At 44.5% G+C, this 129,038-nt stretch overlaps 5 protein-coding genes across 18 annotated transcripts; 2 read left to right on the forward strand and 3 right to left on the reverse strand.

The window, feature by feature from the left end:
- Positions 1–2,187: 2,187 nt before the first annotated feature.
- Positions 2,188–14,178, reverse strand: LRIF1 (ligand dependent nuclear receptor interacting factor 1). 6 transcript variants are annotated; one of them, XM_070395701.1, is made up of 4 exons: positions 14,050–14,178; positions 5,605–7,117; positions 4,176–4,433; positions 2,188–3,359 (listed from the first exon to the last, which is right to left on the reverse strand). In XM_070395701.1, the coding sequence occupies exons 2-4, from the start codon at positions 7,102–7,104 to the stop codon at positions 2,949–2,951; spliced, it is 2,169 nt and encodes a 722-aa protein (XP_070251802.1). In that variant the 5' UTR covers positions 7,105–7,117; positions 14,050–14,178; the 3' UTR covers positions 2,188–2,948. The 6 variants fall into 6 exon arrangements, with proteins under 6 accessions (XP_070251802.1, XP_070251800.1, XP_070251799.1 ...); XM_070395699.1 differs by lacking the exon at positions 14,050–14,178 and adding an exon at positions 13,687–14,030 and having other exon boundaries at positions 5,605–7,109; XM_070395698.1 differs by lacking the exon at positions 14,050–14,178 and adding an exon at positions 13,687–14,030.
- A 16,556-nt stretch (positions 14,179–30,734) lies between these two features.
- Positions 30,735–52,146, reverse strand: DRAM2 (DNA damage regulated autophagy modulator 2). 4 transcript variants are annotated; one of them, XR_011468746.1, is made up of 12 exons: positions 52,056–52,146; positions 50,448–50,573; positions 49,228–49,279; positions 45,475–45,570; positions 44,293–44,437; positions 40,472–40,539; positions 39,511–39,650; positions 34,927–35,104; positions 34,338–34,420; positions 33,297–33,389; positions 32,523–32,776; positions 30,735–32,437 (listed from the first exon to the last, which is right to left on the reverse strand). XR_011468746.1 is itself a non-coding variant. In XM_070397421.1 (11 exons), the coding sequence occupies exons 5-11, from the start codon at positions 44,421–44,423 to the stop codon at positions 32,669–32,671; spliced, it is 801 nt and encodes a 266-aa protein (XP_070253522.1). In that variant the 5' UTR covers positions 44,424–44,437; positions 45,475–45,570; positions 49,228–49,279; positions 50,448–50,573; positions 52,056–52,146; the 3' UTR covers positions 30,735–32,668. The 4 variants fall into 4 exon arrangements, 3 of the variants coding, with proteins under 3 accessions (XP_070253522.1, XP_070253523.1, XP_070253524.1); XM_070397421.1 differs by having other exon boundaries at positions 30,735–32,776; XM_070397422.1 differs by lacking the exon at positions 50,448–50,573 and having other exon boundaries at positions 30,735–32,776; positions 52,056–52,114.
- Positions 52,147–52,237: 91 nt separating this feature from the next.
- On the forward strand, positions 52,238–85,278 carry CEPT1 (choline/ethanolamine phosphotransferase 1). 3 transcript variants are annotated; one of them, XM_070396453.1, is made up of 9 exons: positions 52,238–52,308; positions 59,534–59,943; positions 62,475–62,622; positions 64,657–64,798; positions 76,231–76,315; positions 82,123–82,254; positions 82,907–83,065; positions 83,789–83,914; positions 84,503–85,278. In XM_070396453.1, exons 2-9 carry the CDS (start codon positions 59,605–59,607, stop codon positions 84,620–84,622), a joined length of 1,251 nt encoding a protein of 416 aa, XP_070252554.1. In that variant the 5' UTR covers positions 52,238–52,308; positions 59,534–59,604; the 3' UTR covers positions 84,623–85,278. The 3 variants fall into 3 exon arrangements, with proteins under 3 accessions (XP_070252554.1, XP_070252555.1, XP_070252553.1); XM_070396454.1 differs by lacking the exon at positions 52,238–52,308 and adding an exon at positions 58,844–58,947; XM_070396452.1 differs by lacking the exons at positions 52,238–52,308; positions 76,231–76,315 and adding exons at positions 58,847–58,947; positions 71,244–71,328.
- Positions 85,279–86,360: 1,082 nt separating this feature from the next.
- DENND2D (DENN domain containing 2D) lies at positions 86,361–104,816 on the reverse strand. Of its 4 annotated transcripts, none has more exons than XM_070396449.1 (12): positions 104,610–104,816; positions 99,637–99,812; positions 98,628–98,740; positions 97,629–97,698; positions 96,950–97,027; positions 95,708–95,848; positions 94,416–94,564; positions 91,763–91,940; positions 88,567–88,608; positions 88,091–88,175; positions 87,508–87,747; positions 86,361–86,855 (listed from the first exon to the last, which is right to left on the reverse strand). In XM_070396449.1, exons 1-12 carry the CDS (start codon positions 104,758–104,760, stop codon positions 86,779–86,781), a joined length of 1,500 nt encoding a protein of 499 aa, XP_070252550.1. In that variant the 5' UTR covers positions 104,761–104,816; the 3' UTR covers positions 86,361–86,778. The 4 variants fall into 4 exon arrangements, with proteins under 4 accessions (XP_070252550.1, XP_070252552.1, XP_070252549.1 ...); XM_070396451.1 differs by lacking the exon at positions 104,610–104,816 and adding an exon at positions 104,209–104,345; XM_070396448.1 differs by lacking the exon at positions 104,610–104,816 and adding an exon at positions 103,069–103,318.
- Positions 104,817–118,325: 13,509 nt separating this feature from the next.
- Positions 118,326–124,463, forward strand: LOC138995761 (acidic mammalian chitinase-like). Its single transcript, XM_070396456.1, has 11 exons — positions 118,326–118,399; positions 118,816–118,845; positions 120,087–120,288; positions 120,787–120,843; positions 120,941–121,106; positions 121,409–121,533; positions 121,710–121,833; positions 122,485–122,670; positions 123,131–123,250; positions 123,363–123,504; positions 124,147–124,463. The coding sequence occupies exons 1-11, from the start codon at positions 118,375–118,377 to the stop codon at positions 124,392–124,394; spliced, it is 1,425 nt and encodes a 474-aa protein (XP_070252557.1). The 5' UTR covers positions 118,326–118,374; the 3' UTR covers positions 124,395–124,463.
- Positions 124,464–129,038: the final 4,575 nt, after the last annotated feature.

A 129,038-nucleotide genomic window follows, 5' to 3' on the forward strand; every position in this document is an offset into this window, starting at 1 on the left:
TTTACAGAGAGGAAGGGAGAGAGACAGAGAGCCAGAAACATCGATGAGAGAGAAACATCGACCAGCTGCCTCGTGCACATCTCCCACTGGGGATGTGCCCGCAACCCAGGTACATGCCCTTGACCGGAATCGAACCCGGGACCCCTCAGTCCGCAGGCCGACGCTCCATCCACCGAGCCAAACCGGTTTCGGCAGGAGGCACGTCTTAAAAATACAATTGCTAGTCTTATTGGTTGAAAGGTAAGTACGTTCCTTTGTTAGACATTGCCAAATTTCCTTCCAAAAGAATTGTACCAAATTGTATTCCCATAGCAATGTCCTCACAGCCTTGCAAACAGAATGTGTTGTCATATTTTTAAATCTTTTCCAGCTGACCGAGAAATGGTATCTGAATGAATACCATTTATCCAATTTTTAACTTGCATCTATCCAATTTTGAATTCATTTTTAGACATTTTCATGTTTGAAGACCATTTCTATACCTTTTATGGTAAATTATCTGCTCATGTATTTTTCTCATTTTTCTGTTGGGTTTTCGGTCCTTTTCCCTTCCGTATACTTTTAACCAAATCACTTGGCTATCTTGGTTGAGGCAAATTTTGGGTGTGGATGATAATCGGAAGCTGGACTTGGTCTGTGTTAACTTTGAGATACCCATTAGACTTTTAAGTGGAAATGTCAAGAAGGCTGTTGGAGATACAATGTTGGAAGTTCCCAGATATAGATGGCATTTTGATCCATGAGAACCAGATGAGATCATCCCATGAGTAAGTGCAGATGTAAAATAAATTCCTACATTACCAAGATCATGGAGAAGGGAAGGAACCAGAGATTGAGAAGGACCAATATGGTAGAAGGAAAACAAGATTGGTGACACGGAAACAGAGCAAAGAACAAATTTCAAAGACAGTCTGAGAAAGTGTCAACTGACCATACAATAGCAATTGTTAGAAACTTTGAGGGGGGGAAAAGCTTTAGTAGGGTGGTAAAGATAAAACCCCAATTTAAGTGAATTTCAGAATGAGGAGCAGGAGTTTGAGACCATCAGCATATTTAGGGAATTTTGTTGTGAAGTATTCAAGCCACATATTGTATCATAAAGTACAATGGAAAGAATTATGGGTGTTTGAGGATTTCATGAGCAGCAAAACCTTAATAATAAAGAAGCAGAAAACCCAAAAGAAAGTAGGCTAAAACAAATGTGTTAAATAAAAAGAAGAAATGAACTGGAAAGTGGATGCAATGTCCTTACAATAATTTTAGTTGAATTTATTTAACAAATACTGATATATTAGTCAGGAACGATTCAAGATATAATTCATTTAATATTCTCTTCTTCTAATCCTCAAAATTCATTTCATTGTTTTTTTTTTCAATTTTTAAATGTACTCAGACATTAGATGAGCACACAGATTTATTGTATTTATCCTATCCTCCTAAGGGATGTTTATCCAGATCTATGACTTTAATTAATATCTATTTACTGATAGCCTTTAATATCTATTTTTAGTTTAGTGGGAATATGAAGTTTCAACTTTTAATACTTTAGCTTATTGTATTTTCTATAACATACATGTATTGCTTCTTTAATAAAAAACAACACTTAAGCCCTAACCGATTTTGCTCAGTGGATAGAGCATCAGCCTGCGGACTGAAGGATCCCAGGTTCGATTCCAGTCAAGGGCATGTACCTTGGTTGCAGGCACCTCCCCAGTAGGGAGTGTGCAGGAAGCAGCTGAATCAGTTTCTCTCTCATCAATGTTTCTAACTCTCTCTCCCTCTCCCTTCCTCTCTGTAAAAAATCAAAGAAATAAATTTAAAAAACAAAACAAAAAACACTTAAGTATTTTTTTCAAAGGAAGTAATGACTCATGAAACTATGTTCTCGCTGATGGATAAATTAAGAAGATGAATTAAAAAGACTAACAACTGATCACTGGATCTAGCTACATGGAAGTCACTGTTGTCCTTGACAAGAATGAATTATAATTATATCTTGAATAGTTCCTGACTAATATATCAGTATTTTCTGTTTTCTATTTTGTCAATGTACAGGTTTTTATTTGACCTTACTTCTAGGGATTTGTTAATCATTTTTTAAAATAACCTTTTCTTCCTTCTCCCCATCCCTCCCACCTTTCCAAACTCTCCAAAACAAAGATAACCAGATAGAAAACTGTTTGACTCTTTTAAGAAAAACCACATTTTACATTTTTAAAAAGTATTCAATGTGGCCATTGTTCGCATTTACTTTTCACACAGTCCAAGTTACATATTTCGAAAAAGCAGCATTTGCGTAGAAATAGTAACATATCATGTTAAGCAAACAATACATTATATATAGCCCGAATTCTAAAACTCATGTTGGATTATATGAAACTATTTTGTAAAAGATACAAAACAGGTATCCCTCAGTCTTGAAAAAAATGTTTGAATTTTTAAATAATGCTATATTTTTTTTCATGATATTAAACAAATTTACAGAGGTGAGCAGAAGGTATCATCATTTCATGGGCAAAGAGACTGAGTATATATACAAGCCCAGTGGCAAAACTAAGTAAGTTTGGACTGATTTCCTCTCTTGGATTGTATAATTTCAATAGTATTCCTGAGCAATTTAGCTAAAGATACAAACAGTAATAAAAATCCTGCACAGATATTCAAACTTGGGGGATTCTAGTTAAAAATAACGAAACAAAAACATTACACGAATTTTCCTTCCAAAAAAAATGATAAAAATAGATTTAGGTAGCCCATGTACATTATTGAAGTTATATGTGAATCAACCTTTTCTGCATTCTTTAAACAAAATTTTATAATCAACTGATGAAAAACCAAACTTCATATTCAATGACACTTTCAGAATGCATCTATAGTTAACTTAATGCAAAAACATCTGGTAAAAACAGAGCTTATTCACTGAAGTCTTTAAGTATGACAACATTTTATTATTTTTGGTGCATCTTCTTACGCATTTCTTCAAGGGCTGCTTCTTTCTCTCTCAGCATTTGTTTAAGTCTTCTTATTTTTTCATCTCGAATGGTTTCTTCTAATTCTGGTGGTGTCATGGGAAAAATATCTTCAGTATAATTTCTGGTTAAGGAATGACTTTGTCCAAAATCTGTATCTGAACTCAAAGCGACTTTCTCCTGATTTTCACGAGTATAGTGTTCTACTTCAGTTCTTTCTTCTCTGGTTTTATCGCAGCTTGTAACAATGTTACGGTGTGATACATCTGAAGTTGGTAAAATACAGCTAATTCCTCCATTTAAAGCTGTGTTATAAGCACTATCGGTTTTTCTCTTCTTTGCGTGATCCATCTTCTTAACGGTTTTTGCTTTTCTTTTCTTATCAAAACCCTGTTGCAATGTTGAGTACAATTCCAATGGAAAAGCAAATTATTAGTGCCATATATAGAGTGTGTGCTCTGAAATTTAACAAGTTTAAAGATATAAATACCCAGCAATTAAATTCAACTCAACAAAATATATTGAGAACAACTACCGCAAGAGATTAATATTTATGGTACCAACCAGCAATATCGTAATGATTTTCATTGAGAATAAATTGCTAAATTCACATTTTCCTGCTTATGTTAAGTATAAGAATCTATACTGATCTACCACCAAAATTTAACAGCCATTTGTGAAGAACCTGAGAATTGATTTACATTTTATTTTCCATTTGCATGGTAGGCACATACTAAAGATTTTCATTGGGAAAGATAGACTGATCTCTGATCTTATAAGTAGAATGACAGTAGACAAAGTTACAGGGAGGCTTCTTTTCATCATTATTGACCATGTAGATTTCTTAAGATGTTAGTAGTAAGAGTAATGTTGCAATAAACATCTGCATGCTTATATTTTTCCCTACAGTTGGATTATTTATTTTAGATAGGGTCTTCAAAGTAGTATAATTAAAAAGCTATGGCCATTTTCTTATAATTTTATGATGAAAAAAAATAAACAGTAGGTGAATAAAAACACTTGAAACAACACCATTAACTAACCATGGATGCATTTTTACCTATGCATATATAGTTCTTTTTAACACCATTTTGGTATAATACATATATATGCAAAGGTGGTAACTAATTTATATTAAGACATAAAAAAATTAATACACTCATGCCTCTTTGGAGTACCTACAAAGAATACTTTAAAATCTATTACCTGTTTTCTCTCTTCCTCCTTCACTGTAAACTTTGTCTCATTGTCACTCTTCACCAAACTCTTAAAGGAATCAAAATCTCCAGCACCCAAATGGTCAGGAATCCGAGTAAGTCTTATTCTCAAATCTTTAGTAAGACCAAATAGCTTTTTAAATTCAGCATCAGTCTTCAGATATGCCTTATTGCTTCTTCCTTGAGAATTTTTGTCATTTCTTTCTTGAGCACCTTTTTGTAATGTTGATGCCATCTCATTCTGGATCTGAAATTAGGAAAAGAAAACACACAAACAATACTACCCATTACTTAAGCTATTTTATCAGACTGGTAACTAAATGATTTCCTCATCTTACTTCAAGCATGCTTTAAAGTCCTAAATGGTTGGTTTGCATTAATCTTGCCTTACCACCATACTTGAAAAACTGAACTGAGTCAAATAAATAAGAAATGTTTCCATGCAATTTCTTATTTATTTCACTTTCTTGCACTAGAAAGGTTACAGTTACTCAATTCTCAAACAACTGAAATGAGAACACACACTAATGACAAGTTAAAAATAATCTAAGTGACATTAATTAGAAATTGTAGTCATCTGAAAAAGTCTTATGCCTTTAACCAATCTTATAGTCAAATCAGAATTTACTTCCTTATATCTCTGGAGTTCAATAAATTCTGTACTGAAAGAAAAGAAACACTGACATTAAGTAGACCTCTAAGTAAGAAAAAGGTGGGTACAAATATTTAGTGAGCACAGAAACACATATCTTAAGTAGAACAGAAAGATTCTTATGTGGATATGTTGGATAATTGGATGCAGAGTCAGAAAGTAGGGCTAAAAGGAGGGGGTAAATTTATCTACTAAAAAAATAATTCAATCAAAGATGTTGATAAATCCTATTTCCACAAATGACTTAAAAGGTGCTGTATGGCCCTGTCCTACCCCTTCCACCATCTACTTTTAAAAAAATTGACATATATATCACCACAAAACAAACCCCCTAGGCTCTTCTATATGCATAATATTGATCTCTTCATTACTAAAAAGTAGGCTATTAAATATATATGTATACATGTACGTGTATGCATGTGTACAAATGTATGCATGCATGCACACATAATTTTACTAAGCTTTTAATTCACATTATCCTTTTCCAACTCTTCTAAACCCTGTTGCTCTGTGATCTTGTTTGACTTCGTTTTAAAGATTTGGCATGCCAAATGCCAAGACAAAGATACAGCTTGGTCTCTCTCAATTATATTCCTCCTCAAACATTTCCTTCAGATAAAAGCTTTGACTTAGCATTCACATGTATATGGTGTGTGTGATGGAGGATGGGAGAAGAGGGGAGAAAGGTATGCTAGATAACTTTGAGAATTAAAAAAGAACACTTTTCTATACAGATAAAAAGAACACCCTGACATGGGAAAATTACCTTCGGTTCTTGGTCTCTGAAAACACACTGTTGTGAAGTAATACTTGTTGCATCAATAGAGGAACTTATTTTCTCTATGCTCTGGATGGTATTTTCTTTTGGGGGGGCATTTTTTCCTGTACTAAATCCATTTGGAAAGTCTGCCTTTAGGAATAAAGTCTTACTCTGTTTTAAGTAGTTAATGGGTGGGTTCAGATTATTTGGGTGTAGGATAGAAAGAGATGGTGTCTCCACTTTTTTATTCTTCTCTGCCCTTAGATTGGCCATGGAAGCAAGCTGGGTGTTTGAAAATGATTTTGTCTCCATCTGGGAAGATTTATTTTTTGCCAAAACAAAGTTTACAACCTCTCTGGATAGTTCTGTTACTGGACTTGGGCTCACTATCTGTGATATATCTTTTCTTGGTGGAATATCAGGAGAAACAGAATTCTGTTGATCAATTTGTGATGACAAAACATCTGTCCCCTTTTTAGCCAACAGATAGATTTTCCCATTACACATAACCAACGCATTATCTTTAATAGGCATACTTTTGGATTGTGCCCCACTAGGACTGCTGGTACTCAATGGTGGCATCTTTATAGTATTACCTCCCACACTTTTCTTTTCTACAAAACTTTTTAAAATCTGTGAAGCCACATTATTTGAAGACTTAACAGGAACAAGAGATGGAGTACAAGGTTGTCGATTTTCTTGAAAAATCCATTTCACTGGAGCAGCTTGAGAATGCTGACCACCTTTTAATTGTGTCTCTTTTGCAACATTCATTGGAATTTGTGTGGCATTTAGTATCACTGGCTTTGCTATTTCTGTAACAGGTTTTGGATAAATGTGTTGAAAGTTCTTGGTAGCTACATTTTTCACTGTTTTTACTGGAGATACATAAATAACAGAAGGTATTTGGGAAGCCTCAACTGTTCCTGAGGTGCTTGTGGTTGCAGTTGCAAGTATCTTTTGCTGAATTGAAGGAGGCAATGATGTCGCGGGTACAGATTTCACTTCAGCATGGGCTGGAATCTGTAAATGATGCCCCGAAGGCAAAACTGGAGGTTTCACAGTCATTGGAAGGCTCTGAGTATTTACTAAAATATAAGATGAATCATTTTGTGTTGAGGAGGAAGAAACAGCCAATGTTTGCATGGTGAGTCCATCAATTTTTACACCATGACTCTGAACTTTAGAAACTGATGAGGTAAAAGTTTCAGTTCCCACAGTAGTAACTCTAACTTTTTCTGCTGTATCTACTGTTCTTGTAAATAAATAGTTTGAAGAACTGGCTGGCTGAAAAATGGGCAATTGAGTTGTTGATGAACTTGTGGAAGAGCTGGAAATCTGAGTCTGAAAAGCAACTTGAACTGGGCTTCCTGTATTCCCTTTCAAAGCATCAGACACAACTGAAGATTGAACTAGTGGTATAAGATTTCCAGAGAAATTAGGAATTGGAAGTAACTGCAGAAGATTTTTTCCATCCGAGCCAATCGTCTGAACTACTTGGTACATGCAGCCTGAAACACTTAAAAGAACATGAGTAAATAAATACAACATACTACAATGACACATACATTTTATTTAAAACCAAATTATTTTCAAATATTTAAAAATATTTATATATAAAATATAATAAGAGTATATCATTTGTCACTGATTTTTCAAAGTGAAATATTACAAAGTAAAAGTTTTGAAAAAAAAAAATAGTCAAAGAAATGATCATAACCTTTAGATTTCACATGATTAGACAATACATGTAAGATAGGAACATTTACCCTAAAACTGTGTTTCCTACTGTTTTACTCTATATAAAATTATGTCTACTGGAATATGCGTCTCTTAAACTATTAGCATCCTCCCTCCTTCTTTTCCTTGAATTCTTTCCTCTTGACCGCCTCCTTTAACTTTTATTGACTAGAATTCTCATTTCACTTCCATTTATGCTTATTCTATTTCCCTCACTCTTCCCAACCCAATCTGTTGTGTTCTTCCCACTGACAATGACTTCCAAGTTCTACTGTTAGCTATTTTTCTTATGCTAAGGCATCTCTTATGGTAATACCTTGGTGTGCCACATTTTCAGAGACTAAGCTAAGTTACTCTTGTGGGAACCATTTTCTTCTTTGATTTATTGTCTCGGCACATCTGAAGTTTGGAGCTCAACAGTCCTTGGTATGGCAATTACTCATATTAGTTCCGACTGCCTACCAATTCATATATAACTGCAATGTCATTTTAGCTGAATGGTTTTCAATGAACATGGAACACATTTTAAAGTAACTTTTTACAAATTTTTTACTTATTTTAGTAATATTTTTTCATCTTACCAATTTTGATCGGATATTTATGAGCTATTTTTAAGTACAGATTGTAAGATTTTTTTAAAATCCCGTATCAATCACTGTATAATCAATTATTTGTAAATTTCTTGAACGCAGGCACCTCAACCTATTTATACCTAAAACTACCTTTCAGTTCCTGAAAATACCAAGACCTCATGGAACTCAAGGCCATCATACATACTGTTTCTCTACCTAGGTACTCCTCTCCCACCCACATTAACTCAAGTCTCAGCATAAATGATACTTCCCAAGTATCTGACCACCTTAATTACCCTTCCCCTCCTTTATAGTCTAAAATACTACACCTGCTGATTTCCTTCATGGTACATATCACAAGTTGTCATCAAGTTTTAATTAATCTCGTGCTCAATTCTAGCAACATGAGTACAGAGTCCATGTCCTATAAAACCAGTGTGCCCTAATATGACTAGGATCAAATAAAGAAAAAAATGTAAGGGCAAAGGAGTTCTCAAAAGTGTAAAGCTGTGTATTACTGCATATACTAGTATGTGTTTTTAAACCTCAGGTATTGATAAAAAGCAAAGCCAAAAATCCTATGCACCCTAGAAAGCACTGGAACTCAGTTTTACCTTTTTCTAACCCAGAATAACATTAACGGCAGCTTACAAATATTTAAAACAGATTTCTGGTTACTTGATATTGCTTCAATAGGTTATATTTACTTTTAGTAAGTGAAAAGTTAATCTCTAAAGAGAAGCACAAACATAAAGTATAAATTCTTGCATTCAGGGCTTGAAGAGGAAAACCAACCTCATCCCCTCCCCACCCCCAAAAAGTACATATAAACTGGATCAGAACTTAATGTCTGCTATGGTTCAGGCACCAGCCTCAGTTATAGGGAAAGAGTCAATAAAGTAGCCTCTGGATCTCCCTGATTTTATATAGTCCACAAGCTAAGAATGGTTTTTAAATTATAAATGATTTCTTTTAAAAACTCACAATATTGTTGTGATATGAACATTTTATGAGATTCAAATTTCAGTGTCTGTAAAGTTTTATTAGTACGCAGATGCACTCATTTTTTTCCAGGTCCTGTATGTATATGGCTGCATTCCTGCTGCAACAGTAGAATAGAGTGTGCAGGAGGTAGCCAATCAATGATTCTTTCCCATCATCGATGTTTCTATCTCTCTCTTCCCCTCTCACTTCCTCTCTGAAATCAATAAAAATATATTTTTTTTAAAAACTTTCTGTTTTCTTAAAGAACATATTCTGATAGCTAAAGTCAGAACTAAAACTAGAATCTGATTCTGCATCCCATGCTCTAGTTTGGTCACTTCAAAAGAAAAATCAACAGGCTAATTATCTTAAACCAGCTGGGTTTGAACTGGAAAAATAATACAGTTTAAGGCTTCAAAAGAGAAAACAGGAATAATCTTGGAAAGATTATGGGCTTCTAATCTTGGCTCTTCCAATTACTAGTTGATTGGTAAATTTACTTAACCTCTTTGAATCTCTGTCTCATCATCTGTAAAATGGGAAAAATGGGTTTGCTATGAAAAGTAAATGAAGGAACTGGCTGGGATTATGATAAGCACCCAATATATGCTAGTTATCATCCTCCATTAAAATATATAATTGGTGCCCAAGAATAAGCAAATGAATCAGATAGTTTTGAAAATGTGAGAAATTTAATAAAAAGGTATGAGAACTTTAATAAAAGGTATACTAAACGTATTTACAATATTATGTAACTGACATTTTTATAATTCTAATACTGATGTGAAGCATTTACATATTAGAAATGGAATAATAACAATTTTGCAGGCTAATGAACATTCTGCAAAATATATTTTTTCAACTATTAGGAGACCTTTTTGCCATCTTACTATCTATTATTTAACTTTAATATACATATATAATATACATAAAAACATAATGTAATAATATATATGTATATATGTATATATATATATATACATATATATATTAGAATCTATTATAAATAGCCCAGCAAGCTGGGTATTGCTGTTCCTATTTTATAGTTGAAAAAATAGAGGTTTAATAATATTAAATAATTTATTCAGAAATACATGCTCTCTTGGGCAACTCCATCCATTTTTTGTTTACTTTAGCATAATCCCAACATAACAGGGTTCAAAAATTCAATTGTATTAAACTGTTTTAAATTGAGAAATTAATGAAAAATTAACTGCTCCAGATATCCTGCAATGGTATGTCTGTCTGTCTACCTGTCTCTCTCTCTCTCACACACACACACACAATCACAAAAGAAAACATAATAATACCTACACTGTTTAAAACAAAATACACACTGAACTCACAATGGAGCATTATCTAACCAAAGAAAGCCACCTGCTAAGGACACTCGTTTTAACTTCCCATTTAAGAACAAAGGGTTAAGGGCAGATAGAAGCCAATTGACAATCACATGACATCCTAATTCCTATTATTATAGGATGCATTATCATAGGCTTTTATTATAATACCTCTAAGCTGATGATTCACATCTTTATTTTCAGCTCTGAGCCTGAGTTTCAGATTCAAATATCTCTCAGATGGCTTTCCTGGTGTGTTCATCTCAATTTACCAATATCTACCCAGAAAACTGGCATCATAATTGATGGTCTTTTCTTCATGTCAATTCACTGACAAGGTCTATTTTCCCTTCTATATTCTTTGAATCCGACCCTTACTTTACATCAGGCAATTCAAGCCCAAGCATCTCTGAAAGGACAACTAATATAGAATCTCTAGATGCCTGATCCATCGCCCCCAAATCCATACTAACATTGTTTATCTAAAATGTACAGGTGACCATGACAGTCCTTTTCTTAAATCCTCCAAGAGATAGTCTATTCTCTTCAGCAGGGCAAACAGAATCAAACAATAAATGCCAATTGTTAGTAATAAGACATACTGGTACTTTATTTTACCAATTCTCTCTGCCTAGACATAGCCTACATTCTTTTAATTTGTTGAACCTCACCCAAGGATATTTTTTTCCCCATTGATTTTATTTGAGAGAGAGAGGGAGGAAAAGAGGGAGGGAGGGAGAAGGGAAGAGAGACAGATAAAAACATCAATGTGAGAGAGACACATCCATTGGTTGCCTCCCACACACACCCCAATCGAACCTGCAACCCAGGTACATGCACTTGATGAGGAATGGAATCCCAGACTCACAGCCTTTCAATGTGCAGCCAACGCTATAACCACTGAGCACACTTGCCAGGGCACCTGCATTCATCTTTAATTTAATAGCTGATACTTACATTCCCCAACTCAACTGCTCCAGAAACCTTTCCAACAATTCCTATTCTCTATGCCCTCACAATATTCTGTGCACAACACTTAAAAAATGTAACACATCATCTCCCTTCTAGACTGTAAAGTTTTTCACAATCATGGCCCATATCCTATTTTTTAGTTGGTCTCTCCATTTTGCACAGTCTATCAGAGTAGGCATTCATTGAATGCTACCAGATGTTTGAACTATACTAAGAGTAAGTATTGAACTAGGATATAAACCTAGGTCTCCATAACTCCACAGCTTACTTTCCACTATACTTTTCTGACTCCTGATTTGCTCTTTGTTAATAAAGCCTAAGTCAAAATAAACTTAATACCTACTATCACAAATATCTTCCAGATTTTTCCATTGTATACAATTAAATGTGAGTTTTACATTTTAAGCACTGATGAATTAGAAATATTTTAAACAATAAACTTTTTGTATCACATTAGTAAAAATATTATAAAAGGAAAGCAGTAACTCAAGAAAATTCACATAACTATAGAAAAAAATCATAGCAATTTAAAGTTTACCAAAAAAATAAATGATTTAGTACCATAAAAATTATCAGAAAAACAAAAACACTAAGTTCCCAATAAAGAACTAACATTAATTAAATGTCTTACAAAATTCTATTTGGAATGCAGATTGTTACAAAACAGAATAGAAACTAATATGCAACCAATAACCAAAGGGAATGGTTTGAGGAAAAAAATGCATTTGAAGATGATGAAAGTATGCATAAATCAATGAGTTAATGAGCACCAAATGATTTATGAATGTAATAAAAACGTGATTCAATTGGTAATGTGTTATAAAATGCCAAAAACAGATAGCCAACAGGTTAGAAACAGGATTAAAAAGTTAAAGTACACAAAAAATGCAAAGTTCTTACTCTCTTATTTCTGATATTAAAAACAAATGCAATCCTGAAACAAACTGAGTTAAGTTAGGTTAAGTCAGATGTCATCAATATTCAGATACTAAAACAAGGTAGAAGACAGTTATTAAAAAATAATCCTACTTCTGCATATCCATACAGAGCACTGCCTCTGCCACTCTATCCAACTTCCACCAAAAATAACCCAATAAGCAACATACATATACAAAAGCTGACTCTTTTGATGATTTGAAATACAATGCAATAGCTATTTCTTGGCAGTTCTTCAAAATTATATTATTTCAGCTCACCCCGTTTAGTGGCGGTCTCATTTTAAAATATTACGCATGTCTTTTAAAAGTCTTTATTACAATTTAGGTTTTGAATCTACTTATAATGAAAGGAAACCTACTTCGTGGGCCACAATTTGTACAAAAGTTATATTCTTATAACATTTTAACAATGCTTTTCTATTTTTCCGGTTTTACATATATTCACTTTTAATCCTTAACCTATCTCTAGGTGGTCATATTTAAATAATGAAAACTGAGGTGCTTAGCCTCATGAAGCTAGCATTACACCTAGGCAGTTTGACTTTCTTCATAAATCCTCTTCCATGAATTTTACATCTTAACTTCCATGCTTCCTTCTTCACATTTTCCTTCTGCAGAGACCCATTAACTTTTTCTCACCACTCATTCATTATACGTCCACTAACCACGGCGTGAACAACTTCAAATATTCTACCGGAGCTAACAGTTTTGTTTCCGTTTCATTTGTCGATTAACAGAAGCTTCAAAAAAAAAAAAACAAAAAACAAAAACAAAAACAAAACAACACCCTACTGAGTCAGGAATAAACAATTTTCTAAATTTACGAACAAGTATGTCTTTAATACTGGAACCTCCCTATATCAAATATAGTTTTTACACAGATATCCAGTTAGAGATGGCATTCGCACTACCCCTGCTTCAAATACGCTGTTCCAAAAGATTGATTTTACAGGAGCATTTCCAGGTTTTCCTTTTTTTTTTCTCTCCAAATAAAGCTGTTATTTGAAAATTTAAAATATTCGATTCCCTTATTCTAGAAAAAATTTTCGGTTCTGAATTTATATACTCTTATCAATGACACAAATATATCCTCTCCTCACTCTTAAAATTATGGCTATTTTCACTGAAGGTCCAGCGCCACCTGGGTTGCACTTGCTAATCCGCGCAGATCGCTGCTTTTTTTTTTTTTTTTTTTTTTTCTCCTGCGTGTGCGCGAGAACCTTCCAGAAGGGTTTGGTCACACAGGAGCGTCGGCCATGTTGGTTTTCCTCTCCCGTGGAGCTCTATTCTTTCCGCCTATGAAATCGGAGAAGCCGGCCGGGGCGGAAGCTGCCTGCGAGAGACTCTGAGGAGGATTTAGGTTCCGAGAAGGACGCGCTCTAAGGGCTCTGACCGCCAGGGAGCCGGCGCGTCGGGAGCTGCTCCCCCTGCGGGGCGCGCCCCTCGGAGCCGCGGTGACAGGAAACGACGGCCGACTCGACATCCTGCTAAGAGACGGGCGCGGGGCGGGCGTGTCCCGCCAGACTGGCAACCTGTACTTACCAGGGCGAGGCGCTGCCTGACTTTTCCTCGGCGGCTTTCAAGATGACTCCCTGTAGGTTATTGGACATTTTAGAGGGAGGGAGGGACCAGCGCATCCAAGAGAGTGGGCAGTGTGGGGCCGGGGTCCTCCCAGGGGCGAGAATCAGAGCGACAAAATGCGGGGCGGCAGTTGCCCCGGAGCAACTCTGAAGGGGTTCGAAGCTGAGAGGACGACAACGGCGAATTCTCCACAGGGCGTAGCTCCGAGCCTCGGAGGGAGGCGGCGCGGCCACCGGAAACAGGAAGAATGGACGCCGAGGACAGCGACGGCCGAGCCCCAAGCTCAGAGAGAACCAGCCCGAGTCCCCGCCCCCCGAAGCTTACCGCTTCGCTCCGGAGCCTCTCGGAGTCGGCGCAGGAGGTGTGGCCTGAATAGCACCGCCCCCAGCAGTGCCGGGTCCAACGTGGCGAAGACCGAAGCCGCCAGCCGAGGTACAGATCGGCCAGCGTCTCCCGGATCGTCATATCCGGTCGCCAAAGCGATTGGCTGGCTGAAGCCCCGCCTTTATAACGCGATCCAATCGCAAGTGACGTTTGGTATCTCTTCTTCCGGATCAAGAAACGAGTCACCAAAGAAATTTCTCCAGTTACCTACGCAAATAAAATGTTTCCGGGGTCAATTGTAAATTTTCTGCCTTGGTGTTCGCCGCTAGTGTAACTTTTCCTCGCCGCCAGACCTCGGAGGGCTCTGGGAATCGGCCCGCGCTGGCGGCGTGAGGACATTGTAGCCGCATGACTGCAGCCAGCGCCGTGTTACTGCTACTTTCGGAGCATTGATCAGTTATTTCCTCTGAACTGAAGCTTTGTGTCTAGACTTAACCTCTTTGTGCACGCTCATGCCTTGGTCAGAATTATTGTCACATAGTTAATTCATTCTCTGAAAGTTTCATTCCCCATATAGTTGGGGGTTTTTTGTTTTGTGTTGTGGGTTTTTTGCATCTTTATTTGGATCTTCATAGAAAAGCTTTTCAGAAGTCTCTCGATTCCTGTCATTCGATCACATATCCAAGAAAGGCTCAGTCCTTGGTTTAAGGGGTAGACCGTGTGGTTCAGCTGGGGCTGGAAGGAGGGTGTGGGAGAGTGGTTTAATGACCCAGTTTTATTAGGTGCAGACTGTACCTATATAAACTGACTCACTATTTAAATTCAGGAGACTGACAGAAGGAAGCCAATTTTAAAGTTTATGTCGAGCTTTTAAACATGTTGGCTACTCATTACCGTAACTCCTTAGCGAGCTGATACTGAATAGAGAACTTTGTGTCCTGATACATTAGCACGTTAAGCGCCAAGCCTGTTTGTCTTCCTTTCCGTTCAGCCCTCAATATCCGATTTCACCGATATGCTGGCACCTGGAGGCTGCAGGGGTCCAAACGGAAAGTACAGTGTCAGTCACCGATGACTGACATGGCCCTTACCCTGTTAACAGAAAGCACGCCCTAGCCGGTTTGTCTCAGTGGATAGAGCATCCGCTGCTGGCAGACGGAAGGGTCCCGGGTTCGATGCCCATCAAGGGCAGATAAGTTGGTTGCAGGCCTGATCCCCAGCCCTGGTGGGGGTGTGCGGAAGGAACCAGTCAATGTGCCTCTCTCACGTTGATGTTTCTCTCTATCCCTGCCTTCCACTCTCTAAAAATCAATGGAAAAATATCCTGCCCTAGCCAGTGTTGCTCAGTGGATAGAGCGTCAGCCTGTGGACTGAAGGGTCCCAGGTTCAATTCCAGTCAAGGGCATGTGCCGGCTCCATCCCCAGAAGAGGGTGTGCAGGAAGCAGCCGATCAATGATTCTCTCTAATTGATGTTTCTGTCACTCTCTTCCTCTCTAAAAATCAATAAAATATATATATATATGATGAAAAATATCCTTGGGTGAGGATTAACAACAAAAACATACCAGAAAGTAATACTTTCTAACTAGTCTTCACTCCTTGTTACCCTTTTTGGTCCAACATGGAGGCTGACTCAACAGACCAGGAGCTAGGAGCAGGTCCAACATCGAGGCTGAGGTTGACACCGAAAATGGGTTCAACATTCAATTGCATCAATTAATTTGGACCAGACTGTTTGAATTCCAAAAATAAAATTGGATTAAAGGTTAATTTCAATGATATGGAATCCTGTGTGTGTATCTGGCATTTATCTTTCAGTCAAATAGCTCCTGTACTAAAGAGGGAGTGGGTGGTGAGCCCTAATACTGTCTTGGTTTTGATCATGCTCTTATCTGTGAAAGCAAAATTAAAAGTTACCCATTTTTGCTTGTTTCGTTCATCTTACCATTTATTTCTCTTTAAAAAGAATGTTTTTATTGATTTTTTTAGAGAGAGAGAGGAAGAAAGGGGGACAGAGAGATAGAAACATCGATGAGAGCAAAACCTCATCAATCAACTACCTCCTGCATGCCCCCTACTGGGGATTGAGCCCAAAACTCGGGAATGGAAGCAGCCACCTCTTGATTCATGGGTGGATGCTCAACCACTGAGCACACCAGCCGGGCTTACCATTTATTTCTTACCTTTTGTAGTTTGGCTTCTCATGTCCCTCATCACTTCCTATAAATCAAACTCACCGTCACAGATTGGGTTCTCTGGGGAACAAACTCTTGCAATGGACTTTAGTATGCAGGAAGTTTATTAGGGATCAGAATCTGTGGAAGGGAAGGAGAGGAGGCAAAAATGGGCAGAGGGATAAGTTAGGTTGTGATGCCCAGTCTTAACAATGCCATAGCCTAACCCACATTTCTAAAACTGGAGTAAACTTTCTTTTTATTAATTAATTAATTTTTTTTTTTGAGAGAGAGAGAGAGAGGAAGGAAAGACAGAAATATTGATGTGAGAAACATCAATCAGTTATCTTCCTAGAATGCATCCTGACCCAGGGATCAAACCCACAACTTAGGTGTGTGCCCTGACCAGGATCAAACCCACCAGCTTTTGGTCTATGGGATGATGCTCCAACCAACTAAGCCTGAAGTAAACTTTCAAAGTTTTTCCCAGTGGGGATTCGGGTTTTTCCAAGGAAGGTTGTAGGAACGTAGGCACTGAGCATCTCTTTAACCAAGGCAACTACTCAAGGAGGCTGATAACTGAGGCAAGTCTGCTGGCAGCACTCCACCAAATGGTGGAATAAGACCTTCATTCCTAAAGGGAGGTCAGGGAGATGCATCACAGCATCCACTGTACTCATTAAGTCACTCATTCCAGCGGTTGCAATTAATGTTTATCTTCCATTCATTCAAATCTTCCCTCAGTAGCAGTTTTAATTATTCTTTTACTCTTTTTTTCTAAATATATTTATTGATTTCAGAGAGGAAGGAAGAGGGAGGGAGAGAGAGAGAGAGAGAGAGAGAGAGAGAGAGAGAGAGAAACATCAATGATGAGAATCAGTGATCGGCTGCGACCAGCATACCCTCCACTGGGGATTGAACCTGCAACCCAGGCATGTGCCCTTGGCCAGAATTGAACCTAGGAGCCTCAGTCCACAGGCCAACACTCTATCCACTGAGCCAAACCAGCTAGGGCTATTCTTTTACTCTTGATGCTGTTGGCAATATACTTTCTTGGTTTTCCTCCTACTTTTTAAAAATATATATATTTATTGATTTCAGAGAGAGGAAGGGAGAGGAAGAGAAAAATAAAAATATCAATGATGAAAGAGAATCATTGATCAGCTGTCTCCTACACGCCCCCTACTGGGCATGTGCCCTGACCAGGAATTGAACCATGACCTCCTTGTTCATGGGTTAACACTCAACCACTGAGCCACACTGACTGGGCTCTTCTTATCTTTTTGTCTATTCCTAATCAGTCTCTTTTGAGGATTATCCCTCCCTCCTCAGCCATTAAATAAGAAAGTTCCTTAAATCTTGGTTTTTGATCCTAGTATTTTTCTTCAAGTGTTTTTTTTTTCAAAGTTATTTTAACCATTTCCATGGTTTCAATTACCATTTCTACCTATTATATACTAGCCAATACTTACATAATACTATGTGCAAGTACTATTCTAAGTGCTTTGCAAATATTAACTCATTTACTTTTGACAACTATAAAAGTTATTTATTACACACAGATGAAGAAAGCAAGGCACAGAGAATAACATAACAGCGTGGTTGAAGGGATGAGAGTGAGACCAAAAAGAAATTAAAGCATATTAAATTACAGAGCTAAAAATAAAGTGAAAAATTTAAGCAACAACTGGCAGGAGTGAGTAGATTGATAAGTCAACAAATGTAGATATGTAGATAATGATTTTATACAGACAGCTGTGAGAAATTAATAGTTTAAGCAGACAAAAATAAACATAGTTATCAAATTCCTAAATAATACAACAAACCAGTTCAAGCTATTAGATATGTAAATAACTCTCCACTCATCAGATAGTTCAGATTCTTTTTGAGTGCATAGAATATATGTATAAAAATAAACTGTATATTAGCTAGAGCTCTAATAGTACCAAAGGAGAAAACTATACCGACCGTTTTTCCAACCATAAATTGATTAAATTAGATGACATAAGGAATGTCTTTAAGACATTTAGAAACTAAATAACCTATTACTAAAATACCCTTGGATTGAAGATGAAATCATAATGGAAATTACGTGACTTGAATTTGTCATAAAGTAAGGTTAAAAACAGATGAGGTAAGCATTTAATTCAAAAAGTATTGAAAAAGTGGTGCTTGCGAATAGCTTATTGGGATCGGGTCCTGGAACCTAATTTAGTAGGTATCAGTGAAGTGAGATTTGCTATAATGGTCCTGGCTCATGAAAATATGATTTTTGAAGAGAACAGATACAAAAGGGGAGGGGGAAGTATGATGAACCTTTGATCCCTGAATGGCCACCCAGTCACCCATGATATGAAACCCAGTCACCCATGATATGAAACCCAGTCACCCATGATATGCAACTACACCTGCACTGAAATTAGTTACTAAAGCTAAAAGTTACCAATGGAATTTAGAAATGGTAGTAGTCCCAACTCCCAAGGCTATAGAAAGAAATTCAAAATAATAAGAAGAATACTAAATATACAATTCCCTGGTTATTATCTGTAATAGCCAAGAAGAAAAGAAAAGGGATTCCAAGATGGCTGTGGCGTAGATGGAAGCTACACTTACCTGCTCCTGGTGCCAAACCAGATTTACAGCTAAATTACAGAGCAGTCAACCTGAATAACCAAATAAACCTAAAATATTATAACCAAGGCTTTACAAAAGAAGTCACATGGATACCGGTAAGAAGGGGACATGGGAAGGGATGGTCCCACACCCACATGTGGTGGCTGAGAAGCCAGAGTGACATCTCCACTGCAAAACTCCCTGCCCCTCCAGAGCGTGGGGTCTCCACCCCCTGCAGGGGAACCAACCGAGAGCAACAGATGGGAAGAGAAACCCGCATAGCATCTGGTGGTAAAAATCCGTGGGGATTCAGTCTGCCCGGAAAAGAAGGGAATCTGCTAGAGACCCAGATACGAAGGACCAAGGTCAACCACTCCTGTTGTTACAGTACTAGTCTGGGAAGTGCACTGCCCAGTCCTCCAACTACTGGTGACACCCCTCTGTTGTGCTCTGGTCCTGCGGAGGGGTCTGCAGGTGGCACCCAGCAGGGACCTCTGGGGTGCTCTTTTTCTGGAGAAGCTCTTGGTGGAGACTGCCTGCAGTGATTGAACTGGGTAGCTTTGGAAAGGGGACCATTCTCCCCCACCTGGAGTGCACAGCTAACTCCCTCCCCCCATCTGCTGAATCACTTGTCCCTAACCTACTCCCTGTGGCCACACCCTGCTGAGTCCAGTCACACAGGGGGGTGGTTAGAGAGCTGTGCAGAGCTGGGAGTTTCAAAGCATCATCTCCCATGGAGGCTTTTGTCCCGAATCAGATGGGTGGATGCTGGGTTGTATGACTACATCACAGAGGCCACTCCTATCTTCCCTGCAAGCTCAGCCCAAGCTACCCTGGAAGGGGAAGAAGTGTCTGCCCCCCTCCTACACACTATTAGGATCTGCCCTCCCAAGTCCTGTTAGCTCCACCCTGCTGAGCTCAGTTCCTAAAAGGGAAGGGAGAACTGCTCAGAGCTGAGGCATTTGGAGCATGTCTCCCTCAGAAGCTATTGTCTGGGACTGGGATGAACCCCCAACAGGAGACTCCTTTGATCTGTCCCCCAATCCTCTGTGGCTCCAACCTACTGAGCTTGCTCCTGCAGAGGGGTGGGCTGGCTGCATTCAGCCTGAACATGCAGTGCACGCCTCCCCTGCCACCCTACCCACTATGGGAGGGAGTGGGCTGCGGAGAGGCACTTGGTAGACTAGTATTGCTGCCAGCAATAGGGACCAGCACAGTGGCCAAATCTAAGGTCCCTTCAAGAGAAGGTAGAAATAATAGCTGAGGGTAAGGGGATGCATAAGTGGGTAAAGCATGAGGGAAATCCAACATTTTATTAATACCTCGGGAGAGGTTGAGAACAAAATAATATTGTATCTTAGCTCAACTAGACCAGATACCTGAGAGGGTAAAGCCACGGATGCTGAGACCACCCCTGCTTTTGGAACCTGACAGGGCTGAATGGCAGCCGGCAAACTGTTGGGGGCCAGCCCCAGCAGGTCCAGGGGTTCCCAAAGGTGTGGACGGAGTTGGCGAAGAATGAAGAACACGGAGACAGCGTTCAGTTGATCATCATAGTGAGGTTCTCTCTTTATTGTCCTATTACATCTACATTTATACTATTTGATCCCATAAGCATGCCTCTATAATTACATCATGGTATGTTTTGGGTAATATTCTACAGTTCCTTGTTTCTTATCTGACCTTTGCCAGAAATCCTGTCTCTATCTAGTTCTGTTGAGTTTAATCCTGTCTAGGTTAATCTCTGGGTTCCATTACAAGGGCTAGTCCAAGGTCACTGCTCTACTGATAAGCTACAAGGAAGTGACTAAAGGAGTTTATCCTACCCAGTAAAGGTTATGTCCTCCCAGCCTCACTGCTTGCCTTCCCTGGGCTGCCCTGTGTCAGTGGGTCTCCAGGGGTATAGGCTTTGGTGCTTTCCCTGGTGGGCAGACCCCTGGGGATGCAGGCCCAACAAGTCCCAAATTTATTGCCAACAGTCCTAAGTCCAAGTTTTTCATAAGTAGTACATGGTATTTCTGTAACTCTAGGGGGGTTTACTGATTTATTCTCTTCCTTAGTCCTGTTAACCTCTAACCTGGGGAAACAACCTTTCTCGGGGAGGTGGTCTGGTTAAAACACATAGCGCTTAAGAGGGGGAGCAAACATATGTCATATATGCCAGGTCCCTTGAAACATAAGCTGTGCAGATGTTTCTTCCCTGCAGCGACTGCGTCAAGCAGCAAGGGTGGATCGGCCTCCAGCAGCAAACGTGCGTGATCTTATCCTGGGAGACATTTTCATAGGATGTGATGATTGACTAGAGAGGTATTAATGACTAAGTGAGGTTCTAGTGATGTGCCAGTATCTTTTGACTCATATAATTGTTTTGCTGTGAAGGATCTATGTTTGCAGACCAGGGGGTGGACTGCAATATTATAAGATATTTGGTTTTTAGCTACAGTTCTTGGCTCACAAGAATTTTCTAGGTATCAAGAAATTTTTATGTTAATAGAGTGGTATTTGAGCCCCACCCCAGGGTGAGGGCTGGTTGTCAGGAGAACCAAGCATGTGATTAGAGGTTTGGAAATTTCAGTTCCCCACTCTCCGACCTCTAGGGAGACAAGAGGGGCTGGAAATTGAGCTCAGTTGCCAATGGCCACGACTTAGTCAACCATGACTCTGTAATGAAGCCTCCATAAAAACCCAAAAGGACAGCTCACGGGTCCCTTTTTTTGGAACCTTCCCCTTTGGGAAACCATGTGCCACCAGGCTGGTCTCCGCACCACACAAGGACAGATGCTCCTTTGCTTAGAGCAGTGGTTCTCAACCTTCTGGCCCTTTAAATACAGTTCCTCATGTTGTGACCCAACCATAAAATTATTTTCGTTGCTACTTCATAAATGTAATGTTGCTACTGTTATGAATCGTAATGTAAATATCTGATATGCAGGATATGGTCTTAGGCGACCCCTGTGAAAGGGTCGTTGGACCACCAAAGGGGTTGCGACCCACAGGTTGAGAACTGCTGGCTTAGAGCCTGTTGTATGATGTAATTTCAGATCCTCTTGTTTACGACTTAAGAGGAGTGTTTTCATCCACTTATTTATGACAGAGAAGAAAAAAAAAGTTGCTTTTGACACTACGGTGTCGGGTGAATTTCCCGCCAAAATATAAGATGGCGCGGGCAATTATTTAGGTTTCCCGCGCAAAATCAGGGATTTTTATGATACCTATTACCCCAATGGGTATGAAACGGTTCGCATACGCAGGTAGGTATCTTTGTGAACGGCAAACAAACAAATATTTGGTAATACGCAGTTACAATCGGCCCGAGTTTACACGTTTCCCGCACTCCACCGCAAATCTATATGAACCGAGTTAAGACGGCTCCCGAGGAGTACGCGCAATTCACTCGAGCCGACTTAACTCGTTTCCCGCAATCCAAGTGTTGATATAAGTATAAAGTAAGTTGTGCCAGGATGCCATCATTCTACATCTGTTGTCACCCAGAAGCAGCCAGCAGCCCAGATGCTGAGGGGCTCTGCTGGGGGCGTATTGATAAGAACGCCTGGAGAAGCAACTATGGCAAGGGGATATTTACACTATAAATACTGAGAATTCCTGAGGGCTTTTTGAGGGTTCTGGTTTGGGTGAGGTGACTCTTCGCTAACCTAAACACTCTCCAAAGACCCTTGGGGCATTCATTCCTGTGTTGCCTAGGCATTCCTCCCTGACAGTGGTGATAAATCAAGCAGTGGCCCTGTGAAGAGATCATCCCGCCTTACCAACACCGGCTTTTTCATTCCCTAGTAAACCACTCTAGCAACAGGGGACTTCTTTTATGTTGGCAGCTGGAAAGCAGCTCTTTGGTTGTTTTCAAACTCTCTGAAGGGCCTACTTATATAAAAAGGTATACCTGGCCTGGCCGGCGTGGCTCAGTGCTTGAGTGTGGACGGACCTATGAACCAGGAAGTTACGGTTGGATTCCTGTCAGGACATATGCCTGGGTTGTGGGCTCCATCCCCAGTGTAGGGTGTGCAGGAGGCAGCTGATCAGTGATTCTCTCTCATCATTGATGTTTCTATCTCTCCCTTCCTCTCTGATATCAATTAAAAAATTTTTTTTTAAATAAAAAGGTAGACCTCTATTAAATTTGGACATTATTCCTCTCACCTCCCCTGGCCTGGAACAATAGTGTGATTATTCTTTCTTTTGTTTGGAGTATGTTATCACTTCACTGGGCTTATTAAGAGATATTATTCTGTATGCTATTGACTTGTGAAATTATTATGATTCTCATAGCAAACCTGTGCTGAATAAATTGTTGGCAAAGACAAAATCAGTCTCTGAGCATTATTTTTACTGCCTCCCCAAACAACACATAAAGCAGGACCTCACCCATGTATCCCATCTGCCTGTTGATTCATATCCTTTAATATCTTGTGTAACAAATTGGCAATCTAGTGAGAAAATGAGTTTTCTTGAATTCTGTAAGCTGTTCTAGCAAATTAATCAAACCCAACGAGGGGATTGTGAGGACCTATCATGTGTAGCCAGTTGGTTAGTACAGGCAATACCCCGGACTTGCGATCGCCATCCTGCGATGGAGGGGGTTGTTGGAACCTCCAATCTGTACTGGTCGGTCAGAAGCATAGGTAACAACCTGGGCTTGCAACTGGCATCTGAAGTGGGGAGCAATCTGGTGGGACTGAGCCCTTCACCTGTATAACATGATTCTATCTCCAGGTAGACAGTGTCAAAATTGAGTTGAATTCTCTGACAACAGCGTGTCTGAGAATTGCTTATTGGCCTACACACACACATTGGAATTGGGTCTGGGAACCTAATTTACACACACATGGATACATATATGTATATTCATATGAAATAGGGTTAGTAAAATATAAGCTACTCTATCCTTGTCAGAACAAGTTTTCTCAAGAGAACCTATTAATTCATTAATTTCAATATTTATAATTTTCCTTCCTAGGGTATCTAGTTCCTTTTCAATTGTTTGTCAATGGCATTTTGATACATATTTTTAAACTAATTTTCTGTAATCATATTTCTTTTATAGCTTGACTCTATATCTAAACGATCTGAGAAACTTATTCCACTATCCATTGATTCCAATTATGATTTCTGAATGTGAGATGTTTCTTGAAGCTTTATGCTAATTTTGAGTCCTTTTAGGTTGCATTTGTGTTTAGAGAACTTTCATTTGATTTGTGAATTTAAGTATTTTTAATAAAATTATTACTTACATATAATAAACTATAGAAATCTTAAGTACACAACTCAGAGTTTTTAATTATGCATACATGCGTATAGCACATTTTCCATACCCTAGTAAGCTCCTTGCTGTATCTTACCACTCAATATCCCACCACTAAGGATAAGCACTATTCAGACTTTTATTGCTATGGATTAGTTTTGCTGGCTCTTTTATCTAAAGAAAATTTAACAGAATATGCAGTCTTCTTTGCTCAACATTATGCCTGTGATATTTTTCCACGTTGTTGCATGTAGCAAGTTCATTTCTTTTTGCTATGTAATATCCCAATATATAACACCATAATTTATCTATTCTAATATGGATAAATGTGTTTTTCTAGCTATTTGCAGTTCCTTTTGCCATTGTTTTAGGGAAGCTGTCCATGTCAGAGTACTTTAACATCTTTGCTTGAATATTTTAAGACCACGTAGGTAGTGTAACTTTAAATTTCCCTTCACTTTCATTCTTTAAAAAAACATATTTGATTGGTTTTTTAAATACATATTTTGTTGATTTTTAAAAATATACATTTTATTGATTTTTTTACAGAGAGGAAGGGAGAGGGATAGAGAGTTAGAAACATCGATGAGAGAGATCGATCAGCTGCCTCCTGCACGCCCCCCACTGGGGATGGGGATGTGCCCGCAACCAAAGTACATGCCCTTGACCGGAATCAAACCTGGGACCCTTCAGTCTGTAGGCTGATGTTCTATCCACTGAGCCAAACCGGTTCAGCATTTGATTGATTTTTTTACAGAGAGGAAGGGAGAGGGATAGAGTTAGAATCATCAATGAGAAACACCAATCAGCTGCCTCCTGCACACCCCCTACTGGGGATGTGCCCGCAACCAAGGTACATGCCCTTGACTGGAATCGAACCTGGGACCCTTTAGTCTGCAGGCTGACGCTCTATCCACTGAGTCAAACTGGTCAGGGCCCTTCACTTACATTCTATGTCTATCTAAAGTGAGTCTCTTGTAGGCAGCATGTAGATGGATCCATTTTTTTTTTTTAATATATTTTATTGATTTTTTACAGAGAGGAAGGGAGAGAGATAGTTAGAAACATCGATGAGAGAAAAATCAATCAGCTGCCTCCTGCACATCTCCTACTGGGGATGTGCCCGCAACCCAGGTACATGCCCTTGACTGGAATCGAACCTGGGACCTTTCAGTCCGCAGGCCGACGCTCAATCCACTGAGCCAAACCGGTTTCGGCGATGGATTCATTTTTTAAAAAAAAATCCATTCTGACACCCTCTGTTGTTTTTTCTCAATTAGAGTCGATATGTCCATGTTTGTTTTTTTAAAATGTTTTTATTTATTTCAGAGGGAGAGGGTTAGAGAGATAGAAACATCGATGATGAGAGAATCAATTGGCTACCTCCTGCACACCCCCTACTGTGGATTAAGCCCACAACCTGAGCATGTGCACTGACTGGGAATCGAACTGTGATCTCCAGCCGGGCATATCCTATATCTTTTGATTGGAACATTTAATCCATTTACATGTAATTATTGATAGGTATGTGCATCTTGCCATTTTGTTACTTGCTTTTGAGGGGTTGTTTTTTATTTTCTCCGTTCCTTTCTTCCCTTGAGCTCTTTTGACTTGCTGGTTTCCTTTAGGATTTTGATTGGGTTTCTTGTCTTTATCTTTTTCATATTTTTTGGTTTGTGGTTACCATGAGGTTCATATATATCCATCTATATCTATAATCTATTTTAAAATTATCAGAATTTAAGTTCAAATGCATCCTAAAAGCATTACATTTTTACTCTACACTTCAATTTTGTTTTTGACGTTTTGTATCTGTTTTGTGTAGTTCTAGCTATTCTTGCTACTTTTGTCTTTTCACCTTCAGATTAGTTTTTTAAATGGTTGACTCATGGTAGTTTATTATGTATTTGCCTTTACCAGTGGGATTTTTTTTTTCTTATAGGAATTTTCTTATTTTTGGTTATAGCCTTTTCTATATAAAGTAGTCCAGTTAACATTTCTTGTAAAGCTGGTTTAGTAGTGGTAAACTCCTTTCGTTTTTGCTTGTCTGAGGAACTCTTTATTTCTTCTTCAATTCTAAATGATAACATTGCTGGATATAGTATTTCAGGTTGTAGGTTCCCTTTGTTCAGCACTTTAAATATTTCCTTTCACTCCTATCTGGTCTGTAAAGTTGCTGCTGAGAAATAAGCTGATAGCCCTATTGGGTTTCGCTTGTATGTGACTTTTTTCCTACTGATTCAAGATGGTCTCTATTCTTAACTTTTGCCATTTTAATTACAATGTCTTGGTGTAGACACCATTAGGCTCATCTTCTTTGGAATTCTCTGTGGTTCCTGGACCTGTATGTCCATTTCCTTCCCCAGATTGGGAAAGCTTTCAGTCATTATTTCTTCAAAATACTTCTGGGCATTTTCTCCTTTTTTTCTGTAATCCCTATAATACCAGTGTTAGAGTGCTTGATGTTGTCAAAGAGGTCCCTTAGACTATCCTATTTTAAAATTCTTTTTAAATTTTGCTGTTCTTATTGGGTGACTTCCAAACCACTTATACTGTCTTCAAAATCATTAATCTGTTCTTTGGTATTATCTAATGTTCATTCTTTCTAATGTATACTTCATTTCAGTTATTGTGTTCATCATGGATTACTTACTACATTTTCTAACACTTTGTTAATGTTTTCTCTGAGTCACTCTATTTTAAAGATTTGATTTCTGTAACAGGCAAATTACTTATCTTTGTTTCTTTAAAAATTTTCTCTGATTTTTTTTTTCTTGTTCCTTCATTTGAGCACTTTGAATACACCATCCCATTGACTTCTGACCTTCAAGGGTTTGACTGGAAAATTAGCTAACAGCCTATTGAGAATCCTTGTATGTAATGAGTTGTTTCCCTCCTGCTGCTTTCAACATTCCCCCTTTGCATATGTCTTTTAACATCTTGACTATAATGTGCCTCAATGTAGTTTATTTGGGTTTATTGATCAAGATTGCTTGGCTTTCAGGGTCTTTGGTGATTCTGTAACAATTTTAGGATTAAATTTTCTGTAAAAATGCCATTGGACTTTTGATATAGTCTCCTTAAATCTGTACATTTCTTTGGGTAGAATGGACATTTTAACAATATGAAAACTTCCAATCAAAAAACACAATATATCTTTCCATTTATTTATGCCTTCAGTTTCTTTCATCAGTATCTTAGTTTTAAATGTACAGATTTTGTATTTTATTGTTTTTTGTAGCTACTGTACATGGTATTACTTTCTTAATTTCTCCTTTAGATAGCTCATTGGTAGTGTATAAATGTTTAACTGATTTTTATATGTTGAATTTTTATCCTATAATTTTCTGAATTTGATTAGTTCTAGCAGTTCCTTGAAGTTCAGGGTTTTCCATATATAAGATCATGTCATTTGCAACATATAATTTCACTTATATAGGGAATCTAAAAAACAAAATAAATAAACAAACCAAACATAAATACACTTATGGTTGCAGAGAACAAAGTGATGGCTGCCGGATGGTAGGGAAATTAGAGGAATAGATGGAAGAGGGGGAGGATTAAGATGTGCAAATGGCCAGTTATAAAAACAGTCACAGGAATGCAAAGTACAGCGTAGGGAATACAGTCAGTAACAGTACAATAACTATGTAACTTTATCTTTGATTTTTGAGTTGCTTGTAATGTATCTTGAAGATCTCTTTGTTTGGGGACCTTTCGAATTCATGTATCTGGATGCCAATATCTCACCCAATTTGGGAACTTTTCAGTGATTGTTTTGTTAAATGAGCATTCTGCATCTTGCTCTTTCATCTTCTTCTGGGACTCCCATAATGAGTGATTTGCTCTCATGATGGTGTCCCATAATATGGTAGACTTTCTTCTGATTAACTCTGCTGTTGAAGCTCTCTATAGTAATTTTCATTGAATTCTTCAGCTTCAGCATTTTTGTTTGGTTCTTTTAAAAATAATTTCTTTGTTGAACTTCATTTTGTTTATGTATTACTTCCTAAGTTTATCAAGCTGTTTGTGTTAACCTGAAAGTCCCTGTACTACTGTAAAATTATTTTAAAATTATTTTACAGGTAACTGGTAGATCTGCTTGGAAGTGGGGGGGAGGGTGTGTCAAACATTAATTATTTTGTTCCTTTGGTTTTGTCATGTCTCTTTACTTTTTCAAGTTTCTTATGCTCATTTATTAGCCCAAAATTAGTTTTTAAACTTCATAGGATTTTTGTAAACACACATTTTTTTTCCTTTTTCCCCCTCTTTATTATACTGACTAGGAGTTCTATTGCAATATTGAATAGAAGGCAAGGATTATCTTTGCCTTTCTTTAAAATTAGAGGGGAAAGGGATTTAATATTAAACCATTAAACATAGCGATTAGTTTTTTATAGTTGCCCATTATGAAGTGCTGGGATTCTCTTTTGTTTCTGGTTTGGTGGGAGTTTTTATCATGAGTGTTCCCTTTTGTAATTTTTTTGGTTCTGATTTTCCTCCTTTATGGTAAGCTGAATTATATTGCTAAGATAAATTCCACCTGGTCTCACTATATCATTGTTTTTTTCATTGCTAAGCTCTATTTCCTACTATTTTGTTAAGTAATTTTGGTGTTCATGTGGGACATGAATCTTTTTCTTTTCTCATAATATATTTGTCAAGTTGTGCTACTGGTGTTGTGCTAGACTCATAAAACAAGTTGAAAAGTTCTCATCTTTATTTCTTGAAAGAATTTGTGTAGAACTTGGTATAATTTCTAACTTAAATATTTGACAGAATTCACCTGTGAGGTAATGAGGACTTAAGAGCCTTCCTTCCTTTCTGTGATTACAAATTTAATACTGTAATATGGAGCTATTTTTAGACTTTTTCTTTGTGAATGACTTGATGTTATATTTCAAAAGACATTTGTCTGTTTGATCTGAATTGTTGAATTTATTGGCATAAAGTTGTCCATAACATGCTCTCATTATCTTTAATGTCAAAAGGCCAAGTAATGATGTCCCTCTTTTCATTCCTGGTAATAGTAACTTGTATTTTGTCTTTTCTACTTGATCAGCTTTTTAAGTTTCCTAGACTGTCGTAATACATTATCATAAACTGGGTGGCCTGAAACAACGGAAAGTTATTCTCACATTTCTGTAAGATAGAAATTCAAAATCAAGGCTACCTCTATAGGCTATTTGAGAGACTCCTTCCTAATTTCTGGTTGCTGGCAATCTTTGGCATTCTTTAGCTTGAGGATATATTCTCCAATCTCTGCCTGTCTTCACTTTGCCTTCTCTATTTGTGTCACATGTGGTCTTTTTATAAGGACATCAGTCATTGAATTTAAGGCTAATCCTAATCTAGTATGAGCTCATCATAACTAATTCCATCGGCAAATACTCTATTTCCAAATACAATCACATCCTGAATGTCTATCAGTGGTTCTCAACCTTCCTAATGCCGCTACCCTTTAACACAGTTCCTCATGTTGTGGTGACCCCCAACCATAGTTATTTCGTTGCTACTTCATAACTGTAATTTTGCTGTCATGAATCGTAATGTAAATATCTGATATGCTATATGTGTTTTCCGATGGTCGCGATCCACAGGTTGAAAACCGCTGACTCTGGATGAACATGAGTTTTGGTGGAATACTATTAATCCTATGTACTAGTCTTGCTAGGTGTTCATCAATTTTAATCATTTAAAAATCTCACTTGAATTTCTCTTCATTGATTACCATCAATTTTGGAAGTTTTCAGTCAATATCCCTTCAAACATTACTTCTGTACCATTCTCTTTATCCCCTCCTGAAACTCAATTATAAAATGTAAGGCCATTTGAGTTTGCCTTCAAAGCTCATATATTGGGTTTTAATTTGCATTCTTTTCTCCCAAATTTCAGTTATATTTTTTCTTATTGAATTTATTGAGTGACATTGGTTAATCAGTTTTTATACTTTCAAATGCCGTCTTCAAGTTTATTGGTCCTTTTTTCTATGTGTAACTGTCATATCCAGTTGTAGAACTTTTTCTTGTGTTTTTCAAAGTTCTCATGTCTGCTGAAAGTCCTCATCTTTTCATGCATGTTTTCCACCCTTTTTACTAGATCCTTCAGCACTTTTTTAAAAAAATATATTTTTTATTGATTTTTTACAGAGAGGAAGGGAGAAGGATAGAGAGTTAGAAACATCAATGAGAGAGAAACATCAATCAGCTGCCTCCTGCGCATCCCCCACTAGGGATGTGCCCGCAACCAAGGCACATGCCCTTGACCGGAATCGAACCTGGGACCCTTGAATCCGCAGGCCGACACTCCATCCACTGAGCCAAACCGGTTCTGGCGATCCTTCAGCACTTTTATCATAGTTATCTACATTTGATATTTGCAACATCTAGGAAATCTCTGAGTTTGCTTTCATTGACTGTTCCTCTCTGGATCAAATTGTCCTGCTTCCTTACATGTCTTCTAATTTCTTACTCTATGCTGGATATTTTTTATAAAAGAAGAATAAGTGTGAAAATAAATGTTATCTCCAGAAAAGGGCTGCCATTCCTTTTTCATACTCTTAGAGTGGAGGCTGAGTTAATTGGATCTATATTTTTTCTAAGAGTAAAAGTTAAAGAATTAAAACACCATCAAACTAATATTTTTATTTTACAATAATTTAATGTGTTATGCATATCTCTAAGCCTGATATTCCAGTATGGATGTACAAGTCCACATTCTCCCCTGTGCCATCTTATCCACACATAATTTATAATTTTATTAACTCTGATTCGATCAATTTTCCCCTCACCATACTATGGTCTTCATAACTGAATTATAGTTTCCTTGATATAGAACAATCAGGACTGGATGCTGTATTCCAGGTGTGGTTGCACTATGATTTGCAGAAATATAATAAAAAAAATTTTATGCTTTGTACCCATATTTTTTTCACGATGCCAATCAATGTTTACTGAAATGCCCCCCCCCTTTTCACTGCTGCTTAATATACATAAACAGTATTTTATTTTTAGTCCAAAAGTCTTCAGAAATATTATTTAGTCCCATTCTAGCAACTTATTCATGATCAAGCTCTGTTTCCACCAAATAACCATTTTCCCTTAAATTGCTTTCTCTTACACTTTAAATTTGTTCTCTCCATCTTTTATTCTGGCAGTGGGCCCATTTCTTCTAAAAAGATAAAGCTTGTTAAACTTCTTCAAGGATTCTTTTGCAAATCAGTTTGTCATGGTCATCTTCCCGATGAGCATTTTCTCCTTCTAAATTTTATCTGGAATCTGTATATCATTCTTTTTCATTTTTAAATACATTTTTATTGATTTCAGAGAGGAAGGGAGAGGGAGCCGGAGAGATAGAAACATCAGTGATGAGAATCATTGATTGGCTGCCTCCTGCACGCCTCACACTGAGGATCAAGCCTGCAACCTGTGCATGTGCCCTGACCAGGAATCGAACCAGGACTAGAACTGGGACCTCCTGGTTCATAGGTTGATCCTCAACCACTGAGCTACGCCGGCTGGGCTGTAAATCATTCTTTATCTACATAGGTAGAAATTTTGGTACAAGCTATCCAATCATGTGCCATGACCAGAGAGATGTATGTATCACAATTATTTTGTACCTAGTTTTTTCAAGTTGCTCATTTTGTCCTTTAGAATCTGACTTCTACAAACATCACATCCCAGTAAAAAGGTTCAATATTTGCCTGCTCAAGGCTACTTTTACAAGTAATCATAATTTGCTATAAAGAAAAATCTAAATAGTTCTTGACTGTAGTTTAAGGTAACTATTAATGATATCTGCTGTTATTCACAAAGTCCTCAGATTCATGAATGAACACTAACCTTCGTTTTATGCAAAACATGATTGGCATAAATTTAACTATAGCTGCTTCTCTCAGTTTTAATTAAAATCTCTTATCAGAGACTAAGTTTCATGAAATTATTATAACCATGTGTGACAGACCAGTTAGCATAATATGTGGCCTTGTGGCAGGAATCAATTCAATACCACTAAAACTAACTAACCACAGATGGTATATGAATTCAGGTCTGCTTCCCTTTATTGGTGAATTCCAGAAAAAAATTTTTTAAAAGACTATAAGAAATGTATTAATATGGTAAAACTATTACTGCAAAACCCAATTTGAAAGGAGCTGCTGAGCAATGCTGATTATTTGGTGTCCTGGAAAATGACTTGCATAAGTGCTCCAAACAAAACATGCTTTACAATAATCTCTAAAACGTGAAATGCTGGATTTTGCAGACGGTTCAGTGCACTTCTGGTGTTTCACTTCAGTAAAGTAGAAAAAAATCTAGTGCTATTGTCCTTTGGTTTTATTTCCTGCGAGTAAAAAAAGTATAGGCAGAAATGGTTTTACATGATCCACTTGAATATATCCCTTGAAATAATTTATAAATTGGCTTACTTCATGATTCTTGGTTATCAGGACCCGTCAATGTCACTGTCAGCCTTGATTAATTGGTGGAAAATTTCAGATCAGTAGTAGTAACTTATGAACGTTTTCCCAATCCCTGAGAATCATAATCATCGCATAAATGTTTCATCTTTTCATCATATATCTCTGGAAAGTAGGTGTGATTGCTCGTTGTTAATAGGACAAGGAACAGTGTCATAGAGGGTTAATCCATGTAAATTCGTTTCCACTCGCAAAGAAATTTTCTGGAACAAAAAAAAGGAAAAATATATACAGAAGTTTGCTCCTTAATGACAGGTCACATCCTCAATATGTTCAGAGGAATATCTTTTGGGATTAGGACTATAAATCAATTATAATGAGTAATAAGAATGAGACAGCTATTGAATTGCCAAAGATATCGGTAGTATTGAGAGCTGGGAAAACCAAGTTTCTCTATTCGGATCTTTATTTTTCTTTCATTTCTATGAAGAATCAGTAAAACTAAATGTTGAGGATGGCCAACGTACACGGAAGCAGAGTGGATGAAAATTCTGTCAAAGAATTTCTCAAATGTGATTGCTTTACAACCCCACTTCAAAGCTGAATCTTGCTAGTAATACACTACTTCTGCAAACACAGAAACGATTCATGTGAAAAGTTCCTCTTCTGCCATCACTGCTTATGAAGTTAATGTTCGAAAGGTTAGAGACTTGCCTTCAGAAAGTTCTCGTACCCCACCTGAAGGAAGTTTGACCACATAAATCTAATTCTGTGTTTTCTTACCTGAAAATCACGGATATAAGTCAGGAAAAAACCAAAGAAGGAAAATGACATAGACCATTCTGCTGCAGTAGTAATCATGTGAAGCACATAGCCCTTGAGTGACAATGAAAAAAAAAAGAATAAGTCTGTGAAATTTCGGGCAAACGGTCTATAATTTCTCTCAAATAAAAAACCTGTAATACTTATAAACCCTCAATTTCTTTTTTAACGTATCTTGAGCATTCAAGGCAGGCATTGGAAAAGTCCTCTTAAATGATCTAGCTATCATCACAGTTTTATCTAGAGCACATAAAGTTCCATTTGAATAACTAAGACAGGAGAACTTCTACTTGAATCAAGGACTTAGTGCCTTTCCCAAAGCCAAAGATTAAAAAAAAAAGAAAAAAACACCCTTAAGTAAACAGTGCTCATGATAAACTTAGTGCTATTTTAAAGCATTAAGTAGTGTATGGATTAGACTTCAGAAAATCTAGCAAATTATTTTATTCATTCATTTCCACAAATATGTCCTAATAAGACTGATATTTGGTAAATAATTTAAAGTAAAATGCCACTGAGAGGTTTGTGAAAACAGATAAACTCATTTTATTATCTATGTAGTATATGTCCCTCCTCCATTTTTCTCAGGATCAAAGCTCAGGTATCCACTATATTTGAATCCAAATGCAGAGTCCATAATAATACACTTCCAGGCAACAAAAGGTGGGCAAAGACATGTTTTCAATTCAGAAAACAAGTATTCTAATAATAAAAGATCTCAGCTGGGTACACTGTATACTATATCCTGATCGTGAGGAGTCCATTTCTGAGAAAACCCTTTGCCATCACAATTTCCTTCATATCTTGAAAATGCCCACAGACCACAGGTGACAGGAGAACACAGAGGATGTCACATAAACCCTTTCATATATAGAAAATAACCTTAATACATAACTGATTATGCTACTGAAAATGTCTCATCGTTAGTGATGAAATGAAAAACACTATCAGAATAGTCATCTTTAATACAAAACTATGTTTTTTAAGACTCTACGTTCTTACTTTATCCTCGGGGTTCCAGTGGAGTTTCTGTACTATATCTGAGCCAAAATGGCCACTGTACAGGAGTGAGGAGCAAGTCAGCACTATGAGAAAGGCCGGTCAAGGAAGATTCTCCGAGAGGAGCTGTAAGCTTAAGTTAGATTCAAAACCAAAATTGCTTCAAAGGTTCAAGAGGACCACGCATTTATTTGTTTCCAAGGTCCAAACCCATCCTCTTAAAGACTTCATGGTACACGGCAGAAGGAAACTTTTCAATGTGCCCAGAGGGTCACTGTGAAGTGGCTCACATCGTCAACCCCCTTTGTCAGTAACTCAGCACTTCCATCACCAGCTTCTGCTACATAATTAACTCACCATAACATCTTTGAAGTGAACATGATTAGTTTACATATTATCTTTGTTCCTAGCTCAGTTACTGGGTTCCTATGTAAAAACTGAATTACATGTTTAAAATCCTTGAATTCGGAGTTACTGTTCCAAGAATCTCACTGTCCACAAAAGGACTGCTTACAATATGCCAACAGCGTTCACTTAAATTTTGTTATTCAATTCCCTTCCGAGTGTAGCCACATTTTAGAGAAAAGGATACTGCTAAATGCGCTCACGCCACACCAGATGACCAGCAGCAGTCTGATCCAGAAGATCTGTTTGCCATGAATTTTGGGCTGCATTAGGTAGGAAAGGGCGGTCTGGACAAACATATACAATGAGCCCATACCAAAGGTGAGAACAGCTCCACATATATGCACGGCAAAAAAGGTTGTTTTCTGAGGCAGAAAGAAGAAATAAAATAAAATAAACTGAACACATATTGCCAGTACAGTATTTAAAACACAAACGAGCAATTTCAATAGGACATTCACAGAGTAGAAAACCCCTGCAGATTGTACAAATTACTACCTGAGGCAATTTTCTTTTATAATGTTCAGCATAAACCTGTGGATTATAATAATTCAAATTTGATCACAGGCCACTACTAAAAATATGATAGTAATTATTTATCCATTTAATATGTTTGTTTATTTAGGTGCCTCTTCTATGTCAGCACTGTTTAGTACTCAGATATATTAGTAAAAAAAAAGAAAAAAGAACAAAAATCTGGCCCTCACAGTTTACATTCAAGTGAAGCAGCACAAACAACAAATAATAAACTTTAGAAATGAGTACGCCCACTACCAGGGATGGAGCCTGCAACCCAGGCATGTGTCCTGGCGAGGAACAAACCGAACTGGCAGCAACCTTTTGGTGCAGGAGACAACACTCAACCAACTGAGCCACACCACCCAGGGCTGCCTTACTCTTGTTGCCAGTATCTACTTACATTTTACTTTTTACTGTACTACACTCTGCTTAAAACGTGATGACAACAGCTCTCTAAAAAATCTACAATCAAAAGTCTTCCTTTAAGTCAGTGTGTTTTGCTAAACAGATGCTGTTTCATCTGGTTGAGAAGGTGCAGCGCGTGGCACAGAGGGTCTGACTGAGGGAACAACAGAGAGGTCAGGGCTCGGTTCCCTCACTTTCCAATCAAGGTGCTAATTCACAAACACAGAGGCCAATGCTCTTGGTTGAAGATATAGAAAGTTTCTAGAATAAAGAAATAAAATATAACAACTTATTTGCCAAAGTCATTGGTTTCCTTTTGGAGAGAGAAAGGGTGACTTCAGTGTGGTTTTGGGTGTTAAAATTGGCAATTAGTTATGCGCACTAAGGAGAGAAAAAAATGTATTGTCATTACCACTTTGTGTAACAAAGATAAAAACAACATTCAGCGCCCACAGAATGTAATACAAAATGGTAATATTTTCTTAGTTCATAATTAGGTGGATTTATTCTATACATATGGCTAAAGGCTGGAAAAATGTAGGCAAAAATGAAATTAATTATTTTAGGGCTAGGAACAGTAAAATGGATAAATTTTTCCTCTTAAAAATATTCTCACTATACTGATGAAGCTAAATACACTCAGCCTGATCACTGCCCACTGTGGTCAGTACACAGTCCTATCAACAAAATCCTGTGAATTAAAAAGCAAAAATAAAGAATGGAGCGTATTCTATTTCCAATTAGAACAGAAGTATATAAAACTGGTTTGTGGTGTTTTGTTGGGGTAGCTCTAGGAAATTAATATAGATTTCTGCCTACTTATCCCTTCTAAGCTCCCTTGAGGATAAACTTCCTAGAGAGAAAAATTCCTTTAAGTTGGCACTGAGTATACTTACCATATGTTTTGTTGATTATTAAACACCAGAGGCCCAGTGCACGAATCCGTGCACCAGTGGGGTCCCTCAGCCTGGCCTGTGCCCTCTCGCAATCCAGGAACCCCCTTGGGGGACGTTGGACTGCCAGTTTTGGCCTGATCCCCACAGGCCAGGCCAACACCCCCCAGAACCGGCAGTCCGACATCCTTCGAGGGTGTAGTAGTGTGCAAAGTGGCAGGTGGCTGGGGAGGAGACGGAGCCTGGGCCGGGTGCTGCTCCCGCTCATCCCGACCCCGTTGCACCTGCTGCTGCCCCTCAGTAGCCCAGTAGCTGCCAAGGAAGCGGGAGAGGCTCATGCCACTGCAGCTGCACTCGCCAGCCATGAGCTGGGCGTCTGGCACCCGTCAGTCAGCTGAGCGGCACTCCCGCTGTGGGAGCACACTAACCACCAGGGGGCAGCTCCTGCGTTGAGTGTCTGCCCCCTGGTGGTCACTGTGCGTCATAGCAACTGGTCAAACAGTTGTTCGGTCGCTTAGGCTTTTATATATAGAGATATATAGATACTTGCTTTCAAAGAAATTATATTTGTATTTTTAAGTCAGATTTTTCAAATGCCCTATTATAATTATTAGGTCTCTTTAAATGCTGCTAACTATAGTAATAGCAGGAGAATTTTTTATCCATTCAGCTTAGTCCCTTTAGCCTCTCTCGATAAGCTAATTACTAAATATTTAATGACAGCCTGTTTGTGCTAAGTACTATGTTAGGTGTTGAATATACAATGGTGAACAAAACCCTTGTACTTGTAATTAATGGAGAAATATATTGACTAAAATTTTTTAAAATAAAATTTAAAAAACACAGATCAATATATAGGAGCAAGTCTCTCAACAGAAAAGACTTTCCCAAGAAGGGCAGTCTGTAGTGAGATCTGAAAGATGCCTCAATCTATTCAAGCTTGGGGTCGTGGCGTGTCCAACAGAGGAAACAACATATGACATGGAGTTAATAAACTTGTCTTATTTAAGGAACAAAGGAAGGCCAGTGTTTGCACAATGGAGACATTAGGAAGGGGAATGAGGCTGTCCCCCTGCTCCAAGGACTACAGGTCCAAAGCTGCATGAAAAGAGACAATCACGGGACTCTTCCCCCTCCCCACAGGGGAGTCTGTGCTGAGGGACTCTTTCCCCCGCCCACGCGGGAGGCTGTCTGTGCTTGTTTCTCAGTAAATTTCCACCTTTGCTGTCAAAAGAAAAAGAAGAAAAAGACAACCAAGAGAAAAGAAGTAATTTGATAAACTGCCGAACTGCTTCATTAACTCAAAGGTATTGTATGACAGGTTGCTATCAACCTCTCAGCCTCATTCGGCATCACTCCCCTTCTTAATGTCCGTTGTCCATACCCTGTAGGCATGTATGTATGAAATAATCTTCTGTGTTGAGATAGTGCAATTCTGGGCTTTGTTACAGCAGCAAGCACTACTCTAATATCCACTTGGATTTTACTTATGGAGGTTACTAGTATTAACCATTACTAAAACACTGAGTAACAGAAACCAGTCAGCCCGACTGGAGTGGTTCAGTGGTTGAGCACTGACCTATGAACCAGGAGGTTGCGGTTTGATTCCCAGTCAGGGCATATGCCTGGGTTGCGGGCTTAATCCCCAGAAATCACGATTTCTCTCATCATTGATGTTTTTATCTCTCTCTCCCTTTCCCTTCCTCTCTGAATCAATAAAAATATATTTAAAAAAAAATAACAGAAACCAGTAAGAAGCATTATAGGAATGGAGAAGTTTGAATAAGAAAGACAGAATATGCCTCTAATACATGTAGTTGTATGATGTGTGTATTGTTTTTTTAATCCACACCTGAGGACATTTTCATTGACTTTGAGAAAGAGAGCGAGAGAAAGAGGTATCTATCGATTGCCTCCTACATGTGCCCCAACCGACTGGGGATTGAACCTGCAACTGAGGTATATGCTGATTGAACTTTCAGTGTAGGAAATGACTCTCCTACCAATTGAGCTACAATGTGTGTTTTTATGTCTGGCTAGTTATTAAATGTCTAACTAGGTTACCAAATGTCTAAATGGAAACTTTAAAAGCTGTAGAGAGATTAATCAAAAAGCACCACAGGCCCAGGATGCAACTGGTAGTACCAAAGCCTTATCTGAGAGAACATCGGCAGAAAGAAATGTGGAGAGTTTGCAAATGCTTGGTGACAGCTGACTTGTACTTTAACATTAAGAATTCCTGAGAAGCCCTAACCCGTTTGGCTCAGTGGATAGAGCGTCGGCCTGCGGACTCAAGGGTCCTGGGTTCGATTCCGGTCAAGGGCATGTACCTTGGTTGCGGGCACATTCCCAGTAGCGGGTGTGCGGGAGGCAGCTGATCGATGTTTCTCACTCTCCATCCCTCTCTTTTCCTCTCTGTAAAAAAATCAATAAAATATATTAAAAAAAAAAAAAAAAAAAAGAATTCCTGAGAAAACACTGAAAGAGCTACAGATCCTTCCTCAACCTCCTCACCTAAGGGCTGGGTACCTAGGAATGTAGGTGATCAATGGAAGCATCTAAACAAGAATACAAAAGAAGTAAATGAGTGTAACTTGTCAGGCATATTTTTTAAAAAGTTTAAATATGTAATTCTCACTTATAATGTATATCAATTCTCCTTGGTCTTGGAGTAATCTCCAATTAAACAGTAATAAAGAGTCTAATAAATCAAGTCCTGTAGATCCTTAAAATGACAGAATAATTTCTATTTAGTCAACAGATTAACGAGAATGAAATTTTCTAAGTGTAAATGTAGCTATTTCTAAAAGGGTCAAATAATTCCAAAGCCGTGGATTCTATTTTGTGAGGGCAAAGAAACAACAGCAGCATGTAACTGGGTGCTCCAGGTGCTCTTGGTCACACGTACATTCAGGTACTTCAGGGAAATACCTGTGCTGGGTTAAAACACAAACCTGGAAATTTGCCACAAAAGAAAGTCCTAAACAACTCAGCAATCCAAGTACGAAGCCAGCCTTGTTTAACTTGGAGATATATTTCCCTTCGGGATTCAGAGCCTGAACTTGCTTATAACGAACATAAATGGTAGCAACGCCTGGGAAAGAGAAAATCCAAAAAACAAGTAATAAATAACCAAGAAATAAAGTTGCCAATAAAGAGTTCGCGAAGGTCACTGCTATCCAGAAACAGAGATTTTCCTTTTTTTCTTATTAGTCAAGAAAGGGCTAAATCAAACTTTCCCTTGCAAAAACATTGCCAAAGAACACGAAAGTACAGAAAACGTAGCAGAGCTATGCTTTTGTAGATACGTGCTTGAAAACTTTAGTCATACACTGAAACATTTACTTGACTTTAATTTCTGACTTCCTATGAAAGAATGCAAACAGTTACAATTGGTGGAAAAAGCAATATTCTAGCAAACCATTAATAACAATTTGGTTCAAAAAACAAGTGATTAATAGGAATGTAAAATACTGTAGCAGAACTCCATTCCTTTGGCATTAGAATATCGTTCAAAAATCAAACCATGCTATCCTCAAACTTCGAAATTACTTACCCTGAAGGGATGTAGTTGGTGTTAGTTGTGGTCAGTGTGTTGACAGCTCTTTGCCCTCTACTGGTTGCTTAAGAAATCCACTTAAGGCCTCAAGGAATATTTGGTAATACTTTACAACTTGTATTTGAATGAGCAGTCAAATAGCTCTATATGTTTTTTTAAAGATTTATTTCCATAATTCAGCATTTCTAGAAACTGCTTTTCTTTTAAAAGGAACATATCTCTGATCAATAATTTAGTGAGAACATTCCCTCAAGTATAGTAAGTAAAAAGTAAAACAAGTAACACAATATTGTCTAAAGAAGAAAGGGGTGATTTGGCAATTAATTTTCATCATTAAGACCATTCTCATTACTTACATAAAACTGCGGCGAAATTTAACATTGCCCCAAACAGGCACTTTTCTGGAGCGATGGTACCAGTGTCACTGAAAGAAAAAAATGGTGTGGATTTCTAACACTGAATTTACACGTGTATTTCTTCTAAGGGATAAGAAACAACAGGGGTTACTTCAAGTCCTTTATCTTTTCATAAATCTATGGGTTCAACTCTTATGATTGCATAAGGACATGACAATTTGAGCTCACAATATTTGCCCAGTTCACTTTTTATCATATCACTTAGATTATTTTTTCACATACTAGAAATCAATGTAGATTAATGAAAAAGCATGTTAAGGATGTTGTTACTGACTTACATCACTCAGGCAGTATGTTCATCTGTCTCTGAATATTCTCTAACATCACAGATCCTTTCAAAAATCTGTCTTTTGTTATTACGTTTTTTTAAAAAAAAATATGTGCTTATTGATTTCAGAGAATGGAAGGGTGAGGGAGAGAGAGATAGAAACATCAATAATGAGAGAGAATCATTGATCAGCCGCCTCCTGCATGCCCCCTACTGGGGAACGAGCCTGCAACCTGGGCATGTGCCCTGACAGGGAATCAAACTCTGACCTCCTGGTTCATAGGTCAACACTCAACTACTGAACCACACTGGCTGGGTTGTTATTGCACTTGACTCTGCCTATAACTCAATTTACAGCTAATCATTTCATGATTAATCCAAAAAATATTTATCAAGAACCTACCCTGTGCCAGACAGCGTTTTAGGGACAGAAATATGGTGGTAAGTAAAGGAAACAAAGCCACTGGCTTCCTGGAGCTTCCATTCCAGACCAGTTTTGAGCCCCCACCTTCCTATGCCTGTGACCAATCCGCTAGCAGAATGCTGACTCACAGCATTCCGTCCAGACCTCTATCACCACCAGCTGCCACATGCACTGCAATGCCCGTCGGTCAGGGCAGTGTGGTGTACACGGACCCAGATGAACTGCCACCACATACTAACTGTGGAACCATGGGCATGTTCCTCTGTCTCCCTAAGTCAGACTATCTGCAAAATGGAGCTATCACCCTCCTCCCTGCCTCACCGGATGGCCACGAGGAACTGAAAGTGGGGTAGTGCATGTGAAATATCTACCAGAGTAGCAGGCACAGAGGAGACCCATTAAATGTTACTTCATTTCTCCTCCCTCTAACTACTGTAAAGATTAAAGAGACAAACTCTTTGGTCTCAAATTGAAGTACGTAGAAAAGAGAATAAAGATCTCAACTAAGACAATGTAATGGGAAGAAAAAAGGAATGGAGCCCGGCCGGTGTGGCTCAGTGGTTCATGTGGCTAACAAACCCATGAACCAGGAAGTTAGGGTTTGTTTCAGGTCAGGGCACATGCCCTGGTTGTGGGCTCAACCCTCAATAGGGGGCGTGCAAGAGGCAACCGACTGATGATTCTTTCTCATCATTGAAATTTCTATCTCTCCCTCTCACTTCCTCTCTGAAATCAGTAAAAACATATTTTTTAAAAAGTACTATTCTAAAAAAAGAGAAAAAAAAGGAATGGAAAGTCATTTCTGGTAAGGAATCAGGAAGACTCGGTGAGCATCTGGATTACGTTTATGAAAAGTAGACTATCAAATACGAATCGGAAGGCCTGCTCCTTCCTATTCTAAAACGCATCTTCAGATACAAAAGCTTCTGTTCCTCTCTGATCATGATCAGGGAGTGGGGATCATGCTGTTTTGCTGCTGTTGTCCCTTCTACCTTTCAAGTTTTCAAGAATAATGTATACGCATTATTCTTATAATCAGAAAAAATACACACAATTTTAAGCTGAGTTCCAAATGATGCTCCTGTTTTGGATTATCCCAAAAGTAACCCAAAGCATCCATGTCCAAGCCGCTGGCTGCGCGGGCCCCTTCCCTGGCTCTGCAACACGCTGACACACACTGGCCTCCAAATGGAAAGAGCCCTGCCCATCGCCTCGGCAGCAGGCCCTTCAGCCCAGCGGTCTGCTCACCATTTTGATTACACACCATCAAAAAGTGTAACCATGTAACTTCAAAATATATGTATTATTATTACACATGTGTTACATTTCAGCTTAAATATTTTGAGATTTTAAAATATGCATAGAAGTTCTAATAGTTTCTTCTCGGATCCCAGTGGCTAGTCTCACGGACCCCACTTGGGCCTCCACTACTTAACCTAGACAGCACCTGAAACCAGCTTGTAAACTGTCTTTGAAGTGAACTTTACTTTCGGTTATGCCCTTTGCTGCTGTAACAACTAGGCCTTTTAGTTAGGGTTTATGAACAGAAAGGAACTAGTTTAACAATCATTTTTCAGATGAAAGGAAAGGAGCTTAAGGGAAGTAAAAATAAGTACCATTGAGTTTAAATATGTCATAATGTCGGGAAAAGATCCTAGGGCAATATACGAAGTTCGTTAGCAGAAAAAGACAGAAGGGCAGGGACGGGAGAGGAAGTGCCTAGCGGACTCTGGGTCAGAAAATCACATGCCAGACCATCAGAGACTGAAACCGAGAAAGAACTCACGTGGCCTCTAACTTACTTAAAGCTCTTTCAAATGAAAGCAGAGTTTTTGAAGGGGCCATAAAAACGCTGAAGGACCCTCATCCATCTTTTATGTGTGTCTTCTCTTGAAGTTACTAAAGTGTGAACTGGCTCCTTAAACCAGCAGTCGCCCAACCTTCGGACCTCGAGGACCACCAGTTGGTGACCGCTGCCTTGAACTACACGTGCCCCTAGCAGAGTAGTAAACATTGGTGATGATCAGATTCCTAGAACGGGAACCTTAAATAAAAAATATCTTTTTGTTTTATACATCTTCCTCAAGTGCACCCAATTTGTTGATATTCTTTGGGTCATACCATTTATAAAAAAATACATTTAGCCTTTCAGTTTATCATCCTTTAAAAGGTTTTTCAGAAGGTAAACAAATTAATAAATGAAACAACTCCAACACCAAACACGCCAAACTCTGGAAGGCAATCCACCAAACCCATTAATCACGTGTGCGGAGGCAGGAACTAAAGGGAGGTTAGAAGAGGGAGGTCAACTTTTTGTTTTTATAATCACTCTAGTATTGTTTAAAATGTGTTAGGATAAGCACACATTACCTTTATAATTGAAAAGAGGGGTTATGGACATACAAGAAATTGAGTCCTTCATTAGCAATTTTGAAATTTCAAAAATATTTGTGATAAGTGTTGATACTTCATGTGCCAGAAAGATCTAGGCAAAATGTCCTGAGAAGTAAGCACATGGCCTCCAGAGCCAAACTGCCCAGTGAAATTGATTCTCGGTTCCGTCATTTACTGCCTTGTGCCTCTGGACAGGAACTTGACCTTCCTGGACTCCATTTCCTCACGTGGGGGTCCCAGTTCCCACCTCAAAGGGTGGCTGTAAGGACCCAATTAGTTAAGACTGAAGAATGCTTAGGACATTACCTTGCACATAAGTAGATCAACAAATGTTTGTCATTACTATGATCTTTCAATATTATTATAGTTGTCTGCAGCATTTTTTTTAAGGGGAGAGCAACTCCAATTCTATCTCCTGAGACAACGTCCAATACTGATTTGGAGAACAAGGCACTGAAGTGTCACAATTCACTAAGCAAGTCCCCAAATGAATCTCAGCCCTCTGTCTCCACATTTCTCCATCACATAGAAGGAGCCAAGAATCCTTCCCTGTTATGTTCCTCTTGTCGTTGTAAAGCCAAACATAACATTTGAATTTCAAAATGCTAACGTTACCTCTTGGCTTCGATGTTAAAATATGAATGAGAAATAACCTACAGGATACATTTCACTGACCTGATATAAGGCAACGCAGGGTCAACATGGTGGAGAATGATGGCAGTAATGTACGAAAATATGAAAGCAGCAGCCGTCCAAATGACAAGGGCTGAGGGCAGGAAACTGAGGCCTTGCTGAAACCACCACATCTCAGACAGGTCTTCTGCAGCAGAAAACAAGTCAGACAAGATTATCCACACGTATTTCATCTTTTCTGCTTTAGCCGTCCACTCCCCCAACCTTGGACTCAGCACCCTGAGCTGGTCCACTTCTGAAACCATCACCCTCACTACCTACTAACACCCGCTCTCCTTCGACTTCTCAGGAAATGAAACCAAGATTCTCCCACTCAGATCCAGTCCCATCCTTCCACACAACATCGAGTACCCAGTGCCGTTTATTCCACCTCCGAAATGTCCTTAAAATCTAGCTCTCCTCTCCATCTGCACTGCAGTGCCCCACTGAAACCACCCTCATTTCTTGGCCAGCTTATTATTATAACCTACTAACTGGTCCTCCTCTAGACTAGACCACAACCAATCTAGACTCCACCCTAAAGCCGGGGTGACCCTTCTAATTCTACAATACCAATCCGAGCACCTTCTCCCCCCACAGCGAGTCTTTCAGGTCTCCCCTACGTCCTTGTAAACACCCTCTCCTCCTGAGCATGGTCTGTGAGGCCCTTGCACTGCCTGGTCTCTATTTACTTTTTATATTCCTCTCTGGCTACTCTCTTTGCTCCCAGTGTCTTGCTCATCACCTTCATCATCATGACAAAAGCAAACACAGTGTTTACTGTGTCAGCAATGTTATGAAGCTCTTTCCATTAAGAAATGATCTCACTGACTCCTCACAGCAGAGAACTGCCCAAGGTCATGGGGAGGTAGAGGCAGGAGTCAAACTCAGGCAGTTCCATTCTGCCACCAATCGCTGTGCTGTACGCCACCGCAAACTGCTTTCAGATCTTCGGATGTGGCACGCTCTCTTGGGCCCCTCAGACCGTCATGCGCACGGTACTGTCTGGGTGAGTGGACTACAGTGCTCTCCCCGCTCCCTCCCATTACCACCAGTCAACACCCTCTCACCCATCTTCAAGTCTCGACTCCAGTCCTTCAGCTGAGTGTCCTGCCTTGTTCCCAACAATACTTCTACCCCCCCGCCCCTGCACCCCCCCTTCCCCAAGGCACTCACACCACTTACCTGTTACTTGCTTGTTTGGTTTTATCTTCCTCACTAAACCTTATGTTCTGTGAGAGCAGGAACCAACTGTTTTGTTCACCATTATATTTTCTGCTCCTACATGACGGGGGGGCGGGGAAAAAAGAGAGAACCTAAATATACAAAGACCACACATCACCACTTTCTCCCTTACCTTCCAGACTGAGGACACTGGTAAATAATAATGAGTCAATAATGTGAGTCAGAAAACATGACTATCTCTTCTTGCATTTAATTTTAAAAAATAAATATATAAGTACTTTCAAATTATAAGAAATGACTCATATGCATGTGAAAGTAACTGCATGTTTGGAGGAGTAGCTTCTCATAGTTTAATGGACTGAAATTCAGGATTTCCCATGAACTTTGCAAAAACTTACAACTCTTCTCTCCACCCATCCTCCAATGTGCTCAGCTTTCTCATCTCAGACTTTCCAAATAATGAAATCTCAGCTATTTTTGACTTGTACTTGCCACTTACTCTGTCATCTGACTTATTGCTAAATACGTGTATTTAAATCTTGCCCAGTAAGTTTCTTTTCCTTTGTTCCTAAAGCTACCATTATAGACTTGAGTAATTTCCTGTCTGAATTACCATAATCTCCTCCTTTCCTGTCCTTTTCCATTGTCAGTCCTTACCACTCCCACCAATTTTCTTCATCTATTCAGTAAATTATGACAATTCCTCCCTAAATTCCCCAACATAAGTTTCTGAGACAATAATTTTCAATTTCTATAAATTCTGAACTACAGTACTTCTAAAATCTTTCACTTTTCTCCTTCTATCTCTTTAAATGTTATTTGAATTTATTTTGATCATTCCAATCTAAAATCCTTAGGAGTGTGGTACCATATGTGTTGGTTCTGCCAACCCTTGCACAGGAGTTTCATGGTTTCTGACGATAAGCTCAATTGGGAGTGTCCCAAAGGATGAGACGAAGGGTGACCCATTCCGGGAGGGCCTGTATTTATTTTTGCTGGGCGCTCTGACATATACCCAACCCAGGCCAACTTTAATTTCTTGGCTTCAGGTTTGCCAGCGCATGCAGATACGTCAATTTGAATCCTGAATCTGGGCGATGCAGACCCTGTAGCTTGATATAGCAGGCAGCCAGGCAGAATGGACAGAGCAGGAGCCATAACCTGCTACAAAAGGTCACCAGGTGGAAAGCTCTGGAGATCTAGCAACAGGCAGAACTGGGAGGACAAGTATTGCAGGGTGGGACCTTGCCCCCAGGGTGGCCTTTTCTCCCCTAACACGACACTGGTCATGCACTTTAGACCCCCTGACCTTTCCTATCGCAGGTCATGGTCAGACCCGCCCCTGACATGTCACTAGTCATGCCGTAGACCCCCTAGAGGAGGAACGGGGCCCGGAGAAAAGCCTCATAGGACTCCCAGACAAGCCCTTGCACAACCACTCCCATAAGCATGAAGCCTTCTAGACAACGAGGTTCTGGCCCGCATCAAACAATCTTAGGAACAAAGCCCCAGGTCCGCTGACCACAGAGACAGAGCTTTGGTCTAAGGAGAGATAATATCTAGGTCTCAGTTGTGTATCAGCTCCAGGCCCAGAAAGTATCAAGGCCAGGCAGGGCAACATGGGCCATGGCCATGGACCAGCTGTGGTGACTAAAGCCCCCCTGCCCTGGGGGTGACCAATCAGTGCAGACCACAACCTTCAGGAGACACACCTGGAAAGCTGAAGAATATTCTATTGAGGTCCCCCAGAGACAAGCCCTTAAGATAAAGGACCAGCAGGCTTACACTTTCTCTCTCTGCAGAACTTTCCCCTCTCCGTCCCCAGGCGAGTTTCCTTTGCCTTTCTGTCTCCTAAGTTTCCTGAGTTCATGCAGCTCACTGCTTCCTCGCTCGCTTCTGCGGTCTGTGCCTTTCCAAATAAACGTTCACTTGTATTTGAGTTGCTTGGCTCTGAATTCTTTTCTTAGCTGAACTCAAGAACCAAGATCTGACACCGGGTGCTGTTCCCTGTTACAGTTTCTGTCCTCCAGGAACAGTTTGTTCGGAGACGGTACCTTTATTTCCACCACCTGGAGCTACGTGACAACATTTCTTTGTGATCTCCCTTTGTCAAGGAGGTATTTTTCCTAGCCCACCTTTCACTGAGTTTGTAGAGATTTTTGAGGGTTCTAGCTAAATTTGGGGGGAGGGGCTTGTCCAAGGTCATGAGTTGTACAATTTTAAGTAGAAACATTTACATTTTACTTTTTACGGAAAAGTAATCCCTTGAAACACAGGTACCGTTTAGGTGAATAAACACAGGTACTACCACGTGAATGGTGCCTCCAGAAGTTGTACCCCTGGGAGGTCAAAGGGAGATGACTTTCTCTCTCTACTTTGGGGGGGATGAGGGGGGAGCCTATCACCTATCTCCAGCTGTGTTTCCTTTCTGCTATCAGCCAAATGCCCCCAAAGGAGACACACTGCTAGTTTACTACTCTGGTCTCAGCTCTCTTGGACTTTTTAGCCCTGAGGATTTCCCTTTCTTTCCCACAAGACCTGCTATGCATTTAAAAGGCTAATATAATTTATTCAGCATTTAGGTGTTTTGGCAAAATGGATTTTCAAAACATTTTGTCCACCCCATTGCTAGAAGCATAACCTCCTCCTCATTTGATCCTTTGTGCATGTCCAAATCCTTCCTAGTCTTCAAATCTGAGCTTGAAAACCACTTTCCACTCGCAACACCTTCCCTAATCCCTCTGCACCTGGAAATAAGCATCCCGGGGCCTCAGAGAACACTGAGCATTTGCACATCTCTTACAGCACACTATCCTCCACAGGAGGAAACTGTAGGAGGGTGTTTTAAGTAGATAACATCCTTAATGGGGACTCCACTTCTCCACCTGAGCACTGCAGAGGGCTTTGCTCAATAAATATTTTATGAACAAACAGCCCAAACCAAATCCTCTTAAACCCCAAAAAGGTTCATAATTTTTCTGTTTCAGTAAACAGTATTACCATTTTCCCAGATTATCCAGATTCCAAGACCTCAAAGTAACCTCACATGCTGTCACTGAACGATGGCAATTCTACCTCCGGTCATTTGCAGCCATTCCTCCTCCCAGTTCTCAAGTCAGAGTTTCAACTCTCTCTGCGGAACTACTTTTTTCCTTCCCCTCCGTCCATTCCGCATGCACTGCCAAATTAACATTGCTACAACATTCTTCTGTTCAAAAACTTGTTTTTATAAAATTGTACAAACTTGGACAAGCTTCCTTAACTTCCCTGAACCAGTTTTTCCTTTGAAAAATGGCATAATATTATTGGCAAAGGCTGCATTGTCCATCACAGTAATCAGAAGCCACAGGTGGTTATTTAAAATTTCAATTGACTGAAATAAAGTAAAATTTTAAATTTTAGTTCCTTAGTCACGTTAATGACATTTCAAGTACTCAAAAGCCGCCCGTGTCCAGTGACTACTGTATAGGACAGTGAAAATAGTACATTTTCATTCTTGTGGAAAAGTTCTATTGGACTGTGCTAGAACTTATTACTGGGACTGCACTGACATAGCACAAGTAAAGAACTTAACACATTACTGACATAAACAGCAGCTTTTAGAATTAACTGTTAAATGTTCTAATACTCGCTTCATAGAGGTTTATTGAAGAATTAAATGAGATAATATACGTAATAGGTGATATGGATAATATACTGTCATAGGGGTCAATAAAAGTTTGTTCCTCTTTTAGAATATAAAAGATGAATTACCTGTTTTAGTATCAGTCTTCAAATCTGCCCAAACCTGCCCCTTTTGAAGAGCCTGAAAACCACATACAAAGAAAATCAGAGATTGTTCAACCCACATGCTTTTAAACACATACAATTTCAAGTCAACACACCAATATTGTTCATGGGCAGAACACTATGCTATAGGATTATTAATAGGTTATTTTCCCTATAGAGGTGATACTTGTGTGTTTCATAATGTTGTACCATCTAGAAACAAGTATTTTAAGTCTAGGATATCAATTCTCTGATCCTTTTTTATATTAGACACCTTTCACTGACCTCAGAAAGGATAAAAGAAAATACAAAAACAACAAGTTTCCCCTACAGGATAAACAAAAATGCAAAAAGAATAATGGCCCATTAAGCAAGATAAAGCACTATTTTTTGTGATGCAATGGAAAGAATGCAGCTATGTTATCAGATTTATCTAAGTGCAAATCTTAGCTTTATCATGTTCCAGCTGTATAATTTCAGGCAAGTTACTTGGCTTCTCTGAGTTCCAGTATTCTGACTTGTAAAGTAGCAATCTAAAAGGGTTTTTCCTTAGAGCTGAACCCAGTAAACATAAATATAATAATGACAGCTGACATCAATTTTGTACAGCATAACTAGCCACAAGGCTGGGAAATGACAACACTTAATTCTCTGTATACGTGAGTCACCTTGGATTCGTTGCTCCTTAGGTTTTGAGAGTTCTAGCTGTTTCCACTGACAATTTAGAGAAGCAGGGCTTGAAATGTTGCCCAGTTTGCTGACAACTGAGAAATTTCAGCGTACCAATTAGGGGAGGAAGATGAGTATTGCCCCATATTTTCACACTAGAAAAATGGAGCATGGCTGCCAATCAAGCAAAGTAAGAATTTTAATGGTTAAGAATTTAAGAAACCTGCTCAGCCGGTGTGGCTCAGTGGTTGAGTGTCCACCTATGAATCAGGACACGGTTCAATTCACAGTCAGGGCACATGCCCGGGTTTCGGGCTCAGTCCCCAGTGTGGGGTGTGTAGAAGGCAGCCAATCAATGATTCTCTCTCATCACTGGTGTTTCCATCTCTCTCTGTCCCTCTTCCTTCCTCTCTGAAATCAATAAAAATATATTTAAAAAATAATAATTTAAGAAACCTTTTAAAATCCTCCAAAATATGCAGGAATAACCTTCACATGGCACGATGAGTTTAAGAAAATGTTCTTGCATCTCTCACCTATGTTCTCTGCTTTCTTTGACGATCCATGAATCAGAACTGCAGCTACAATTTTCAAATTTCATAAATATTGAAATGCCACTGGTAATAAGATGAATTCCTTATGCTGTCTCCTTTAAGTGGTGACTGAGAAATGATAAAAATAATTCTATTTTTTAAATAAATCTTTTTTTTTTTAAATTCTCTCAAGGATATTTTTCCATTGATTTTAGAAAGAGTGGGAGAGAGAGGAAAAGACAGAAATATCGACGTGAGAGAAACACATCGATTGGTTGCCTCCTGCACGGGCTCGGCTGGGAAGGAACCTGCAACCGAAGTAAATGCCCTTGACTAGACTCGAACCCAGGACCCTTCCGTCTGCAGGCCGACGCTCCATCCACTGAGCCAATCTGGCTAGGGCAAGAAAGAAAATTCTAGGTGTTCCAAGTGAAGACAGAAAGCCCTGGGGGTACACAGAACCATCAGGTGCAAAGCATAACAGAAAATGATTATTTTTCTAAACATTCTAAGTTGGACTTCTGACAAATGAAATGTTCTTGTAATGATTAAATCCTAGATGTCTAGGAGGTCACGCAAGTTTTAAAATAAGTTGGATCAAATATCACAGGTAATTGGGGGAGAATCTGGTGCACTGCAAATTACAGCACTGCATCTGGGAGATCTGGAAAAAAAATCACTTGCGTTTTTCACATGTGCCTTACAGTAAAGCCTGTTGTGGATACAAAGCCTTGCCATTTAGCCCTAACTGGTTTGGCTCAGGGGATAGAGCGTCGGCCTGCGGAGTCCCAGGTTCCATTCTGGTCAAGGGCATGTACCTTGGTTGTGGGCATAACCCCAGTAGGGGGTGTGCAGGAGGCAGCTGATCGATGTTTCTCTCTCATCGATGTTTCTAACTCTCTGTCCCTCTCCCTTCCTCTCTGTAAAAAAAATAAAATAAAATATATTTAAAAAAGGACTTGCCATTTACCTGTCAGTATTGGGCTGCCCCCCCCCCTCCCCCCAGGATAGAACTGCGGGTAGCAGCCCCGAGCGCCGCGTAAACACAGCGGGTCACCACAGGTCTCCATTCCACCCCCTCCCCCGCGCCCACACCTCCCGCCTGGAATCCGAGCCCAGGAGCGACGACGGAACGCAAACTCCACCAGTTTTTCGCGGGACGGAGGCAAAGGTTCCCGGTCACCGCAGGAAACAAACGAAACCGGGGAACTGCACGTTTCGACCACGGCCGCCTTCCGGAGCCGCGGGCACTTGGATGCCGACCAGGGCTGGGCTTCGCCTGGGGCCGGGAAAGGATGCGGGAGGCGGGGCCTGGCCCGGCGCGGGGCGGCGGGGACAGGGGAAGGGGAGGGGGGAGACCTGGGACCGGGACCGCACGGTGGGGCGCGGAGACCTGAGCCCAGCCCGCACGCACCCCCAGAGCCCGCCCGCCGCCACCACCGGGCCCCGCGCGCGCCTGTCAGAGTCGTTCTCGGGGGCACCGCGACCTGGCACCCGACCCGCACGCCCGCCACGAGGGTCCCCGCGAGGCGTCCCCTTCCCCGCCGCGCGCCCCTCTGACGCTCACCCCTGGGGGGGCTGGGGCCGCCCCGCACTCCCCTCCCAGCCTACCTCGCTGGGTGCCCTCGCCGAGGCCGACTGCGGGGTCCGGCGCCTGCGGGCAGGACGGAGACGGGGCGGGCCCCGGGGCGCGCGCCCGAGCAGCCAGGCCCGGCCCCCGCGCGCTCCCGCCGCCGGCCGCGCCGACCCGCGACTCCTTTACGGCCGTCGCGAAAGTGTCGCGAACGCGCTGCCGCCCATCAGAGTCACCCAGTCGGCTGGAGTCGGAGTTATCAATACTCGGGGTGTGCCTGCTGGGCTCCGGGTAAGGCTGCGGGGCTCGGTCTTGGGGAGACGGTCTGGGAGGGGAGGATGTGTTGGGGGACACGACTCTCAAAGGGGTTGGAGAGGGGGGTGCGTGTGCGGGGTGGGGCGTGGGAATGGAGCTGTGTGTGGACTCGCGCGAGGCGGGCGCCGTCCTTCCTCCCGCGGGTGGCCTCGCGCGCGGGGTTGTGGGGAGGGCGCGGGGCCGCTGCCCCTCTGGCCCCGGGTGGAGAGGCGGCTTTGGCGAGGTGCCCGCGCGGGAGCCCGGGGACGGTTGGGGTTCGGGGGGGTGGCGGTCGGGGTGGGAGATTTCGGGGACCGGGATTGGGCTGACCGGAGTCTGGGGGCGCTGCCCGCGCGGAGCCGACCTTGCCTGTTGGGTCGACACCGAGCCGCGGTGCGCCCTGAGCCGGGCGGGGCTGCCTTCCCTTTGGAACGTGATACCGGTGCTTCGTGGATGGGCCACGCTTCTGGGTCGGCAACTTCTGGAGGAGCGTCCGAGGGCAGTGACCGGCCCCGAGGTCGCCCGCCGGGGTCGCTGGGGCGCTGGGCTCGGCCGGAGGGTTGCTGGTTCGCCTGGCTTCCCAGGGGCGCTGGGTGAATGGGATCTTTCCATGTAGCCGCCTTCACTCTTCTCCCCTTCGGGACTTGGCGTGTCGGCCCTTTTGCATCATTGGGATCGAACGTATCATTTTGCTTGAAGTCACAGTTCATGAATGAATGCCTATTAAGACGGCAGGCAAAGTCTTAGTTACCTTTCAACCACGATTCACGTCTCATCTCGGCGGGGAACAGAAACGGTTCCGTTCCTGCTCTAAAACGAGTAGGAATGTGTTGAGTGTGTGTATGGAATGGACTGACCGCACCGGTCAGGCTGTGGGGAGGACATTTCCAGCATTTTATGCCGTTCGCATAAAGTTCTAGAGAGGGAGGTTCTATGTAAAGCCTTTTGCTGCACTTGTGGTCTGTGCTGAGGAACATGAGCCACAGCCCCCTGTGCAGCTGGTCTCCACGATCCTTCCAGGTAAGAAATAAGTTAGAGAAATCTGCCTCTTGTATGAACCTCCTCCGACAGAGGCGTCTTTATGTGTTGTCCACTTAATAGATTATTACTGAATATTTACAACGATCGTTTTATAAATGTATTCTCCTTCCTCGCCCACAACCAATCTCTCTTAAAGTTTACATTATAAACACCATTAAGTGTTTGATATGTAACTCTAAACTTTTTTACAACCCCAATTACATTTTATTGCATTGGCCATGTGTTTTCTAGGCAGCAGTGGACTCCTTCAAGCTGGCTAAAAGTGCTGGTGGTGCTCTTTCTGAGGGTCATGCGGTGCTGTGGTTTTTAAGGGAATAGGAAAATCTATAAAATGCTAGGTTGTTGCTTCCCCTCCTGTCCCCCCTTCTCGGAGGAAGTTGTTTCCTGGCTTTAAGGAATGCAAGATTTCACTTCAGCAAAACAGTAGATCTAAATTGTATCACACAGTACTGTTTCTGCTTCCAAGTCTACTGAAAAGGCTTTTGTTTTTGCTAGCTTGTTTTGTGTATCACTTGTTAAATAATGCTGAATGATATCCACTGATCTTGTTGGCTCTCTTTCTCTCTCTCTCTCTCCTCTCTCTTTCTCAATTTTACTTGCTTTTTTAATCTGCTCTGCCTCCCAAATTGTGTTGGCCATGAGAATTTTCCTTTAGGAGTGCCATAAAGGTTGGAAAGAGCTGTGCAGTCACCAGTATCTGTGAAAGGTTGTACTAGTAAACATATTGCTGAATCAGTGCAGCTCAAAACTTGGCACACTTAGGCATGGGAGCAGGGAATTCTGGACTCTCCCACTGCAGGTTGGGTATTGTGTAAGCTTACCTTATGCTCTGCTGAGCAATGGAGATTCCTTTTCTCGTGTGATACGTGTCAGATGTTCCCCAGTGCTGAGCACAGGAATAACGTAGGCTGCATGCCATTATCCTCAGTTGCTATAAGCACAGATGTTTTGCATCGTAGATTTAAGGTCCACAAATTGTGTGTAATTTTAGTGAAGGTATTCATTAAATATCTCAGATTATATTTTTGTACCTTTGTTGGGTTTTTCCCATTGATTTTGAGAGAGTGGAAAGGAAGGAGGGAGAGAGAGAGCGATAGAGAGAAAACACTGATATGAGAGAAATACGTCAATTGGTTGCCTCGCATGCATCCCAGCCCTGGGCGGGAAGGAACCTGCAACCCAGATACGTGTGCCCTTGACCAGAAATCGAACCCACCACCCTTCAGTGCATGGACTGGCGATCTAACCATTGAGCACACCAGCCAGGGCCCTTTGTTGGACTTTTCACATAAAAATACTCATGCCTGCCCAAAGAAAACTTACTGTTAGACCATCTGGGCCCCCTCCTCTGGACTCACACAGCAGTTTGTTCACAGCATGTTATAACTCAGCTGGTTGGGCATGATGGCATATTTCAATCTTTCTGTTTCCTCAAGGTCTAGAACCCTAAGTGATCATTAAATACTGGATGAATCACATTTGCTCATTGTTCCACAAATGAGAACTAATGGCCTACTTAACGGTAGGTATGCTATGAGATCTTGGAGGGAAAAAAAGTTAAGACAGATATGGCCCCTGCACTCCAAGGGCTTACAGCCCTGGTGGGGAAAGACCAAAACACCATCACCACCACCAGTGACAACAACCAAAAACAGTTTAGAGTGTGATAAGTGCTGTGAACGGTTATAGCAGAGGAGGGGGCTGTGCTGATTAGAAGTGGAGAGGTTGCAGTAGCTATAGATAGGCCTGTGATCAGTGTTATCCAGGGGGTGGGAATGTTTTACTTTAAAACATTCACTTTTATTATGATTTATGAAGACATATCCTCAGTTAACAAGTAGACTGCTACAGAATGACAGGTTTCTTTATAAGCTCCTTGATGGCTTTCTGTAACATCAGGATGAAAACTCCTTGCTGAGGACTATAACCCTCTGCACTGTCTGGCTTTTCAAACGTCATTGTATTCCACTCTTTTGGGGGGGGGGGGGGGGTTAATTGAGCTATTATTAACATATAACATTTGATGAATGATGTATATTAAAATACGACACAATTATATGACATTATATTAGCATGATGCTGATTTCCGGTGTGCAACATGCTGATTTTATATATGTATATGTTGGGAAGTGATCACCACAGTAACTCTTCCATCTGGTTTACGACTCCGCAGCCATACTGGTCTCAAAGGTGCCTGGACGAGATAAGGTTTTTCTTGCCTCAGGGCCGGTTCCCTCTTTGTGGATGGTTTCTGCTGCTCTTGGATTTGGTGTCCATGCTGCCTCTTCCCAGACTTCAGATGCCTTATTCACACTGCGCACCCTCACCTGTTTTCTGGCTCCACACTTTGTTTTTGTCATAGCACCGATCACAATGTGTCATCTTAGTTGCTTGTTTACCTGTCTTTAGTCATTTTCCCATTGGATGCGGGACCTGGGACTGTGTCTGTCTTGTTTACTGCACTGAGAGATTGGCCGGGTGCATTTGGAACTTGGGATCCATTTTCTCATAAAAACTTAGTACTGGTAGCTAGGTTTCTCTAGCCAGCAATAATTTTAATTTCTTTCTTAGTCATATTTTTCTTTTTTAGTTCCTTGTAGTGTGGCAAGAAAATGATATTTTCTCTTATCCTTTGGCCATAGACCTGGCTTAGATAAAAATCCTACGTGGCTGAAATAACTTTTTGTGATATTCGTGCCTCTTTTCCATATCTCCATCCCACGTCCTTGTCTCCTTTCTCTCCATACAGTCTGATCTTCCTACCCTGTCCTGCCCTCTTGAAATATGCATGCTTTTCATTTGCTAAAATTCAGAAGCTCCTGTTTTTTCCTGAGATGATTTTCCTGTCAATAGCCTCTTCATTTCAGGTGTGATGGAGGGAGGTGGGGCTGTGGCAGTGAGGGCAACCTCTGTGGTTGTGTGTTCGTGTTGAAAGCATAGTATGTCGGGGGCTCCATGTATCTGAATGTGTTTTTGCAATCTTGTTGCTAACAGCTTCACAGAGACAATCTTGCCGAATTGAAATGTTCAAAAACTTTTTGGCTTTTTCCCCCCTGGGTGAATTAGACAGTGGCTAGATCTAGAAAGGTTTGTCAAAATGTAGATATTTTCCAAGAGAGCAATAGAGGGTTAAAAAAAAAATCTAGGTCAGCAAGGGAAAACACCCAGAAGGAAAAGTATCAGTTTATCATACAGTCCTGCCAAACGCTCAAACTTAAAACCATTAGGATCGGTTGCTTGTAGCTGTTAGTGCCAAAAGTGGGCCAGCACCCTCAATATGTTACCTTTAAAAAGGGGGGCGGGGGGAGGGATGGAATACTATAATATTAAAATATAAGTTAAGTTGGCTAAACTTTCGGTTCCAGCTTTAAATGGAATCCCATGAGAGCACACCAAATATAAAAACGCATACTAAGTTTGACTATAGAAAAGCTGGCTTACTATAAAGCTAAGTATTTCGGTGGTTATCAGTCTGTCACTTGATCTAAAACGATCTTGTAACCAGTTGTTTGACATTATATAAGTATTGCTTACAGTTGTAATCAATTGGTTTGTGACACAGGTCGACTTAAGAAATGTCCAAACCTGTTGAGAACTTTTATGAATTTAAACTGACAATTGCCAGGAAGCGAAATCTCAACAGATTGAGAAAATGCTCCAGAGAATGGTAGTTTTACTGCTTATTTTATACATGAGAATCAAAGGAGGTGGCGGGGGTGGGGGGCGGTACATGAAATTCATCGGTAGTAGATTTGGGAAGTGGGAGAAAGCAAAGCTGGGCAATCTCTGAGAGTGGATGAAGAGTAAACCATAGTGACACGTACAGTATTTTACTTTGGTGAGTATAGGATAGTTAACAATTAATATTTATTGTACATAGAGATGGTTTGGGGAATAAGATAACAATGAGGGGTGCTGTGGTCTGTGCTCTGTTGCAGTGGGTGTGCCCTGAGGGGTCTGGAAAAGGAGACCTTCCAAGGATATGTTATTTTAGATGCAAAAAGACAGTAGACAAGCTCACTTAAAGTTAAGGTTGACTTCTGTCAAGGAAGCTACAGGCCTAGGATGTGACTACCCACCATGACCTGCCGTTAGCTATGCTCAGACCATCCTGCGTGGTTACTTTTGGTGTCTGAGTCTGCAAGGCCCACCATGCAGGCCTCCCCTGAGCTTGTCGGGTTTAACACGTGGCCCCTTTTTCGTGCAGTTATCAAGCTCCATGACTGATTGTGATTTTGGATGCCACTTTAGATCTTTTGTGACATTGAAATTTTGGAAATTGTTACTTATGGTAGTAGAGAGGCAAGAAGTCCTGGACATGTTTTGATACTAGATCCATTGTTGAGATGTCCTAGACCCCGGATCACATTCTGTGTCCCATGGTGCGGCATTTCTGGGAATGTCACAGAGCGTTCTGGGTATCTCTCTACCAGAAGATCAGTGTGCACCCTTTTGGTACAATGCCACTACTTAAGATTATTCCTTTTGTTTTGTTTTGTTTTTTTCAAGTCTCTTACGGCTTCTTTTTCTCCTGCTCCCTAAATGTGAGTTTCCCACAAGGTTCTTTGTTTCATTTTCCCTTCATACCTCATCCCTTCGAGAACTTTCCTACTTTTTAGCCTTAAACTAGACTTTAGCTTCTAAAGTGATAATGATATTTTCATCTCGTACCCAAACTCCCAGGCATTTCATTTTGTCTGAAACACCTGTACCTAAAAGGTGCACATCTGTATTTCCTACCCTCAGCCCCAGGTCCTCTCTCATCCCCCACCCGCCACCAAAAGCCAAATAACCAGCTGATTCTTCTTCCCAACCCCTGTTCACAGTAGGACCACGAGTCTCTGCTGATTACTTTTTTCCTCTGCTCCTTCTAGTCCCAAAGTACTTTCTCTTGACTCTTCCTTTTAAATAGAAATTACTTAAAGACTTGACTGTCTTTCATGTTTCCATTTTTACCAACCTACTCTAGGCCCTCACCACTTCAAACCTTTGAAGTCTCCATACTAATTGTTGTTTGTTTATTTATTTTTAAATTCTCAACCAAGGACATGCTTTTATTGATTTTAAAGAAAGAAGAAGGGAGAGGGAGAGGGAGGGAGGGAAGGTGAGAGAGAGAGAGAGAGAGAGAAACATCCATGTGAGAGTGAAACATTGATCGGTTGCCTCCCGAGCATGTCTTGACCAGGGATTGAACCCATAACCTAGGTATGTGCCCTAATCAGGAATCCAACCTGTGACCTTTCATTGTATGGGCAATACTCCAATCAACGGAGCCATACTAATTTTTAAATGTTCTCATTATCTCTATTCTGATTAATATATATCTATCCTATTAATCTTGAAAATACACGTCATTATTTTCTTACACTGCTTAATAACAATAATTATGTTATCTCTAATATGTTTTGAGTCACGGACTTCAGGGATTAAACTCAAAGTCCTTTGTGAACAGTCATCACCAATTCACGTAGCCTTTTTCCTTATCACTTCAGTTCATCGGTCACACTGCTGATATCGTCTGTCCTCTGAGAGTCACCTTTTCATTGCTCTTGACCCCCCCCTGGAATACTGTCTGTAGAGAATCCTTTTCTACTGGTGAGAAGTTTTACCTTTTATTTTAGCTTAAACAGGAAACCTGTGTTTGTCTGGACCTCACAAGGAAATCAGCCCCTCTTTGCCTTAGTTTCACTTTCTGTAAAAATGGGTATAATTAACAGTCTTTACCTTCGGGGGTTGTTGTGAGGATTAAATGAGTTAATATGGGAAACATGAAAACATGCTTTAAGATTTTCATACATACTAAGTGCTCAATAAATGTCAACTGTCAGCATTAAATAAAAAATCTAGTTTAAGACCCACGATGTAAATACTCATTTGCTAGCTCTTGGGGTATGCCTTTGGACCTCCGTTTTCATGTATTGGAAATGATTCGATCACTTATAAGATTTGTTCCATTATAGTGCTGAAGGCAGTGAGGTAAAAAAAGACCATGAGCTTTGAAGTCACACTGTAAGGGAACAGGAAGCACCATCAATAAGAACTAAAACGAAAAGCAAACCCCTGGTTTTGTGGGTCTGGTTTGAAAGTCTATTACCAGTTTGACTTTTTATTTTTTTAATTTACTGACATTGATGTAATAATGGCTGACAAAACTTTTGTTTACACCTCCCCTCTCCCCCAGGTAAAGACCAGCCACAAAAAGCTGTAAAGCAAGATAAATTATTCTCTCCGAATAAAAGAAAGCCAGAGTCCATGAGTGGCCAGCGGTCGTCCAAGAAACGATGTGGGGACGCGCGCGCGGAGTCCCCCGTGGGCTTCGGGCACATGAGCACTCCAGGGTGCGTGTTAAACAAGTTGTTTCAGCTGCCCACGCCACCGCTGTCCAGGCACCAGCTCAAGCGGCTGGAAGAGCACAGATACCAGAGTGCCGGGCGGTCCCTGCTGGAGCCCCTGATGCAGGGGTACTGGGAGTGGCTCGTGGGAAGAGTCCCCTCCTGGATCGCCCCGAACCTCATCACCATCATCGGGCTGTCCATAAACATCTGCACGACAGTCTTATTAGTCTTTTACTGCCCTACAGCTACAGAGCAGGTAAGGAATTTCTTCATGACTATGACGCACATTTGTTACATACCAGCAACACCGTCATTGAGGTTTCTAGGTCAGTCTAGCTAAAGATCAGATACTCTGACAACTTCTTGCCAACTCTTTTCAAATATCCTGCCACATAAGATATTTTAATGAAACTTGCTACTGCAACCTACCTCATACACTATGGGTACGAGAAACCGTAAGTAGAGGGTGGACTCTGATTCTGGTAGGTAAATTAATGTTAGTGGGGATTAATACGTCCCTTTTAGAATCAGTAAATCTCAATTCTTTACAAAAGAGTTTTCTTTCTTTTTTTGGGGTGGGGAGGGAGGATGGCTGAATACAATCTTAGCAAAGTTTAAAATAATCAGAGAGAGCAGTCTGCGGTAGCGAGGTACACGCTGTACATCAGTCATATCCAAAGTGTCGTCCTCTTCCTTCCAGGGCGATTGTTGAATATCGCTCTTCTCCCCCGTAAACACATGTGGCTGGTAGACCTCCGATATCTCTGTGGTTCTAAAAGGCGAGAGAAGTGTAAGAAAAAGTCAATGTCCCGGTTCCCCTGCTCTGTGTCCCGCTGTGGCTGCCGTTCAGAAAGGAAGCATGGGATAGCTTGGGGACGCCCTCCCGGGCTGCCTCAGACGCAGTGTCTACTGCTGCTTCCTCTGTTTCCCTCTGAGCTCATTACTTAAAACCAAAACTGAAACCAGGACCCTTCATCAGAGTGGGTACATCGTGTACTTCTTTGGTTTTAAAATGTCCTTGTCAGAAAGTGAACTGCGGTAGTTAGGCAGGGGAAAGAACCAAACGTGTGTGGTGCCCGTATTAATCAGAATGGTTGGTCACACGGAACCCAAGAAAATAGAAGGTGGTTCTCAACTAAAGGTGTTAAAAGTGACCCTGAACCATGCGTCATAATGGGCACACATTTCTTGTAGGTTTTAAGCTTGAAATAACAATTTTCTAAGTAGTCGTGTCATATGATTTGTCCTTACAGGTGAAATTGTCATCATCTATCCTTTTCTGTTTTCATCGATTCATAGTTGAATTTTTTTTCCCAGAGCTCATTTCCCCCTCATCCTTGAATAACTAGTTTAATTCCTCTTCAACTACACAAATCCAGTCCATACAGATTGAATGGACATATTCTGGTTTTTCCTCATTTTCTTAACTATCGTACTTTACATCAGTCAGGAACCTTACAAAACAAAAGCCAGTCTAACTTTACATATGATGGGGGACGGTTTCCCAGGGCAGGCACTAAAGGCTTATGTAGAACAGGGCAGGATGGAGAGGGTTACTCGGGTGTGACCCACTCGGTACGGGCAGGGCAACAGCCAGTTCCGGGAACCAGCTGACAGTAGGAGGGGATTTCCCGGAAGCCACCTCTGTTCTGGCCCGGGGCCATCTGGACCTGGCCAGCAGGCCCTGCAGTGGTCAGGCCGGGACCTGTCATGAACTAGTCTCCTCCACAAGTATGTCCTTGGATTCTTTCTTTTTTTTAAAAAAAATATATTTTTTTTTATTGATTTCAGAGAGGAAGGGAGAGGGAGAGAGAGATAGAAACATCCATGATGAGAGAGAATCATCGATCGGCTGCCTCCTGCAAGCCCCGCACTGGGGATGGAGCCCAAAACCTGGGCATGTGCCCTGGCCTGGAATCACACTGTGACCTCCTGGTTCATAGGTTGACACTCAGCCACTGAGCCACACCAGCCGGGCTGTCCTTGGATTCCTTATTACCTGTGCTTTGAGCTGTTTTACAAGTAGCTTACTTGAGGTCCTGACAGCTACTTCCAGATTGCCCACATCTTTAGAGATAGAGAAGAATAACAGGGAAGCGGGTCGATTCCAGTAAAAGCCCTCCAATTGTACTGAGTTTGCATGTTTTTTGTTTTTGTTTTGTATTTCAGAGAGGAAGGTTAGAGGGAGAGAGAGAATCATTGATCAGCTGCTTCCTGCACGCCCCTCCTGGGGATGGAACCCGCAACCCGGGCATGTGCCCTTGACTGGAATCGAACCTGGGACTCTTCAGTTGCAGGCCGACACTCTATCCACTGAGCTAAATGGGCTAGGGCTAGGATGGACTTGTTTAAGCCAGTGTTTCCCACATGAGTTTAGCATGGAAGGTGTTTTTGTTTGTTTGTTTGTTTTTCCATGTAATACCTGTAAACATCTGGAAAGATACAATTTGGGAAACAAGGTACTACATTATTCATTCACTGACTCTTAGAATCTAAATGTTAGAAAGAATCTTGTAGAAATTACTGAGTCTCATCGATCATGGGATTTCTGTCATGTCCTTGGGAAGTGTAATCCAGTTTCTGCTTGAGCACCGGTACTAACTAAGGCATTTAATTCTTTTACAGTTCGGATGGTTTCAGAATGTTTTTCATTATGTAGCACCTGGATCTTCTCTCCCAGAGCTTCCAACCAGTAGTGCTTCTCTGGAAAGTGAAGATAAAGCATGTTAGCCAACCATAGTAATGAGTGTGTCTTAACAGTCTTGCTTTTCTTGTGTTATTGTGCAGGCACCTCTGTGGGCATATATTGCCTGTGCGTGTGGCCTTTTCATCTACCAGTCTTTGGATGCCATAGACGGGAAACAGGCGAGAAGAACCAATAGTAGTACTCCTTTGGGAGAACTTTTTGATCATGGTTGTGATTCACTATCAACAGGTACTATTGATTTTTTTAAATATTAATGATTAATAGTGACAAAGGGGATGTGACAAACAATGTTAGAATAAATAGGAGGCTTATGGTGGTATTATGGTTATCAGAATGGTGATTTTATATAAGTTTTAGTATTCCCAAAAAACTGTAAAACTGGTTAATGTTTGTTCATTATTCGCTATATTGGGAAATTTAGAATTTATATTAATTTCCACTAAAGTTCTTTTTAACCGGAGTATTATTATTTTGGCACCAGTTATTTTAAAAAATCTTAGGGCATTGTTGTCATCATCAAAAAAATCTCATAAATTATAGATGTGAGTACAATAGTGGAAGACTAGGGAATTCCTAGTCTTTAGATGGATATTTTGTAGATATTTAAAATTATATCGTAGATTTGGGGTGCAACTATGAGAAAAGGACTAGAAAAACACACTAATGTGCTAGCGATAGATGAGTCACTGTAGTTAGATTATAGGTGATATGTCTCTATTTGTACTGTGTGTAAAGTCATATCTCAGTACCTTTTTAGAGGGCAAAACAAGAGATTTAGGAACTAAATGACAGTTTCTAGCTAGTCTTCACCACCACCCACACACTTACTTTTAATTAGTTCTCTAGTTGGTTTGTTGTCATTTGGCATAGCAGTGAAAATATTTTAAAAGAAAAACAAAACCCTCAATAGTTTTCCCTCGTGGACTCAGATTTGAAGATGTGGGTGCACGTTAAAGTTACTGTTTCTATGTATCCTGACAGCAGAATGATAGGTATCCTGTTTTATTTTAAGTGATAGTCATTTTTGCTCTGTAGTTTTGAGTTCGAAACTTTTATAGGGAAGTCCGTAACGATATCTGCTAAGTAAGAAAAGACGGCTATCCATCTGAAACAAGTAGGTCCCTTTGTGAATTATTTTTTTCTTGTCTTTTTTAAAAATATATTTTTATTGATTTTAGAGAGAAAGGGAAAGGGAGAGAGAGAGAAACATCAATGATGAGAGAGAATCATTAATCGGCTTGCCTGCTGCACACCCCACACTGGGGATTGAGCCCGCAACCCAGGCATGTGCCCTGACCGCACTGACCAGGAATCGAACCATGACCTCCTGGTTCATAGGTCGATGCTTAACAACTGAGTCACACTGACCAGGCTAATTTTTCTTTCTTTTTGACTCTGCCTTGTCATTTTTTATTTTTTTTTACTGCTCATTAGTACACTATCACTAAGTTGGGAGAATACTCCAAAAAAAAAAAAAAAAATGCTAAAGTATTTTAGTTGCTTTCAAAAACTTAGGTTTTACTAAGTGTGTAGATCAGGGGTCACCAACCGGTGGTCCGTGAGGTCCAAAAGGTTGGAGACCGCTGGTGTAGAGAAAGAAAAGATTGAAATTACAGGTAGCCCTACCTGGTTTGGCCCAGTGGATAGAGCGCTGGCCTGCGGACTGAAGGGTCCCGGGTTCGATTCCAGTCAAGGGCACATGCCCGGGTTGTTGGCTCCATCCCCAGTGGGGGGCATGCAAAAGGCAGCCAATCAATGATTCTCTCTCATCATTGATGTTTCTATATCTCTCTCCCTTTCCCTTCCTCTATGAAATCAATAAAAATATATTTTTTTAAAAAAAGAAGAAATTACAGGGTAAACTATAATGTAAAAGATTATATTCTTTCTTATTTATCATTGATAACTGAGATTGTACATTTACAGCATGTCTTTCTTTTGCCTCTAAAATTATTTCAGCTGAGTGTGGGGCCTTCTTGTGTCTGTTTTTTTTTTTTAATCCTGGAGGATATTTTTCCATTGATTTTTTAGAGAGAGTGGAAGAGAGAGGGAAAGACAGAGAGAAATATTGGTGAGAGAAACACATCGATTGGTTGCCTCTTGCACTCGCCCCAACCAGGGCCCAGGCCAGGGAGGAGCCTGCAACTGAGGTTCATGCCCTTTCGGTCCGCAGGCCAGTGCTCTATCCCTAAGCCAAACCGGTCCGCTCAGTGTTTTTTTACGCAGATTGTTCAGGTGTCCATTGTGATCTTTCTTTTGCAGTGTTTGTGGTTCTGGGAACTTGTATTGCAGTGCAACTGGGAACAAATCCCGACTGGATGTTCTTTTGCTGCTTTGCTGGGACGTTCATGTTCTATTGTGCGCACTGGCAAACATATGTTTCTGGAACATTGCGATTTGGAATGTAAGTAGCACTTAGTGGTTATTTTGTTTTATCTTTCAAGCAACAAGAATGTTGCTTATAGGTATTTGAATATTAGGTATTGGTCAAATTACAAAATTAGTTTAGTAAATGAAAGAAAGTTGAGAACCCTCATTATTCTAGCTATCACCTAAGGGTCTCCATTATGTGTCCTTCTATCACAGTTTTTTTGGTTTTTGATTTTTTTTAAAAATTGATTTCAGAGAGGAAGGAAGAAGTAGAGAGAGATAGAAACATCAATGATGTGAGAGAATCATTGATCGGCTGCCTCCTGCATGCCCCCTGCTGGGGATAGAGCCCGCAATCCAGGCATGTGCCCTGACCAGAATTGAACTGGGACCTCCTGGTTCATAGGTTAACGCTCAACCACTGAACCACACCAGCCGGGCCTGTGTTTTATTTTGATCTATGAAAATTCATTTTCAGGAAAGAAAAAGATACTTAAAAAGAGCAAAGAGCAACTCTAATTTCTAAATATCGTAGCTTAATAAGGTTTTATTCTTTTCACATTGTTTAATTTATGAATCTATAAAAATATAAACTCTTGGTAATTTGATTGACGTGAGCACACCATATAGGTTATTACTGCCAACAAAATGCCTAAGAATTTAAAAATAAAATACAAAAACTCCTTCAAACTTCAAAGTGAATAGTTCAGCGTAGTGACCCATAAATATTAATGAGTAAACCAGTCTTGGAATGAGGTTAAGGGTGGAATTGACCAACTGGTGTTTAAGTATCACAGATCCTATTTATACAGCTTAAGTTAATCTTTTATTTTTTTCATGGTGTAAGATTAAAAGAGAAAGAACTTGAAAAAAGACTCAGAATACATCATGAAATGTCAAAATAAAAATCTGATGGTAAATGATAGAACATCTTAACCTAGTCTCTAATTAAGATGAATCATTAATGGAGTTTTGAATATTAGATTCATAATGAATTTAGTTGTTGAGGTTTTGAAAAATACAGTGCATAGAAAGTCAGGTGTTCCCTACAAGTTTAGTTGAGATGACTTTTGCTAAACTTATTTAAATGTAATTTAAGATGTTCTTATGACAGTAACTAAATAATTATTAATATTTTGGATATTAACTAAGAGACATGTCTCAATTTTAAAATAAAGGGGTTTAGAGAACATGTTTAAGGCCCATTTTAAGATGTTATTTTTATTATAAGAGACAATAGTGGACGTGAGTGTCCAATTGAAGACTATGCATTCATCAGCAGTTTAAAAATGATCAGTGCTCAGAAAATATTTAAAATTTCTGATACTATTTTTTTAAAATATATATTTTATTGATTTTCTTACAGAGAGGAAGGGAGAGGGATAGAGAGCTAGAGACATCGATGAGAGAGAAACATCGATCAGCTGCCTCCTGCACACCCGCCACTGGGGATGTGCCCGCAACCAAGGTACATGCCCTTGACCGGAATCGAACCTGGGACCCTTGAGTCCACAGGCCGACGCTCTAGCCACTGAGCCAAACCGGTCAGGGCATCTGATACTATTTTTAAAAAGCACTATTTGAAAATATTATGTACCAATGTTTTTTTCCTCAGACTTCTACAATCACTTGGTTTGCCCTAATTAAGTGATGGTACTTTTTACTATCTGGATTTCACACAGTTTGTGTTCCATTGGTATGATCTCAGAGTTAACTTTCAGGCCCTTATTTTGAAAAGGTGTCTGTCACCTGACCCTAATGTATTCTCTTCCCCTTTAAGTAAAGCAGCATCACCCACATGGTGGGAGCCCCGAGGGAAGGAAAGCGAGAGCCCTGGTAGCAGGGGAGGAGGAAATGGATGGTGTTTGTGGGCATGACTTGCTCTTACAGCTTTCTGTTCGCCAGCCTTAGCGTTGTCCTGGTGGCGTATTCCTTTGACGAAATACGTACTTGGAGAACTGTGGGCAGCGCCACATCATTAGCACATCAGATGCCTCTAGGGGAGTGGCAGGAGCTAGGGCTGGAGAAGACCCAGAAGATCCAGGGCCTTTGTCCTGCCCAGAAATGTGAGCTTTGATCCTGAATCTGTGGGGACCCTTCGCAGGACCTAACCAGGCTCAGTCTGACAGCATTCTGATGAGTGGATTGGAGTGGCCGTGACAGAAGGAAGGAGACCCCTTAGGAGGCATCAGCACAGTGAATGTAAGGAGTGAACTCGCACAGAGACTGCTGTGGAAGAGGAAGGGGGAGGTTGGAGATTTAGAGGTAGAAACTGTAGGACATCTCTGTCTGGATATGGAGAGTGAGAGGGAGCGGAGACTGGCATGACTCCCACATCACCTTCTCAGGTGGGTGGATGGAAGGCAGAGAAGGCACTACAGGAGAAGGAGCCTTTTGAGAGAGAGAGAGAGGAAGGGAGGTAGAGAGAGAGAAACACTGATTTGTTGTTCCACTCAATTAGGCATTCATTGATGGATTCATGTAGGTGCCCTGACCGGGGATCGAACCCCAAACCTTGGCATGGGGATGACACTCCAACCAACTGAGCTGCCCGGCCAGGCCGGAGGAGCCTATTTGAAGGGAGAGTTCCGTCTAGAAGATGTATATGGGGGATTTTAAACATCGGATAGGATAAGAATAGCAGAAAACATAGAAAGCAAGCCTAGAAAGAAGCCCTTGAAATTGAACAGCGGAGTAGGAGGAGGCATACCGGAATGGATTTTGAAAGAGAACAATGCTAAGTGCTGCCAAGACTCAAAATGAGGACAGAGAAGTGTACATTGAATTTGGCAGTGTGAGGCCGTCAGAGTGGTTTCTCTGTAGTGGGCAGAAGCCAGATTGTAGGGGTGACACGTGAAAGGAATACGTAAGCGCACAGTTAGCGCAGGCCACGTACAGAATGGGTGGCTGTGGTGGGAAGCAGCAAGAGAGAACGTGGCTCAAAGGAGGGAAGGTTTTATATTTTGTAAAAGTTAATTCCCACTAATTTTTAATGGGAAAGGTCCCAGCATACACAGGAAGTCGACTAGAGAAGAGGGTAGGGTAAAGACAGGAGCGACTGGCACTGCCTTACAATGGTGTGAAAATTACAGTGAGATATTGAGGCCAGTTTGCGTTTAACATCTCCATTTAAATTAAATAGTATTATAAGGGATTGGTTTTGATTTGGGAAAATTGTATACTATTTTCTGAAATCCTGCATTCACATTAAGGCAACGCTGAATTGATATTTTTAAATTAAAAGTAAGTTACCGCCTTCATAGAAATATGCTGCCAATGCTTTACATTTAAGAAGATATTTATCCAAATGCCAGTGTATATGGAGTAATAACGATATTTTTAAAGAAGTTCTAAAAACGCCATGTTTTGCGAGAGCAAGTAGCAGAGGAACATGTCTAAGGAAGCCAAGTCTGTGTCGTGGAGGAGAAAGCCCAGAGTTTATTTTGTTTAATTAGGAAGGGCAAGGGCAACCCTCAAATGTAGTTTGAATAAAGAAATTTTTTTTTAATCCCTTCTTCTTACTCAGAGGAAAGTGGAAGCAGCCTTAGGCCCCTTAGGAATTTTATTTTTAAATACTTATTTTAATTATTTTGATTTTTACACACATGCATGAAAAAAATCACGAGGATTTCTTTTTATATACCATAAATTCAGGTTGCTATACCTTTAATAACCTTATAAAACAATGTTTGCCAAATTAAAAATTTGTATTTGTTTTCCTTAGTCTCCTAATGTCACTATTTTTAGTTCCTGTTAAATGTGCTCTTAGTACCTTGAATAAAGAGGCCCAGTAATTTAGTTCATCCATTACTAACTAATTTCCACTCAGCATCAGGTATTGTGAGTGGCCGGTGTGAGCTGTACCTGCCGGCACTTTACTCTGGTCACAGGTAAAAGCCGCCTTGTGCAGGGAGCAGTACCCACCACATCCGTACCCAGGGCCTGTCCTGGCGGTGCTTCTGGTCTGAGCAAGTGGAGCTGCTCATCGGACCCTCCCAGGCCAGCTGAGCCCGTCAGGATCGTTATTATAAGCCTGGATAGGAAAGGCTGGGGAGGGAATAGGTTTAGAGGCTAGAACTTCGTAGAAGGATTGAGTCCATGGGAGAAGATAAGAATTATGAGTTGAAGCTCATTTGTAAACACTTGTAAAATATTCTTTAAATTGTTTGTCGATCATATTAAATGCAGGAGTTCACATTTCCTCTCTTAAGGTCTAAACCCTCCGTATCCAGGTATTTTTAATGTATAACATGTAGATGTCTGTGTAGAATCATTTTAATAAATTAAATGCTTAGAAACCCTAAACAATCCTTAATGAACTATATTTATGCAAACCGTGGGCCCTAAGAAATCTTTAAGATAGAACTCTTTCTTAAATTATCATTTCAGAAAAAACAACCTTCGTTTTTTAAAAAAAGTCTATTTTTATTGATTTCAGAGAAGAAGGAAGAGGGAGAAAGAGAAAGAGATAGAAACATCAATGATGAGAGAGAATCATTGATCGGCCGCAACCTGGGCATGTGCCTTTGACTAGAATTGAACCTGGGACCCTTCAATCCGCAGGCCGACGCTCTGTCCACTGAGCCAGACTGGCTAGGGAAAAAAAAACCACAACTCCGAAGTTACCTTTTCAGGAGGAAAAAAAAAGAAAGTAATTATAGTAAATTGAACTCAGGCCAGTGTGTCTTGCCTCAAGTGTCCTCTCCAAATGGCCTCCTCTGTACATTAGCTTGGGCAAGGCCCTAACCTTCATGGTCCTCATTCTCTAATGTATAAAGTAAGAGTTTGGGATTAGGTGACATCTAAGGTTCTTTCTGCGAGCCCATTAAATTTACAAAGATTACTTCCAGAGTTCTTATTACTTATAATTATGGCAGGTAGAGTATTTTTCTTCACTTTATTACATTTTTTTCTATAATTAAATGAAAAAAATTAAGAGGCTATGTATTCTACTGGTAGTCTGACAAATCCAGTTCACCTTCTTACCCAGGTAACCTCTACAGCAGAGCTAGGGAACCGTTTTTTCTGCCAAGGGCCATTTGGATATTTATAACATCATTTGCTCAATATTATTCGCTTAATATAAATTTATGTTGCTATGAAAAAAGCTCCTAGATTTATTGAATTTCAGGTTCCACCTGCAGTTCCCTTGGCAGGGCCAGACCAAATGATTTTGTGGGCCTTATATGGCCTGAGGGCTGGACGTTCCCCACTCCTGCTCTAAAGAATAAATAGTTGAAAACCTCCTAGTCATTAAAAACTATTAATGTCTGATCCACTTCCTGTGCATTGGAAATGAGGAAACTTCTTGTCGAATGCCTTGATAGGATCTGGATCTGTAAATGTTTAAGATTTATCACGTGGATTATTGAACACCAAAGATTTCCCTTTAGTTTCGGTTTTCCCGTGTATTTTTTCTCAGCAATGATTCACTCATTTGGACTCTGCCCATTTTATCAAAAAATCATAGATAATATCCTAAAACAACTATATGAATGTAAAACCTGAGTGCAGTTTGGACTCCGGATCAGCAGGTGAAATTGTGGGCCTTGACCATTAGCACTCCTTGGTTCTTAGGTTTGATTGTGCCCATTTTATTTGGAGCCTGTTCTAAACCACTAGCTTTTTTCTTTTTTTAATTTAAATTCTTTATTGTTTAAAGTATTACATGAGTCTCCTTTTACCCCCATTGACCTCTCCCCAGCCACCCCCACCCCCAAACTAGCTTTTATCTTGTCACCAAAATTTTTTTAGCGATTGAATTGGATATTTTATTTACTTTGACCACTAATAAACGTTTCCAGTGTAGTAGAGAGTGACAGCTGGAATTAAGGGAAGAGAAAGAGGAGAGGGTAAGATTCTGGACTAGAGATGATCAGGAAGCAGAACAATGAAAAGGCCACTTTGATTTTTGCTCTAACCAATTCCTAAAGGTCACCCTTCCCCACTCGCCCTTACCCCTTCGAGTGTTAATGTTACTGAGAGCAGAGGTAGGGGCGAGGTGAGTGTGGGGTGGTGAAGGGATGCGAGATATCCGTGGTTTCCCAAACACACAGATGTCTGTACATTGGGGCTGCTGGGAAGCATTTACCACAGGCCTGTCCAGATAGGTGCTGGCGCTCACGGTACCTACCTCCCAGACGGTGTGATTATTTAACAAGCGGTAGTCACCATTCCTAGGCCACTGAGAGCCGACTTGTGTTTTTAGTTCTGGTGTTTCCAGCTGCCGATTTACAAGTCATTTATTCAGTGTTACGGTTTTAATTTTTACGCTTTGCTACTATTTGGATTTGGGTAAGAAATGTCCATGTATGCGTGGGAGGATGATAGTATTGTATACATCGTATTGTTGAAACTTTAGATGTCATTATAAGGAGAATGCTACATTTTAAATCTCGCTTTTTAACTTATTTTAGTAGGGCTCTTTAGCAGAAGCTCTGAGTAAAGCTATTTTGAAATGTTTGTTTCCTTATGCATAGATTCGATGTTACAGAGTCCCAGATCATAATTATAATATGCCAGCTTCTCACAGGAACCCTGGGACCTTGGTTCTGGAACTCCACGGTAACTGCTAGATTATTCATGCTGTCCAATGAACAATGGCATGAACTCAATGAAGACAGCACCTTTGTCATGCACAGAGTAATTAAAAAACAAAAAATCAAAAGTCTGGTGGTATTTCACAGGCAAACAGGTTATTAGAAAATGAATAATTTTCATATATAATAGGGCAATAAAAATCCACCCTATTAAACAGAATTTTTTAAAAATAATATTTTGATCTGATGCTAAAAACAATTCTCTCTCCCATTTACCTATTGTAACCAATATTATTTTTGCTCTATGTAATATTTTCAAAAACAAATACCTTTCCACCATGAAATAGAATTCTTTGGGTATTTATATTTTGAAAACAATAAAGCAAGCAGAGTTTTCGTTAGATACTTAAGTCGAGAGAGCTTTTTATAACGATATAGAAAAGATTCCATTTACTCTTTTCACTTAGCGTATCATTTAAGCTATGTAGTACTAGTGCTTCTGCTTCTGTGTGCAGTGATTTTGTTTTTAAAAAATTAATGCTACAAGCTGTTCTCGCTTCTATTATGTTTAATATTTTCCTCTCTTGTGCTTTTAAAACTAAGTATCTTTAGCTTTCCTGTTACTGTAGTCATCCTTTGACTACTTTCCTTTTCAGGTTGTGCTTTTTAATATTAAAAACATATTTCTGTAGTTAATGCTAAGAGTAAGAAACATATCTTTTTCTTCATATATTAGAAGTCTGATTTTGACCTTAGGACTTTTAAAATTTCAAGATTTATTAGGAAATGGTTTCCCACTAGAATAGGCCAGAATCCTTCACACTTTAGAATGAAAGAGTTTATTTACAAGAAAAATAGAGCTTTGATTCTGTTTATTTTGTAAATCTAGTTATTCAGTGGCAGTAACGATGACTTTGGGAACAAGTCAATAGTGAGGGATATTCTACAACTTTTTTTTTTTTTCATCAAAAAAATTTAGCATGTGGAGAATACCGAGTACTCTAGGCATGTTTTAAGAACAAAACTAAAGCCATTTCCAATGGACTTCACAATATATTTTCATAATTATTTGTGGAAGTCTCTCCTGGGGTAGAATCATGTGCCTCGTTCAGGGTGTCACCCTATAGCACTCCTTTCCTGTTCACCTGTCTTTGGTACTCTCTCCTAAGAACTGAGGCTTTATGCTCACTGCACTTGTCTAGATTTATAATTTTCCATAGCTCATCTGTTACTATTAATTACATTCACCAAAGGTCACTGTCACCACTATTCCTAATGAAATTAATAGTCAAGATATCGACTATATTGTTTACTTTCACTGTGTTTATCTGTGATAACTAAGTGCCCTATATTAAGAGGTCCCTCCTATTAAAATGTTTTTGAAAACTAATGCATTTTCATTTTAACATGAAAGATGCTTTTCCTCCACATACACTGTCTTCCCTTTCACCAGTTACTGCGAACCTGCAGATGTCTTCTTTTGCTTTTAGTATTTGTCACTTTAACTGATTTGCTCATTTAAATGAAATTGTCAGATATACTTTTTTTTCTTACAGAGTTCAGGGGAAAAATAAGCTTCACAACAAGTGGTTATTTCTAATTTGTTTCCAAATTAATTTCATTTATTAGCATTGAAACTGCCTATGTCAGCTATTGCCTATTAGGCTGTGCCATTTTAGAGAAAATTGTGTGAGAAGACGAGAAGCATCATCCTGAAACGTATAAACATCTCAGTGATAGCAAGTTAAACACCTGTGACAGACGTTTGTCCCTGTTGACTCATAGTCTAAAATTTAGGAGAGTTTGGTCATCATTGTGTAGGAACAACACTTACTGTCTCTGCCATGGGCCCGTGGAAGTCATTTTGCCTATCTCACTAAATGTCTCACCTTTAGGATGGTGGTACTAGGTCCTGCCTCCCAGCGTGATTTTGAAGATTAAGAGTAAAAGAATGTAGTGTGTTAACTATAGTGACTGGCATATAATAAGTGGTCATTACCATTATTACTAATTTCAGACCTGTGTTAGTAATTCCCGATGGTCTCCAGGTTTCTTCCGGAATTGATTGTGCTAGTGTGAGTGGGAGAATACGCCTGGGAACCCTTTATTTAACTCCAAGATGATCACTCAGTGAGGTGAGAGGACTGTTTTCCAAGATGAGAAGGACAGGCTGCCCCTTAGCAAACTTGGATCCCTCTTGGAGGACCTGCTCTACGCTAGCCCTTGGCTATTCTCTTCTTACTCAAAGTCACTAGACAGGTTATTTTTTGTTTTTGTTTTAAGTCTTCAAAGATAATCTAAAGATCCAGGTAATCATTCACATGGTAGACAATACTGTTTTAAATAACTCAGCTTACCTTAGAAATAGACATTTAGACTTCCTCTGTAGATAACACTTGAATTTAAAATACTCATGGTTATCACTCAGCTGTACTGGTAATTATTTAGCATTAACCTAAGCTTGCCATGCCCAGTTTGCCCCTTATCAAGGGCAGGAAGTTAAATATCGGAAGGCAGTGCATTGCATTTCAAGCTAATCTTTACTCCAGGCTGCCAGTCTTCACCCCACCCCTGGTATTTCTGGTAACATACATAAGGAATGCCTTATTCTGGTTATGCATGTTCCCTAGCACCTCAGGTCCATTTATGAATAATTGCAAATCTGCAGTTAATGGCAATCTAATCTTTGAATAGGATTCCAGGCATCTTCAATGACTTTTGAATAAAATGCTTCTTTTGAAATAATAGCTCACAAGTCAAATTGTACAAATCTGGGTTTCTTTGACTTGGTGAATTTAGCCCTAGTGCATGTGTTAACCAAGCTGGTAGCCAACCCAGATTACAACACAATTATATTTGCTGTGTATAGTTTAACAAAAAAAAATTATGTTTGCAAATTTGCAAGTCTATCTTTGAAATGCACACAATACGTAAAACATTCTGGGCAAAGGTGATTGGTGATTACCATGCTTATCAACTCTCCCCGAATGTCAGTTAAACCCCTTCACACCCTCACTTAATACTGAGTTGTCTTGGAATTCGAACCAAGTGCATGTGGTAGGTATCCCAGTTTGGGGCTTTGTAAAGATCTTTCATGTTTTCTATTCTCTTTTACATTTATCCGAGGTACAAATAATTGCATGAGGTTCCCTCCATTTTTATTTTGTAATTCTATACTTCTGGCCCTTCCCCTCCCACAAGGCTACTTCATATATCCAGCAAAGTGTTGTAAGATGTCTGCCCTCCACCCGAGACAGAGCCGATCGTCTCTGACACCTGCTTAGCCTCCTGAGTCTGCTACTGAGTGTAATTTTCCTTATTGGCAACACCACTCACCAGGTCAGCTCTACAGATTCTTTTTAGCCTAACCCAGTCCATTTCCCCCCCATAAAAAATGTGTATATCAAGATAACTGCATCACTGTATGTTTGCAGCTTAATCAGCTTGTTTAAAAACCATTCTTGAGCACACAAAGATCAGGTTTTTTTAGCGGTGAGAGACCGGTTTCAGCCGAGTTACTTGCTGTGGGTGTGAGAGCTTCCGACCCTTAAACTGTTTGTTCTCAATGTCAGCTTTAGAAATGAGTGCTCGGCTCTGCTCTGGGAGTTGAACCCCCTGGCTGCTGTTGATACCTATTTTTCTTAGACTTAAAAAAAAAAAAAGCTTACTTTCATAACAGATAAATCACTCACTTTGTTTAAAAACTAACATTATAAAAAAGATACGTAGTTAGTGGTCTCCTCCCGCTTCCTCTCCCAGCGGGCTGATTCCCAGGCTGCCCTCCACTAGGTAACTACTGTTCTCAGTTTATGATTTATCCTTCCAGCAACTTGTTATAGAATTAATGGCAAAAATAAAAAGTAGAATATTTTTATATAGAAAAAGTAACAGACACAATCTAGAACATAGCTGTTGGTTTTTTACCTATTATGTCATTAGTGTGTGTCTATATCATTATGTAGGGAGCTGCCCCACTCTTTTTTAAAAAGCTACCAAATATGCCACCGAGGCACCTGATTTCTGGGACCACACCCTCATTTCTAATTTGCTATTATAAATAACACGGTAAGGAAACACCTTGTGCGAACATGGTGTGCAGGCATATCTGTAGGGTAAGTTCTCAACACTCAAAGGCCTTTGGATCCAGGCCTCTGAGGACGAGAGCCTCCAGGTTTGACGAAGTGCCGGCAGGAAGGGAACCCCAGTGTAGGCTTTGCTCCTCAGTCTTTTTGCCCGTATTCTTTTTTCCAGACTCTCGGCCTTCTCATTTCTGCTGCCCTGTTTTTGCACCACGTTTGCCTCTTTTTGACTGTACGGTCATTTCCAGCTACCTCGAAGCTAACTCTTGACTGCTTTCAATGTCTTCTTTCCAGAAACCTTTTGGTAGTTGACCTAATAAACATGAGAATTTGACAACTGGGTGGAACTTTTTTCACCCCCGTACCATGGAAGGCATGACATGAGGATGTCTAAAGGGCAGTCCGTTGTACAAGGTCTCCGTGGTTTATGCGACTAGTGAAAGCTCTCCATTCTGCTGGATGCTACAAAGCAGTATTTCAAGATCTCGTGTTATACAGCAGTCCAACGCAATCCTCTGCTTGACACTCAAAATTTAATACACACACTTTGTTTTTTCTTTTTGGTTGGAAAGGTTAAGCTCTGGTTTTCAGCCCAACCTCAGTCAGAAACTTCCTTTGGAAAGGAGGGGTTTTTATTGCTCTGTGAAATTCATCAAATTAAATGAAAAGGCTCTGGATTTTATTTGATTTTGCTCATAACAAATTTGTGACACCTCCTCTTCCCCTTTCCTCGATATTTGAGATTTTTGTCGATTGTGCATGATAGAGGAACGCTGCTAAGCTTGCAACTAATGAACTTGAAATTGTTTTGAGTAATTCTGCTTTTTTGGCTTTTTGTACCTAATCAGAATTGATGTGACTGAAGTGCAAATCTTCATAATAATCATGCATTTGCTGGCAGTGATTGGAGGACCACCTTTTTGGCAATCTATGGTAATTTCGTTCACATTGTGTATCCCATGTCATGCATGTTGTCTTTTGCTTGTGTTTCTAATATAGGATAACACGGTTACAGGGTGAAATGTAAAATTATTTTGTTTTTTTCTGAAAACGAAAGGCTCACAGCAGTCGGACACCAACTTCTCTCTAGGGCCTGGTGGATTTCACTAGCACAGCTACGTGGTGCCTTAGGTGCCGGCACCCCAGGGCTGGTTCTCAAGGCGCTTTCCAATTATGACTTGTCACTCCATTTTACTAGTACAGCTGAGGAAACAGCAGGGAGCGTGAGATAACCAATGACGTGGTTAAATCGGCCCTTTTATTCCATTTCTGAACTCAGTTTTTTGGTCATATGCTTCAAGCTGAATGGCAGATTTGGGGTAGGAAGTTAACTCTGGCCCCCAAACAGAACCGATGCTATTGAAGCCAGTGCCATAGTGGGTTTTTGGTGTGTGGTTTTTTTTAACAAGCCACGCCCTAGGTTTTCAACCTGACCTAAACTCTAGGCTCCCCTCCAGTCCCAAATTCCCTTCCAGAAACCTCTGGCAGAGGGACTGTGATATGTGTGCCATGGAGGCTCAGACACAGGCTCAGGAGCCCGCCTGCCTGAGTCGGCCCCAGCTCCCATCTGTGGGAACGTCACCTGTCAGCTCTCCGCTGCTTACTTCCTCCTCTGTACAATGAGGACAGCAGTCCCGACCCCATCGGGTGATTTTTGTGGATTAAATGAGTAAATATGTGTAAAGCACTTAGAACGGTGCCCATCACACAATAAGCCTCAAATGTTGCTGTTCTTACACTTAGAATATACCCTCCAGATCTGAGCCAAAGTAGTTTGTCCTCCCTGGCCCGGTTAACCCCGGACCGCTCCCACCACCCGTGCAGAGTACAGTATTTGTCACTTATTAGGTGTTACCTTACCACAAAGATTTACTGCTTCTGTGCGAACATAGTTCTTAAAAACCAGATTAATTTTAAGGTATAAGGGAAGTTTACCGAGCAAGAGCTTTCCCTCACCGAAGTCACTTTATGATGGTAAATTAGATACTTGAGGAAGTGAAATTAACACACTTCCCTAAGTATTTATTGCCAGAAATTATTTAATGCCCTTTATTTGGGGGGAGGGGTGGAGGATGAAGGGATAAAAATAATCTATAGTCAACAAGAAAAAGTTGGAAACTATTTAGTCATGTACGTAATATGTACGTAATACCATTCAGATTCACATCTTTCCTACACGCAGTCTCAAAGCCAATATGGTCTTCAGTGAAATCTGACATCTATAGATCTCACTAGAGAATTTTATTACTTTTGCTCTCCACTAGGTTAGTAGTTATTTTTTATATAACTGCATTTTAAAAATAATTCAGCCATAGAGGAAGGATTTTTCTTTTCCTAAAACTAGATCATAAAGCCTAAGCCCAAAGCCTACCCCCACTTAAATTTGTTATATGGCTTTATGTTTTATTCCAAAATCTCCGCCCTCCCCCACAAAAAAATTATTTTGAATATCTTAAACATAGATAAATAACCATAGTTTTAGCATACTGATGACAAAAAGGAATGGGATTCTTGCTTGATCATCCAGAAACAAAGCCAGCATCAGGTATGTAGACCTGTCCATCTAGTTATCCTCATCAGTATGAAGCACTGTTGTACGTGAAGTTACATATTCACTTAGGCTACACACATCCCCTTATTCTTTGGCTTTTGCCTGGCAGTAAATTTGCTGCAGGTATACTTGTTGCCTTTTTTAAATTAGGATTTATACACACATCAGAGATGTAATTTTTTTAAAGGATCAAATATTTTGTCCTATCTTTATTGATAATTAAGAAAGTATAATCATCCTTTTTTATTAAGTGTTTTACAAGGAACCCTCGGGCTCCAGGCTAACCTGGAGTTCGCAGACCCCCCAGTCCAGTTTCAGGGTTAGGGAGGTGAGTAGCAGAGGGAAACCCCCCACCCTGTCTTACTCGCATCACTGGTCCTCCTGTCACCATCAGTGGATGAGAAGGGAGGACTTCACCTCCTGGTGCTGTTTGGGGGCGTAGAGAAAAGGTCTGTGTTTGAGCAGACGGTCCCCAGGAGAGTCCCACAACTGACCGCAGGCCACTGCACTTCACTGTTTTCTTCTGACTTGGCCCTAAGCATTTATGGCTGAACATGTTCGTTCAGGAAAGAGTACTATGTATAGTGTTCCCACTTACCTGGGTGCCAAAGTGGAGAGATGGTTTATTTAGGGCCTAGATGTGAAATTTTCATCTCTTCTGAGGTTGATGTCATAAAATGGAAAATGCTTTCTAAGTCCTCATTCAAAAGCTTTTGCTAATATTCAGAAAGCAAATTTATGGCAAACAAACAAAAACAGTGCAGAGGTCTTCATAACGCTGATTGCAGGAGATCAGCTGCCGTGCACAGGTAAGTGGTTCGTGTCCGCTGCTTATGGAGCACACATTCTTGCTGCTCTTCTTTCTCTTCAGAGAGACCAGTTTTTACCATTTTGTTTTGTTTGGTTGGGTATTTTTTGTCTTGTTTTTGTTTTCTTTCTTTTTCTTTTTCTTTTTTTTAAGGAAAAAATACTTTTATGCACAAAAGTCCACTAGGGCGTGGTTTACATGTTGCAAGAAATAAAATAACACATTTTTGTGTGTGTATTGCTTCCCAAAGGAATATATCCGTTTGGAACGCCTGGGAACTATCTGTTATCGTATCACTCTTTTGAAATAGGGGGGGAGGGACATACAACTTTGAAGGGGACCCACAAATAATCCCCACATGGTTACTCTCACTGACATTTGATTCTCGTAAATGTACTAGTTGATTAAATGTGTGTGTGTATTAAGCCATGAGACACCTTATTCATTAGGTAAAGTATTTACAAATAGTCATAGCCCACATTCTTTGGAAGAAAGTATCTATACTCAAAATAGTACTTTCTATTTTTGCTGAAATTTATAGAACCTGTAAGAACACTTTATTATGCTCATAAGAAAACTAGTGTAACAGTTAGTAACCGATATTCTACATTAACCCAAACCATTGAACCAAAACATGGGTCCATTGTCAATCTGGCAAATTGAGGGTTTAAGATCTTTTTTCGACTTCCACCCTTTTCAAACATAAATTCCATTAGATTAGTATTACTTTGGATGCAGCCAGGGAATCCAGAGGGTTTTTCCCTGGCTGTGGGGCAGGCCCCAGGCCCCAGGAGAGCTTTTCTTGTCCTGGCCAGCCTCGGAGGCTCCGAAGCCCTGGAGGCCTGAGGTAAAGGTGTCTTCGCGCAGCTTTCTGGCTGCTCCTGCAGAGTGGATGCACTGTGGCCACCTTGGATGCGTCCCAGGAGGACAGAGAGAGAGAGACTGGGAAAGACAGTGTGCCCACCCTCCTTAATCTTGGGTGTGAGGTGCCAGTGGCAACACTTCTGGTGCTTTTTGTAAGCGGAGCAGGTGGTGCCGATTTTGAAGGGCTCATCACCGGGAGAGGCTCGGGATCCCGCTGGCCCCAGCGTTCCCTTCACTCGGCCTCCGATTTCCTGGTAGCTCCCTTCCCAGTTCCCTCTCAATGTGGGGCCCCGTGTGTCTTATACGCTCGCAAAACTAATTCCACATGGAGAGTAAGAGAAAGGGAGTGCTTCATCCAGCAGGTGTGTACTGAGCCCCTGCAATATGTGGGGCTCTAGAGAGAAGGTAAAAATCAACTCAAACACAGCCTTACACCCAGGAGCTCAGGGTTGGTGCCTGTGGCCATCACATGATGGGTGAACAGCGTCCTCAGCATGTTTCTGGTACTTGCTTCTGAGTCTGTTCTTGCTCACTTTGGGTCCAAGCCACTTACTAATTTGCCTGGCTTTGCTAATGTTTCTGCTTCTTCTCTCTTCTTTCAAAAGGCAACCATTTCCATGATCCTAAAGCATTTTCCAGATTTTAAATACAGCTGTGACGCTGTCCAGCCCAGCTGTGCACAGCTCTCAGCAAGGCCAGCCTTGGCGCTCATTCCACCCGCTGGCCCACATTCAGGCAGGCCCCTTAATGCCTTGCTGCTTTGGAAATGTGGGAGAGTGTAGGGTTTCCCTCTTGCCAGACAGGTCCTTTGTCACGGGAGCAGACAGGGAGCCAGCCCGCATTTGGAGTTTCCGCCGGGTGCACCAGGTTCGCACTGCAATAGTTCTAGTTTTCTGAACTAGAGCAGAAAAATCTCTTGGAATTCAAGCAGCCATGGTGTTGGTTTTCTCTTTTATGGAAAACAAGTTTTGGATTCGTCTGTAGGGTTTGGAGATCAATTAGGGAAGGAGGACAGCATTGAGGATGGTCCAGGGAGGTCTGGGCTTGATTTTTAAGTTGACCTATTTCATGTTAGAAGCGTAAACACCACCACAGTACAACTTGAAGTTCAAACAGTTGATTCCAACATTTATTTTTTTTTAGAGTTGCAGTTTTGCAAGAGGTCATAGAGTTGTGTAAACAAACAGAGGTCTTAAGAATTTTGAAGAAATTGAGGAGCTAAACATTAAGAATTATATCTACTAATTTCACTGCAGTTTTATACATATGAACAAATAGAAAATCTCAGATTTCCTATTTGGTTTTAAAAGTGTAGGCAGATGGCAGCCTAAAAAGTGTCAGCAGCCCTCATTAAATTGTTTTCATTGTAAAAACTCATTGCCTGCTAAGCCTGGGCTTTGGAAATCTTGTTCCTATAGTCATTTGTTTCTATTTCTAGACTCATCATTTTATTGTTGCTTTCTTTCCATCTATATTGGACAAAACTTGAGACTTTTTTAAAAATATATATTTTATTGATTTTTTATAGAGAGGAAGGGAAAGGGAGAGGGATAGAGAGTTAGAAACATCGATGAGAGGAACATCAATCAGCTGCCTCCTGCACATCCCCCATTGGGGATGTGCCCGCAACCAAGGTACATGCCCTTGACCGGAATCGAACCTCGGACCCTTCAGTCCGCAGGCCGATGCTCTATCCACTGAGCCAAACCGGTTGGGGCAAAACTTGAGACTTTAGAAAAGCTAAAGGGGAGGTATAGGAAGGGAGAGACTCTTAAATGATTTTAAATATTAATGCAAATATATTTCATTTTAAATGACGGATTTGTATTTGCAAGATTAAATACATGGTCTCAATCCACTCAGCCCCCCTTGTTTTAAATCAGTCCCTTTCCTACTTGGATGTGCTTGCCATGTTTGTCCCCCACACGTGAACGCCTTCTTCCTTGCCCTCTGCTTCCTAGCTGCTTGTATCCTAACAGTTTGGCCTTGGGAACTCTTCTGAGTAGAACTTCTGTCTTCCATTCTCCAGTTTACAAATTTTTGTTTTCAATCCAGTTGCGAATATTTTTAGTCTTTCATCATCCACGCTTTATCGTAACAATGAGTAACAAATTACGGATATAGAGGTAGAGTTAAAAAAATGCACAAAGAAAAAGACAGAGAACTCTTCTTTGATAAAAACACCAGAAGACAGCCCAGTTCACTATTGCCAGACTCCTGGGATGTGTTAAATGAGCCTCATTTAGCTTATGACTCAAATTAATAAAGTTGGATCAGTTATTTTCTTTTTAAAGATTGCTGTCAGCAGTGAGATTAATTTCCGTGTAGCCTCGTCTCTTCAGACTTGTTATGTTGCTCATAAAGGAAAAGAGAGAGGAACTTCCATTAGTTTAAGTATTTACTAGACTGGGGGGCATGAAGAAGAACATATCAGAATATGAATTGAGTATGTGACTGTCTGTTTTCCTATTTCAGTTTGTATATATTTTAACTGCTCTTTCTCTCTACCTATTAAAGATTCCAGTGCTGAATATTCAAGTGAAAATTTTTCCTGCACTTTGTACTGTCGCAGGGACCATATTTTCCTGTACGAATTATTTCCGTGTAATCTTCACAGGTGGTGTTGGGAAAAACGGATCAACGATCGCAGTGAGTATCGCTTATGCTAGGACAGTGTGGGGGTCACTTTGTTTTTCATTTGAATTATATTAAATCGCCCGGCCAGCATGGCTCAGTGGTTGAGCATTGACCTATGAACCAGGAGGTCACAGTTCAATTCTGGTCAGGGCACATGCCTGGATTGCAGGCTTGATCCCCAGCAGGGGGCATGCAGGAGGCAGCCGATCAATGAATGATTCTCTCTCATCATTGATGTTTCAAGCTCTCTCCATTCCTCTCTGAAATCAATAAAAATTGTATTGAATTATATAAAATCACTTGTCAACTAGGAGTTTCCACTTAGTCTTAAAAATAGTAATATCCAAAACTTCAGCTTTATTTATACATGCATACAATGATATGCTTATATTTGTGTGATATGCACAAACTTTTATGCACCTGTGTTTTTTGTGTGTGTGTGTTTTGTTTTTTTTTAAAGAATGGCCTGCTTTATAAAATAAGCCTGGCCTCTTAAAAGTGAACTCCTCAGTTTGTGCCTTCCCAGTCCGGGTGGCTGCTTTTCCTGAGCTGTTCTGATACTCCATGGTAGAAACTGTTGGCTGTCAGACTCTACAAGGCTCTTAAAAGCTTGAGTTGGTCAGTATCGAATCCCACTAATCCATCTCCTCTCTGCCCTGCACAGGGAACAAGTGTCCTTTCTCCTTTTCTCCACATTGGATCCGTGATCACATTAGCTGTGATGATCTACAAGAAATCCGCAGTCCAGCTTTTTGAAAAGCATCCCTGTCTTTATATACTGACATTTGGTTTTGTATCTGCTAAAATCACCAATAAGCTTGTGGTAAGCACGAATGTTTTTGTTTGTTTTTAATTTTCATCTGATTCTGGTTTTAGGGCCGTAGTTTTCATTCCGTAGTGTCCTGAGAAGTTGTAGAGTTTGCTCTCCTCCGATCAGAATCTCCTGACATCAGTCTGGGAGCTGTTGGTATCTTCTGTGAAGTGACAGTGAGATTACCAGGAGCTCCTTGAGCCACCGTAGTTCTCCCCTCTCTCCACAATTTCATGTGCTTAGTTTGCTCACCTGCATTCTTCAGTCTCAGTCTAGACCAGGGGTGGGCAAACTTTTTTACTCGAGGCCACAGTGGGTTCTTAAACTGGACCGGAGGGCCGGAACAAAAGCATGGATGGAGTGTTTGTGTGAACTAATATAAATTCAAAGTAAACATCATTACATAAAAGGGTACAGTCTTTTTTTTTTTTAGTTTTATTCATTTCAAACGGGCCGGATCCGGCCCGCGAGCCGTAGTTTGCCCACGGCTGCTCTAGACACTCAAATTAGGCTCCTGGTGAGATGCGTGCTTGGGGGCCTAGTTGATGGGAGAGCCCTTTGGTGTGTAGCTCTCACACACACTTCGTGTTGTCAGGTTTTTAGTTTTGGAAATTCAACGTATGTTGCTAAAGAATTCTTGAGACTTGCTATTCGAGCACAGTGCTGGTTTTCTGTGTAGCTCGCCATTGCTCCAACACGGAAATGCCCACGCCATTGATTCTCTTTCTTTCCTAGGTGGCGCACATGACAAAGAGTGAAATGCATTTGCACGACACAGCCTTCATAGGCCCAGCACTTCTGTTTCTGGATCAGTATTTCAACAGCTTTATCGATGAATATATTGTGCTTTGGATTGCCCTGGTAGGTATTGTATTTCATGATGTGGAGGCTACTTATTGTTTCAGTGGGCCAGTCCTGAGAGATCCATCTTGCAATTGTAATGATTTGGGATGTCAAAGCCTCATTTATAGGACTTTGTGGGAGTTTCTTGTGGCTTCATCTTTGAACCATTTTTTACATTATTTTTAATTCTGCCTGCATTAGGGCTTATAAATTCCATATTTCTGACTGTAAAGCAGGAGTTGGCAAACTACACCCAGGGTGCCAATGGCCTGGTTTTGGAAGTAAAGTTTTATTGGAACACAGCCATGGCCATGCATGTATGTATTGTCTGTGGCTGCATTCATGCAATAATGGCAGAGTTGAGCATTCGTGACAAAGACCGTGTGGTCCGCAAAGCCTGCAATAATGACTGTGTCTCTAAGAACGAGTTTGTCGATCCTTGTTGTAAAGGAAGAATCAGTGAGTTCTGAGATGTTAGATTGTATGGAATGGAGGGTGACTCTGAAGAGAAGGGGAGGAAGCCAGAAGCCACGCCTCTGCACTGTCGAAGCTGAGGGCACCCTGCGCAGGTCAGGTGACTCTAATCGTCCTCTCTTTTCGTTCCAGGTCTTCTCTTTCTTTGATTTGATCCGCTACTGTGTCAGCGTCTGCAATCAGATCGCATCTCACCTGCACATACACGTCTTCAGAATCAAGGTCTCTACAGCTCACTCGAACCATCACTAGTGATGGCGTCGGTGTGGTATAGGAAACTCGTGCTTTCTGCAGGAAAGAATCTGAACATATTAATGAGAGTGGGGAGGACAAGAACAAGTATAATTTATAATAATCAACGTGGTATAACTTTTATCCTTTGTTACTGGTAACACTCCTTAACGATCCTCTGTGAGAATGGGAGTTTCGAGTCCTGTCCTGTATATTGTACATGTTGATGTACAGGTTTTGGCCAAGCGAGCGTGCGGGGAACAATGCCATGTGCTTGTAAGCTCTCCTGGATTCAGAATAAAATTGTCATGGGGGGCTGATCCCCTGCAGTGGAGATTTCTTAGGTAGAATATTTGCAGGCCAAAAGACGGTTGCTTTATAATTTTAACAAATCATCATCGTTTAGTGACATCTTTGATTCATGTCTTCTCAAGCTTTCTTTGCAAAGGAGCTCAGCTCAGGAGCAGATGTACCCCACTGGCGTGTGAGGGGGAGCTAGTGACCAACACCCGGAATTCGGAGGGAAAGGTTTCCTATCTTGACATCGCTGAGGAAGTCATTTTTTTATTGCTCAAGAAATGGAGTGTCTCGTGGGCTGGGACCCTGTCAGCATGCGAAATAATGTACCTTTGTCGATTCATTTTATTTTTTTAAATAAATACATGATCTGAAAGCCAGCGTTTTTCTCAATTTTATTCACTGGAAAAATAAAGTAAGTTTTAATGTCATTTTTCAAACTTGAAGCAAAATTTATTTCTGTTCTTTAATAAATAAGAAAATTTGGTCAGCTGTGTTGTTGTTCTGTCCTGTGACCTTTCTATTTTGTATAAATTATTCAACTTTAAACATAGAACTCTATTCTTTCCCCCTCCTGATAGTTTTGTTGTCATCGTCACCCTGTCCCACCCTCCAGAGACATTTGTGTTCTTTGTATAGGATTCAGGGACCTGAGGCCACACTCACATACACACACTAAAAAGATGCAATTCTTGGCCCAGCCGGCATGGCTCAGTGGTTGAGCATTGACCTATGAACCAGAAGGTCCCAGTTCAATTCCCGGTCAGGGCACATGCCTGGGTCCCCAGTGTGGGGCATGCAGGAGGCAGCTGATCAATGATTCTCATCACTGATGTTTCTCTCTCTCTCCCTTCCTCTCTGGAATCACAAAATAAAAAAAAATGCAATTCTTGAAAAAATGCTTCTGAATGTTCCCCATCCCTTCCACTGTTTCAGCCGAAGGTAGGAGAGGTGTGGAGGGAAAGTGGACTAGGTGACACCTAACTTCGGACTCTACGGTTCTCTTTTCTCCAGAGAAAAAAATGTCACTGCGGGATCCCTCCACCGTCAGCTGAAGGGTTGAACTGGGCTTCCCAAAATAGCAAGAAGGAAGTAGGATGTCGAAAACAGAGCTTCCAAACCAGGTGGTGGGTGGACAGGCCTATTTATGGACACCTCTGGCTCCTGCTCACTGACATTGCCGCCCTGCCTGACCCCGGACCACAAATTCCTCCCTCTGGCTCACAGCCCTTCCTCCCAGGAACCTGGAGCTCGCCTGCCCCGTCCCAGCGCTGTGGCCAGTGCACCTGTGTCCCTGACCCCTCCTGGTGAAGTGGAGCTGCTGACCCCTAGAGCTCGGCCACCAGCACAGCCCCAGTTCTGGGCCAGCACCAGGTCCCCTACTTGTGGTCCCGTTTATTCTCACATCTATTCCTGTCTTTTTGCTCCTCCCCCAAGAGTGGAAGTCAAAGATACACATAGAAACCACAGGAAGTTTTCATTTTATTCTTATCCTCCCGTGTCCACAGACCTTTTTACGTGGCAAGCCGGAGCCTTTGGGCCACAGCTGCTTTCTCTGGAGGATTTTGTAATAGTGGTTCCTGGGACGGGGCAGTTCTAGCAACTCCTACGTCTCCATGACACCTGTGCTCCTGTTCCGCTCTGTGTCTCCCCTGCACAAGGTGAGCCCTGCTCTGTGAGCACAGAGGCCAAATCTTCCGAAGCCTTGAGAAAGCAGATTCCAGGGATCCCAAACTCGAGACACCAGCTCGAAGCAAGACCGGGTTCCCAGGCCTCAGGAGAAGACTGGGTCCCGGGGCTGAGCTTCGCTGACCCTGCCACGTTGGCAGGGGCCAAAGTCCAAAACTGGCCTGGAGGTCTAGTCCCGGTCACCACAGTTCTCATTTCACAGTCTTTCCCTTTGATTTCTTCTGTTTCTTCTGTTCTTCATATTCACGTATTTTCCGTTGGAAATAGCCTGTGGGTTCAGAAGCAGGTGTTAGAGGATGTAATCTGGCCAGGCAGACGGATGAGCTCAGGGTTGAGGATCAGAAATACCCTTTCTGGCCTGGCTGGCGTGACTCAGTGGTTGAGCATCGACCTATGAACCAGGAGGTCATGGTTTGATTGCCGGTCAGGGCACATGCCCAGGTTGCGGGCTCTATCCCCAGTGGGGTGTTCAGGAGGCAGCTGATCTATGATTCTCATCATTGATGTTTCTCTCTCTTCCTTCCTCTCTGAAATCAATTTTTAAACATTTTTTTAAAGGAAAAAAAACCCTGTCTGCTCCCCATACCCCCACTAAACCCACATTCTCGTTGGGGAATTACCACACCCTCACAGGCCTCTGGAGACCCCATATTCCATTAGCCCCCAAAGGGGCTACAAGGAATAATTAGCTCCAGACCCAGAGCAAAGGGCCTCCTGCCCCTGATGAATAGAGCGACTTCTGCAAAGTGTCAGCCCGGGGGCATTTCCTGAGGCTTTGAGTTCTTTCTTTCCAACCGGCTGATAAGATCCCAGCTGTCCTGGGGCCTCTGAAAGGAAGTGCCTTTTCCTCCCCTCAACCCAGGGCCAGGGCCAAGTGACCCCACAGACCTAGGGGGTAGAGGCCCCGGCTCGCTGCCTACCTGCTGGAGGGTTCTTGCTCTTCTCAGCTTCCTGGATGAAAAGCGAGAAGAGCTGTGTCTTCACAAACTTCTTCACGAATCGGCGGTTGGCCTTGGAGGGCAGAGCCTTGTAGAAGGCCCGTTCTTGGAAGCGGCCTTGCCCGTTGGCCTCCCACCTGATGTAGGAAGCGTAGTGGCCGACGGTCTTGACAAAGAACTGCACGAACGGGCCTGACACGTGCTCGTTGATTTGTTCTGGAGCTGCAGGGAACACAGAGACGCCAATCAGGGAGGAGCCAAAGGATGAAACGGCCCACCTTTACCTTTGAGGGGCTGTCACTGCAGGCTGAGCGCTCCAGGGGTGGGGTGGGGGTGGGGGTGGGGCGGGGCTCATAATTACTGACGGAGTCTTTAAGGTGGGAGGCTGGGTATGGGTTCTCTACCATTGCTTAGGAAGAATAAAATCTCTGACTCGCCCTGGGATCCAGGCCTCAGGGACTGGCCCAGGCCTGCAGAGCAGGTTCATTTTAGTTCTGGAAGGGGAGGGTTGGGACCATGCCCTCAGGGGCCTTGGAGAACCCCATAAGAGGGGCCTGGGACTTACTCTGTTGTTCATCGATCCCCTGACCGAGAGACTCCAAGATGTCATCCTGAAGCTTGGGAGGTAGGATGTCTTTTTCGTCACCGACCTAGTCGAGGGCAGAGTCGGGGAGGAGGTGTGAGTGGGGTGTTGGCAGAGAGGGGGGTGTGTCTGCATCCCCACTCACCCCCAAATTAATAATCGGCCACATAGGTGAGAAACAACAGAAGCCGTTTCTTGGTCTTTCAGCTGGACTCAGTGTCAGCAAGTCTCCTCTCCCCCCCTGTGGTTCCTGGTTGACACCCCTACTCTGAGGCACCAACACTGATTGCCTGGCCATGAGGTCGGTCACCTGCGATTTTCGTGTGTCATGGGCCCCCTGAGAGGGGAGACGTCTTCTTAGCAGGGGTTCTCGCTCAACATGGATGAGCGAGCATGGATGAGACGGGAGTGATGGAGTTGGTGGTGGGCCTGCAGGGGGTCTGAACCCAGATACTCACTGACATTAAGAAGGTTCCTTCACAAAGATTCACCAGCAGGACCTGCAATAAACACAGAATGGCTTTATCTCTTCCCCTGTCGTCACAGACGTCCGGAGGCCCCGCCACCTCCATTTCAGCCCAAGTAGCATCTTCAATGCTCGTTTCGGTCTGACACTCCTTTTTCCCCATTCCCGTTCGGAAACCTCAGTTCCTTTCCTGGGGAAAGGGTGTGAGGGTCTAGGCCAGTGATGGCGAACCTTTTGAGCTCGGCGTGTCAGCATTTTGAAAAACCCTAACTTAACTCTCGTGCCATGTCACATATAGAAATTTTTTGATATTTGCAACCATAGTAAAACAAAGACTTATATTTTTGATATTTATTTTATATATTTAAATGCCATTTAACAAAGAAAAATCAACCAAAAAAATGAGTTCGAGTGTCACCTCTGACACGTGTGTCATAGGTTTGCCATCACTGGTCTAGGAAGAGGGATGGGAGAGAGCTGAGCTAGAAGGGGATACAAGATGAGGAAATCATAGCCAATCACTCCCTTCATGAAGCCCTGGGTGGACAAACTGCTTCTAAATATGGAACATGTAGAACAAGGTAGTTGCCTTGCACGTGTGTCGCATGTAATCCTCCCAACGGTCCTGTGGGGGCATGTACTAACCCAACTCACAGAAGCTGCCTGAGGTCCTACGGCTAACAAACAGCAGAGCCAGAGCCCACGCCTCCAGGGCCCCGGCCTCAGGACTGCACCCCTGTCCCCACTCTCGCCTTCAGCTCCCTCCCCCTGGTCAGCTTAGGACAGGATGGGCATCATTTCACCTTTCCATTCTTGCAACAGCCTAAAAACTCCCTTGGAGCTGCGGGAAACAGCGAGAGAAGGAAATGAGCGCAGGGTCAACAGGAAGACAGAAGGAAAGGCAGTGAGACGACCACGTGCCTGCAGGCTGCAGGTGAGACAAGCACGAGGCTGGAACTAGGGGGCCTGGAATTCGGGGACCCTGAGCTCCGGTACTAACTCCATCACTCGCCTGAGGGGCCTTCCGTCTAGACCAGACAACACAAACAGACATCCCACTGGTTGGATTCCAACCTGCAGATCTGCTTCTTGGATCCTCAGAGCGTTCTCAAATAACTGTATTCACTGCCAATGTTTACATTGGAACCTTTCACATAAAATGTGGATTGGGGGTTTCTCCTCACAAGTCAGGGAGTCTACGCCCCGGCCGGTGTGGCTCAGGTGGTTGGGCATCATCCCGGGCACCCAAAGGCTGCCGGTTAGATTCCCGGTCAGGGCACACGCACAGGAGGCAGTCGATCGATATTTCCCTCTCCTGTCGATGTTTCTCTCTTTCCCTCTCCCCTCCTCTTTCTCTAAAAATCAATTAAAAATATATATTTTTAAAAGTCAGGAAGTCTAACACTGGTTCTCATTTCTAAAGGACAACATTCAGAGAGAACTGAGAGTGGCTGCCCCCTTTGGGCTGGGCGCGGGCTCAACAGTTTGCCATAACCCCCTCCCCCAGCCCCCCACCCAAACCTGCTGGTCACTGAAATGCCTACTGGGCTCCTCTTTTCAGTTTGCTCGTGACAATGGGGTGAATGATCCCCCCCCGCCCCCGTGCTCCCTTCTTCCAAATAAAAGGAAAAAGAGGGACTGGCAAGTGTGCCAAGAGACTGAGCCGGCGCTGTAATTACCCGTCCTCAGGGGAGAAAAGGTGAACTAGTCCGGGCCTGAAACCACTGTGTACATGGGCTCAGGTACCTTCACTCGGGGAAGCCTGTTTGTTTGGGGGGTTGGGAGCTAAGATTGTGGGTGAAGAATGTTTCTGTGAAGTCGTTCCCCCAAATCTTCCTAGCACTGGGGTATATTACTGTCAAATAATCCCTTCCCGGAGCTTCTGTGGGGGCCAGGGAATCCCCTCACACCCGCAGTAGCCCCTGCCCACTTCACAGGGCAGCTGCGGAGGCGGGAAAGAGGCCCAGGCCCGGGATGGTAGGAGCCGGCGCCGCTGGCCTCGGCCTCGGGAAGCCTTCCTGCCTGGCCGTCCCGGGGAGGAGCCCCGGCTTCTGAGAAGCTGGGCTGCAGCGTCAGGAAGTTTCATAACTGATGGTATTGGGACATTGAAATCTGATTGCTAAACACGGGCTGGTCCTCTGTCCCAGTGAGTCACAAGGCAAAGGCTCGTTCAGAGGGCGTGTGTACTCAGCACTTCTGAGAAGGGCTGGGAGGGCCAGGAAGCGAGGAAGGAAAACATGTCTTTCCTTCCCAGCAACACGCGGTGGAAGAGGGGCTTGGGGTCCGCTCCCTGTGCCCCGGCCCGGCCCGGCGTTGCCTGTGTGGCCTCGGAAATGCCCACTGAGCTCTCTGGACTTCCGTGGTGTCATGCACCTGGGGAGCGTCCTCCCACAGGGGCTGGTTCCAGGCCTCTGGAGCAGCTCACTGCTAGCCTCTCCCTGTGGCTGGCCCTTTGTCTGCACAGAGTCAAGGTTAAGCAGTCCCCCCACCCCCCACCCCCCACCCCCACCCGAAGTAGCTCTTCTTGCTTCAGGTGAGTAACATGCTCTCTCTGAAACTTCCTCCTGGCAGCTCCAAGCAGGACACGTGTCCTGAGTTGTCCCTCCAACACGGGAGACCGGTGCATGCCAGGAATGCCCGCTCGGGGGGCCCTGACAACATCGAAGGGCTCTACCCTGACTGCCAACGGACCTCTCAGCCACTCGGAAAGACAACTCCTGCTCCAAAGATCTGCCTGTTCAGGATTCAGCTTACAGCGGGGCTGCATGAGTGAGCTCATGTCCAAGGAATGTGCGGGAACTCCAGTGGGCTGTGTGCTGCAAAACCCAGCTGTGCTTATCCATTCCGATGGGGCAGGGGACCCCCAGGGCCCGCTCAGGGGGGCCAGCTGGCCCCGGACAGTCAGATGACCCCTCCACAAGCTACGTGCTTGAAGCCCAAAGGAGCAGAGAGCTGAGGCTTATGGAGCATCAACTACGTGTCAGGCCTCAGGCGGGGAGTTTTAGGTGGGTGATTTCCCCTGGAATTCAGGGCACTGAACACTGTCACCCCCATTTTACAAAAGCAGCAGCACAGGCTTAACCGGGTGAAGCAACCTGACCCAAATCACACCGCCCCGAGGAGCAGGGCTGGGATCCGACTCCAGGTCCGCCGGCCCCGAGTCACGGCTTCTCGGTGCTGGCGCCTACCTCTTCCATGGGGCTGTCCAGGACCTCCTGCAGAAAGCGCATTTGCACTCCCACCATGAAGGGCGTGGGGCAGCAGACAGTGGCCAGGAGGCTCTCGGGGACCACGGGGATGTAGGTGTGTGCCCAGTTGAAGGGGTAGAGCAGCGCGGCGGCAGCGTGGATACACTGCGACAGGGTGCTGGGGACAGCGACAGGGACGAGAGTTAGAGGGGCCTCCCTGTGCCCCACCCCTGCCACCCCCACGCTGCCCACCACCCACAGCAGGTGCAGCCGGCCGGGAGCCACGCTGGTCCCTGGGACTCCTCACAGCCGGGAGGGGAGGGGCGGGGGCGGGAGAGGCGCGGGGCCCCTCTCCAGGATGGGCCTGCATTGGGCCTTTATTTGTCATGAGACTTCTCAGCAACAAAAGCGGCTCTAAGGAGCGGAGAGGGGAGAAACGCCTTCCCTCGAACCCATCACCGATGAGCCCCTTCTATGCGCTCAGCACGGTCCTAAATATGTGGGTGCCAGGGACTGGGAGACGTGGCCCTGCTTCTCGGAGTTCGCAGTGCAGCTGAGGAGGCAGACAAGTGAACACCGGGCAGCAGAGAGGCCAGGCCTGTTTCCTCCTCGCATCTCTCCGGCCCGGCCCAGGCCTTCCCTCTCCAGCTCTCCCCGGCCACTCCAGGTTGGTGCCTGAGTGCCTGGGAAATTCCTAGATTCCCGGAACCTCGCCCAGCAGTTCCTCCCGGAAAGTCCCGCAGAGGGCCTCTGCCCTTCCCTACGAAGCACTGGGTAATCGCTGCCTGGTCACAGCGCAGGGCCAACTCCCGGCCACTCACACCAGCACACAGCCCACTCTCTCTCTTCTCTGTCCCCCACTGGCTTTCATGGCTCCTCATTTCTCCTGGTTGCCCCCCACACCGGAGCCAATAAACACACGGATGCAGAAACCTCGTTCCAGTTCTTGGTATCAACCAGCACTCCCCGAGAGAGACTGGCTCAGAGAGCCGGCCAAGGCCGAGGGTAACTGTAAGTCCCACCCCCACCCCCCGCCCACCCTACCCCCGCCCTGCGTCTCAGGGATCTGACAGATGGTGTGGGAAGGAAGTGGGGAGAGATGGGATCTCCCTGGAGAAAGTCAACGTCCGAGAGGCAAGTCCTGCTGGCCCTGGCCCTGGCCGGCCAGCTGACCCGTGCGGTCACGTTCACTTCCCAGGCACCGATCTTAGGGGGAAAGGCCAGCACCCCAGCTCCAGCCACACAGAAACTTCTTTCCCTACAGGGCTGAGCGGGGAAAAGCTGGTTCCAGAGCGAAGGGTTACACCACTTCCCTCAAGGACTAGCTCACAACTAGTGCCTTTGTGTTGACCCTGGTTTTTATAGAATGTTCAGCCCACAGACCCCACTCCCTGCCCGAGCTTCCTTGTCTCTGGGCGCCATGACATCCACCTGACCCTGGCCTAAGAGCTGGGTTCCCAACATCCTTTCCTTCCTCTTCCCTGAAAGACAGAGCCAGAGTTGTCAGCCAGTATCCTCCCTCCGCAGATATGAACAGAAGGCCAACCGCCAGCTCTTTGATGGTATTTTTTTCCTTCTCCATCCTGTCATGTCTCCCCTTGTCTTTCTCAGACTCAAAGGCCCTAAGAGGTAGAGACCAAGACTTGGCAATGCCCCACTTCAACACACACAGGGGTAAACTCAACTGCGAAGTTATTATTATGAATAACAGCTCAGCTCGGCCGGCGTGGCTCAGTGGTTGAGTGTCAACCTATGAACCAGGAGGTTATGGTTTGATTCCCAGTCAGGGCATGTGCCCAGGTTGTGGGCTTGATCCCCCTTGGGGTGGGGTGGGGGGAGAACATGCAGGAAGCAGCCAATAAATAATTCTCTCTCCTTATTGATGTTTCTATCTCTCTCTCCCTCTCCCTTTTTCTCGGAAATCAATAAAAAAATATATTTAAAAAAAAAGAATAATAGCTCACCCTTACTAATCTGTGCCTGGCAGGGAGCTGGCTGCCTAATGTGAACTATTTCATTTAATCCCCACCACAACCTCACGAGACAGACAGTCGCTTCCTCCATTTTACAGATAAGAAGATCATGACTTCAAGAAGTTAAGAAGCTAACTTAAGGGAACCACGTAGCTAAGAATAGGACTTGAACCTCTTTGTGCTGATTCAAAACCTACGCTTCCACCCACGACAGAATTCTACATCCCCTTCGGGTCAAAGGCCATGTCTTGTTTGCCTGTATCCTCCCGAAGGCTTGGCATCCGACAAACAGTTCACACATGCGTGTCTGTTGAATGCGTGAGTGAATGGATAGCTGTGCTTGTCATTAAAGATGACGGCCTTGACCTCCATACCACTGCATGCCTTCCTGCCCTGAGCCTGTCAAGAGCAGAGTCATATCTGCATCCACCCTAACGCTCTCCGCCGGGGCCATCCCCAGGACACTTCCTGGCCTTCTCTGAGCTCGGTCAGAGGCCTCCTCAGGCCTAGGCAGCAGCCAAGTTGGAGGGCAGAAGCAGGTTAGTGCAGGTCCAGACCCGGAGGCAGGAGGGCGGGCACACGGGCCCTACAGCCTGGCTTCCTCTGGGGACCCTCCGGCTGAACCCCTGAACCCGAGGACGCCAGTCCGTTCGGCTGAGCCGCTCGGTGGCTGGACCCACCTGAGACCTTCTGCCAGGAAGATGATTCTCCTCTCCAGCACCGCGGAGGCGAAGAGCTGAAGAATCTGTTCGAAGCTGAGACAGCGCAACAGAGAACTGAAGTCCACGTGTTCCAGGTGGGAGTCCAGGGGCCGCGTCAGGGAGATGAACTTGGGGAAACCAGAAAGGGTGTCATCACACGGAAGCCTCACGCAGACCCCAGGACGCTGGGCCTCTGCCAGCCTCCATGGTCCCCGCAGGAGTGAACCCCATCCTGTCTCTCCCGCGCTAAACCCACCCGTGGTTTCCCTCCGCCCTGGGGACAGCACGGCCCTCGAGGCCCTGCCTCCCTGCCAGCCGCACGGAGCCCACGCCACCTCCTGGCCCGCTTCCCCACCACCTCCTTCCTGTGCCCCGAGCACGTCACGCTCTCTCTGGCTGGACGTCCTGCACAGGTGAGGCCCCCGGGACCCCCCTCCTCCCAAGTTCTTGCCCCCCCTAGTCTCAGAGGCTCTCCTTGGCCCCCTAAGGCAACGTGTGCTCTCCGTCCTTTCTCTGAAGCATCCTGGTTTTTTTCCCTTTCATCAAATCATACAATTTTTTAATTATACATTTGTCTGTTTCCTTATTGAACGTCCGTCTCCCCCAACTAGACTTTTAGCTCCATGAGGTCAGGGGTCACGTTCATTGTATTCACCACTTTACAGCCAGGAAATCGTTCTGCTGGGGGCCCAGCAAGCACGCCCTACTTATTTTCTGAGCAAGTGACAGAGCCCAGCCCACCCCCCACTTTGTTTTTATATGGAGAAGCCAAGGTTCAGAGGGACACGGATTACCCAGAGGAATCGGGGTCAGCATGGAATTCTTAAAACAATGTTCTGCCTCAAAACAGTGGCGTCCCATGTGGCCTGGGTGGGGACTCAGGGGCGGGGAGGGGTGATAAGAAATGGACAGATGGAGGCCTCAGGTAGAGCTAGAGCGCAGACACCGGAGGATGAGGGTGGGGCGTGGGGGCCAGTGGCAGGTTGGGGGCTGGGGGCACCAGGAACCTCGGCTCACGTGGTTTATTTATTACAAGTCTTGGTGGCTTGAATAGTGAGTGACTAGGCCTTGTGAGCGGCCGGTTGGGAGGATGGGAAAATGTGGGTTGGATATTCAGCTCTGACGATAATTCAAGCCAGACCCAGCCCCTGCCTGGCTCAGTGCGTCTGCATGTTAACCAGTGAGTGAGGGGCCGTAGGGCTGCGAGGGGCTGTGCCGCAGAAGCCTGCCCCCTCCAGCCAGAGCGGGTCTCACCTCTTTACTGAACCTACCTCGGTGCCCGAGTCGGGGATGAAGCTCTTGAGGGTGACGGTCTTGCCGGGAGCGGGGAAGGCGGCCTCCCGCAGGCCCTGCATGAACGGGTAGATGACGGCCATGGAGATCTGATGCCGCTTCTCCACCTCATCCAGGATCTGCAGGAAAAGGACCCCAGGAGGCAAGGCTCAAAGGGATGCGACGGGGAGGGCGGCAGAGGCCCCGGGTGTGAGGCAGAGGCCCCGGGTGTGAGGCAGAGGCCCTGGGTGAGCCCATCTTCCTGTGTCTTCTCTGCCCCTCCCCCAGTGGTCCTCTCTCCTCCCTGACACAGACCAGTCTACTGCTTCCTCCTGGCCTCCTTCTTCTCATCCTCCCTCGACCAACCCACATGCCTCCCTTCTCCGAACCTCAACATAAGCTACCTTCCCGGGAAGCCATCACAGAGTAAACTCATCATCCACTTGACACCACGTTCATCATGATGGTTGGGATGAGGGCCTACAAGGCTGGTTCCTCTTGGGCACCACTCTGCCCCCCAACTTTCGCTGATACTGCCCAGGGCCAGGGCCAGCCTCTGTCCCCCATGAATGCACGCTCCACCCAAGCAAGGCTGCCAGAGTCCCTGCCTTCACCCTTCCAGGGGCCTGCTGGGGGCAGAGCACACTGAGCCCCTTTCGTGGCACCAAGACCCGCCCCCTCCATTCTGAGGGCCCCTCTGATCCCACTCAGGTGTGTGGCTCTCAGTGAGCTCCAGCAGAAGTCCTGGCGTCCCCAATGCCCCTGCTGCCCTGGAAGGCCCTGGAGGGAACCCGGCTTCGTACAATAATCGTCTCCATAGCTCTTTAGAGCTCGGCCTTTCTCACAGATCACCTTGCTCGAGCCTCACACCAACCGTGGCATAGGAAGGTGTGGGTCATATATGCATCTGACAGACGAAGACACGGAATATCTCCCGACTCCTAACCGGGGCTCCTCCCTGTCCCTCCAGCTGCTTTCTGGCCTGACCAGAGTGGGAGGGGTGGGACCCGGGGGCTCTCAGCAGGGGAGATGGTTCCGTGCACTCAGTTCTCACTTTTCTGTGAAATCAAGTCCAGCCCAAGCCCCTCTCCACCTGGGTTCTCCCACCTGGGCCTCGCCTGACCCCGCTGACAAGGAGGCACTCCCTGAGCGCTGAGGGAGCACCAGCCGGGCGGCAGCTGGGCAGGCAGCCAGGCAGCCGAACAGGCCCAGCAGGCCCAGGAATCCCGCTCCGGCCCTACCTTGGAGAACAGGCCGAAGCAGCCGATGCAGCTGATGATGCAGTACACCTTGGGGAGCCGCGGGCCGCGGCCGGCGGGCTGTGGGGGGGAGAGAGCCTCCTTCAGGGCGGCAGCCCCCAGGCCTTCGCCCACCCGGGGACAGCGGGGCACGAGCTGGCGGCTGGGGGACGTGTGGTGAAAGGTGGGCCTGATGGAGGAAGGCCTGGACAGGCGCAAGGAGGCCAGAGCGGCCACCAAAGTCCAAAGAAAGTGGCTGTGAGGGGGCTGGTGTGCTCACAGGCAGGCACTGCCACCATGGGGGGTCGGCAAAGAGCGGGGACCGGCGTGCTGCAGGGACGAGGGAGGACAACACTGAGAATCCTGAGAGCCCAGAGCAGGTGTTCAAATCCCGGTCTCTGCTCGGGGGCTCCCGGGGCCACGGCACGGAGGCCCGGACAGGGATGTTGGGAGAGCAGAGACCACTGCAGGGCCTGCAGGAGTCCCCTGGGTAGGCGGGCGAGGGGGCACGTGTCCCTGTTCTGCAGGCTGCAGAGGGCACTAACATGGCAGCGGGTGCTGGGCTGTGCTCTCTACAGCTGCCACTGCCAGGGGCCTGGGCTTGTGCGGCTGAGGCCTGAGCACGCCCCCAGAGGAGCCGGCAGGCTGCAGAGAGGAGGGGACAGTTCTGAGCTGCACAGACCAGGAGGCGCCTGCAGTAGCCGATCTTCCTGCTCCCATCCACGTTGGTCAGCACGAAGGAGAAGGTCTCCCTGAGGAAGAGAGACGAGACTCTCATTTGCCCACTAGACCAGTGATGGCGAACCTATGACACGCATGTCAGAGGTGACACGCGAACTCATTTTTTTGGTTGATTTTTCTTTGTTAAATGGCATTTAAATATATAAAATAAATATCAAAAATATAAGTCTTTGTTTTACTATGGTTGCAAATATAAAAAAAATGTCTATATGGGACACGGCACCAGAGTTAAGTTAGGGTTTTTCAAAATGCTGACACGCCGAGCTCAAAAGGTTCGCCATCACTGCACTAGACTGTACAACGGGGAGGCGGGTGGCATCAGGGGGCGCCGAGAGGGGCGAGGAGGACCCGGGAGCTGCTGGCCGGCAGGAGAGTGGTACTAGTACCAGGAGGGTAAGTGCTTATCGGTGTCAACCTCCAAAGGCATCATCTCGTTGAATTCTCAAAACAGCCCTTTGAGGAAGGTTTCTGGTTATCCCCGCTTTAAAGTTGAAGGGACTGAGGCGGAGAGGGCATTTCTCATGCAAGGCATTCAACTCCTAGCCGTGCAGCCAAAACTGGAACTCAGACAGTCGAGTCCCAGGGCTCCTGCTGGAAGGGACGTTGCTACGTCACCTTCTTAGAGGCCCAGGGCCTTCTTCTAAGTCCAGCTCCTGCCAGTGGCAGAGTCAAAACCCAGAGACGTCACTCCCAGCTCGAGGGAAGGGAATCCCACCCTTCTCTGCTCAGAGGCAACTGGTCAGCCCGTGGGCCAAGATCCTTGGTCTTACGGGGCCCCAGGCAAGACGGTTATACATGAATCTACTGAGCCCCGCCCCGTCAGGAGGAGAGCTGGTAAGAGATGGGCATATAGGCCACGTGAGGAGCCACAGGAACCACCAGGCTCACACAGGCCCTTCTGCCCCGATCCCAGAGGCCCCGTCTCAGGGCCGGCAGTTACCTGGGATACTCAGTGAGTGGGGCCCACTCGTTCCCATCCGGGAAGCAGAACAAGGGGATGGCACTGAGCAGCCGTTCCTCCTCCTCCTGTTGGCCCCGAAGCAGGTTCTCCCGCTGTAAGGATAGGAAAGGAGATGAGCCGATGGTGCACGTAGGGGCCCCAGGAGAGGGCAGGAGGGCAGGGGCAGCAGGAGAGGGCAGGAGGCAGGGGCCCCAGGAGGGGGCAGGAGGGCAGGGGCAGCAGGAGGGCAGGGGCCGCAGGAGAGGGCAGGAGGCGGCAGGCAGGCGGACTTCTTTTGAGGCTCTAGCACAGTCTTAGGATAAGCTTGTCCATGGCATGGGGTCCTCTGCCTGTCACTCTACACAGGGACTTTGTTCTGGGTCTGGCTGGACCGACCCCAAGGCCGAAACAGCCCGTCCCGGGCCACGTCTACATGAACCTGAGTTAGACTTCAGTGTCTGAGGATCCGCATAGTCAGGAAGGCGGCCAGGCCACCCCTGAACACAGAAGGGCCCTGAGACGGCTCGGCTTCCTTCGAGGACCACGTCCCAGAGGTAACACCTCGCAGAAGAGAAGCGGCCAGCTCACCGGCCCCACTTTCAGGGTTAGGGAGATCTCTGTGGCCCAGGGCAGGGGCAGTGAGGAGCCCAGCGTGTGCGCGCATGACCGCATGACCGCGGGCTGCCCCACCCCCTCCTTCCCACGGAGGTGCCTGGGAGGGGGTGCCTGGGAGGAGCTCGGGCAGAAGGTAAGCTTCTCCACAGAGAAGGGTGACTGGGCTGGAATCTGGGAGAACCGGGAGGTCCCCAAAGGGAAGAACTAGCCTAGATTCCCGGCCAGGGAGCCTAGGTCAGCTCCTCACAAAGAGGCCAGGCCTAGATTCTGTGGGTGATAACAGGAAACAAGAGCGGGCGAGCTCAGGGCACACACACACACCCCCTGCCCCCCTGTCGCCTCTCAAACACCCCACCCTCCGTCCCCTCCCCCCACCCCCTCTTAAAGTCCTTACCTTGGGAAACTGGTAGGTGATCGTCGGCTCATAATCCTCCCCTGATCGCTTCTTTTTGAGGGAAACCACGAGGAGGTATTCAAAGAAATGCTGTCCTCCGGCGAAGGTGGCCAGGCAGTGCTCTGGGGCCCTCTCCGGCTCCTTCGCCGCCTCCCCCGGACTGTCCTGGACAGACCCTGAAACCAGACACGTGGCCCACTCGGGTCTCACAGGTCCACGCCCCGAGCGGGGACTGTGAGGCTCCAGGCAGCTTCAGCACCTCAAGGCCCCCCCTGCCCACGCCGAGATCCCCGGAGCCGGCCCAGCACCCAAGGTCCTGGATTGGGATCAGAGCCAACTGGGCAGTTTCCACGCCGGCCCTGGGGATGTGCAACCACGCGGAGCCACGGGAGAAAAGAAAGCACTGATTTGGAAGCCGAGAAAATGTACTGGGGAAGCCCCGTAGGAGGCCCCGTGCCCCAGGCACTGCCTGCCCTCAGGGTGCCCAGCGCAGCACCTGCAACATGCCCCAGCAGACCTGTGCTCACTGCATCAGAAGAGGCACACGGGCCATGTGGCTGTGACCACACCAGCCCCCCAGGGGTTATTAACAGGCTCTAAAGACCCGCAGGGGAACCTCCCAGCGCAGTCACATGGGAGGAGGAGGTTGAGATATAAAAGGAAGAAGGAAAAGAAGTGTTTCAAGGAAGAAACAGCCCCAGAGAGGAGAATCACCCGTGGGAAAAGGGAAGTGGGCAATCCAGTCCAGACCTGGTGGGATTCGGGACCGCCATTTGTGGAACTGCCTGAGCATCCCGCCTACCACTGGTCCTGCCATCGTCCCGGGCCTGCGGGGCATGGAGCGCTGCCCTCGCCCACAGCGACCGGCTACAGAAAGCCCCAGGAGGGAGCTGCCGCTTCAGCTTCCAACCCCGGCGCTAGGCAGACAGGCCCCACGCTGTCTCCCAGATGAGGGAGAGCAGTGTCCATCCCGGGCACCCAATGGGTGAGCAAGCCGGCTGTGACGGGACCCAGGCAGGAGGCAGGAAGCCCGCACTGACACAGGCAGCATCCTGGCACGCTGCTCAGACCTCAGCTCCTCCCAGGAGCCCCAGGGTGTGGTGAGACAAAAGGTCGTAAGTAAACACCTCCAAGGCCCAGCTGCTTCTGGGCTCAGGGCTTTGACTTCTGGGCCGGAGGTTGTACAATGGGCTTATTTACAATCTGGGTCAAGTGAAGAATGCGAGATAGCATCAGGCTGCAGGCACTGGGGACTCCTGGGCCTTTTATCCCCAGAACTTTGATTTGTGGCCTTTCACTTCGCAACTGGGTCAACAGCAGCCCCGAACCCCTGCAAGGCCACCTGGAACTTCCAGGACCAAACACCCCCATAGCCAGCATGCCACTACCTCCATCCCGTGACATCCAAAAGGAGGAATTCTCCCAGGAGGAGGGAAACCTGGGCATCAAGACACACCTAAAAACCTCCTCTCCTGCTGGTGGAGCAGAGAGCAAAGTCCGTGTCTGAGCTGCAGAGCTCCTGACGGTCCAGATCTGCGTTGGAGTATCTCTCCCCCCTGCAACACCTCCCGGACAGGCTTCTCTCCCTGGGACCTGTTCCAGGGTCCCGGCAAAGGATCCCTCTTGCAAATAGAAAGCGCTGACTCAGGACATTCTCCTGGTCTGCAGGAGGGAACTGGCTGCACCAGCAACAGCACAGAGCACCTGGGGGAACTCCGCCCCACCCCCACTCCTGCTCAGTCTTTTATATTTTAATATATTTTTATTGATTTCAGAGAGGAAGGGAGAGGGGGAGAGAGAAACATCAATGATGAGAGAGAATCATTGATTGGCTGCCTCCTGCATGCCCCCACACTGAGGATCAAGTTCACAACCTGGGCATGTGCCCTGACCGGGAATCAAACCGTGACTTCCTGGTTCAGAGGTTGACGCTCAACCGCTAAGCCACGCCAGCCAGGCCTGCTCAGTCTTTGTTCCCTATTGGGCCAGGTCAAGTGTTCTGCTCAAGTTAAAAGCAGAGCAACTGGCCCCTGGGGCCCTAGTGGGGTCTGGAGGCTGTGTCTGGGGGCTGGGAAGGAGAGAAAGGGTAGCACTAAGTCACTTAGAAGTCTTGCATAAACCCCTGAGCCAGCACATGTACAAGGTAAGAGACTAGGACTTTGGCCAGGCAGCCGCGTCTAACAGAAGCCAGGAGGCCAAAGTGTTAGATGCCAGTGTCTGCCACTCCCTCGGAGAATGAGCAGTCCTCTGGAAGAGAGGGGGTTCTGGAATAAAGAAGAGCTTCGAACCTGGCTTTCGTGGGACGAGTAGAAGCCACACTCAGTGGCCCAGCCATGACTCCTGGGGTGAGCCCCCGTCACAGTCAATAAGGAGGTGACGCATCCTGTAATGGTGAGAACAGTGACCCAGATCACCGAGCACCCTCACCACTCCTTGCTCGCAACCTGCACAGACTTGTTGTACAATCCTCACCATCTGTCTGAGGAATAAGCATGTTGCTGATACAGATGGGGAAACCGAGGCACAAAGAAATCCAGAGACTATGAACAGAATCCGTAGGGGGTGGGGATCGTGAGAATTCTGTGCCCAGGCTCCCGCCCTCTGGACGCGGCACACACAGAACGGCGCACCAAAGTGGGATGCCTCGTGTCTGCCACGGACTTTGAGAATCCACACCTCTTCACGGATCCTTCCAGAACCTCAGGAAATTACCCCTTTCCTCAAATCATTTGAGTTGCAGTTTACAGCCCACTTGTTCCTGCTCTATCAGGAGAGGCAAAGGAACAGCAAAACTCATAAACTCGAGCAAAAAAGTGACTAGACCTTTGGGGTTGAGACCCAAGAAACCCAGAAGAGATGGCCTTCTCCTATCTTTCCAAGGGGGTTACCAGCCGGAGAGAGACCATCCATCAGACTCACACGTGTCATACAGGTCACCTCATTTAATCCCCGGAGGAATGATTATCCCGGATTTTTCATTGAGGAGGGAGCCACCCTTTCTAAGGAAGTCAGGAGTCTGGTTACACTTGTTCCTCCACCAGGGAGCTCCGCCCACAGCCATCTGAGGAAAGTCCCAGAAAAGACTAGAATATAGGTGAGGAGAGTTTCTGAAACCTGCATCTGAAAAGCTGGCCTTTCCTCTTCTAGCTCATCTGCTTTGAACCCGGGACCACCCCCACTGCCACTCCTCCTGCCAGCATGACGGACACATCCGTGTGTGTGTGTGTGTGTGTGTGTGTGTACACACCTTCCTACCACACAACTGCCCTGTAGGGAGGAGAACTCCCAGGAAGGTGGAGGACAGACGGCAGGCAGGCAAGATGAGGACACACTCTCCTGGCCCGACAGGTGCCAGGCCTCGGGACAGGAGGTCCGGCTGCTAGTCTTCCAGCCCCTCAACCGCCAGGAAGCCCCTCCGGGCACGAGCCTCACCTTGTCTGGGGGGCCAGCGTGGTTGGGAACAACCGGAATGTCTCCTGTGGCTGCAGGGAGCAGACCCCGTTCCTCCACACCTGCGTCTCCGGGTTGAGGGAGACCAGAGAAGAGAGGCCAGCAGCCCCACCCCGCACTCAGCTCGGCCACTGCAGGTTCCTGACCTCTGTCCCCACCCCTGGTCTCTGACCTCCCTGCCTCCCTTGGGGTGAAATGACAGATACTGGAACCCCATGGTTAGGGAGAACAGCCAGGGCTGGGCTGGAGGGCAGGGGTGATGGCAGGAGCACTGACTTCACCCCCAGGTCTCCCCGACGCTGGGGGTTGCACTTGGGAACGTGGCTTCCTTCACTCAACCTTGTGATTTGCCAGCGCTAGAGAGGTGGCTGCCCTGTCCACCCAGCTCCCTTCTCCTGGGACAGCGGGACCTGTGGGCAGGGGAGCTGAGGGTTCTGGCGAGTGGAAGAGGCAATACATGTTTGCAGAATGAATGAAAAAAAAAAAAAGAAGAATGAATTCTTAATCGCCTTCCTTCCCGAGCTCAGGGCCCTGCTGAGAAGAAGGAGCACGACTCTAATGTGACTCCCCACAGCGCGGAGAAATGACCCCCACTTCGCTGCCGAGGGGCTCCGGGAGGAGGGACTTGCCTGGTTCCCGCTAACGCGCCACCCCAGCTCTGCTCTAGGCCACGCTCTCCGCCGCCCCGGGGCGGGGGTGGCACGGCGTCGGGGAGCCCAGTTTTCCCGGCCCCGTGGCTTTCAGAGGCGCAGAGGCGGGGCGGGGGCCCGGGGCCGAGGCGGGGTCTCCGGAGGGCGCTCCCGGCGCTCTGCGGTCTCACCACCAGCTTCCTGGCTGGAAGGACACGTGGCCCTGGGGCCCCACCACCGTTTCCTCTGCCCTGTCGCCTCCCTCTGCACCCCCTGGGGCCTGGCAACTCCCCGACCTCCGACCTTGTCCGCCCCCGGCCCCGTCCACCCACCTGCGCACCTGAGCTGCCCAGCGCGCCCGAGTGCGCGGCGGACCCGGACCCGGATCCGGACCCGACCCGACCCTCCGCGCCGCCCGGCCCGGCCCCCGCCGCGGTCAGCCGGTGTCCTGGCCCCGTCCCCGCGCTGTCCCCGCGCCCGGCCCGGCACTAACCCCCGCGGCCGCGCTTCAGTCGCAGGCTGGCTCGGAGGCGGCGGCCGAGCCCATCCATGGCCCCTCCGGTGCCCGGCGCCCGCTCCCAGGTCCGCGCCGGCCCCGCCCCGCCCCCTGCGGACCTCGCGGGGCGACACTTTCACTTTCACGCGGGGGGAGGCCGCGGGGACCTGCCGGGCGGGGCGAGGCGGGGCGTCGCACCTTCCGGACGCGGCCCAACCCTCCCCCCGCCCCCCGCCCCCAGCTCACCTGGGCGGGCCGCGTGGGGTGACAGAGGGCGCTCGTAGGCGTCCGGACGGGGCGGCGCCACCCCGCTCCCATCCTCCGCGGGGCCCCGGGGAAGCGTGCCCTTCCCCACCTCGCGGACCTCAAACGCGGGTGCCGGGGAGGCCAGCGCCTACCTCCGCGTCTCCGGCCCGGAATGCCCCATGGGCACCCGCGCACCTTCCAGGCGGCTCCCCACTGACCCCAGGAGCGGGGAGCTCGTCGGCTGAACCCTTCCAGCCGCTCCGTCTCTCCCCCTGCAACTGCCGTGTCCACATCTTTTGCCATATTTGTCCTTCTGCCCGCGCGGGGCGCAGGGCGTGTGAGCCCGCCTTGCTCAGAGCCTCTTCCACTTCCCCACTTAACGGACCGAGGGGAACCGGCCCACGGGCTCCTGGAGATGCGGCCCGGGCCCTGACCCCGCCTTCTCAGCAGCCTGCTCTGTTTGTTTGCTTTTAATTGATTGGAGTAACATTGGATAATAGCATATACATTTCAGCTGTGCAGCCTTATCATTCGGCAGCTACATAAACTCACTCTATTGTGTGCTCACCACCCGAAGGAGTCTGCTCTCCTCCCATCACCATATATTTGACCCCCTTTGCTCGCTTCCTTTTCCCCAGGCACCGCTTCCTCTCTGGTAACCACCATTCTGTTGTCTGTATCTGAGTCTGGCTTTTTGTTTGTTTGTTTGTTTGTTTGTTTGTTTTCTCCTTCATTGGATGATTGCATAAAGAAGCTGTGGTATATATACAGGCAATGGAATACTACTCAGCTATAAGATGATGAAATCTTGCCATTTATGACAATGTGGATGGTCAGGAGAGTATTCCGCTAAGTGAAGTAAGTCAGGTGAGAAAGTCTTGGGGAGCACACGAGACTTGGTTGGAACGTTGGTAAGGAGGACATTCTGAGAAAAGGGGAGTGTGTGGAAGGCCTCCTGCCCTGCTTATCAGAATTCCGACTTAGAGGAGACTGAGGGGAGTGTTGAAGGTGGTGCCCCTAATTATTCCTTGACTTTTCCAAAGAAGTCTGTGCACATGCAGAACCCCAGGTGTTTACTGGAATCCTTATGCCTAATCTTTGGGTGCCTTTGCCTAGAGGACAATGCAAACACATGTGTCCTCCCAAGATTACTCACCCTACTGATTGTATCGAAAAGATAAAACTGCAATAAAAGCCTAATGAGGCAGGCAATCGAGGCTGCCTTGTCTCTTTGGCCAGGCAGTCCCTTAGCCTCTCTTTCACAGCAAACGTTGTGATGAAGTAATCCATTCATCTGTCGCTCAGGGTCTGCTGGTCAGCCCTGGCAAAAAAGGACACCAACCAGTGGCTCAGTTGGTTGGAGCATTGTCCCATGAACCAAAAAGGTTGAGGGTTTGATTTCTGGTCAGGGCACATACCTATGTTATGGGTTCGATCCCCAGGTCTGGGCCCATACGGGAAGCAACCAATTGATATTTCTCTCTCATATCCATGTTTCTCTCTCTCTCTCTCTCTCTCCCTCTCTCTCTCTCTTTCCCTTCTTCTCCTTAAAAATCAATAAATATATCTTCTGGTAAGCATTTAAAAAGGGGGGGGGGGGCAAGAGCTGTGTGATTTTATGATATGTGGGATAGAAAAGAAAAAGGAACAAATCCAGCAGATGAACAACATGGGAGTTCCTGGGCAGATGAACAACATGGGAGTAAACGCTGTCCTGCCACCCCCAGCCCCCAGGACATGTGAAAGTTAGGGAACAGAACTCTCTTTGTAAACCCTTATGTGATCCAAATTTAAGGGATGGTGGTGATGATGATGATGATGATGATGATTGCAGCTGTCCACACTCCCTGTTTTCTAATCCCAAATCTCAGTACAGCCTTTCAGCTCCTCCTCCACCCGTCCCACTTTCACTGGCTTCCAGACTTCCCTCCTCAGGCAGGAACATCTGCAGCTGATAAACCCCACTTGCTCCCTGCGCAACGGCCCTGGCTCCCTTCCTGCCTCAGGACCAGCATCTGTGAGATAGGAAGGGTGGAGGAAGTAGATTCCCTCTGAAGTTGCTCTTTTCCCAGCAGTTTTAGCCCGAAAAGGCATGTGAGGAGGAGGGAAGAAGGCATGCTCGCGGAAAGATGTCTAGGATCTATAGATATAACCCCCCAAGCGACAGCTCCCTCCCCCCTCCTGCGCATGGCCTCCAGGTGACTCTCCTGTCACAGACTGTGGGTGAGCAGGAGCGAGGGATGCAGCCCTGGTATTAAACTGTCTGGTCTTTGCCTGGAGATTCTAAAAGTCGCCTCTACTCTGGGCCTCTGCAATTTGGCACTTAATTACAAGGTTTGTTTCTGTTCCTGATTCTCTGTGTCGTCCCGCACACAAGGGCACGTGTCTTCCCCAAGGACCTTCTCTGGGCTGCACCTGGGTCTTAGGCATCTCTGTTAAGTTTAGAACTTGCCCATGACAAACTTGTCCAATTGGTTGGATATTATTGTGCCTTAATTTTCCCAACTCATTTTATGGTGGTCCCAACTAAACTACTTCCTTCCTTTAAAAATGGTGAAAAAAATACGTGTCCATGTACAAGAATGATTATGTATTTGAAGTAGCTTCAAACCAGAAATAGCCTCCAGTGTCTATAAACAGTGGAATGGATGGGTTGGGCATATTCTTACAATGGAGCACCATACAGCAGTAAAAGGTGAATAAACCACTGCTACATACATGACCTGGCTAGTTCACACAAACATAATTGAGCAAAACAGCAAGACATAAGAGAGTAAGTAATGTAAGTTTCCATTTCTATAAAGTTAAAAATAGGCAAAACAAGTATATGTGTGAGAAGTCAGGATGATGTTAGATTTAGAGAGGAAAGGGGAAGTTATAGTTGAGAGGATACCCCTAGGGATTCTGGATGCTGGCAATGTCCTACTTCTTAATCTGGTGGCAGATACATAGGCATGTTCACCGTGTGGTCATGCTTTGCACTGTACATGTAACCCCCTTGGAATGGGAAGCCTTTGGGAGGTCTGAACAGAAGACTGACAGGATCTCACAAAAACAAATGAGGCATGGTCCCTGTCCCCGCAGAGCTGATATTTGGGAAAGACATGACACGATAGAGATGCTGGGATTAAGAGAAACACAGAGCAGTTTAGGGACAGGAAGGAGAAATGCGTTCCAGCCCGAAGACTGGAGTCTACTCTCCAGGAGGTAGCACTGGGAGAGAAAATGAATTGCAAAAATTCCACTTACTTTAAAAAAAATTAATAGACTAATTTTTAGAGCCATTCTAGGTTTATAGAAAAATTGAATGGAAAGTAGAGAGACTTCCTAGATATTCCCTCCCCCTACTTTGCCATCTTTCATTTCTGTATTGACACACTATGATTAACTAAAGCCCATGGTTTGTATTAGGGCCACTCGTCCCACACATTCTGTGGGTTTTGACAGATGTATATGACACGACTTACCATTAGTGTCACGTGGATGGTTTCACTGCCCTAAAAATTCCCTATGCTCCACCTGCTCATTCCTCCCTCCCTCCCTAGGAACCCCTGGCAACCACTGACCAATCGTCTCACTGTCTCCAGAATTCCATAGAATTGGAATCATACAGCACGTAGACTTTTTAGATGGGCTTCTTTCACTTAGTGTCTACTTCATTTTTAAAAACCTCTCAATACATTTGGAAGCAAAAGAACAAATAGAATTTTGGGTGTCTTTTTGGCACTGTGCAAGGCTCTGAGCCACCAACGAGCATAACCTGTTGGACAAATATGAATAAATTCCCAGCATTGTGACTACCACATTAGCACATGGCCAATATGGAATTATTGAACTGAACTACAGTTCTAACACCTGGAAACGTAGGCATTTCTCAGTTCTCCTAGGCCATTCACTTAAAAGGAACAGATAGCTCTCGGGGTTGAGCCCTTTATACGTCCAGGCACTATGCTAAGCATTTTGTAAACATTATTTCAAATCAGCATTACCAATAATTCCTTGAGTAGGTATTGCTATCTCCGCTTTACAGATGAAGAAACAGGCTCAGAGATGTTAAGAAACTTGCCCAAAGTCACAAAGCAGCTAAAGTGAACCTTTAATTCATACTCCAGGCTCATGGGACACTGCTGATGAGCCCAGCTGTCGCTGTGGCATCTGCAGAGTTGACAAGCGGCCCAGCACTCAAAACTCTACTTATTTGTACAATTTCCAGAACTACATGTTTTTCTCATTCAACCAAGGGAAACTTAAAAACCATCTCAGTCCCATGACTCCAGGAACTGACGATTCAGAATCAGGGTTTGGTCTGAGAGAATGGAGGAGGAAAACAAGGTTTGCTCATTAACTCCAAGATCATTCTAGACCAGTTCTTAATCCCATGCCGTGTCTTGCAACATAGTGCATCTTCTATCACCTTTTTTTTTTTTAAGCGGTAACCTTTTATAACACATTTACTGAGAGGTCTTCCACATGAACTTGAATTGACTAATTTGAATTGAAATTCTCTTCTCCTTGCCTGGATTGCAAGGAAATCCCTTGACTTCACACCTTCTCTGTCCCTCTGCACCTCATTGTTTCATTAACCATCATATTCTGGCCATTTATCAATAGAAAGGACCTAGAATTGTAGAGTGCCAAGTCAGAGGGACAGTATCAGAGGCAGCCTTGTGGTCTCAGCAATAGGAAATGTCCCCCTCCCCGCCCCCCCGAGAACTGAGCTGCCAGTGGCTGGCCTCCCTGGATGGGGGTGAAGCCTCGTCACCACACAGCTAGTTCATAGTAGTCAGGACCAGAACCAGGAGAGCTGTGTCCAAACCCCTGTCTTCAGCCCAATGAAGGGATCTGATGGGTAACTGTCTCAGATATTTCCCCCTTTTTTTCACTTAGCGCGCAGTTATAACAGAGAGCAGCAAGCACGCAGCACAGCCTTAGAACACAGAGCTCAGTATGCACTGGTTCATCGCCCGATTAATGACATTGATCACCAGCTGTCCATGTTCATCCCAATATCAGAGCCCAAGAAGGTACCCTCATGCCCCCACGATCCCCTTCCTCTCCCCTCGCCCCTCCCAGCCCAGGAAGAAGCTGTGCTGGACAACCTGGTTAGACAGAGGGCTGTCTGCTCAGGGACCACGGCCATTGTGTAGGGAAGCTCAGGAAATGGTGAAAGGCTTTGAAAGACAAGCCTGTGAGGCAAGAGGGAAGGTCACAGTGGGTGAAGACCCGGAGGGAAGAGACAAAGGCGGTGGGTAGAGCTGGGGGCAGGGCTGGCATCACCAGTTTGGATGATGCTCTTACCAGACTTTTTTATGAGCTGCGAAGGGCCACAGCCAATCTCATCGTTCTCCACCTCTCTGCTCACGCACACCTCACTCTAACACGTCTTCAGCTGTCATTTCCTCAGTGTCTCCTGGGTCCCAGGCACGCTGCTGGGTGCTGCAGATTGAAACGCACAAACTTGAACCTGACTCCAAGGAGGGTACCGTCTCTGCTCTCAGTGGGGATTTCACACTCAACGTAACTTGTAGGGTTTTTGTAAAAACCAAGGGAATCTGTAATACTGTCAACAATAAGAAATACATTTAAAAAATCCAAGGGAGCCGAAACCGGTTTGGCTCAGTGGATAGAGCATCGGCCTGCGGACTGAAAGGTCCCGGGTTCGATTCCGGTCAAGGGCACGTACCTGGGTTGCGGGCACATCCCCAGTGGGAGATGTGCAGGAGGCAGCTGATCGATGTTTCTCTCTCATCGATGTTTCTAACTCTCTGTCTCTCTCCCTTCCTCTCTGTAGAAAATCAATAAAATATATTTTTAAAAAAATCCAAGGGAGATTTTAGTTATGAAAATGCTTTGAGTGGTTGGAGTCTCTGACCTAACATGATTGCCCTCTAGTTCAATGGGATGTGTGATGGTTCACTAGTGTCCTCACCACCGAGAGGATGTAGAACTCGTGCACAGCACCTGTTGGACCGCATGGAGGGTTTGAGGTCGGAGCAGCGCTCAAGTTGTAAATACATGAGAAGCGGTGAGCCGCAGATTCCCAGGGTGAAGGGGCTGTGCAATTAAATACTGTTTTATTTCGCTTTTACTTTCTTTGTCTTCTTCTTCTTCTTCTTCTTCTTCTTTTTCTTCTTCTTCTCCTCCTCTTCCTCCTCCTCCTCCTCCTTCTCCTTTTGGTACTATACAGAGGAAACCAAATGCAAATTGGTACAGTGCTTTATTCTTTAGGGACCCAGGTACCAGGGCCTTGCCTGTCAGGAAGCAAAGCCTGGGTTGCACAGAGGCCTGGTTGCAAGAGGCCTGGGGGCCGGAGGTGGGGCCCAGGTTGTTTACCGGCTTGTTCTGGGGCAGGAGGTGGAACCGTCACCCACAGCACTAACCAGAGGAAACTGCCTGTTCCCAAGGTCATTGTAGGCTTCCTGCTGAGCACCTGTTTCTCAGCTTGCTGCCTGTGGCGGGGGGGGGGGGGGGGGGGGGGGGGGGGGGGGGGGGGGGGGGGGGGGGGGGAGGTTTTGTAAATGACCAACCAACTCTCCCAGCTCAAACCTGAACTCCTCATGTATCCTGGGCCAAGGGGGGGGGGGGGGGGTGGCGCGGGGGGGGGCGGGACCTGCAGGAGGAAAGAGCACCAGGCTTTTGAACTCCTGCATTTAAATCCCGGCTCTGCCATGTGAAAGCTGCATGCCCCTCCCTGTACAATGAGGAGGGGGTGTAAGAAGCACTAGCTGTGAGGGTGAGCTACTCTCTCTCCCACCCACGTTAATGTTCCCCCTTTTCCCTCCCAGATCCCAGCGTCCCTTTACCCTCCTCTTGCACGGCCAGCCAAAACTCAAAGCTCTCCTTACTTTATTTTGCAAAGCAATTGCACGTTCTTTGTTTCATTTTTCGGCCCTCTGAACCAGATCCTGGCCCTAACTTTTCAGAATTAAGTGACGATGTTGCTAACAACAACACGTTTCTTCTCCAAAAGCAATTCTGCCTCCAGCTTTCACAGAACATGCATTTATTTGCCCTCCCGGCTGTCCTGCTTCTTCACTCTGCACGCCCTCGCTTCTCAATGTAACCTGAAATGAATGAGACAGCCAAACCGGCCACCATTTCCTACAGCCGCACGCCTGCCCAGGGCATTGCTCCGATCTGAACCAACCATGCCCTCTCAACCAACCCCTTGCCCCTCATGTCCCTCCTCCGTCTTTCTTTCCGTCAGCTTACTTATGGCGTCTCCCAAAGTCACTGTGCACTGAGCCAGCATTGGAGCAATACATGTTCAGCCTATACACCTGCCAAACACGGGGGGTGGGAGTTGTTTTTGTAACAATTTTTTTTTAATTCTCAATGGAGGATATATGTTTTCCATTGCTTCTTTTTTTTTTTTTTTTTTTTTAGAAAGAGTGGAAGGGAGGAATGGAAGGAGAGAGAGAGAGAGAGAGAGAGAGAGAGAGAGAAACATCGATGTGAAAGAAACACATCAATTCGTTGCCTCCCACACTTGCCCTGATCAGAGCTGGAGATGGATCCTGCAACCAAAGCACATCCTCTTGACTGGGAATCGAACCCGAGACCCTTCCGTGCACAGGCCAACGCTCTAACCACTGAGCAAAGATTGTAACTGAATTGCAAAAAGCAATCCACTGTGGAAAGTGTCCATCACCGACCTGACATGCCTCCCACGGCAGGCCCCTCTGCTCTGCGGACAGAGCGGGATTTGTTTCCACCAGGGGAAACCCTTTAACTTGGGGGAGAGAAGACCCTGCTCTGGCACCAGGAACGAGTCGCAGTCCCCCCACCACACACAGTAACCCCATTCTCCTAAGGTTGGCTACGGATGTGGCTTCCAGGAGAGCTTTTACTTTCTTGAATAAAAAGGAACAAATTCAACTGGCCGGCCCCTTGTGTCTCCTTGCCATTTCTCCTTCCCTGGGCACGGACATTATGCCTATTTCTCTCATCATTCTATTCATGTTCCCTTTCAATCCTTGCGTACACTTACAGTAGCTACTTTAAGGCTCTTGTATGTTAATCTCATGTATCAGATTTCTAATCTGTTTCTCTTGACGCTTTTTCTCCTGGTTATGTCACATTTCCTGTTTCTTTGGCATATCTGTAAATATTTTTTAGTTGAGAGAGAGAGAAATATTGATTTGTTGCTCCACTCTTTTATGCATTCATTAATTGCTTCTTGTATGGGCCCTGACCAGAGATTGAACCCATCACCCTGGTGTATAAGAGTAATGCTCTAACCCACTGGGCTACCCTGCCAGGGCCTATCTGGTGATTTTTGTTGGATGCTGGACATCATAACTGTCGTCGAATGTCTAGATTGAGTGGGCAGGCAGTTCGTTTCCTTGCAGACTGACCTGCGCACTGGGAAGCCAGTATGTAAGCCGTGTTAGGGGACGTCCAGCGTTCTCCACGGGGCCCAGGTGCCCTTCCGTAAGGCTTGAGCCTGTGAACTCCCAGTTCAATTCCCAGCTGCTCAACCGAGACATCCCCCTCTGGCCAGTCTCATATCAAATGTTTCCCAGGCCTGGGTGAGCCCTGCTGTTTGTTCAGCTCTCAGCTCCCTGGCGGTGTTTTTCCTCCGTCATTGTTCTTCGCCCGTCTTTCTGGAGTTTCACCCTGTGTCTGTACAACTTTCCATCTAGACAAAGATCCGAGGGAGCCCCACGCAGACTCCTGAGGCTCTTTCTTCTGTATTGGCCCCTCATCCCTGGCATTCTACTGCACAATGTCCACACACCTCGCCCTCGTCCAACTCCAATTTCTGTCTCCTCAGCCCAGGAAGACCGCCCTGCTCTCCATGGGACCCGCCTCCTGGGGTGTGGTCTGGAAATTGTCCCCAGGCAGGAATCTGGGGCAGCCACAGGGCTCCTGCCCTTCGCTTTCCCTCTCTCGGGGTTCCCAGTGCTGCGCTGCCTGTCGCCTACCATCTGAAACACTGGTTTCACGTTTTTTGTTTTGTTTTGTTTTGTTTTGAAGTCTTTATTGTTGAAAGTATTACATATGCCCTCCTTTCGCCCCATTGACCCCTTCTAGCCCCCCACCACCCCTCACCCCCCACCCAGGCCTTCACCACCCTATTGACGATGTCCATGGTTATATGCGTACGAGGTCTCCGGTTGATCTCTTCCCGCCCGCCCACCCTCCCCAGCCTTCCCTCTGAGGTTCTGCACTCTGTTCTATGCTTCTGTGTCTCTGGATCTATGGCGTAATGTTTTTAATCTAGTTCTCTAGTTTATGGCAGCAGGGCTACTCCGCCGTAACTGGAAGTGACCGCAAACACTGCTTAAATATCTAGAACATTTTAGCTTTGCTAGTGACGAGGGTGTGAAGTTGAGTGTGAGTTCACAGGCATGTGCCAGAGGAATCAAAACTCGGTGTGGGGAAGTCCTTGCAGCGAGGAGGAGTGTCCAGGTGCTCTGCATTCTCAGGCTGTTCTTTGTGCTCAGATTGTATCATTTTACCCCAGCTTAGCTCCTCTGAGCACTCCCTGTCCCTCCGTTCCTGCCGTGAATACCGACTTCTTTAGCCAGCGCCCCCCGCCCCCCGCCCCCCGCCAACACCTTCCCACACCCTCTTTCAGACCAGCAAGGGAGGCCTTCCTGGCCCAGGTGTACTCAGACCACAGAGAACCGAGACCTGCTGCATCACAGGCCAGTGGGACGAGCTTTCTGATTCTCCCCACGATCCTATCAGCGTTAGGTTTGCCCTAAAGGCCCCTCGCATGTCTGAAACTGTCTTGTGAGCAGCAGTACTTAAGCAAATGGGAGCCATTGGGAAATAACGAGAGCAATGACCATCGGGCTCTGCGTGTCAAGCCACTAGGGGCTGAGGGTCCTGGAGCACTCACTGTAGGACCTGTGCCAGCTGTGGGTGCCCAGGCAGAGGGCCTCCTGCACTCACTGTAGGACCTGTGCCAGCTGTGGGTGCCTAGGCAGAGGGCCTCCTGCACTCACTGTAGGACCTGTGCCAGCTGTGGGCGCCCAGGCAGAGGGCCTCCTGCACTCACTGTAGGACCTGTGCCAGCTGTGGGCGCCCAGGCAGAGGGCCTCCTGCACTCACTGTAGGACCTGTGCCAGCTGTGGGCGCCCAGGCAGAGGGCCTCCTGCACTCACTGTAGGACCTGTGCCAGCTGTGGGCGCCCAGGCAGAGGGCCTCCTGCACTCACTGTAGGACCTGTGCCAGCTGTGGGCGCCCAGGCAGAGGGCCTCCTGCACTCACTGTAGGACCTGTGCCAGCTGTGGGCGCCCAGGCAGAGGGCCTCCTGCTCTTGGTTTCCCAGGGCCTGCAGTGTCCTCCTCCCCCAAGCCCATGCCCTTCCCAGGGTGGCCCACCTCTGGAACTCAGTGCGGTGGGAGGACAGGCCCAGGCATTTTGGTGTGAAGCTGGACAACGCTGACGCAGTGAGACCAGGTTGGCCAAAGCTCTGGCAGAGCCACATCATGGCTCAGCTTCCCCCGGTACAGTCCTGTCCCCTCCCTCTTCTTTTCACGGGTAACGATTCCTGGTAAATGGCTTGTGCCCGAGCTCCGACTCCACCTGTTTCCAGAGCACCTGGCCTGTGACATAGAGAACCACCACTGGGCGTTGGCAGCACATGGAGCCCGGGTCCCCTGCAGCCAGCGCAAGGTCAGGTGGTGGGTGATGAGTCCACAGGAAGGGCACCCTGACCCACTGGATACTTATTGAGAGTCCATTCTTTTTTTATATATATAATATATTTTATTGATTTTTTACAGAGAGGAAGGGAGAGGGATAGAGAGTTAGGAACATCGATGAGAGAGAAACATTAATCAGCTGCCTCCTGCACACTCCCTACTGGGGATGTGCCCGTAACCAAGGTACATGCCCTTGACTGGAATTGAACCTGGGACCCTTCAGTCCGCAGGCCGACACTCTATCCACTGAGCCAAACCGGTTAGGGCTGAGAGTCTATTCTGATCCAGGCACTCGATAAGTGGCTCACATGTAATCCCCCAAACACTCCCGTGGGGAAGGCCATCTTATCCTCCCCATCTGTAAAGACCTTCCCTGGCCGCTGTCTGCAGAGTCGGGGCAGGCCCCGGGATAGAAGATGCATCTTTATCTCACGTCCCCTCCAGGCCCTGGGCCCTATCTTCTGCAGCCTGAGCCCTGACAACGGCTTCCTTTTCGTCTCTGCCTCCTGTTTCCACGCTCCGGTGCCTCCTTCCTCCCCCGGCTCTCAATTCTGCAGATCTGGCCGCCCCCACACGGGCCCCACTAAACAAATCAGAGGCATTTTCCGTCCCCAACCCCACTCTCGAAACTAGAAAGGTACGATGCTCTCAGCCCACATCCTGTACCTGAGCGAAGTTCTCACGGGTGGTTCAACCCAGACAAGCCTTTATGTAACACCATTCAACTTATGGCTAGCCTGGCGGCCACCGAGTCTAGGCTCCCATTCATTTATTCACTCACTTATCAATGACGAACTCCCAGCGACGGGCCTGCTGTGTGCAGGCGCTGGCTGGAAGGACACCGGTGAAGGACCTATCATTTATTCTCACACTTGTTTATTCAACAACGACTTCCTGAGATCCCTTTTTGCTTGAGACAAGTCTTGAAGATCTGGTGGGGAGCTAGTCAAGTTTTGAGCTCACATTTCCCTTAGTGGGAGGGAGGAGGCTTAGAGTCCACTATTCAACGATTTCACGATAGTCCAGTCTCACTCACAAAGTCCCGAAGAATGTCCGAGAGATTCTTAGTTCAGGTTGGACAGTAACTTCTCACGCCACAGGGGTTCCCAGACAAGGTGGGCATTTGGGTGTCTCCTGCTGTTTGTTTTCTTCCTCCCTAGTTCTTTTTTGGGGGGCTGGGCCTTTCCAATTAGGTTCTCCGGGTGCTCCCGAGGCCTGCCCCTCTCACCAGGGAACAACTAGGCCTCCTGAGTCTGCTCTCTCCTCTCTTCCCCTGATGGGCACTTGGCCTCGGCTGCCCTCCCTCCCGGCGTCCCGCCTTGTGGGTGGGGCTTTCTTCGCACGCGTCCCACAAGTCCCAGGCTGGCATATGTGGGAAGAGTCCCGTCGCTTCTGCCCAGAGGCTCATTAACAAAAGCCCCTTGTCGTTATGCCAAGGTTAGGTCTGAGCCAGGCCCAGAAAACAAGGAGGGGAGGTGCCAAGCCTCAGGAATGCTTGCGTGTTGGGGCAAATGAGGAAAATCCATGTCTCCATATTTAGAGCTGCACAGAAGAAATGGATTTTCTGCATTTGCCCCTTTGACCTTCCCCGGAGTTCTCCCTCTGCTTCCTCCTTTTTTTGGGGTCCACTGGTGCCACAGTGAGCCAGGTCAGGGACCCATCCTGTCCCCTACTCACCCTCTCACCTTCTCTGAGACAATCCCCATCCCCAAAGTGATCCTTGCAGGACACAAGGCCACGCCCACCAGGTATTGAGCCTCCTTTCAGCCACCACCAGAGGGCGCCACGTCCCCCAGCCTCCCACAGTGCCGCCGCCGTCCTAACTGGGGTTGTGGTCAGGCTGGGTGGATCCCCTGGAGCTGGTTTCCACGGTAAAGGTCATGCCTTTGCTCCTCCTGGGTTGCCTTCTGGGCCTGGGGAGCCCTCAGACGCCATCTGGACACCAGTGATGTGGCATCCTGGTGGGCTTCCTGTAGGAACACCCCTTTCTGCATGGGTAGTAAGGCTGGGAGTGGAGTGGAGTGGAGTGGAGTGGAGGGACGTCCTAAAACATTGTGATCCTCAGCCTCCATCTACGGGCATCTTTGCAGCTGTCTTTTCTCAGGTTCCGTGGCTCCTTGTCCCAGGCCTCGCTGCTTCTCCCTTCAGTCAGACCCAATTAGAAATGTCTGCCTCCCACCCCCCCCCGAATTCCCTGCAGCCTCTGTAAACCGTACCACCTTCAATTAAATAGAAGCAACCTTGGCAGGTAACGCTTTCTCACTGTAGACTTGGCGACACCTCCCCGACTTCCAGCCACTGCCTGACATCAATCACTGCAATCGAGTTGAGGAGACGGCCCTAGCTGGTTTGGCTCAGTGGATAGACCGTCAGCCTGAGAACTGAAGGGTCCCGGGTTTGATTTGGGTCAAAAACACATACCTCGGTTGCAGGCTCCTCCCCGGCCTGGGCCCTGGTGTGGTCTCGTGCAGGAGGCAACTAATTGCTGCTGGCTGGGCAGGGTGCCCTCCTTGTCTTGAAATTGGGCTTTAACATTCTCAATGGTGTCACTGGGTTCAACCTCAAGGGCGATGATCTTGCCCATCAGTGTCTCACAAAGATCTGCATCTGTCGATTGGCTGCCTCATTGGAGAGAAAGAGCTAAATCTACACTCCTTCTTGACTCACATTTCAAATTCTGCTTCTTCTCCTCTTTGGAGGGGAATCACAGTTGTGAAAAGGGAAACAAGGAAGGAACATCTTCAGAGTGCAGACTAGTCTTCTGGCAAATACATTCTAGAAAACTGTACATGGGAAATTTGAGTATCTGGACATTTATTCTATTTTTTTAAAAAAGGCTGTTAGATATTCTAGCATCAGGGGAAAGAGAGAGAGTGAGAGCATGTTAACCTGTTTCTGGAAAGGACCGTGGAAACCATTTGCTACCAATAGATGAGGGTGAAATAGCCACTTAGCGCTATCCACACAGAGAGTGTAGACCACTGTATAAAACCATTTTGAATTATGTAAGCTATTCCGTAATGGAGCTTATTAGTATGGTGTCTGGGCTTGAGCCCAATCCTTTCTTCTTGTACAGTGAAATCAAGATAATATGGTTTCCCTGTCAATAATGGGTTCTTAAATGGGTTTGAGGTTTTTGAGCACTACCAATACCAACATTGACTTTGGAGGCAATTACGACAAATGAGAAACTGATAAGTCACAGGAGGGGGGGTATAAGAGGCAGGTTGAACAAGGGAGTTTCTACCACTGAGGCAAGATGGCCAAGCTCACCCTCCTCACTGGTAAGCAACCACCGCCACTCTGTGTCCTTGAGCCACTCTCTCCCTCCTGCTTTTCTGCCCCTTTAAAACCTTTGAACTCAAACCAATCGCCAGAGATGATCGCTTTGGGGAAAGCACAGGGACACGGTTCCTTCCCTGGTGATAGGTCTCCCACTGCTCTGCGGGCCTCTCCCTTCCCCAAGCCTCAAGGCTCATGGCCCTTTAGTGGTCCTGTGAGCGGGAGTAGAGGGGAGTGGGCTTCTAGGAGAAACCTTAGGACTTTATCGGCCTCAGTAGGTTGGAGGGTACAGAGGTGTTAAAAGGACTCGAAGAGTGAAGCGTAGGGAACATGCTACTGTGCATGAAGCACTGTGTGGAAAGGCTGCTGTGTCCGCAGACGCATCCCTCCAGCTCATTGTTCTCTCTGTTGCTTTAAGGTCTGCTCCTGGTGCTGACAGCTGAGATAGGTATGTATGCTTCTTGGCAGGGACCCCAATATTGTTCCCTTTTCGTTTCTTCATCATTTGGAAACTCAGCATGGCCCTCAGTCCTTCTACATAAAACAAAGACTATTAATTAAATTTTTTTAGGGAGTTCGAAATTCCTTAACCAAGTTAAGGATTGGGATCATTGGCCTAAAACCCCAACGCTAATATTGTCTAGTCAATATGTGTGACCGCTCACACATAAATCTTAATAAAAAATAACATGACCAGGCATCTTCATGGTGCTGTCTGCTCTGTTAAAGCATTTTCAAGTCTGTCATCTCAGTGAGTCTATAAAACAACTGTTCGCTGAGAGGAGGCAAAGGCATTACACCCATCTCGCAGCCCAGTAAACTAAGGCAGAGAATGGCTTATCATATGACTTGTCCCAGGAAATGTAGGGAGGTCAGGGCAGAATCTAAACCTGGAGCCAGAACTTTTGACTGTGAGGGGATGGTTTGTTTCTTTCTGAGTGAAGTTATTACTCAGGGAGACAGCTACACGTGCTACACAGACTTATACCATCATCCTATCTGGGCTGTAGTTTCCAAATGAGTAAAATGGGAAGAATAGTAGCACCTACTTCATAGGATTTTGGTGATGATTATTGAATGAATTTAAATAAATTACTGAGAGCAGTGCTTGGTAAATAAATGCTAAGTGAGCATTAGTGATTGCTAGTGTTAATTAGCATGCTGAAGGGACTAGGACAGTGATTCGCAACCTTGGCTGCACATTAGAATCACCTGGGAATCTTTTTAAGATCCTGATTTCTGGGCCTCATCCTCTGGAAATTGTTTCTTTGTTACTAATGTTGTGGCCCCACCCCATAACAAAGAAACAGAATTTCCGGAGGATGAGGCCCAGAAATCAGGATTTTAAAAAGATTCCCAGGTGATTCTAATGTGCAGCCAAGGTGGAGAACCACTGGACTAGGATAAATTTAAATCAGAGTTTACTGCTTTAAGGTTTTATCTCAGCAAAGGGCACTGATTTCTAAGGGTCTTTAATTCTCTCTTGAGGGACAGAGCTACCTCTGACAGATATCTTCAGCCCTAAATTGCCTGCTAAATATGGGGTGGCCGCAATACACAGAGATCTCAGGCACATCTCCCCCCTCCCAATTCATTTTGAAGTCTGTGATTTCTCAGGCAATCAGAGATGGTGTCATCCCCAGGGAGCTTGCTCTCTCATTGTTTCTCACCTCTTCCTCTGGGTAATAGGTTCTGCCTATCACCTGACATGCTACTTTACCAACTGGGCCCAGTACCGGCCAGGCCTGGGGCGCTTCAAGCCCGATGACATCGACCCCTGCCTCTGCACTCACCTGATCTACGCCTTCGCCGGAATGCGCAACAATGAGATCACCACCATCGAATGGAATGACGTGACCCTCTACCAGGCTTTCAATGGCCTGAAAAACAAGTAAGTGATGAAAGGACTGAAGTTTAAAATCTTTTAACCTTTGAGAATAGTTTGGATGAAACCTTCCACAGTAGCCGCCAGGCTGAAATTCCAGACAGGCCAACAAGCAGCACACAGGTAAACTCCCAGCTTTCTGACAGTTTCCACGACAGGGGTGACCCTCACTTAAGGGCAATGGCTGGCTCTCAGGAGGGGGTCATCAACTGAAGTCTAGCTCAGTTGCCCAGGGAAGTTTAGTAAAGTCCAAGTGCTATGGACTCAGGTGGGAACAACCTTCTACTTGGAAGCAACCTGAAGCTGGCACTCATGAGCACACCGTGTCCGCCATCTAATGCCACCGCTCCCACAGTTGAGGAGGAATGGATGAGAATGAAGAAACCAGTATGAGAGTTGGCGTGAGACTTCTCCTGGCTTAGCAATCATGAAACCAGGTGATGTTGAAATGATTTCTCTTTCTTCCCATTTGTTCTGACACACTCTTTGCTTTTTTCCCTTCAGAAACAGTCAACTGAAAACGCTCCTGGCCATTGGCGGCTGGAACTTCGGGACTGCCCCGTAAGTTTGGCAAGATGACTTCCTACACTGATGTTATGGCAAGGTATTGGGATCACAGAGGCAGGCCCTCACCCTGCCCTCTTGGGGTCTCCTGTAGTTTCACTGCCATGGTGTCCACTCCTGAGAACCGCCAGACTTTCATCGCCTCGGTCATCAGATTCCTGCGCCAGTATGGCTTTGACGGGCTGGACTTTGACTGGGAGTATCCTGGCTCCCGGGGGAGCCCGCCTCAGGACAAGCACCTCTTCACTGTCCTGGTGCAGGTGAGCTGCGTTCCATGTCATTTTTAAAAATTCAAATTCATTTTTAAATTCCAGTTTGCATTCGATATCATTTGGTATTAGTTTCTGGAGAGCACACAACCCATTGCATGTGCAAGATCACTGAGGCCGTACAGAAAAACCAGCTCCCTGCAACCTCAGTGGGAGAGGAAGGACCTGGCTGCCTAGTGCCGTGAGAATGCTGAAGAATGAAAGATGGATGATTGATTAAATTTAATTCAAAGAATAGTCATGAACGTCTACTTAGAGTTCACGTTCATAGACGTTCTCCTACTCTTGCACAGGAAATGCGTGAAGCTTTTGAGCAGGAGGCCAAGCAGGTCAACAAGCCCAGGCTGATGGTCACTGCCGCAGTCGCTGGTGGCATCTCCAACATCCAGGCTGGCTATGAGATCCCTCAGCTGTCCCAGTGAGTGACCACTTGTCCCCAGCTCCTCTGTGTCACTCGTGTAAGAGACGCCCATCCTTAGTCTGTCTTGCTGTTCAGGGACCTTGTTGAGGAGGCTTTGGGAGGGGTATCTTTGCCTGCAGAGGTGTGGGAGATGACCATCAGAGATGATTTTACCTGCTTTACCTGGACTACAGGTACCTGGACTTCATCCATGTCATGACCTATGACCTCCATGGCTCCTGGGAGGGCTACACTGGAGAGAACAGCCCCCTGTACAAATACCCAACCGACACTGGCAGCAACGCCTACCTCAATGTGGTGAGTCCCTACACAGACATATATACAGACCAGAAATGGTGTCCTAAATCACATGGGGATTCGGGGACAAAAGGCATCATAAATTTAGTCAGGTTCTCAAATGGAAAATCAAGTTGCTATAATTAATTAACTAGTTCCCATTTACAAAAAAAAAAAATCACCAACTAATTAACACCAAACTGCCAATTTTATCAGGTAGGAAAGAAGATTAATAACAAGTGCTTCTTTAATAAAAGAAAATGAGGCACTACTACTCATATTTCAATAAATTAAAAAATGCTTCTCTGATCTTTCCTGTCTTCCTATTCCCCGGTTGCCTTGTCTAATTCTATTATTCCAATCTTTGCACATGTGTGCCATGCAGAATTTCAGCCATTCACCAAAAGATCATACCAGGAAAATCATGAGAAAAAAATAACTGAGTCCTTCACTCATGGTTTGAATGGGAAAAGTTTACCTAAAGCTTTCATATTGGCGTGTCATTAAAAGAAGTTAGCTGGGATAAGGACAAACCACTTCAGTAGAGATACATCAGCGATGCTCTAAAACACTTTGTGCTGCAGGCACAACTATACCACAAACACCGGGCTAATAACTAATTACCAGGCCATCAGCCTGGTGGGGCCTCTCTCTGACCTGCTGCCATTGCAGGATTACGTCATGAACTACTGGAAGGACAACGGGGCCCCGGCTGAGAAGCTCATCGTTGGATTCCCATCCTATGGACACACCTTCATCCTGAGCAACCCCTCCAACCATGGGGTCGGGGCTCCGATCACTGGCCCTGGCCCTGCTGGGCCCTACACCAGGCAGTCTGGGTTCTGGGCCTACTATGAGGTATGCTCCCGGCAATCTGAGAGAGACAGAGAAAGGTGGCTTTCTCTAGGCCAGGGGTTTAACAATATAAAAGTCCAACACGTCTTGGCTCACTTAACAAGTAGTTGGCTCATTACGGGCGGCAAGATGAGCACTCATGTGGCATGTTAGGCTGGATTCCAAATACAGAGAGAGTAGGAAAAAGAGATACCATCAGCGAGATTACATCAGTGAACAGACACCGCTCACTGCCTGCCAAGGCATTCTTTGATTTAAGAGCTTCTCCCACATTGAAAATAAATGACCCACATGGGACAAAGGATCAAATCATAAATGAAGTGAGAAATTTGCTGATAGAGCTCTAGGCCTTCCTTTTCAAGTAGCTTCATGCATCCCTTCTCTATTTCCCTCCCCCATGCCCTTTACCCCTGCTACATGGACACTTTGCCCACCTCTTGACCTCTTCCTTACCTCCTCTTAGATCTGTCCCTTCCTGAAGAATGGCGCCACTGAAGTGTGGGAGGCTGCTCAGGATGTCCCCTACGCTTACAAAGGCAATGAGTGGCTTGGCTATGACAACACCAAGAGCTTCAAAATCAAGGTGGACTGTGTTCTATGGATTGTTGTTGCCTCTTTGTTCCCATCTGTAGCCCTGGAGCCCCAGGCTGGCCTTGACGTCTGCACTTCATTGGCTATCTCTGTAATTACCACAGGCTGACTGGCTGAAGAAGAACAACTTTGGAGGCGCCATGGTCTGGGCCATCGATCTGGATGACTTCACGGGCACTTTCTGCAACCAGGGCAAATTCCCCCTGACCACCACCCTGAAGGATGCCCTGGGTCTGCAGAGCGAAAGTGAGTTGGACTTGAGACCCTAAGCCTCAAACTTGAGAGACATTTCAAAGCCTTCTTGAAAGTCAAGGAGTCATGGTCCAAGGGATTTGATGACTATTGCTCTATTCTTATTTGGTAATGTTTCAATAATGGTGGGGAGAACAAACAGGGTTCTTCACCATTCCTTTATCCATAATTCATTTCACAAGCAAGATTTTAGCATCTATTAGGTATTAGCACTAAGTAGGTATGACAGAGGATCCTGAATACATAAGTCACAACCTCTACTCTATAGAAGCTTACAATCTAATGGGAGAGATACTATTGATGAGATTACAAAGCTAGATAACAACACAGAAGATATTCTGTGGTGAAATCCCAGAAAAGGGATAAGAAACTTCCTTGTGACTTTATGTCATTAAGGTCTCAATGCATCAGGGGGATTTAGGAAGGAGGAAAAAAGGACAAACTATGCTTTGAAGGATGATGAGGGAGTTCGTTGATAAGCAAAGGAGAGGGGAGGGCAGGCATACCAGATCAGGAGACTGAAATATGCACAGACATGGAAGGAGGAGCTAAGAAGCAAATCCAGGATATTAGTTCTCACGCATCAGACACACTAACAGAAAGCAGGGGAGCTCAGGATCTGGTTTCTTTCTTTAGGTTGCAAGGCCCCAGCCCAGCCCATTGCTCCCATCACCGAGGCTCCCAGTACAGGTGGAGGCAGTGGCAGTGGCAGCTCCGGAAGCAGCCCTGGTGGCAGCGGATTCTGTGCCAACAGGGCCAGTGGCCTGTACCCCGACCCCACTGACAGAAACGCCTTCTACAACTGTGTGAACGGACACACCTTCATTCAGCACTGCCAGTCCGGCCTGGTCTTTGATGCCTCCTGCTCCTGCTGCAACTGGTGATGTCTTTGCCAGACACCACGTCCCTCATTCCAGCTCAGAAATTGTTGTACAATAAAGGGTTGAGCATTACTGTGCAGTAGCTTCTACTTCTTTCCTGTAGGGTCTTGAATGTAGTTAACCCCAGTCTCCCAATGACATACGATAGCTCCACCAGCCCACCAGCCACGTGGTTTCTATGATGAGCACCCATAGCAGGCCCGGCTCTCTCCTGGGTGCTGGGTGGAGGGAGCGGAGGGATTCAAGGAAGATGCCTGATCCTTTCATTCTCAAAACATGTACTCAGAGGAGGGTGGGAGGAGACAAGGATGAAAGAGTCAAATAATAAGGACCCATAAACAAAGGTGTCTCTATACATCCCTTTAGAGCAGAGATTTCCAACTGGTGTGCCACGAATTTTTAAAACGTGCAATATCTGACTCTTTAGGCAGATGCACTGACCTCTTTTCCCTGAGAACATCAAATAAAAAAACGACAACAGACAGCACAACAATAGCCATCCAGTGTGAATGAATCAAAATTATACCTATTTTTTTTTTTGGTGTTGCAGAATTTTAGTAATTAGTTTATGTGTGCCATGAGACGAAAAAGGTTGAAAATTACAGTTTTAGAGAACTATTTCTAGATGTTCAAGGGATGCGATACTGAAGTTTTGGAGGTAATTTATATGTGAAAATAAGAGAGGAAGTGGGTTTGAGCAGGATTGGGGAGGATTAGGAGGGATAGTGAGACAGAGGAGATGGGGTCCTCTGGGAAGGCAATTGAAAGCGAGGAGCCATTGCCCATGTAAAAGTTGGGAGGTTATATGTAAATTTCTTGAGCTAAACCCAAACAAATTAAGCTTTATTATTTAAAATAAACTTAAGAATTTAAATCACTTCGATAAATTGGAGGTTGAATTCATCCATCAATGGACACAGATTGTTTCCACATCTTGGTTTATAAATATTGCTGCTATGAACAGGGGTGCAGGTATCTCCTTGACAGAGTGCTTTCATTCCTTTGGAGATATATCTAGAAGTGGGACTGTTGGATTATATAGTGGTTTTGTTCTTAATTTTTTGGAGAAGCTCCATATAGTTTTTCATAGTGGCTGCACCAATTTACATTTCTACCAACAGTACAAGAGGGTGCCCTTTTCTCCATATCCTTGTCAATACTTATTATCTCTTGTCTTTCGATGAGAGCCATTCTAACAGGTGTGTGGTGATATGTCACTGTGCTTCTGATACCCATCTTCCTGGTGCTTAGTGATGATTAACATCTTTTCACACACCTGTTGGCCATTTGGATGTCTTCTTTGGAAAATATTTATTCACTTCCCTCTGCCCATTTTTTTTTTGTTTTCTAAATCCTCACCCAAGGATATTTTTCCATTGATTTTTAGAGAGAGAGAGGGAAAGACAGAGAGAAATATGGATGTGAGAGAAACACATCAACTGGTTGCCTTCTGTGCACACCCTGGTCCAGAGTCAAACCCAGGACCCTTCAGTCCACAGGCCAACACTCTGCCCACTGAGCCAAACAGGCTGGGGTTGCCCATTTTTTAAATCGAATTGTGCTTGGGGGTTTTTTGTTGTTGTTGCTAAATGAGTTGTATGAGTTCTTTATGTGTTTTCGATATTAATCCCTTATCTGATATACGGCATGTAAATATTTTCTCCCATTTTGTTGATTGCTTCTTTTGCTGTGCAAAATTTAATTTATTTTTGTTGCTTCATTCCTCTGGCTAAGACTTACAGGGCTATGTTAAGAGAGAGGGAAAGGGACATCCTTGACTTATTCCTGATCTTACAGAAAAAGCTTCCATCTTTTTATGTTAACTCTGAGCTCTTCATACATGGCCAGGGATCTTAGTTTTTAACAACAAATTATAGTCTGGAAAATTTAAGCTACTTTTTCATTTTGTTCATGTTTACTACCAAAATCATATCTTCTTTTTAATTCTCAGCCCTTATCTCTTTTTAAGTTAAATTTCATTTTGGTTAATATAATACATGTATATAATTAAGACATCAAAAATACTACACAGTTCTCTAGAGGATCAATTTTATCAACTATGTTACTTAGTATTTATATATATTATATAACCATTAGCCATTATATGTATAAGCAAAAGAATCGATAGCCAGACAGAAATAATTTTTTTATAAATATATTTTTATTGATTTCAGAGAGGAAGGGAAAGGGAGAAAGAGATATATAAACGTCAATGATGAGAAAGAATTATTGATTGGATGCCTCCTACATGCCCCACGCTGGGGATCGAGCCCGCAACCAGGGCATGTGCCCTGACTGGGAATCAGACCGTGGCCTCCTGATTCAACTACTGAGCCAGGCCAGCCGGGCCAGACAGAAATAATTTTGTAAATTATAGTAGAAATGTTTTTTTCCCCCCAAAAAATATATATTTAATTTTATTTGAGTCTAAGATAAGAAAAATAAAACAGAAAGTTTTCTGGTGCCAAACAACTATGGATTGAGAACCCAATCCAGGTACCTTTTTTCCCTTTCTATTCCCCCAGCCCTGCTCTCTTGGTGACTGTGAAGTCAGATTGCACCCTGTGCTAAGGAATGAGTGGAGAGTAACCTGGGTCGCAGCTATCTCTACCTGGCTGTTGATGGCCTACCCAATCGCAGCTGTGTCCATTATTTTCCGGGCTCTGGGCCCTGAACTCTGCCACGTGGGCACTGAGAAGCCATTCTTATCATGGTGCTGGTGCAAATAAAGTGCTCCAACTACTGTATGACCACAAGGATGGGAATTCTTTCCAACACACAAGTGCTCAGATGGCAGGCAAGCTGGAGGGGACTCACCTGGAATGTTTAAGGAGCTATTAAGAAGGGATGCTTTATCTGCAGGTCATTCATATGGCGCCAGGGATGCCAAATTCAACAGAAAATACTTCACTAAGTTTACACAGCAGCTAGACCTGATAGTCAAATAGGACAAACCTGAGATTACTGCCTCGCTGCTTGTTTTTGCAAGTCCTTGACTTAACCATGATTTGCCACAATTCTGGCTCTTAGTCCCAACATTATTCTCCTGGGTGTCTCAGGAAAATGCCTATCCCAGTTCAACCTAGACCACCAACCAGCCCACTCAATTCATATAAGGAGGTAGCGCAGTGTGAATGTTAGATTTTCATTCTAGAGGCAGCTAATCTTGGCACTGAGTCCTGGATCTGGTGCTTAAGATTTGGTTCATTTCCTCAACTACAAAATTGGGCTGATAGTAAGAATTCTTTTCATAGGTAAATTAAATAATGAGTGCATCCCCCTGATGAACATTCATTGTTTTTTGGTCACTCGGCATCCACTCTCCATTCTTTTGAATTTCATTTTGTGACCAGTCCTGACAGAAATGAAAATCCAAGTGCCCTGTCCTTTCCTTCACCAAACTTGTCTGGATTCACAATAAGTCTGCTAAGGTGCTGACATCCCATGATGGGGATGCCCACCATCTGCATTCCAGGTATTGTCACAGGACAGTAAGCAGTATAGACAATATGTAGTAGAGTCTATAAAGAACTTCAGAGGAAGGAGAGACCATTGAGCTTCAATGAGAGGATCTGAGCTGGGTGTTGAAGAATTGAAACATCAGGGTAGACAGTGAGGAAAAGGGAAGACATTACAGGCAAAGGGTAGAGGGATAGTGAGAACAAATACATGTGATATATTTAGGGATAATGAATATGTCATTTTGCTGAAGCAGAAATTTATTATAAAACAATGGATAATTTTTGGAAAGGTGCGTTGAAATAAATTTCAAACAAGAAATTCTAGAAATAGTCAAGTTGCAAATGTTTCTATCAAAAGAGATTCTCTTCAATATCATCACCATCATCTCTATCATCAATATGAAATATGTTTCCACCTCTTCTGGAGGTAATTTGGAACTGTGGAGCCCTAGAGAGCATTCTGTGACCTTTGGAAGGGATATGTAGGGACTCATACATTCCTAGATAAAATTATTGTATAAGAATGACTTAAGGTTGCCCTAGCTAAGTGATGGCGAACTTATGACACGCATGTCAGAGGTGACATGAGAACTCATTTTTTTGGTTGATTTTTCTTTGTTAAGTGGCATTTAAATATATAAAATAAATATCAAAAATATAGGTCTTTGTTTTACTATGGTTGCAAATATCAAAAAATTTCTATATGTGACACGACACCAGAGTTAAGTTAGAGTTTTTCAAAATGCTGACACGCCGAGCTCAAAAGGTTCGCTATCACTGCCCTAGCTGGTTTGGCTCAGTGGATAAGAGTGTTGGCCTGCAGACCAAAGGGTCCCGGGTTCAATTCTGGTCAAGGGCACATACCTTGGTTGCAGGCTCCTCCCTGGGCCTGGGCCCTAGTCGGGGTTCGTGCAGGAGGCAACCAATCAATGTGTTTCTCTCACATCGATATTTCTCTCTGTCTTTCCCTCTCTCTTCCACTCTCCTTTAGCATCAATACAAAAATATCCTCAGATGAGGATTTAAAAAAAAAAAAGAATGACTTAAGGTCATTCCAGAGTGGGTAGAATATTCAAAAAAGCAGCACCTAAAGTAGAAATGTTCCTTAGGCACTGATTGTAAAAATTACATACAAGTAATTCCATTAAAAAGTTGAAGAACAGCTAATAACTTCCAAAGGCGTTCA

The sequence above is a fragment of the Myotis yumanensis genome, unplaced genomic scaffold, assembly GCF_028538775.1.
Source record: "Myotis yumanensis isolate MYYU_CA2020_CCGP unplaced genomic scaffold, mMyoYum1.0.hap1 SCAF_17, whole genome shotgun sequence".
Classification (NCBI taxonomy): Eukaryota; Metazoa; Chordata; class Mammalia; order Chiroptera; family Vespertilionidae; genus Myotis; species Myotis yumanensis.

Coding starts and splice junctions, on each gene's coding strand:
- LRIF1 (XM_070395698.1), bottom strand. CDS start 13,781: ATGCGCTGGTCCCTCCCTCCCTCTAAAATGTCCAATAACCTACAGGGA. Junction 7,118..13,686: donor TCAGGCAGCGCCTCGCCCTG/GTAAGTACAGGT, acceptor TGTTCTTTTAAG/TGTTTCAGGCTGCATGTACC. Junction 3,360..4,175: donor AGGAGGAAGAGAGAAAACAG/GTAATAGATTTT, acceptor ACATTGCAACAG/GGTTTTGATAAGAAAAGAAA.
- DRAM2 (XM_070397421.1), bottom strand. CDS start 44,423: ATGTGGTGGTTTCAGCAAGGCCTCAGTTTCCTGCCCTCAGCCCTTGTC. Junction 39,651..40,471: donor AAATTTCGCCGCAGTTTTAT/GTAAGTAATGAG, acceptor TCTCTTTCCCAG/GCGTTGCTACCATTTATGTT. Junction 35,105..39,510: donor CTTTTGTGGCAAATTTCCAG/GTTTGTGTTTTA, acceptor TTTCTGCCTCAG/AAAACAACCTTTTTTGCCGT.
- CEPT1 (XM_070396453.1), top strand. CDS start 59,605: ATGAGTGGCCAGCGGTCGTCCAAGAAACGATGTGGGGACGCGCGCGCG. Junction 82,255..82,906: donor AAAACGGATCAACGATCGCA/GTGAGTATCGCT, acceptor TGCCCTGCACAG/GGAACAAGTGTCCTTTCTCC. Junction 83,066..83,788: donor AAATCACCAATAAGCTTGTG/GTAAGCACGAAT, acceptor TTTCTTTCCTAG/GTGGCGCACATGACAAAGAG.
- DENND2D (XM_070396448.1), bottom strand. CDS start 103,303: ATGGGGTTCCAGTATCTGTCATTTCACCCCAAGGGAGGCAGGGAGGTC. Junction 97,699..98,627: donor CCACTCACTGAGTATCCCAG/GTAACTGCCGGC, acceptor TCTCTTCCTCAG/GGAGACCTTCTCCTTCGTGC. Junction 86,856..87,507: donor GAGCAAGAACCCTCCAGCAG/GTAGGCAGCGAG, acceptor CTGAACCCACAG/GCTATTTCCAACGGAAAATA.
- LOC138995761 (XM_070396456.1), top strand. CDS start 118,375: ATGGCCAAGCTCACCCTCCTCACTG. Junction 122,671..123,130: donor GGTTCTGGGCCTACTATGAG/GTATGCTCCCGG, acceptor ACCTCCTCTTAG/ATCTGTCCCTTCCTGAAGAA. Junction 123,251..123,362: donor CCAAGAGCTTCAAAATCAAG/GTGGACTGTGTT, acceptor TAATTACCACAG/GCTGACTGGCTGAAGAAGAA.